The sequence below is a fragment of the Chamaea fasciata genome, unplaced genomic scaffold (genome assembly GCF_029207755.1).
Source record: "Chamaea fasciata isolate MVZ Bird 193981 ecotype frontalis unplaced genomic scaffold, bChaFas1.0.hap1 SCAF_2, whole genome shotgun sequence".
Lineage (NCBI taxonomy): Eukaryota > Metazoa > Chordata > Aves > Passeriformes > Sylviidae > Chamaea > Chamaea fasciata.
Window position 1 is genome coordinate 116,188,284 of NW_027094087.1, and position 140,708 is coordinate 116,328,991.

The 140,708-nt window shown below is 51.9% G+C and overlaps 4 protein-coding genes and 1 long non-coding RNA gene across 10 annotated transcripts in view; all 5 read right to left on the reverse strand.

The window, feature by feature from the left end:
- The window catches only part of IFNGR2 (interferon gamma receptor 2), a 16,936-nt gene extending 12,806 nt beyond the window's left edge, over positions 1–4,130 (reverse strand). Inside the window, exon 1 of one of the 2 annotated variants that reach the window (XM_066177214.1) lies at positions 3,906–4,130. In XM_066177214.1, coding sequence (XP_066033311.1) covers positions 3,906–4,017 — 112 coding nt within the window. In that variant the 5' untranslated portion in view covers positions 4,018–4,130. Of the gene's footprint in view, positions 1–2,717; positions 2,787–3,905 lie in introns of those variants that run through there. The other variant, XM_066177215.1, reaches the window with a different exon arrangement.
- Positions 4,131–12,526: 8,396 nt separating this feature from the next.
- Positions 12,527–17,181, reverse strand: LOC136285711 (uncharacterized). Its single transcript, XR_010719515.1, has 4 exons — positions 14,858–17,181; positions 14,408–14,706; positions 14,200–14,272; positions 12,527–12,622 (listed from the first exon to the last, which is right to left on the reverse strand). It is a non-coding gene; the product is annotated as an uncharacterized lncRNA (long non-coding RNA).
- A 13-nt stretch (positions 17,182–17,194) lies between these two features.
- On the reverse strand, positions 17,195–33,420 carry IFNAR1 (interferon alpha and beta receptor subunit 1). The gene is made up of 11 exons (XM_066177217.1): positions 33,038–33,420; positions 29,959–30,079; positions 27,623–27,807; positions 26,277–26,434; positions 24,067–24,214; positions 22,780–22,894; positions 21,444–21,640; positions 20,907–21,061; positions 19,977–20,130; positions 18,712–18,866; positions 17,195–17,849 (listed from the first exon to the last, which is right to left on the reverse strand). The coding sequence occupies exons 1-11, from the start codon at positions 33,402–33,404 to the stop codon at positions 17,622–17,624; spliced, it is 1,983 nt and encodes a 660-aa protein (XP_066033314.1). The 5' UTR covers positions 33,405–33,420; the 3' UTR covers positions 17,195–17,621.
- Positions 33,421–40,876: 7,456 nt separating this feature from the next.
- On the reverse strand, positions 40,877–53,610 carry IL10RB (interleukin 10 receptor subunit beta). Its single transcript, XM_066177225.1, has 7 exons — positions 53,455–53,610; positions 51,323–51,446; positions 46,786–46,955; positions 45,185–45,366; positions 43,668–43,818; positions 43,285–43,442; positions 40,877–41,382 (listed from the first exon to the last, which is right to left on the reverse strand). Exons 1-7 carry the CDS (start codon positions 53,501–53,503, stop codon positions 41,230–41,232), a joined length of 987 nt encoding a protein of 328 aa, XP_066033322.1. The 5' UTR covers positions 53,504–53,610; the 3' UTR covers positions 40,877–41,229.
- A 638-nt stretch (positions 53,611–54,248) lies between these two features.
- On the reverse strand, positions 54,249–66,024 carry IFNAR2 (interferon alpha and beta receptor subunit 2). Of its 5 annotated transcripts, none has more exons than XM_066177228.1 (10): positions 65,890–66,024; positions 64,256–64,469; positions 62,655–62,751; positions 60,248–60,289; positions 59,831–59,960; positions 59,324–59,493; positions 58,125–58,297; positions 57,708–57,870; positions 56,890–57,008; positions 54,249–55,578 (listed from the first exon to the last, which is right to left on the reverse strand). In XM_066177228.1, exons 3-10 carry the CDS (start codon positions 62,683–62,685, stop codon positions 54,901–54,903), a joined length of 1,506 nt encoding a protein of 501 aa, XP_066033325.1. In that variant the 5' UTR covers positions 62,686–62,751; positions 64,256–64,469; positions 65,890–66,024; the 3' UTR covers positions 54,249–54,900. The 5 variants fall into 5 exon arrangements, with proteins under 5 accessions (XP_066033325.1, XP_066033324.1, XP_066033329.1 ...); XM_066177227.1 differs by having other exon boundaries at positions 64,169–64,469; XM_066177232.1 differs by lacking the exon at positions 60,248–60,289 and having other exon boundaries at positions 64,169–64,469.
- Positions 66,025–140,708: the final 74,684 nt, after the last annotated feature.

A 140,708-nucleotide genomic window follows, 5' to 3' on the forward strand; every position in this document is an offset into this window, starting at 1 on the left:
CAGGTGATCCCAGCGGCGGATGTGTTTCAATCACCTGCAGCTCACATTTGCCCCCCCTGTACAAACCCCGAGCACGTTCTCCCACCCATCTGCCTCCTGCCAGCCCTGAGAACGCTGAGGTGAAACCTGCCAGGAGCCGGCTGGGGAAAAAGGACAGGGAAAGGACAGGGAAGGGCAGGGAAAGGACAGGAAAGGGCAGGGAAAAGGCAGGGAAAGGGCAGGGAAAGGACAGGGAAAGGACAGGGAAAGGACAGGGAAAGGACAGGGAAAGGGCAGGGAAAGGACAGGGAAGGGCAGGGAAAGGACAGGGAAAGGACAGGGAAAGGACAGGGAAAGGGCAGGGAAAGGACAGGGAAGGGCAGGGAAAGGACAGGGAAAGGACAGGGAAAGGACAGGGAAGGGCAGGGAAAGGACAGGGAAAGGACAGGGAAAGGACAGGGAAGGGCAGGGAAAGGACAGGGAAGGGCAGGGAAAGGACAGGGAAGGGCAGGGAAAGGACAGGGAAAGGACAGGAAAGGACAGGGAAGGGCAGGGAAAGGACAGGGAAGGGCAGGGAAAGGACAGGGAATGGACAGGAAAGGACAGGGAAAGGACAGGGAAGGGCAGGGAAAGGACAGGGAAGGGCAGGGAAAGGACAGGGAAAGGACAGGGAAAGGGCAGGGAAAGGAGAGGGAAAGGACAGGGAAAGGACAGGGAAAGGACAGGGAAAGGACAGGGAAAGGACAGGGAAGGGACAGGGAAGGGACAGGAAAGGGCAGGGAAAGGACAGGGAAAGGACAGGAAAGGGCAGGGAAAGGACAGGAAAGGGCAGGGAAAGGACAGGGAAAGGACAGGGAAAGGACAGGGAAGGGACAGGAAAGGGGCAGGAAAAGAACAGGGAAAGGACAGAACAAGGACAAGAAAAGGACAAGAAAAGGACAGAACAGGGACAGGAACAGGAGAGCCCAGGCAGGAGGAAGATGAGGAAGCTGCTGGAGCTGGAGCAGGGCCCAGCCAGGGCAGGGAGGGCGGGCAGCCACGGCCCAGGCCAAGAGTCAGGAGGGAAACGGGGCCGGTGGGGAAGAAAAAAGGCTTGAGGAGAAGGGAGGGAGCAGCTGGAGGACAGGGAGGACCAGCAGAACCAAAACTCCCGCGGGACAAGGCCCAGGCTCCAAGCAGGACGGCTCCAGCAGCCCGGGCTGCTCCGGGATCTCCCCAGACACAGCCTGGAGCCTCCAGGGACCTGCCCAGCTGCCGGCCCAGCAGGGAGGAAGTTCTCCTTCCATGTGCTCTTCTGGAGTGAATCCCTCTCGCCATGAGAAGCAGGGAACGGTGTGCCTTGGAAGGGACTTTACAGATGTCCCAGTGCCACCTCCTGCCACGGCCAGGGACCGTGACAAAAGAGCCCACAGCACAACAGTTTGTTCTGCTCTGAAGAACAGAGTCTCCTAAGGCACTGATTTGTTCATTTTTTACACCAACGAGATCAGAAGATTGAGCACTTGAGTCAAATTCTGACCCGGGCTTCCCGGGGAATTTGGGGACGGGTTGAAAAGTTTCGAGGTTTGTTTTTTTTTGTTTTTTTTTGTTTTTTTTTTGTTTTTTTTTGGATTTCTACATCAAGTTTGAGGTTTTCTGATTTCTACGTCAAGTTGCACTAAACCCGAAGGCCAAAATACCAAATGCTGAGTGGAGCTCCAGCTTTCCAAGCAAAGCTGTGGCTGCCCCATCCCTGGAAGTGTCCAAGGCCAGGCTGGAGCAGCCTGGGACATGGGGAAGGTGTCCCTGCCCGTGGCAGCTCACAGTGTGACCTCAAACATCCCTCCAAACCCAAGGCAGTCTTCCTCTCGAAGCTTTAATCAGGCCTATTGTTAATTATTAATTATTAAATATTATATATTTTTTTAGGCTGAGCTCTAGCGCAGCGGTCTCAGGACACAAGTTCAGCTCTGCAAACCCGTGGCGGATTCCTCACAGCGCCCTAAACCACTCATCTCCAAAGGGTTTCTGAAGCTTCCTCTCAACGGGCGAGCAGTTTTCACTGTCCGTGCCCGGGATCCTCTCCGGCACTCTCGCCGCTGGTCTGCCACGTGGGGAGGTATCTCATCACACCATCTGTGCCCTCAGACCTCACGCCCAGCAGGCAGAGGAGCAACTCCCACCACATCTTCAAAGGGAGTAAAGATCCCAGAAGGACAGGGTCCGGTGGGATTTGGGGGCAGGAATTGTTCCCTGCCAGGGTGGGGATGGAATTCCCAGACTGGCTGTGGCTGCCCCTGGATCCCTGGCAGTGCCCCAGGCCAGGCTGGACACTGGGGACAGCGGGAGGTGTCCCTGCCCATCCAGGGGTGGCCCTGGTGGGATCTGAGGTCCCCCCAGCCCACTTCGAGCCCCCGTGACCGCGCCCTGGTTATTTTGCACTCAGAAACGAGTCATTTCCCCTGCCAAAAACCACTGCGGAGCTCCTCAAAGCGGCTCAGGGCTGCCACGAGGCTGCCACGAGGCTGAGGGGCCGCTTCCCCAAGGCTGAGGGAAATCCCAACCTCTGGCACATCCTTCCTTCCCTGCGCTCCCAGCCGCCGAAACCACAGACTCCGCGCCTGCCGCCCCGCAGGCGGCACGGCCTCCAAGAGCGAGAGGAACGCTTCCAGCCCGGCGCCCGCAGGCCCACGCAGCCACAGAGACCCCCAGCTCCCTCGGCCAGGGAAAGACACAGAGGCCCCATCTTTCCTTCCCACCTGGAACGGGGTTTTTCCACCGGGAAACCCGGGCGGCCTCCTTCCTTCGGGCCCGGAACCAGGGCTGGTGGTGTCAGAGCAGCGGCCTCAGCAGGCTCAGACTGGGGTTTTTGGTTTCCCTGCTGCGCAGGGACTTCCTGAAGCTTCACGGCAGCACTCGGAGCTTTCACACGGCGGAGTGTGAAGCCACAATCACAGCCAGTGAAAGCAGCTCGGCTTGCGTGACCCACCCGTGCCCGGCTCCTGCTGCTCCTCAGGGATCCCCGATCCCTTCCCCTGCAGCAGCCTCCCCCCCCAAGAAAAGTTCTGCTACGCTGGCAAAAACAACAACAAAAAAAAAGGGAATCCGTGGTTTGGGGGGGTTTGTGTGGACTTTTGCTGCTGCAGCGCTCCGAAGCGGATCATCCTGCTGTAACCCGGGATAGTGAAAGATTCTATCCAGGGCAGGGGGTGCAAAGACACCAGCTACAGGATCCTTCCCAATCCAGTCCCATCCATTCTGGGATTCCAAGAGCTGCCTGGGAGGGCCCAGGGGGTGAAACTGGGCAGCGCTGGCTGCAGGAGGGCCCGGCCCGGTTTGTCTCAGTCCAGCTGGCCTGGAACAACCAGAGAGCGCCACGGGGCTGGTCAGGCAGGCCCGGGCCACCACCGGGACACGGGGCACGCTGAACTCACGGAGGGCACAAGGGAGCACCACGCTCGGCGCGCACCCCATCCAACTGCGGGGCCGGTTCTGTTGGGAGGGATCTTAAATCTCATCCCACCCCACCCCTGGATGGGCAGGGACACCTCCCAGTGTCCCCAGTGTGCAGCCTGGCCTCGGGCACTGCCAGGGATCCAGGGGCAGACACAGCAAATATGGGAATTCCATCCCCACCCTGCCAGGGAACAATTCCTGATTCCCAAGATCCCATCAAGTCCTACTTTGAAGCCATTCCCTGTGTCCTGTCCCTCCATCCCTTGTCCCCAGTCCCTCTGCAGCTCTCCTGGAGCCCCTTCAGGCCCTGCCAGGGGCTCGGAGCTCTCCCTGGAGCTTCTCCTCTCCAGGAGAACACCCCCAGCTCTCCCAGCCCGGCCACCGAGACCGTGCCCGTGGCCACCGGAGCCTCAAAACACGCAGACGGCCAGAGCCTGGCAACACCCGGCCCCGCCGTGCCCCGAGCCCGCAGTCCCCGGCCCCGCACACACCTGTGCCCGCGGCCCGCGCCCATCCCGGCAGGAGCAGCAGCAGCAGCGGCAGCAGGAGCGGGAGCAGGAGCGGCAGGAGCGGCCGGCAGCGGAGCGGGGCCCGGCCCCGCATGGCCCCGCTCGGCCGCGGCTCCCCCCGAGCGAGGCCGCGCCGGGCCGGGCCGGGCCGGGCTGGGCTGGGGCGGCAGCACGGCTCCGACCCCGCACCGCCACCGCCGGCACCAGCGCTCCGCCCCGGCCACCGCTCCGTCACCGCCGCTGTCAGTCACCGCCGCTGTCACCGCCCCTGTCCCCGCCCCTGTCACCGCCCGGCCAGCGCTCCGTCACCGCCCGACCACCGCTCCGTCACCGCCGCTGTCAGTCACCGCCGCTGTCACCGCCCCTGTCCCCGCCCCTGTCACCGCCCGGCCAGCGCTCCGTCACCGCCCGACCACCGCTCCGTCACCGCCGCTGTCAGTCACCGCCGCTGTCACCGCCCCTGTCCCCGCCCCTGTCACCGCCCGGCCAGCGCTCCGTCACCGCCCGACCACCGCTCCGTCACCGCCGCTGTCAGTCACCGCCGCTGTCACCGCCCCTGTCCCCGCCCGACCACCGCTCCGTCACCGCCGCTGTCAGTCACCGCCGCTGTCCCCGCCGCTGTCCCCGCCCCGGGGCTGAGCCCGGCCGGCCGTGCAGGCTCCGCTGAGCCGTGGGCGTGCTGCGGTTCTCTGTGCCTTACCTGCTCCTTCTCTCCTGCCCCTGTCCTTGTCTCTGGCCCGGCTCCGGCCCCTTCCCCCGCTCCCTCTCCTGCTCCTCGTCCTGTCCGGGTAGCTGCCCCTGGCCTTCCTGCCCCGGCCTCCCTCCCCAGCCCGTATCCCTGTCCCTGTTCCTATCCCATCACCCCAATCCCTGTCCCTGTCCTTGTCCCTGTCTCTACCACGCCCTAGTCCCTGTCCCTGTGGTTGATGTGCGGATATCTCGGCCCGAGTTTCTCCGGCTGCACTGGGCACGGTAGCAGCCCCTGGGGACAGTGACACACACCTGCAGCCTTGGTGACACCGACACACACCTGCAGCCCGTGGTGACACTGACACACACCTACAGCCCGTGGTGACACTGACACACACCTGCAGCCTTGGTGACAGTGACACACACCTACAGCCCCTGGTGACACTGACACATCCCTGGTGACACTGACACACACCTGCAGCCCTTGGTGACACTGAGACCCACCTGCAGCCTTGGTGACACTGACCTGCAGCCTTGGTGACAGTGACACACACCTGCAGCCCTTGGTGACACTGACACACACCTACAGCCCGTGGTGACACCGGCACACACCTGCAGCCCGTGTTGACACTGACCTGCAGCCCGTGGTGACACTGACACACACCTGCAGCCCGTGTTGACACTGACCTGCAGCCCGTGGTGACACCGACACACACCTACAGCCCGTGGTGACACCGACACACACCTGCAGCCCGTGTTGACACTGACCTGCAGCCCGTGGTGACACTGACACACACCTACAGCCCTTGGTGACACTGACACACACCTGCAGCCTTGGTGACACCGACACACACCTGCAGCCCGTGGTGACACCGACACACACCTACAGCCCGTGGTGACACTGACACACACCTGCAGCCTTGGTGACACTGACCTGCAGCCCGTGGTGACACTAACACACACCTACAGCCCTTGGTGACACTGACACACACCTGCAGCCTTGGTGACACTGACACACACCTGCAGCCCGTGGTGACACTGACCTGCAGCCCGTGGTGACACTGACACATCCCTGGTGACACTGACACAACAACAGACAGGTGAGAGTCTCACAGCCTTTAACCCTGACACAAAGCGTGAACGCCAGGAAGGAGCTTAAAAATCCCTCTGAGCCTGTCTGCTGCCGGAACCCTGACCACTGAGAATTCCAGCCTTTGGAATTGACACGCACCAAGCCCCAGGCAAACACTGCATCGCACCTGAGCCGTGGAAAAGGCTCCCAAAATGGAGTGACAGCTCTGGGATTGTGGCTGTGGGGTTTGGATAGAAGGGTGTGATAGCACAGGGTGGGAAACTCAGAGCTGGAGGGTTTAGAATACAGTAATATGGAGAGAAAGCAGGATGGAGGGTTTAGGGCAGAGGCTGAGTCCTTCTTTTTCACCTTCTTCTCCATGCTCTGGGTGGGGGTTTGGAATGGGGTAGAAAAGTCCCCACTGCGGGCCAGGGGTGGTTGGTTATTGGGTTAAAAGTCAAAATCATTCAGGAGTAATAATTGGACAGTTTATCCTTAAAAGGCCTTGGAGAGTGACAGAGCCAGAGCCATTCCTCACTTTGTTAGCCAGAACTCAGTTTGTGAGACTGTATTATAAATAAGAATTAATAAACATCTGAGTCCAAGCATGAAATCCTTCTCTTGAGCGTTTATTCCCGACTCTGACAGAAAAGAAGATAAAGAAACAACACAGTCTGCTGCCACTCTGCCCGAGCTGCCCTGACCCTGCGGGGAAGGTGAAACCTCTCCCAAGGCTCTGCTGAGCCCGTCAGGCTCCGGAATTTCCCTGCAGCCTCACCCTGTACTGGGGAGAGATCCTTGAATCCCAGCCCCGGGGCTGGGCAGGAGCCCCGGGTGACTCAGGGAGGGGGACAGGCTGTGACACCCCCGCCCTTCTAAACGGGGACGTTAACCAGCAAAACAGAGCCTTCAGAGGGCTCTTTAGGCTGAGGGGCACCTCAATTAATGAGATTTTGGTTGGCGAAGTATGGGGTCTTTATCTTCTTTTCTTCTGTTAGAGCCGGGATTAAATGCTCCAGAGACGGTGTTCCTGTTTGGACTCAGAGGTTTGTAAACTCTTGTCTTTGTTACAGTCTCACAAGCTGTGAGTTCTGGCTGACAAGGTGGAAAACGGCTCTGCCTCTGTCTCTCTCCAAGGGCTTTTAAGGATAAACTGTCCAATTAACAAAGGACACCTGAATTATTTTGACTTTTAACCCAATAACCAACCCCCCCTGGCCCGCAGTGGGGACTTTTCTACCCCATTCCAAACCCCACCCAGAGCATGGAGAAGAAGGTGAAAAAGAAGGACTCAGCCTCTGCCCTAAACCCTCCATCCTGCTTTCTCTCCATATTCCTGTATTCTAAACCCTCCAGCTCTGAGTTTCCCACCCTGTGCTATCACACCCTTCTATCCAAACCCCACACCCACAATCCCAGAGCTGTCACTCCATTTTGGGAGCCTTTTCCACGGCCTCAGGTGCGATGCAGCGTTTGCCTGGGGCTCGGTGCCTGCCAGCACAGAGAGTCTGGAATTCTCCGCGTTCCAACAACGAAGGAGGCGTGGAGGAACTGGAAATTAAAGGAACTCGACTTGTGAGTGATGCAGTGGGGTTTCCCTCCTCCCTTCTGCTAAAGGACACCATTTGTTACAGAAATCCCAGAACTTGTCACGCCTGCTTGCCCTTTGCCAAACCGGAGGGGAAACTTGGGCAGGGTTTTGGTTTCGCCCCAGCTCCGTCTTATCTGGAGTTTCCTGATAAGTCAAAGCCCAAGAAATTTCTCTCCTGGGGTCCTGTCTGGTAGGAGGGAGGTCAGGGTGAGAAAGTGTTGATGGAAGATGTGGTTTCCACCATCAGTTGATGAGGAATGGTTTATTCAAACTGGGAGCTTAAGGAGAATGGGGAGAATGCAGAATAGAGGGATTTAATGAAGACAGAGGGAAGACAAACCTGGATTTAATGCAGCATCCAATCAAAAAGAAAACAAAATCAACAATCCAGGAAATCTGCGGAACCTACAGGAGTTCAGGGATAATTCTGTGTATTGGATTCCTTGTCTTTGAGCCGAGGGAGAGGGAAGCAAAGTCAGTGTCAAACCAGGGAGGGATAAACGGTCCCGTGGTTTTCCTGCAGCCAAATTTCTGTCACAGAATCTTGAAAAAAAACCAACTGAATCTACAAAAAGATAAAGAAGGTGCCCAAAAATAACAGAGAGAGAGAGAGAGGGGGGAAATGAATCCATTGGCAGACCCAGGGGCAGTTCCACAGCAGGCAGATCGGGATGTGAACGATTTTAGGACCACGATGGTCTGGGAGAGAAATCAGCCGCTGCCTTGTGTTCCTCAATTGTCCCTGTGCTCGTGTGAAGAAGCCCAGGTGACGCAGTCAGGAAACTGAAACGAGAAGGAAAAGCAAGAAGGATCCCCTGCCCTGTTGAAATTACACTTCAGAGAGCCTTAAACAAATTCCAGCCTTATTATACCAAAAGCTCTTCAAACTCTCACCTCGTTCCTTTGCCGCTCCCGGTGTTTGCTCCCGGGATTTTCAACCTTCCTCCTGGAGGAGAACCAGGATTGAGCCGTTTGATGGTGACATGAAAACAGTTCTTACAGAAAGCCCGCAGGGGTCTGGCCAGCTGCAAACCCTCCCACTGCACACTTTGCTGTGGTGCCTCTGCTGATGTTTTTGGGGTGGTCTGGACCCTCATGTGGCAGCTGGGGCCTCTTGGGGGTAGATGGAAAATGATTGGGATGTGTAAAGGGGCATCTCCGGATAAATATTTAGGTCTCAATTTCCAGTCCTGCCCTGCCCTGGGTCCTGTCCCTCCATCCTTTGTCCCCAGTCCCTCTCCTGGAGCCTCTTTAGGCCCTGGAAGGTGCCACACTCAAGGTCCAGGTAAAGAGGGTTAAGGAAATTATGTCACCCCTGAAAGGGAGAGGTCACAAAGAGATCAGGAAGGAAAAAAAAGAAAACAACTCCTCCCTGCCTGGGTTGTGTGGGATGTTGTGTGTCCCGAGCTAGAGCAGGATTTTGGGTTTGCTGGTGAATTCAGAGCTGGGCCCGTTGTGCGTGCGCATTTCACCGCATTGTCAGGCTTAAAGTGAAAAAAACCAAAAACTCAAAAAGGGATTAGTGATTCACTTACAGTAAATCTGTGATGAAATCGAGACAGAGGAAGCGCAGTCGGGCAGTGCCTGATCAGAGCAGAGCCAACAGAGATCTGCTTCTGTGGAGACATAAACAGCCTGTCCTGGCAGGAATCAGCTTGTCTGCCTGGTCAGCTTTTCTGGGAAAAGCCTTGTCTCGGGGAATGAGATTCATCCTTAATTTGGGGTGTCTGGGCATGACGCTGAGAGCGGTCAAGAGCTGCAAGAACAAAAAGATCCCGGTGGCCAAAGGGAGTCGGTTCTCTAATGGTGACATTTAGGGAGAATCCCAAATTGGATTGGGTTTGGAGGGACCTTAAATCCCACCCCGTGCCACCCCTGCCACGGCAGGGACACCTCCCACTGTCCCCAGTGTCCAGCCTGGCCTTGGGCACTGCCAGGGATCCAGGGGCAGCCACAGCTGTGCCAGGGCCTGCCCGCCCTGCCAGGGAAATTCCTTCCAATATTCCGTCTAATCCTGCCCTCCTGCAGTTTCAGGCCACTGTCCCCTGTCCTGTCACTTTCTGCCCATATAAAAAGTCTCTCTCCATCCTTTTAACCCCTGCAGGCCCTGCCAGGGGCTCGGAGCTCTCCCTGGAGCTTCTCCTCTCCAGGGGAGCAGCCCCAGCTCTCCCAGCCCGGCTCCAGCGGCTCCTGTGGACGAGGATCCCCGGTGGATCAGTTCTTGGTGGGGGAGTTTTCCAGGCAACGTGTAGGAAATGGGAACAGGAATTTTAGGAGCGCACCCTAAGGCACCTTCCGTGCCTGAACGCTGGGTCTGGTAGCAGCAAACTCAGCCCCAGGGTCACCCAACCCCTGTCCCCAAGGGCCACGTGCAGACCCCTCTGGGACCCTCCCAGTGACAGGGACTCCACCAGACTCGTGACCTGAAATCGGGGTTTTAATTTGGGCGTTTTTAATCGGAGCCATTCACTGTATTTACGTCTGAGTGAAGTCGTATTTTCCTGTTCTGTCAGCGTCAAGGTTGATTTCTGTATGGCTCAGTTCGGGTTAAGCGTTGCTCAGCTAAATTGTGTTGTTCTAAGTTCTGTTAAGTTCGGGCCCTGTTAAGTTTAGGTTACTTTTAAATCTTGCTAAGTTTAAGCTTTATAAAGTTCAGATGATGTTAAATCATTATTATATCCTATTTAAGGTTTTCTTGCATGTAAGCTTTATTAGATCCATTCAGTGTAAAAATTCTGTCATATAATTTAAAATCCTTTCTGCCAAAATTTATTCCTATCGCTTTCCGGTGTTGTTGGATTTTAAAGCCGCCCTAAGTTTTGTTAAAACACGCTCATCTAACTTGCAGAGTCTGGTTCTTTTCCTCTCAGATTGAAGACAGCTTCGACTGAAACAGCTGTGACAAAACGCTGGTAAAGAAAAAAACCGACCCGTTCGTTTGTCAGAAGGTTTGTTTGTCTCTGCCCCGTGAGAAAGGGAGGGGATGAGGGGAAGGTGGGCACGGCAGGGATGGGAAAAAGCCTCGGGGAGGTCACCGGGGGCCTCGAGGAAAACCCCGAGAGCCGAAAAGGGCAGTTTGCTGGGAAGGAGTGGAAGGAGAGTTCCTGTGACTCACTGGAGGAACTCGGCAGTGGTGAGAGGAGGGGAACGCTCCTGCTCTTATAAACAAGGCCAGATGTGGTCGGGGAGGCAGGCAGGGCGAAAGAGATTCTCCAGGGAAAGGAAGAGCTTCTCCAGGGAAAAAAAGAGATTTCCCAAGGGAAAGGAAGAGATTTTCCAGGAGAAGGAAGAGATTTTCCAGGAGAAAGAAGAGATTTTCCAGGGGAAGGAAGAAGAGATTTTCCAGGGGAAAAAAGGAGATTTTCCAGAGGGAGGATGAGATTTTCCAGGGGAAAAAAGAAGAGATTTTCCAGGGGAAAGAAAAAATTCTCCAGGGAAAAGAAGAGATTCTCCAGGGGAAGGAAGAGATTTTCCAGGGGAAAAAAAAGAGATTTTCCAGAGGGAGGATGAGATTTTCCAGGGGAAAAGATGAGATTTTCCAGGGGAAAGAAGAGATTCTCCACGGAAAGGAAGAGATTTTCCAGGGGAAAGAAAAAATTCTCCAGGGAAAAGAAGAGATTTTCCAGGAGAAGGAAGAAGAGATTTTCCGGGGGAAAGAAGAGATTTTCCAGGGGGAAAGAAGAGATTTTCCAGGGGGAAAGAAGAGAGCTCCAGGGATGCAGTGCAATCGCTCTGTCAGGCCCTTTACTGGATCTGATTTTTAATTTGCCTTTACCTGGTCAGCAGATGGAGCTCAAAGCCTCAGGTTCCGACACAGGTGTGCCAGGAGCCCCCCCCTCACCTTTCCCCAAAAATCCTGGATGGAAATCAATCCAGCCCTGTAGGAAAGGGAGAGAAAGCTCCCACAAGCCAGGCAGAGCTGCCACTGGCACCTTTGTGTCCTTCGTTACAACAATAACAAAGCAAACTAAATCAAAGTGACGGGGTTTTCCAAGTGGCCCAGCCCAAGTTCCTTCGGCCCTCTGCCACATTAACCACGTCACCTGTCGCTTTTTATTGAGGTCTGATCAGCAATTTCAGGAATTTTGCACTTGACTGTGGTGCCGGCATGGTTCGGCATCCCTGAATAAACAGCCACCGGCTGCTGGTCTCTCTCTTAGATAAGGATTTCCTGGTGTCCCGGTGGTTTCCTTTGCAAAGGAAAGGAGAAAACCAGGGGAAGCCAACAGCTGCTCTCCAGGGATTTCCAGATCTTTTGGATTAAAAAAAAAAAAAAAAACAAAAAAACCCAACCAAAACCCACAAAATTTGTCAAGTTCACCCAATCACTTTTCCCAAGGAGCCAAATTTACTGATTTGTCCTGGCTGCCCCACGATGTCCCGCGGGGTTTTAGGGGAATGTGAATTAGGGTGTAATGGCAGCTTTAAGGGCTGGGTGGGGGTTTTTAATGGGAAAACAAGGAATTATCAGCTGGGATGAAAAGCAGACTTTTCATCCACCACTCCTCTCAGGTAAATCTTTGCTGGAAAGAACTGCAGGAATTTTTGCTCCAATTCCCAGAAATTTATTTAAAATTGTCCGTGATTAATCGCCGCAGCGAGTCTTAGGGGGGAATTCAGATTATCTGGCACGGGCAGCAACGGCAAATAATTCTCTTTGCCAAAAAGTGGCACTTTGGGTGCTCTGGAAATCTGCAGGGAGGGAAGGTGGGAATTCAGGGCATGGGGTTTCATTAGCAGGGAATTTTCATTTCATTCTGGCGTCAGCCTACAAGAGGGACGCCTTCCACTGTCCCAGGCTGCTCCAAGTGTCCAACCTGGCCTTGGTCAGCGTGTGATTTAATAGATGATATTTAATATGTTTTATTTTTAGGAGGAATCCTGTCCCTGTGCAGCCACAGCAGCACCGAGCTCTGTTCAGTGCCCCAAACACAACCCCGGAGTGCTCGGCTCTGCTCCAGCAAAGCTTCCCACAAAGCCACCCAAGTCCCACCCAAATCCCCCCAAATTCCACCCAAAATTTCCCCTAAATCCCCCCAAATCCCACCCAAATCTCCCCAAAATTCCCCCCAAATCCCCCACAAATTTCCCCTAAATCCCACCAAAATTTCCCCTAAATCCCACCCAAATTCACCCCAAATCCCACCCAAATCCCCCCAAAATTCCCCCCAAATCTCCCCAAAATTTTCCCCAAATCCCACCAAAATTTCCCCTAAATCCCACCCAAATTCCCCCCAAATTCCCCCCAAATCCCACATGGATCCACCACCCTGAGCTCTCTGCTACAATTTTATTTCTCACCTGGGATTCCCCATCAAGGATCCGGCTCTGAGCTAATAAAAAACTCTAATAATGGAGAAATAAAACCTAATCATCTCTAAATAAGTAAAACTCAACAATATATAAACCAAAACCTAATCCATTCTAAACAAGTAAAGCCTAAGAATAAATAAACCCAAACCTGATCAATTCTAAATAAACAAATGAGGCCTAATAATGAATGAAACCGAACCAAGTAGAAGCAAATAAAACCTAATAATAAATAAATAAACAGACCCCAATCGATTCTAAATAAATAAAACTTAGTCATACATAAACCAAAACCAAATGAATTCTAAATAAACAAACGAGACCTAATAATAAATAAATAAAACATAACCAATTAGAAACAAATTAATCCTAATTAAAAAAATAAATAAATAAATCCCAATTAATTCTAAACAAATAAAACTCAATAATATATAAAACAAAACCTAATCAAATCTAAATAAGTAAAACCTAATAATAAATGAATAAAACCTATTATAAACAATAATAAACCTATACAAATTAATTCTAAACAAATAAAACCTAATAAAGAAACGAACAAACCCTGGTCAAACCTAAATAAATAAAATCCAATAACAAATGAAACCTAATCAATTCTTAATACATAAAGCCTAACGATGAATAAATAAACCCTAATCAATTAGAAATAAATCAATCCCAATAATAAGTAAACAAGCCCTAATCAATTCTAAAAAATAAACAAAACCTAATAATAAATAAATAAAATCTAATCAGATGGCAAAGAAATAAATAAGCCCCAAATAATAAATAAAACCGAATAAATGATAAATAAATAAAACCAAATAATAAAGAAATAAAGCCCAAACAATTATAAATACATAGATCCCAATAACAAACTTGATAAATAAACCAACAAAACCTAATAATAAACAAATAAAACCTAACCAGTTATAAGTAAATCCTAATAATAAATGAATAAAGCCTAAGCAAATATAAATACATAAACAAGTGAGCCCTAAGAATAACAAAGCCCAGTCAGAGAACCCATTCCAAAGGCAGAAATCCTGGGACGGCGCCAGCACAGGGTCCAGCCTCGGCAAACCGTCCCCAGCGGAGTCCTTGACTCAATCCCAGGGCACAAAACTTCTGGAAAATTCTGTCCCATCACCCTCCCCTGCCCTGCGGGAACCCCGGGCACGCAGAATTCCAGCCTTTGGAACTGGCAGGCACCGAGCCCCAGGCAAACACTGCATCGCACCTGAGCCGTGGAAAAGGCTCCCAAAATGGAGTGACAGCTCTGGGATTGTGGCTGTGGGGTTTGGATAGAAGGGTGTGATAGCACAGGGTGGGAAACTCAGAGCTGGAGGGTTTAGAATACAGGAATATGGAGAGAAAGCAGGATGGAGGGTTTAGGGCAGAGGCTGAGTCCTTCTTTTTCACCTTCTTCTCCATGCTCTGGGTGGGGGTTTGGAATGGGGTAGAAAAGTCCCCACTGCGGGCCAGGGGGGGTTGGTTATTGGGTTAAAAGTCAAAATAATTCAGGTGTCATTTCTTAATTGGACAGTTTATCCGTAAAAGAGATAAGAGACAGAGCCATTTTCCGCCTTGTTAGCTAGGAGCGCTGTGGGACTCACCTCTCGTGAGACAAGAACTAAAAAACATCAGAGTCCAAATAGGAGATATGGTCTGCAGCGTTGAATCCCGACTCTGGCAAAAAGAAGATAAAATGTTACAGGGGCTGGGAGCTGGGGTTGAATTTATCCCACAAACCCCAGCAGGGATGGGGTCTCTGGTGACACAGACGCCCAGTTTGAGGCATTGCCCTGCAATTTCAACACCCACAGTGAGAAATCCAAGTTGACCCGGGGCACTTGACAGGATTCCATCACGAGCAGCACAGATTCAGGGAAGAGAATCACGGAATTCCGGAACCATCCGGGCTGGGAGGGACCTCCAAGCTCGTCTTGTTGGGAATATCTTGAACACAAGGAAAAGGAAACCCCCCCAAGGGCCGCATTCCTCAGAAATGCCTTGGAACTGAACAAATCCATGGAATTACAATTCCTTTATGGGCTGAGATGAAGAGGTCTGTGGACTGTAACATTCGGGGCAAATCCTTTTTCCAGTATTTCTGGATCCACCTGAAAAATCAGAATGAGGCTGCCTTGGGTATTTAGGAACTTAATTTTCCCGTTTAAATACTTGATACTAAAATCATTATCATCGTTATCATTATTGTAGTTATTGCTATTATTATTATTATTATTATTTCCATATTAGATATTTAAATACCGATTGAATCAAGGAGTTTTCCCAACTCACTCTTCTGCTTTTGCTGCTTCGGAAAAGAGCTGGTACAAGGTTTTCTACAGGCACACTTAGAGCAGAAAATACCATAAGAATAAGAATAAATATCCATTCATTAGCATCCTTTTTGGTTCTGCATTCCAGAGGAAAATGGGGATTGCCTGTGAATTATCCTTGCCTGAATTCTCTTTCCTCTTTCAGGAACATTCACTGGCTGCTTTGCTTAAAATCTGGCAGTGAAATCCTTCCCGCGAATGAACTTCTGCGCAAACCATGCCATTAATTCAGCGCCTGTCTCATTTAGACGGGATACCCCATTGTCTCCCTCACATCGGGGTTTTCCAGGAAGGACAGCTCCTCGTGGGAACTTCCCAGGGATCCACAGGGCCAGCTCCCATGGCACCACACCAAGAACACACAGCACCCAGAGAGGGATAAGAAGCAAATGTGCAAAATTTATTATGTTCTTCAATGAACACAGGGATAGAAAATTTATAAAATTAGGAGATATCTTCAAAATTAAAAAACGAGGATACATAAACACCAAGAGTTCCTAGTCAGAACAAAAACCAGCAGCCCGTGGGATGCTCAAACCCAGCTGACTCCAGAGCAGGTTCTTCATAAAAAAATAAGGTACTTAAAAAAAAAAAACCAAAAACAATTACTCTGGAAGACAGCGGAGTCAGCGTGGAAAACATGGAATATGGCAACTGAAATGTTACTGCAGCACACCCTGATTGTCCAAAGAAAAGTCTGCTGGCAAAACAGGACTGAGCTGGGAAAGCTCCGAGCGCCCAGCTCGGCCCTCTGCTAAAGGCACTCCCTGAATTCCACTGAGAGCTCCAGAATGAGTTTGGAGACACCCTAAAGCTCATCCCAAGGCAGCCCTGCCATGGCACGGACACCTCCCACTGTCCCAGGCTGCTCCAAGCCCCGGTGTCCAACCCGGGACACTCCGGGGACAGGGAGTGAGGCATGGGACAAGGCCTGGGAGCATCCCCAGCCACGTCCAGGAGGAACCCCGGGAGGAATCATCAGGGATTCCATCAGGAATCCGTGAGGAACCCCGTGAGGAATCCCATCCTCCTCACCGCTGCTCCTCTTGCTCCCTCTGGCACCGTCAGCTCTGGACCCGCTGAGCCGAGCGCAGGGAGGTGGCGGAGAAAGCGACAATTGCACAGGGTTGTGCCCGGCAGGGATTTCCTCTGGCTCTGTAAACACCGCGAGCAGCTCCACACACGGGAGCAGCTCTGCTGGAGCAGGGAGGTTCTGCTCTCCAGCTTCAAGTAGAGAAGTGCCCAAAGCTGCCCCTGGGGCACAGGGCCAGCCCCGGCTGGGGGGGACACTGGGGACATCGCCCCAGCCAGGGCAGCTCTGGGAACACAAACCCAGCCACCCCAAAGGTCACAGTGTCCCCTCGGGATCCCAAAGGTCACAGTGTCCCCTCGGGATCCCAAAGGTCACAGTGTCCTCCCAGGATCCCAAAGGTCACAGTGTCCCCCCATGATCCCAAAGGTCACAGTGTCCCATTCAGGATCCCAAAGGTCACAGTGTCCCCCCATGATCCCAAAGGTCACAGTGTCCTCCCAGGATCCCAAAGGTCACAGTGTCCCCCCCAGGATCCCAAAGGTCACAGTGTCCCCCCATGATCCCAAAGGTCACGGTGTCCCATTCATGATCCCAAAGGTCACAGTGTCCCATTCAGGATCCCAAAGGTCACAGTGTCCCCCCATGATCCCAAAGGTCACAGCATCCCATTCAGGATTCCAAAGGTCACAGTGTCCCCCCATGATCCCAAAGGTCACAGTGTCCCCCCATGATCCCAAAGGTCACAGTGTCCTCCCATGATCCCAAAGGTCACAGTGTCCCATTCAGGATCCCAAAGGTCACAGTGTCCCCCCATGATCCCAAAGGTCACAGTGTCCCATTCAGGATCCCAAAGGTCACAGTGTCCCCCCATGATCCCAAAGGTCACAGTGTCCCATTCATGATCCCAAAGGTCACAGTGTCCCCCCATGATCCCAAAGGTCACAGCATCCCATTCAGGATCCCAAAGGTCACAGTGTCCCCCCATGATCCCAAAGGTCACAGTGTCCCATTCAGGATCCCAAAGGTCACAGTGTCCCCCCAGGATCCCAAAGGTCACAGTGTCCCATTCAGGATCCCAAAGGTCACAGTGTCCCCCCAGGATCCCAAAGGTCACAGTGTCCCCCCATGATCCCAAAGGTCACAGTGTCCCCCCATGATCCCAAAGGTCACAGTGTCCCCCCAGGATCCCAAAGGTCACAGTGTCCCCCCATGATCCCAAAGGTCACAGCATCCCATTCAGGATCCCAAAGGTCACAGTGTCCCATTCATGATCCCAAAGGTCACAGTGTCCCCTCATGATCCCAAAGGTCACAGTGTCCCATTCAGGATCCCAAAGGTCACAGTGTCCCCTCATGATCCCAAAGGTCACAGTGTCCCATTCAGGATCCCAAAGGTCACAGTGTCCCCTCATGATCCCAAAGGTCACAGTGTCCCATTCAGGATCCCAAAGGTCACAGTGTCCCCTCATGATCCCAAAGGTCACAGTGTCCCATTCAGGATCCCAAAGGTCACAGTGTCCCATTCATGATCCCAAAGGTCACAGTGTCCCCCCATGATCCCAAAGGTCACGGTGTCCCCTCCGGCTGGGATTTCCATCACAAAGAGGTCCGAAGTGTTTGTGAAGTTGACAACCCCACAGAAGAGTTGTGCTTTCCCACAGTTACATGGTTTCCTTTTCCAGTGTTTCTTTGGATCCCTTGCTCCCAGAAGAGTTGTTGTCGTTGGAGTAATTCCCAGAGTCCCGACTGCTGGGTGCGGAATGTTTGTAGTCTGTGAGGTCGATTTCATTTCCCTCCTCCGTGATCACGGATTCAATGACGCAGCAATTTTCCACTGGCTCCTCGGCAGCTGACAGGTAAGGGCTGCCGAAGGGCTGCGCTCCAAATCCCTGCGGACAGAAGCACAAAGCGCCAAGAGATGAGCATTCATAAATAATAATTATACACCGATTTAAATAATTCAATTCTGATTCCGCTGAACACCACACTCACACAAATGTGAGTTATCAGATTTTTTCCCGTGCAGGTGCTGAGGCCCTGGCACAGCTGTGGCTGCCCCTGGATCCCTGGCAGTGCCCAAGGCCAGGCTGGACACTGGGGACACTGGGAGGTGTCCCTGCCGTGGCAGGGGTGGCACTGGGTGGGCTTTAAGGTCCCTCCCAACCCAATCCAGCCTGGGGTTCCATGCTCACGTTGAGCAGCATTGTGTGGTTTTCCACCCCTAACTCACCACTTGTTTCCCTAAATTCACCAACTCACAATTAGGATGAAGTTTATTTCACACAATCCCCAAATCCCTGAGGCTGGAAAATCCCTCCCAGCCCAGGGAGTCCCACCCTGTCCCCAGCCCGGAGCTCTGAGTGCCACCTCCAGGTGCCACCTGCAGGGACGGGCACTCCAAAGCTCCCTGGGCAGCCCCTGCCAAGGCCTGAGCACCCTTTCCATGGGGAAATTCCTGCTGCTGGCCAAGCTGAGCCTCCCCTGGGCCAGCCCGAGGCCGTTCCCTCTCCTCCTGTCCCTGTTCCCCGGGACAGATCCCAGCCCCCATCCTGGCTGCACCCACAGAATCCAGCACTAAAGGGTGACTCCAAGATTTCCTCTCAGCCCTTTTCCTGCTCTCAGCTGTCGAATCACCACAGAACTGCAACATTCCACGGATTAGAGCCTGAGGAGGCCACACAAGAATTAAAAGCAATTCCAGGTGTGGAGGTTTCCAAGAAGCTGAGTAAGGAGCGAGAGGTCAGAGCTCACCTCGATGTTCAGCGGGGGCTGGCAGGAGGGGAAGAACACGTATTTGATTTTGTTGTAGGCTTGGTAGAGCACAAAAACGAGAGGGGTGGCCACCAGCAGGACAACCAGCAGGGCACTCATGAAAATCCCAAAAATGATCAGAGGCAAACGTGAACCTGAAATTGGGAATCAAAAAAACGTGCGGTCAAGGACTGCAGCGCCAGAGAAATTCAAGCGCAGCTCCAAATGTGCTGCAGAATTTATCCAACGGTTCGACGTGTCCACATCACCCAGGGAAAAGTCATGCTGTGCCAATAATCTGAGATAATTTTGCTTAAAGAAGCCACAAAATATTTTCCAATGTGAGAACAGAGTCACCGAGGTGGGAAGAGACCTCCAAGTGGATCCAGTCCCACAGTTTTACAAGTTGTGAGTTGTATAGTATTTTTAGTTGACAAATTAAAAAATGGCTCTTTTTTATTTTAAATAAAGCTTTTTAAGGATAAACTGTTTAATTAAGAAATGAGACTTAAACTATTTTTACTTTTAACCTAACAACTAATTACTCGTGGCCTGCAATGTCGATTTTTGGTCTGACTTGAAGGCACTGCTTGGGTTTAAAGAGATTCCTTGAAATAGCAGGATAAGGGGAAGAGAAAAAGGAAAAAAAGAATCTAAATATGTCTACTTTGAGAAAACACACCCCCAAAGCAGTTTACACTAATAAACCTAAAGTACCTAGGGAAATAGATTAAAATAGTTATTTTATTCAGGTAAAAAGCAGCATTTGGCTCTATTTAGGCTTGATACGACACAGCAGTGAGGACCACAAGAAGAATGAATAATGACTGAACCCTGAACGTGAGCCAGGCATTGCTGCCATCCCATTTTTTTAGCTTTCAGGCAGTTTGAAGAGTCAGAAATATTCACAGTGTTAACGAAGTTTTATGTGGCCAATTATCTTCCCCGTGATTTTTTCCTCCTGTTCCGAGTGGGTGCGATCCCCCCCCTCTCCCTTTGCACCCAGAGGAGCTTCCAGCCCTAACAAATCTGATTTACCTCCTCACTCTTCAGCCCACGAGACTCACCCCCAGAAGGACTACGAGAGACTCAAGGATAGAACTCCTCTGAAAATGTGGAATTTAGCGATTCCTTGCCAAGCTGCAGGACTGGGGAGCGAAGCTCTCTGCCCAGCCAGTGCTGCCAGGAGTTTTGAGGCGCGATTTCCCAGGGGAAGGGAAAGAATTCCAGCTGCAGAGGGGCGGGAATTGCCAGGCTGTGCCCACCTGCAGGGGTGTGGATGCATTCCTGCTGGCTGTAGGCACTGCTCTTGTTGTAGGGCTCAGACAAGGCCTGGACTTTGACGCAGTACAGCGTGGAGGGGGACACATCGGGGACCACGGCTATGGTCTGCTTCACCTCCTTCTGCTTCACCTCCTCCTGGGAAAAGCAGGAAAGGGAAAAGAACAGGAGGGATCAGATCACACGGACAGCACGGGCATCTCCAGCAGTGACTCTGGGAAACGTCAGGCATTGCTGTAATCCCACAACCAGCACGGCTGGGGAGACTTCCCAGCTCATCCACCACCTCCACGTGCCTCTGGAACGCTTCCAGGAATTCCAGCACCTCCCCGGGCACCCAGATCCAATAAAATCAACAAACCAACCCCTCAGCTCCTAAGCAAAACCCAGCAAACACCTCCTGGGCGAGAACCAAGTGATCCCCCCATTCTGAAATGTCCCAATTCCAAGATTTCAGGAAGCTCCCTCCTGTTGCAGTTTGCTTCCTTCTCTTCTTCCCCCCTTTCACCAATTCCTGGGAAACACTTCACTCTCAGAAGTATTTAAAGAACATGATAAGAGCCATTAAAATGTCAGCTAAAAGCATGCAGGGCTTCAGTGCTGGATGAACATTTTCCATCACATTGCACACAGCCACATCCTTGGAAATTGAGATTTTAACCCATCACTGGGAGATAAAAATCACAGTGATCAGATTTCTGGAGGAGCTGCATAAAAATCTCAACCACTGGGTGATAAAAGTCACAGTGATCATGTTTTTGACAGAATCTTTCAGGAAAAAAAACAAAAACAAACCATTAATTGAGGGTTTTTTGAGACTGATACAGCTGTGCTGGAAAGGAGCTCCTCAGGAGGAACTGACCCTCAGGATTTAAGTCAGAATCAATTTTACATGGTATTTCATTAGTTCACACCTCCTTATCTGAGGAATCCTTCCAGTAGAGGATCCTGTAGGACAAGTCATAATAGTCCCTCATGACTTCATCCTCAGGTCCTCCCGGAGGAGAAATAGTGATGTGGAGCAAAGTGTCACTGAGGTCCAGCCTTACGCCAGGAGGGCCAATCCCATCTGAAAACAAGAAGATAAGGAATTAAAATCCAACTGAAAAAACGCAGCTGAAAACATTGCACCAAATACTGCCAGTGAAACCCACGACAATTCTTAAGAAACACAAAGTCAGAAGTATAATTTCAGAGTTTCATCCAGAATATCGAGTCCTGAGGAAGATTTCAGTTCTGCACCAAATACTCTCAGTGAAATCCACGACACTTCTTAAGAAACACAAAGTTAGAAGTATAATTTCAGAGTTTCATCCAGAATATCGAGTCCTGAGGAAGATTTCAATTATTTTCACTATACTCCTGTGACATGCCCCCTCCTGTCAGCTCACAAAGACTTTTGGCACGAGTTTGCTGAGCGAGGGAACACTCCAGGGAGCAATTTTCCTTACTTGTTTTCAGAGGATCCACTTTGATTTCCCTGGAGAGGCAGGATTTGTTGTGTGCCCTGGCCTGCACCCTGAGGTAATAAAAGCCAGTGGTGGTGATGATGGAGGAGAAGTTGCAGCAGGTGCTGGTGATGTTGTCACAGCCGGGGACACTGTGCCACTTGTCCGAGTAATCATCATTGAGCTTCTTCTGGAACCCACTGCAAGACACAACCCAAGAGTTTGGCTGTCAGCTCCAAGAACTCCTCGGGATTTGTGTTTGTTCCTGCTGCACTTGGCTCACTTCGGGGCAAAAAACAAAAAGCCTCTGTATTGATTAAAAAAAGAAATAAAAATATATCAGCGTTTTAATATGAGGCATCTCTGAGTGGAGGAATGAAGATAAAAAGGGCCAGGAGATACAAATCAGGGCTTTGAGGCTCAGCAGGGAGAATGAAATGTTGTGAAAATCCAAGGGAAAAGTTCTCACGTAGCTCAGTGCTGTCCACTGTTTTCCTGCCATGCCAAAAGAATTCCCAAGGAATGCCGGGGGGGATCCCTCCTCTTCACCGAGGTGCTGGCCACAATGTTTGTGCAACAGCTGGGGATTGAGACACAGCTTTATGGAACCGCTTCTAAATGGGAGGGTTTGCATGTGATTCGGTGGGGTTTTATGGGATGTGCTGGGGGCTTAATGGCATTTTATGGCATTAATTTATGATACAAGGTGGGTTTTATCTGATTTTATGTGACCCGGTGTTTTAGCCCGTGAGTTGATGGGGTTTGAAGTGACACAAGGGTTGTTTCACCTGACATGAGGGGGTTTTTATATGACTCGATGGCTTTTTTATGTGACACAAGATTTTTCTTTTATGTGACACATTTTTTTATGTGATACAACATTTTTTTTATGTGACACAACATTTTTTTTTTAATGTGACACAACATTATTTTTTTTTAATGTGATACAATGTGTTTTTGATGTGCTACCTTGGGTTTTCTCCCCCACTTGAGCCTGGCCAGAAGAAAATCCAAGCTGCTGACAACTGAAACCTCCAATAAATGAATTTTTGCTCACTTTTACTCACCTAATTTCTCCATATTCAAAAAGCCACTAAGCAATTCAAGCTTCCCAGCTTTACAGATGTCCCTCAGCGTTTAGGAATCCCTCCCATCAGGGGCTGAACACCCCCAAAAGCAGCCCAGCGCCCTGAAATTCCAGGCTCAGATGTCACAGGGAATTCTTTTCACAGCAACGGGCCAATTCCCACCCAAAGCCACCAAATATTTCGTTTTAACTTCTGGGAAATACTTGCAGAACAGAAGAAATGGGATTTGAAACGGGAGTGGCTGAACTCACTAGAGGTACTGCACGTTGTAGTTCACCTCCTGATTCTCCTGGTTACTCCAGAGCAGCTGGAATTTCATGTTCAAAGCCAGGACACTCAGGTCGGCGGCACACAGGGGGTCAGTCACTGCTCAGGGGGAAAAAGGAAAGCCAAAGTTACCCAAAAAACTTCACGGTATGGACAGGGAATGGGCATTTCTCATGAAAACAGGAGGATTGCTCATTATAAAGATTGCAAGGCTGTGATATGTAAAGCATCCTATCAAGGCTTTAATTCAAAAATCAGCTAAAAATCAATGCAGACAAAAAAATTAGAGTACACTAAAATTGAGAGGAGCAGAAATAAACTGGTTTGGGAGTAACATGAGGAGAGAAATGTATGAAATACACATCTGTATTTATTGTGCATTTCAAATTTTCTTTTTTGTTTTTAATATTTTATTACAATACGAACGTGGCAACTATTTCAATTTTTTATTGAAATAATTAAAACTTGCATGCATCAAGCTGCATGCACGCTTTAACTATTTTAATGCATAAAATATTAACACGTGTATCCTAATATTTTATTAAGATTCACACGTATTAGTTAATTTAATACTTTTTAAATATACATGCATTATTTTAATATTCGTTAAAGACACAGATGTGTAGTGATTCACGTACTTGGTGTATAATTTTCATTTACCATCAATTACTCACATTTTGATGAACCATCAACTGATTATGGTGCACCACCCCTGTCCAATCTAATATTTGGCTTTCCACAGTTATTTTTTTCCTAAAATAAACCTCTGAAAGCAACTGCACAGCAGAGAAAATAATTTAATTTTACACAACAAGGCGGCAAACTGCCCCCTCAAAGCCTTTCCTCTGCAGCTGTAACAATCAATTCACCAAGGATTATATAAAACCAGTAATTTTGTTTTAAGCTCAGCTCAACTTTCTGTGCATTCCTTGCGTGCCAAGTGTCCCAGAGACTTTTGTGGGTTTTTTTTTTTTCCTCCTGATTCAGTCACTGATTCAGAGTTCTCCAAAACACACAAAGAAGGTTTTGTTCCAAATTAATGTCAAAATTCGCCTCAAGGCAAAACCCTTTTTGGTACTATTAAAACTCTACCAAAACTTGACACATTTGATGCTGATTGAGAAGGGTTAATGTATATAATATATATATTTTTTATCCCAAAAAAGAGGAGAAATTTGGCCCTTCTCCCTATTTCTGTTGCTCCACAACAACTGACTGTGTGCCAGCTGAACTGAAGTGATGATTTGCAGACAACCTGATTTCCTGGGTACCTTTCTGGGTGGTTTTCACACAGCTGGTGGGGCTGAACAAGCCCTCCTTTCCCTCCATGGGGAGATTGGCCTGAACCTTGAAGCAATAGGTGCTGTCTGGGGCAAGATCATCGACGGTGTCCACAGGGAAAATGTTTTTCCTCTGCAGCTGGGGAAAAAACCACAAAAAACAAACACAAAAAGCCTGTGAGGGCAACTGTGCCTGCCCAGGAACACTTTAAAATGATCATTTTGCAGGGTTTCAGCACATTTTTATGATACCCCACCAAAAAAAAAGGTGAAATAGAGAGAGAAGGACAGCGTTTGAGCTGGAGAAATCCTGAAAGGGAAGTTTCCAGTTTTGAGACACGAATTTTAAAAGAACTAAGGGTTTTAGAGAAGAGAACGAAGAATTTTGAGATTTTAGCTAAAGGTGGGCTGTGCTGGAATTTAATTAGAGTAGATAGATAGATAGGCCTTGCTAGAATTAATTAGGATAGATAGATAGATAGATAGATAGACAGACAGATAGGCTTTGCTACAAATAATGAAGAGTTAATAATTAGTTAAAAGAAGGGGGATTTAAGATAGTTATCCTGGATCTCAGTAACTAATTGCTTATCATTCTTATGGTTTGTTTCTTTTTTTTTTTAGCTGTGCTTATAATGAGAAATGGCGAAACTGATAAATAGAACTAAAAGAACACTGACAGCTGCAAGTTTTTACATCTGGAAACCCATTCAAAAGTCATGGAGGGAGGAAACTGGAGTTCTCCCAGAGCTCAGTTTGTGCTGTCATCTGTTAAAGAAGTTAAAAGTTCAGGATGAGGAAGACTCACCCTGCTTCCTCTTTTTACAAGGCCTCCCCATAAAAAGGATCCAATTCAGGGAGCAAACCACACATGCTTAATTAGCCTGTTCAGCTAATTACCATACGAGGCAGAGAACAGGAGGTGTTGGTGTTCTGAGTGTGTATTTGTATTTTGGATACTCAAGACTTCTGTAAATAAGAAGACTCTAGAATTACTTGTAACTTTGCAGTGGGTATTAGAGGATTGATTACCCCACAGAGCTGCCCAGGGTAAAATTAAACACGGACTTTCTAACCCTAAACTGTTAGAGGGTCTTTTGTCCATCATGGTGAGGAATCCATACTAGAGCAATATCCGTATTTAACCAATGAGTTCAGTTCAGGCAGTGACTGACAGGCAGGAACACTTTGGGCCCCTTTGCCAGGGAAGTGGGGAGGGATTTGGCACGGCCAGGAATTCACCCCTCAGACATTCCAAAACGAACCAGGACATTCCCACCCCTCATCACCCAAACCCTCCTCTGTCCTCTGCCACCTCCCTGCTTTTGCTTTCCCAGACTTTGTGGTGGCTGCCCACACACAGCTTGTACTTACGGGCTTTCTGCTCCTTTGATGTGTAATCCCAAAATCCCAGAGGTGGGAAGAGCCCCTCAGGATCACCCAGTGCCACCCCAGCAGCACCAGCAGCACCCCAAAACCTGTCCCCAAGGGCCACCTCCAGACTCCTCCGGGACAATCCCAGTGACTCCAAACCTCCCTGGGCAGCTCACCCCAAGGCCTGACCACTCTGTGAGAGGAAAAAAAGTTCCTAATTCCTGATCTGCCCCTCCCCTGGTGCGATTTGAGGCCATTTCCTCTCCTCCTGTCCCTGCCCCTCCTGGCAGGGAGCTGTGGATCCTTTTCTCCAGGCTCAGCCCCTTTCCCAGCTCCCTCAGGAATTCTCCAGCCCTCTCCCAGCTCCTTTCCCTTCCCTGGACACGTTCCAGCCCCTCCAGTCCCTTCTGAAGTGATGGCTCTGATCTGATCCCCCAAAGGAACACAGATTGCCCTTCAATCCCTGCCCCAATTAAGGTGACACCCATTTCCCCAGAAAAGATAAAAAAGGAAGAGTTTCTCCCCTGCTGTTCACAGGAGAGCTCTGGGTGCTCTGCAGGACACACATAATGCCTTGGGAACCAGTCCACAATGACAACACCTCAAAAAAAAATTAAAATCCCTGGATCAGGGCAATCCCAACAAAACAATCCCATAGTAAGAACAAAATCATCCCACCAAGGAAAAAACCAGCTCGCCCAACTTTCAAACCACACAGGAGCAGTGACACAGTGACAGAACCAGGCAATTCCATCTCAGAGCGTGAATTAAAGTCCATCTCTGGCACTTCTGGTGAGGTTAAATAACAAAAAAAGAAGTGCTCATACCTGAGCATGTGATGAGTTTTCCCAGAAGACCAGGTTGTATTTAAAACTCAGATCATCAATCCACATTTTTTTCCTCTGGTTTGCTTCTGGAGGAGAAACCTTCACTCTTATGACTCCATTTGTGGACTGCAATTCCAGTCCTGGTGGACCAATCTGGGCTGCAAAGACGGAAAGGAAAAAGAAGTTAAACATTGTCTACTTTGAGGAATTATACCCCAAAAGCAGCTTACACTAATAAACCTAAAATATCTGCCTGTGCTATTTTATTTTTAATTCTTTTGACCGTTCACTTACAGAATCTTCAGTTTTCATGACTCACGTAGTTTCTAAAAGAAATTTAACCTCACAACCAACTACCATCACCTGGTTCTAAAAGCAGTTAAAATGAAATATGACCGGCAAATGTTTTCCCAAAAAATCTGTTTAAATCATTCTACAACCTGCAAGGGAATAGACTTAGCTGAGTCCAATAAATCCAGCATCACAGGAGGGCTTCAGTACCACGCTGGAACTGCTGAAAAGCCCCAAACTTCCTGAGAAAGGGCTCTTGGAGGAAACTGGTCTATGGAATAGGGTGGAATGGGATGGGCTTTAAGGCCCCTCCCAGTCCAGGCCAGTCTGGGATTCTACAAAAATCTCCTGTCAGAAATTATTCTCCAAGAAATAATCTGGGAAAACACTGAGTGAGAGGAACTTCAGTCAGGAAACCAGCTCCACTTGGAAAAGTTTTCCCTTTCCAGAAAAGGCAGAATCGCAGCATTCCTGCAGATGCTCCTGTTGGGAAAGCCACCCTGTCCTGCTGTTACCAGCAGTGGAAACCACACGTGGTTTTTGCACAATCCCTAATCCCAGACTGCTTTGGGAAGGACCTTAAAGCTCATCCCATCCCACCCCTGCCATGGCAGGGACACCTCCCACTGTCCCCAGTGTCCAGCCTGGCCTCGGGCACTGCCAGGGATCCAGGGGCAGCCACAGCTGCTCTGGGAATTCCATCCCCACCCTGCCAGGGAACAATTCCTGATTCCCAGGATCCCATCAAACCCTACTCTGAAGCCATTCCCTGTGTCCTGTCCCTCCATCCCTTGTCCCCAGTCCCTGTGCAGCTCTCCTGGAGCCCCTTCAGGCCCTGCCAGGGGCTCGGAGCTCTCCCTGGAGCACCCCCAGCTCTCCCAGCCCGGCTCCAGCCCTGGATCAGCTCCGTGCCTCCTCTGGGCTCTCTCCAGCAGCTCCCGGTGCTGCTGTTGGCTCTCAGGGCTGGATTCTCTGCAGGCGGGGTGTCCCCGGAGCAGGGTGAGGAGCAGAACCCTGCCCACAGCCATCCCCGGCATCCCCATCCGAGCTCGTACCGAGGTGTTCGGGCACCATCTCCAGGGGCTGTGACCACGGCGACAGGTGTGGCCCCGCCCGGGCCCGCACCCGCACGTAGTGGGTGTCGTAGTACTCGGAGACGGCCGAGGAGAAGTCACAGCCCGCGGCGGACACGGCCTGGCAGCCCGGCAGCTCCCGCCAGCCCCCGGCCTCCAGCTGCGGCCTGCGGGACACACAACAACACCGGGGATCAGCAACACCCTCGGGATAAACAGCCCGCGAGCAGCAACCCCACGGGACGGACACCCCGGGAGAAACAACAGCCCAGGAGAAACAACAGCCCGGGAGAAACAACAGCCCGGGAGAAACAACAGCCCGGGAGGAACAACAGCCCCGGGAGAAACAACAGCCCCGGGAGAAACAACAGCCCCGGAGAAACAACAGCCCCGGGAGAAACAACAGCCCCGGGAGAAACAACAGCCCCCGGAGAAACAACAGCCCCCGGAGAAACAACAGCCCCTGGAGAAACAACAGCCCGGGAGAAACAACAGCCCGGGAGAAACAACAGCCCGGGAGAAACAACAGCCCCGGGAGAAACAACAGCCCCGGGAGGAACAACAGCCCCGGGAGAAACAACAGCCCCGGGAGGAACAACAGCCCCGGGAGGAACAACAGCCCCGGGAGAAACAACAGCCCGGGAGGAACAACAGCCCCGGGAGAAACAACAGCCCCGGAGAAACAACAGCCCCGGAGAAACAACAGCCCCGGAGAAACAACAGCCCCGGGAGAAACACCCTCAGGATATACAACACCCCCAGGACAAATAACATTCCAGGATAAACAACACCCCAGGATAAACAACACCCCAGGAGAAACAACAGCCCAGGAGAAACAACAGCCCAGGATCAATACCGTGGGATGAACAACACCCCCAGGATAAACACCCCAGGATAAACAACAGCCCCAGGATCAACAACACCCCAGGATAAACAACACCCCAGGATAAACAACACCCCAGGATCAACACCCCAGGATCAACACCCCAGGATGAACAACACCCTGGAATACACAACAGCCTCGGGTTAAACAACAGCCCCAGGATGAAGACCCCAAGATCAAAAACACCCCAGGATAAACAGGCTGGGAACAACACCCCGGGTTAAACAACAGCCGAGGATAAAGACTCCAGGATAAACAACACCCTGGGATGAACAACACCCCCAAGATAAACAACACCCCCAGATAAACAGCCCAGGATCGATACCCTGGGATAAACAACACCCTGGGATGAACACCCCCAGGATAAACAACAGCCCCGGGAGAAACACACCCCCAGGATAAATTCAACCCACAGTTAGAGCCCAGCAATGATTCTTCTTCTCTTTTTAACTTCAAGGAACATCACTCCTTTCCACGCCGCTTTGTCACCAGTGCAACCAGTGTAACCTCTTCCAAACTACCCTACGACTGCCAGAACACAGAGTCACATCCTCAGGGTTACTGTATTTATATTTCCTAAAGTCTGGCAAAGATTTTATCGTTCGCTGGAAGAAGTTTCCAAGTCTTGACGAAAGCGGTTAAAGGAGCATGAAACGGGCAGAAAGTGCACTGATTGTAACGCGAGCCAGGAATGCAAATTAAGGGGAAATGAAACCACGGAGGTGAAAAGTGGAGCTCGGCAATAATCAGGTTTCTCAGCAGCTCTTTTTCAATCAGCACGCATCCATACCTCGGTAAAGAAAGAGATTTACGGAGGCATTTAAAATGTCCTGGCCAGAAGAAGGAGGCACAGACTTGAGGCAATAATTGTTTGTCCTCGTCTCCTACCTTTTCTTTCAGACCAATCTGACTTTTTTTTACTTTTTAATAAATCAACTTTCAAAGCAGCTGTTCTCATCTACATATTGGAAAAGAAGAATTGTTTTTTTTAAAATCCAAAATCCCGGACTGGCTGGGTTTAAATCCACAACCCTAGACTGCTCAGAATTTCAGTAATTTTACCTCAGAAATATTTTTCAGTCTTTATTTGTCAGGAAAGTGTCCCACAGTGCCTGTGCTAATGTGTGCAGAAGGACCAGGACGTGGGACAATTGAAGGAAACCAAGCAAATATTTAAGAATAAATCTTAAAATTGTTTCATCTGGGCATTAAACCTGCAGCTGAGAGATGTGGGTTAATGAGCCCTGAGAAATGAGGTAAAAGTTATCCTGAAAATTCCCTCAAATCCTCCGTGTGTGGCCACAATTAAAGACACCAAACAAACCAGAGAAGAACGAAATAAGTTCAGATTTATTTCTAATTCTAAGTGTGCCAGTAAATCTCCCGCAAGAACCCCTCTGGTGTGATAAATAATGTGATTTTTTTTGTCACTCACCACTGGAATTCTGCTGAAAAGGTCACATTGGGCTCAGTCCCCTTGTAGTCCCAGCTCAGAGTGAAATTGGTGTTCACCACGTGCACCTGCACGTTCTCTGGGCTCTGCAGGCTGCTCTGGCCTAGGGGAAACAACCAAGGAGAGAAATGAAATAAATAAAATAAAATAAAATAAAATAAAATAAAATAAAATAAAATAAAATAAAATACAAAATAAAAATAATGTATTACAATAAAAAGAAAAGCAAATATTAGGATAAAATTAAAATTCAATATTAAGATAAAATAACGTATTACAATAAAAAGAAAATATCAGGATAAAATTAAAATTAAATATTAAAAATTAATGCATTACAAGAAAAAGAAAAACAAATATCAGGATAGAATTAAAATTAAATATTAAAAAATTCATGTATTACAATAAAAAGAAAAGAAAATATTAAGACAATATTAAAATTCAATATTAATATAAAATAAAGTATTACAATAAAAAGAAAAGAAAATATCAGGGTAAAATTAAAATTAAATGTTAAGACACAGTTCTACAACAAAAAGCAAATAAAAAGATTTATTCCCACAAGGCAGGAGGTTGTTGCTCTTCTGACAAAGACAAACCCAGAGAATGCCAAAGGACATTTGCTGGGAAAATGAGAGAACAAAGGAAAACCCAGATTTTTTTCCCAGATATTTATCCAAGGAACAGCCGCAATTCGGCCCAAAACCTTGTGACAGCAAGGGCCCGCTGGCCCAGGCTGATACAACCACTTCTTCATTTCAATCACTACAGTAATACACTACAAATACAAATCACCGCAGTGTCTTTGTTTGCGTTTTCTCCCCGGCTCCAAGAGCAGGGTGGTAAAAGACACCCAAAGCTGTGGTTTTTTGGGAAAAAAAAACCCCAGGAAAATGACCCTCAACACAACCCACGGCCCAGAGGAAGCTGAAGGGCGGCAGCAATCCTTTAAGCCTTTCTCCAGAGGCAAATTTCCAGCTCCCTGAAGGAATCGTTTTCTTGTTCTCTTTTGCATTCAGCTGGCTTGAATCAGCGTAAAAAAAAAAACCAACAAACCAAACAAGCCACAATAACCTGGCTGAGACGAACGAATGGAAGGCAAATTTACATCAGCCGCGACCTAATTCTTTCCTGCAGATCAGCACTGCCGCGCCGCTGACACCTTCGGGGTTTTCTGAAAACACCCAACAGAAGCACGGGGTGTCATTTCTGTGGAGAAGTTTCATTTTTAGCAGGTCTGGATGTTTTAACCCTCCTCTCTCTGCCTGTTCAATACCACTTGTTTCCCGCAGCGTTGAGCCAGTTTCTCAGGAGACTTCAGGCAGGAATTTGGGATCCAGCCATGCCACGTGTTTCCCTCTTTCCAGTGGGTTTTGCGCTTGTTTCCTTAAATTCATTCCACAAGCCATTGGTTTCCCAAGGAACAGCTGTGCAGGAAGGAAGGGGCAGACTCGGTGACGTTTAATCAGCAGGGGGAGTTTTGTGATTTAGGCAGTAACTTGCTATGCAAAGAAAACCCTAAAAATCGACACTTCTTCCTGGCTTATTTTATTACTGAATAAAAGCCAGACATTTAAAACTAACTCCAAGTTTGTCCACTTGAGCACGATGACACTTTGGTTCAGAGGAACTACGATAAGGGATTAGACTCGTGCGCAAAGAAGAGATTAAAGACCAGAAACGCTTTTAGCACCAAATAAACTTCCAATAAACAAAATTCCAATTAACAAAACCAACCCCAGACTGTTCCAATACGGGGAAAAAAAAATCGCCGCTTTCTTCAGGAGACGTCCAGCAATACCGTCAGTAAACGATGGCCGAAACCCACGGTGATTATGTAATAAAATCCATTCACCAGCAGAAGACAGAGAGAAAAGGCAACACAGCAAACCCGGGGGCGAGGGGAAGCCCCAGGGAGGCGCACGATGCTCGAGGCTTACGACACCCCCGGCTGCAAACGCCGACGGAAAATTTCGGTCAACACTTCGGCAGCAGGAGGAGGAGGAGGCTCCTCCCATGTGACACCAGGAAAGGCTCTGGAGAACTCTGGAGAACCTCAGGGCCGGAGCTTCACCCCGGAGCGGCAGCACAGGGAGCAGCTGCGCTCGGCACGGGGGAAGGGGAGAGCTCGGAGCTGGCGCTCGGGATTCCAGCGTTAAACCACCCACGGGCTGGGATCGCAGAGCCCAGCCAGGCTGCTCCAAGCCCCAGCGTCCACCCTGGCCTCGGGCACTGCCAGGGATCCAGGGCCTGCCCGCCCTGCCAGGGAACAATTCCTGATTCGCGGGATCCCACCCAGCCCTGCCGTGGGCAGTCCAAAACCACTGTCCCAGGTCCCGTCAGTCACTCTCTGCCTGCACCAACAGCCCCCCCGCCCTCCCCCGTGATGCCTCACAATGCTTCCGCTTTGAGCAACAGGTTTTGGGCAACAGCTGTTGTTTGTTTTTGCTGTGTAAGGGCAAAAGACAAGGCACAAGCTCCCAAACCCCCCCACCCTGCCATTCTCCCTCTCATTTCCTCATTTATCCTTTAGGCTCGGCCAAGAACTGTGACTTCCAAGCCAAACAACGGGAATTCCAAGCTGTTCGTCCCAACCGCTACAATCCACCGGGAACAGAGTGCGCAGGGGCATGGGGGGGACAGGACACAGGGAACGGCTTCCCAGGGCCAGAGGGCAGGGCTGGGTGGGATCCTGGGAATCAGGAATTGTCCCCTGGCAGGGCGGGCAGGCCCTGGCACAGCTGTGGCTGCCCCTGGACCCCTGGCAGTGCCCGAGGCCAGCTTGGACACTGGGGACAGTGGGAGGTGTCCCAGCCGTGGCAGGGGTGGCACTGGGTGGGCTTTAGGGTCCCTCCCTACCCAAACCCTGCCGTGATTCCAGGAAAACCCCGGAAACACGACAGATCCTCACCGACACCGCTACCCCGCCCCGCATCCCCGCAGAGAGCGGCACCGCAGCGGGACCCGCTCCCCCCGCGCCCCGGGAAGGGCTCGGCACCCCTTCTCCAGCCCACCCCGACCACACCCGCAGCAGCCCCGCTCCCTGAGCGCCGCCGGGACCCACCTGCGCAGGGCAGCGGCACCGCCGCCACGGCCACGAGCAGGAGCAGGGGCAGGGGCAGCAAGGCCGGCAGCCAGCGCCCGCCCGGCGCCCACAGCTCCTCCGTCCATCCATCCCCGGGCTCCACCGGCTCCTCCGTCCATCCATCCCCGGGCTCCACCGGCTCCTCCGTCCATCCATCCCCGGGCTCCACCGCCTCCTCCGTCCATCCATCCCCGGGCTCCACCGGCTCCTCCGTCCATCCATCCCCGGGCTCCACCGGCTCCTCCGTCCATCCATCCCCGGGCTCCACCGGCTCCTCCGTCCATCCATCCCCGGGCTCCACCGCCTCCTCCGACCATCCATCCCAGGACCCCTCCACCTCCGCCATCCACCCGTAACCGGACTCCGGCATGCAGGGCAGCGCTGCCGGAAGTTCCGGCGCCGGCGCCTGCGCGGGAGCGGCCGGGACGCTGTGAGGGCGGGGAGGGCTGTGTGAGGGCGGGGTTAGGATAATGTGAGGGCGGGGTTAGGATAATGTGAGGGCGGGGTTAGGATAATGTGAGGGCGGGGTTAGGGTAATATGAGGGCGGGGTTAGGATAATGTCAGGGCGGGGTTAGGATAATGTAAGGGCGGGGTTAGGATAATGTGAGGGCGGGGTTAGGATAATGTGAGGGCGGGGTTAGGATAATGTCAGGGCCGGGTTAGGATAAGGGCAGGATTAGGATAAGGGCGGGGTTAGGATAAGAGCAGGGCGGGGTTAGGATAATGTCAGGGCGGGTTAGGATAAGGGCAGGATTAGGATAAGGGCGGGGTTAGGATAAGAGCAGGGCGGGGTTAGGATAATGTCAGGGCGGGTTAGGATAAGGGCAGGGTTAGGATAAGGGCGGGGTTAGGATAAGGGAAGGGCGGGGTTAGGATAATGTGGGGGGCGGGTTAGGATAATATCAGGGCCGGGTTAGGATAATGTCAGGGCCGGGTTAGGATAAGGGCGGGGTTAGGATAAGGGCAGGGTTAGGATAAGGGCAGGGTTAGGATCAGGGCAGGGCGGTGGTGAGGGGCTGTGTGAGGGGCTGTGTGAGGGGCAGTGTTATAAATGCATATTGTAAAGCCGGCTTTTCGCAAATATTGGAATGGATGCTATATGCAATCGTGCTCTATGGTGTTTGGTTGATGGAGTTTAGGAAGGCGATGAGTGTATTTTCTCATTGTGGCACAGTGTGAGTAGTGGAAAGACTGGGTTTTTTTTTTTCTTTGTAATGTCTAGACTGACCAAAGCCAAAAATTATGGGAGAGAGGTCGTCACCTTATAGCCCTACATGAAGGCTGCTGGATTTCTGGTTTTTTTATCAAAATAAAAACAGCCAAGACCCATGTTACCAGACACAGTGGAGACACCCACAAATAAATCTTTCAAAGAAGATCTTGGGGAACCTTGAATCAAAAAAAAGAGAGTGTTTTAATATCTATTGAATACGTGAAACAGCAATCCTTAAAACACTGTAATTGAAAGAGAAAGGTGAGGCACCCCAGCTAGAATCTTTTATGTCTCCACATTGTCTGTTCTTACTTTTTATTAAGCTCATAAAATCTTTGACAGGGACTGGAACTCGTTTCTCACGGGCGGTGTGAGGGCAGTGTCAGGGTTGTGCCAGGCCTTACGTGCGGTCTGTGCCTGGGGCCGTGCCTGGCGGTGAGGGACCCGCCTGCCCCTCCCGGAGCTCCCGGCGCCGCCCCAGGCCGTGGAGCTGGCACAGAGTCGCCGCTTCTCTGGGGTCGGAGGCTCTCTGCTGGATGACCGGCCCTTGGCACAACCCCAGCAGCTCAGCCGAACGCTCTGGGGCCTGGCTGGGAGAGCTGGGGGTGCTCTCCTGGAGAGGAGAAGCTCCAGGGAGAGCTCCGAGCCCCTGGCAGGGCCTGAAGGGGCTCCAGGAGAGCTGCACAGGGACTGGGGACAAGGGATGGGGGGACAGGACACAGGGAATGGCTTCAAAGTAGGGTTTGATGGGATCCTGGGAATCAGGAATTGTTCCCTGGCAGGGTGGGGATGGAATTCCCAGAGCAGCTGTGGCTGCCCCTGCATCCCTGGCAGTGCCCGAGGCCAGGCTGGACACTGGGGACAGTGGGAGGTGTCCAGGGGTGACACTGGGTGGGCTTTGAGGTCCCTCCCAACCCAAACCAGTCTGTGGTTGTCTGGAGAGGGAGAACTCTCTCTTTAGCTGCAGTTTGTCCATCTCTCAAGTGTTCAGTTGAACGCTGCCGTGATCATTAAATGGCGTGACCGTTACGGTCCCTGAACTGGGGCTTGGGCTCAGCTCCCTTGTGCCAGCCACAAGTTCTGCTCACGAGATTAAAGAGCTCCTCTTCTCTTTTTCTGTTTCGTGTTTTCCACGGGCCTGCGCAGCTGCAGGCCTGGGGAGGCAAAGTCAGGTGTTCACCTTTCGCTTCCCACCCCCTCAAACACAAACTCCCCGGTGGGCAGACCAGTCTTTTCAGAGAGGAGGATTTGAAACTCTGGTGGGCAAAAGTCCTTGCCCTCACCATCCTGGCTGTTATTGACAGGACGGGCTTTGCCTCTTGGGGAGAACAAGGACAGACTTTTGGATGAAAGTGTTCCTGGCTGCTGCTGCCTCTTGTGCCGTGGGGTGCTGCCCGTGCTCTGAGCACATCTGCTGATCTCAGGGTCCCGGGGTGGGCGAGGCTGGGAGGGACCGCAGTGGGTCACTGGTGCCACCTCCCTGCTCCCCCAGAGCTCAGGGCGCAGGGTTGTGTCCCTGGGGCTCTGCAATGTCCCCAGGGAGAGACTCCAGCCCCTCTCTGGTCCCTGCCCAGGGCAGGAGTTGTGTCCCCTGTGCAGGGGAATTGCTGGGCTCAGTCCCTGCCCGGGGCTCTGGGGACATTGCTGGGCCTGGAGCAGAGCCTGGGGCTGCTCTGCCCTCCCTGCACAGGGACAGACCTGGGGACACTCAGGGACACCGATGTCCCCTCTCCCTGGGGCTCCTCTCCAGGCTGAGCAGCCCCAGCTCCCTCAGCCTCTCCCGGGCGCGGGGATGCTCCAGGCGCCGGGGTTGCTGCGGCTGCAGGAGATCACCCTCGGCTCTGGCAGTGTGAGGGACACGGCTGAGTGCTGCAGGGCGCTGCTGAGCGCGAGGCAGACTCATCCTGGCGGGATTGCCCACCTCCTGCCCCCGACAGCTGACAAGGAAAGGAGTTCACGGCAAGTTCTTGATGTAAACCACGCCTCAGGGCAACCATCCTGCCACCTGTGAACGCTGCTGAACCAGTCTGGCACTGCTGGAAACATTTTATAACCTACCAAATAGTTTATCCAGTGCTGAGTTTGAATACAACTTCCTCAGCATGTTACCGAAGCTGGTGTTGCCCCAGTGCTATCTGCAGAGACAGGGCAGGACAACGTGTGTCCCTGTGGCCACTGATGTCTGTCCCAAGGCGCTCCTGGGACTGAGGAAACCAGGCCCTCTGGGCTCTGCTGGGTTTATTTCTGTTGGCTGACAGACAAAGGAGACGTGCTTTGGTGGTTTCTTCTCATGTCAGCTCTGGAACAGGATGAAAGGGGCAAATACAGCATTTCATCTGGTGTGAGAAGTGCAGGAACGGGGGTCCAGGAAGGAAGGAAGGACCTCAGGGAGCCCAAGGAGGGATCAGCTCTATCTACCCCTTCCCAACGGATTTTTTTAAATATCCCGCTTCTCAGGAAACATCACCTGCATTTTTTGGTTTTGTTTCATCACTAGAAAACTTTCCTTGTCTCTGGTTCGTTGCACTCTCATTACTGCTTTCACCTCCCTCAGGGACACAGGGCTCAGGTGATCCATTCCCTGCCTCCAGAGGCCTTTCCCATTTTTAAACCCTGTCATTACTCTGCCATCAGACAGAAGTCCCCAGACCACATAACATCATCTTCGTTATGGACTCTGTTCCTTGTCCTCCTCCTGCCTCTCCCCTGCCCTGCTCACAGCTCTCCGCAAGGCCCAGCAGTGCTGGAGATGAAGGATGGAGGATGGATGATCTTTGGGTCAGGCCTTGGGATGAGCCACCCAGGGAGGTTTGGGGTCCCTGACTCTGGGAGTGTCCCAGAGGAGTGTGGAGGTGACCCTTGGGGACGGGGTTTGGGTGATGCTGGTGCTGCTGGGGTGGCTCTGGGTGATCCCCAAGGGCTCTTCCATCCCTAGTGATTCTGGGATTGGGTTTGGAAGGACAGAAGTGTCCTAGGTGACATTGACCAGGCCGAAAGAACGAGGAAAACCTGGCATAAACCTCTTTTTACAGCCTGTGGTGCCTTCAAAGTGTCCAATTTTGAACACAAGTTCCATCTTCATGGAGAGTATTTAGAATCCCAGACTGGTTGGGGCTGGAAGGGACCTTAAGCCCACCCAGTGCCATGGCAGGGACACCTCCCACTATCCCCAGTGTCCAACCTGGCCTCGGGCACTGCCAGGGATCCAGGGGCAGCCACAGCAAATCTGGGAATTCCATCCTCACCCTGCCAGGGAACAATTCCTGATTCCCAAGATCCCATCAAATCCTACTCTGAAGCCATTCCCTGTGTCCTGTCCCTCCATCCCTTGTCCCCAGTCCCTCTGCAGCTCTCCTGGAGCCCCTTCAGGCCCTCCAGGGGCTCGGAGCTCTCCCTGGAGCTTCTCCTCTCCCGGCTGGAATTCCACAGTGATCAGAGAGTTCTGCTCTGTTCAGGGCAGTTCCAGAGCCTGGTTTCACCCTTAGGTCAGCACAGCTGAAAATCCAACCCACGGCAGATCCTGGTGGGATTTCCATCGCCTTTGTCAGGACACTCACCCAGATGGGAAAACAAAGTCCCTCTCCGAGGAACTGGGACGTGGTTTCAAAAACTGTCCCAGAACCAGAGGAGCAGAGGGGAGGGAGTGGAAATTAGAGAGGAGATCTGAGTGACGTGGTGGCAGAGCTGATGGGAAAGTGGAGGGACTGGAAGTCGTTAACGGGATTCTTTGGGGCTTTCTCCAGTGGGGAATCCTGGGGTCAGTGCTGCTCCTCGGTGATGCTGCCGGGAGGATTTCCTCCCTCAGGCTCCCCCAGGCCCTTCTCATCTGCCTTTGTGATGCCATCCCCATCACTCCATCCCCTCAGTGTCTGCAGCCACGGCTTGAGAGGATGCACAGTGAACTCCTGGAAGTCCAGTCCCTAAGGAAGAAATATTCCCAGCGCACTGCACACAGGTGGTCCAAAGCCTGTGGATCATTCACGGTCCTTCCTGTAAAGCAGCTCTTTGCAGCCGTGTTTTCACAGCAGCACAGTCCCAGGGGAAGAGGCCTTGCTCTGCACTCCACTCATTCAATATTCATCTTCCAGGATGATGAATCCTAGAAAAGGACATTTGGCCAGGTGGTAATGGCTCTTTCCCAGTCTGCCTCAGAAAAAAAAGAAAAGCATGAAGTTCCAAGAACAAGTGTTTCTGGTTAAGAATCAATTTAAAAGCTTCTCTAGGGCTTGGGATGGATATTCCTGAAAGCCTCTGTGGCTCTGCTGTTCAGTGGGATTCGTTCTGGATTGGGGCTCAGAACCTGCAGGACCTGCTGGGCAAGGAAGATCCCAAAGTTCCCAACAGGGAGAGATAAAAACGTGGAGCTGGGAGGTGACGGTGTCGCTGACCCCTTGGGTGGTCCTGGCCTCTGCTTTCTCTTTCCCTATGGAATTCTCCCTCCACGCCCTTGACTCTGAAGTGTTCCTTTCTGTCTTCCTTCATTGCCCTCCCCTGGAACCTGTTTTGCTGACCACAAGCTCAGACTCTCCTCCCCCAGTTCTCCCTATTCCTTCATCATTCCACTTTTCTCTGCATTTCAGGTCTGAAATCATTTCCCAGGCACTCCCAGGCCTTCCAAGGGGTCTGTTTTCCAGCTGGCTTTGCCGGAACACGCCCTACCAGAGGCAGCAGCCTCCAGCATCCCTCTGTACTTTCCGTTTACATCAGCACGCGGTTAGAAGTCCACCGGCTTTATTGATTTGTTGTCACTGTAGTGTCCACAAGCTCAGCTCAGGAGGAACTCTCCCCTGAATTGCTGCTTCCCTCTAAATTATTGCTCCTCCTCTAAATGATTTCTTGCCTGTGAGGCTCCTGGGGGACCACACAGCCCATGTGGGGACAGGCAGAGGCTGCCCCTTGTCCCCACCCACACCTGGCTCCTGCTGCCTCTCACCTACAAAAGCTTTCCTGGCTGTGGGGCAGGAAGATTTCTGAAGCAAACTCAGCCTGAAAAAAAAAAAAACCCACATGTGGGTTGATTTTAGCAGCTCCGAAATCCTGGAAGTGTCGAAGGCCGTGGGGCAGGGACACCTCCCACTGTCCCAGGCTGCTCCAAGCCCCATCCAGCCTGGCCTTGGGACAATCCCAGGGGTCCAGGGGCAGCCACACTGTGCCTGGGCCATGATGTCCCTGCAGACACTTTTGCTGCTTCGTTCTGAACTCCCGATATCCCTGAGCAGCCAAAGCTGGAGTTTCTGTTCTCCCCTGGTTTCCCTCAGCTGCACCGAAGTGGCACAGCCTTATCTCTGCCTTATCTGCCCTGAGCAGAACTTTGGAACCAGCTGAGGGATTCCAGTTTGGCAGCCAGGACTCGCTGTCCCTCTGTGCAAAGCAGCTGCTGGAGGGAGGAGAGTGGAAAGGAGCAGCGAGGGAAAGGCAGGGAATTTCCAGCCCCTCTCTCCGTGTGCAATGGGCATTACAGCACAGGACTTTGCCACTCTGAAAGACAAAATAAAAGGGGAAAAAAAGGGGGGGGGGGGGGAATATAGAAAGAAGCTGGTGATGTGGGAGGAGGGACAGGGAACACACAGGGAGCTGGACTTGGAGTGGTGATCCAGACACAGGATCAGCATTCCCTGAGCAGCCCTTGAGGAGAGGTGGAGAAAAGCACCAATGAAACAAAACACCTTGAGAAAAAAAAAACCAACAACAATTCAATACATTCCATATTCTCCATGAGAGCAGAATCTGGCCAAAATTAAAAAGTGCAGAAAATCCAGGTGCAGATTCCACACAATCCCCAAATCCCTGAGGCTGGAAAAGCCCTCCCAGCCCAGGCAGTCCCACCTTGTCCCCAGCCCGGAGCTCTGAGTGCCACCTCCAGGTGCCACCTGCAGGGACGGGCACTCCAAAGCTCCCTGGGCAGCCCCTGCCAAGGCCTGAGCACCCTTTCCATGGGGAAATTCCTGCTGCTGGCCAAGCTGAGCCTCCCCTGGGCCAGCCTGAGGCCGTTCCCTCTCCTCCTGTCCCTGTTCCCTCCTGTCAGGGAGTCGGGGACATTGGGAACATCCCTCCTAGGCATCCCCTGAGGGGAGCTGGGAGATGAAAATTGATGGAATCCATTCCTGCAACCACTCCCAGAAAGGAGATATTTATGCATCAGGTAACAAACATCAATCCCCAAAACTCTGCAATTCCCACATCAAGCCGAGGCACAACTTCACTCCTGGAAGGTTCCTTTGGGTGACAGAATTTCATTTAATTTCCCACTTAGATGCAGTAACACACAAACCCAGTTAATGCCCCGTGCAAAGGTCCCAATTCACCCCCAGTGCCGGGCACAGCCTTTACCCACCTGTGCATTTGGAACAGGGAGTCACAGCTCCCTGCACTTTTAAAATTAAATTTAAAAAAATGATATTGCACATCAGTAGATAATTAAAATGAGCCTCATTCAACTCCCACTTCATCTGCCAAGCTTCCCACAGACATCAGTTCATCCCACCCTAAAAACTTCACAACTTTTCATCAGGGAAGAATAAATTCCATAGAAAGATGATGCCAGTGGGGACATCCTTAAAAACTCATCATTTCTCATCAGGAAAAAAATAAACCAGATCAGGTCTTTCCTTACAAAATACTGTTTTCTTTTATAAACATTTTGATTTGTTTTTGCAGTAATTAGTTCATCAAAGCAAAATCAATTAGCGTTATATATAAATATGACATTTTCTTTTTAATGTCATCATCAGTGCCAGAACTGCTGCAACTCCTCAGGGAACCACAACCAACAGAACTTATGGATCATTTAATTCCTCATTCCGAGCCAAGTTTCTTGTACTTAAAAAAAAAAAAAATTAAAATGGTTCCGTCAAAAGTCTGTGGCCATGTGAATTTTTCCTGCTGGAGAATGCAGCAGTGAGATAAACCCAAAAGTCCCTTGGCCTCTCCTCTTCCAAGGAAGAGCGAGGAGGATTTTCAGGCTTCTCCCGAGGCTGCTCCCACTCCTGGGTCAGAGTCTCCTTGTGCACAGTCCTGCTGTGAAATCACAGTCAGCTTGTCATAAACCAGCAGCTCTTCTTGTGGAAGTGGAGGGAAAGGCTGTGGAGCACTGGCAGGTTTGCTCAGAAACTGGGAAACAAAGAGGAGGTGAGGGTTAGCTCTCTCCAGCTGGGATTGCTCAGAAACACTGGGATAGTTAAACAACACTGGCTTGTCCTGCACACACCGAGTGGCTTTCTCAGGCCTCACAAGTCCCACAGGGACCAACAGGGTCACATCCTCCCTTAATTTCCTGTCCAGCCTTGGGAGCAAGATGGAAATGCCTTTCAAGAATAACCCCAGGGCTCAGAGTCTTGTTTGGAAGAGAAACTTGAAAAAAATTAAACAGTTTTGATTGGGAACAAACACTAAATGGAAACTGGGCTGTAAGGGAAGGAGTACACAGAGAGATCTGTCAAGAACACTCCCCTCTGGCAGTGGGAAGCCATTCCCTGTGTCCTGTCCCTCCACCCTTGTCCCCAGGCCCCCTCCAGCTCTCGTGGAACCCTCCAGGCCCTGCCAGGCCACACTGGGGTCACCGCAGAGCCTTTCCTTCTCCAGGCTGAGCAATCCCAGCTGTGCCAGCCTTTCCTCACAGAGCTGCTGCACCCCTCCGCTCATCCTGCTGCCCTCAGATGAAACCAGTGTGAAGCTGGAATGAGAACCCAGCTGCTGTGTCAGGAGTGCTGTGCACTGCAGACACAAAAATCAGCACCAATGTCTTCACTTCCAGAGCCTTTTGTACCAGGCTGGGTCTGGGAATGTCGTGGCACAAATGGAAACATGCCCAAAGGGAAAGCACAGCCTTGGCCAAAGCAGATTTTAGGGAGGCACAGGTGACCTGGGATTCCTGGGACAGCACCGGCCCAAAGTTCTCCCTGTCCTCAGGGGCACCTGGGGGCAAAGGGAACTCCAGCTCATCCCGGGAGGATCTGCTGCTGCTGCTGAGCTCCAGCTCCTGCGCACCAAGGCAGGACAGGACCCAGGGAATGGCTTCCCAGGGCCCGAGGGCAGGGCTGGGTGGGATCCTGGGCAGGAATTGTTCCCTGGCAGGGTGGGGATGGAATTCCCAGAGCAGCTGTGGCTGCCCCTGCATCCCTGGCAGTGCCCGAGGCCAGGTTGGACACTGGGGACAGTGGGAGGTGTCCCTGCCATGGCAGGGGTGGCACTGGGTGGGATTTAAGGTCCCTCCCAACTCAAAGCAGCTGGGATTCTGTGATTTCATGACACTCCTGCTGCGAACACTCCACGTGTTCAGCCTAAGGCAGGAGCCCAAGTCAGCTGCAAACCCGGGGGTGCTGAGCTCTGAGTGAGCCAGAACGAAAGCCCCAAAGGAACTGCAGGAACTCAGGGCGGCACAGCGTGGTGCAGGAGTGTTTGGCACACCCTTGTTTCTGGGAAGGGATCCTGCTGCAGCCTCTTTGTCTCCCGGGCGTGTGACAGGGGCAGTGGGTCCCCACCAGCAATGGCTGCTGTCACTGCTCCCCTTTCAGCTGGAATTTTCAGCCTCCATAGGATCACAGATTCCCAGAATGGTTTGGGTAGATCCAAAGCTCGTCCCATCCTGCCCCTGCCATGGCCAGGGACACCTCCCACAGCCCAGGGGCTGCTCTGGTACAGCTGATCCAGCCCAGCTTCCTTCCTCTGACACTTCCCTGCAGTTAAAACTCCTGAGGACGCTTTGCTGCAGGAGAAAAAAGGAGCTGGTTTAAGTCTAGAAGGAGGCAGGGGAGACAGAGATCTCTGTCGCTCACTGGCTAAATGAGGAACTGAAGTTGACACCTGGTACTCTCTCACTTCAGAATCAACGAAGCCATCCTGTTTCTGAGCCATAAAAAGCTGGTGATTACAAATGACGGATCACCGACCATCAGGTGCCAGTGAAAGGAGGCAAAGTAAAAGAAGCTCTAAATGTTCTGGCTCTGAGAGCCTTGAAAAAACAAGTGGCTTTGCTGGAAAAGCTGATTTTCACGTGATAGGCAGAAAACAAACCTCTTTCAAGTGTTGTGGGAAGATATAGGCAGGGCAGAGAACGTGTTTGGTGAGTCTGTAGAGATAAAAACTGGAGAAGAAACAAACGGTGACAGCCGTGGCCATGACCAGCATGGATCCCACCAGCACAGTCACAATCACCCACACAGGGGTTACACCTGCAGGAGACAAAGGGAAAAAAAAACCCAATTAAAACTGTCCTTATTGATTTCTGAGTAATTCTTTTCAAATGATCACTTTCTCTGTGGAAATCCCAGCCCTGGCAGTGTCCAGGAGCAGCCTGGGACAGTGGGAGGTGTCCCTGCCATGGCAGGGCTGGCACTGGAGGGGATTTGGGGTCCCTCCAGCCACCCCAGAGTGTGGACCCTGACTTCCCACATTACCATTGTGGGTTGTCTGCTCGCAGAGCTCCCTGCTCAGCTCCCCTGTCTTGTTCCACTCGGGAATCACAGCCTGCACCTGGACACAATAAACTGTCCAAGGCTCCAGCTGGGACAGGATCTCAGAGCTGTGGCTGGTGTCCACCTGGGCCACCTGAAACCAGAGAAAAACAGAAAACATTGAAGGGTGTGAGATCAGTGACACAGCTATGGAAAATCCAGGGAATTCCAATTACAGTCACAACTGCACTGAGAGACCACCCACACCACCGACCTTTGGGCTGCTTCCAGCAGCGCTAACGAAGTTTTAGGCTAATGAGGGATGAAAAATGAGATCTGGTGGCAGCCAGAAACTGTCACCCAAGCAAACGAGATCAGCTGGGAGCACAGTTACACACAGACACCACCTAACTGTGGGAGGGGCAGCACAAGAGGAAAAGGCCTCAGGCTGTGCCAGGGGAGTGGACATGTGGAGAAATTCCCTCAGTGAAAAAGCTGTGGAGCCCTGGAATAGGCTGCCCAGAGAAATGGTGCAGTCCCCACCCCTGGAAGTGTTAAAAACGTGTAGATGTGGCCCTTGGGGACGTGGGTGAGTGGTGAACACTGGGTGCTGGGTGAATGGCTGGAGATGATGACCACAGAGGGCTTTTCCAACCTTCCCAGCTCTGGGATTCTGTGACCTGTCACCCAGACAAAACCAAAAACAAGAAAGGAAATATTCCTGGGAGCCGCGAGGTGGCTGAGGAGATGACTTTGCTGCTCAGGATTAGTGATTATTAATGATCTCTCTCCATGCACTGTGTATGGAGGAGCACAAGTGCCCGAGAGGGACAAAGGGAGCTGCAGTGGATACAACCTGCAGAGCTGCAGGTGAGCACAGTGAATAAAAGCCTCACCCATTTTTAGGTGGTTTTTGGGGGGTAAAAAGCCCAAAGTCTGACTAAGAGGGGGAAGAACACAGCGTTATTGATAATTATGGGAAGAGAAAATTCTGTCCATGCTGCTGCTAAACTACACAGCTCCTGCATTTGCTCTGAGTCCCAGTTGTAGTGACCAGACTTGATTAATTGTAATTAGTAGAGTTTTTTTACTCTTATAATCACAGAATCCCAGACTGGTTTGTGTTGGAGGGGACCTTAAACCCCACCCAGGGCCACCCCTGCCATGGCAGGGACACCTCCCACTGTCCCCAGTGTCCAACCTGGCCTCGGGCACTGCCAGGGATCCAGGGGCAGCCACAGCTGCTCTGGGAATTCCATCCCCACCCTGCCAGGGAACAATTCCTGATTCCCAGGATCCCATCAAATCCTACTTTGAAGCCATTCCCTGTGTCCTGTCCCTCCATCCCTTGTCCCCAGTCCCTGTGCAGCTCTCCTGGAGCCCCTTCAGGCCCTGCCAGGGGCTCGGAGCTCTCCCTGGAGCACCCCCAGCTCTCCCAGCCCCTCCAGGAGCTTCCAGGACTTTCCCAGGCTGGTGTTTTCCAGGAAAAGCACAGGTGGAGTCAGGGATCAGCAGCATACCTGGGAAGCAGAGGCCAGGTCTGCGCTGCCTCTCCTCCAGTAGAGGATCCTGTATATCCAGGAGCCATAGTACTGCCTCAGGGGCCACCTGTCCTCCTTGTGCTCGGCAAAGGGCCCCCAGAAATCCACGTGCAGAGCTCCAGACTCCGACTTCAGCCTCACCTCAGGGGGGCCAATGGTGGCTGCACACAGGGGACAGGAGGGAATTCAGCATCAGTGGCTCAGCTGGACGTCTGTACACAGCCCAAAAGTCACCTCTGAACAACGCATTAGAAAAAAATTATTTCTTGTCCTGCATCAGGCAGAAAGAAATCCTTTCCTCACAGGAGTTAAAATCATTAAATCCCCTCAGGGAAGGGATTTAATTCCTGCAGTTAAACACCAGGTACCAGTGCAGGCTCCATTCCCACAGCCTGTAAACAAACTCGGTTCCCTTTTGGCAGCTGTGGTGACTGCAGCAGAGGAAGGACCATTTCCATGGCTGCCACTCACTTCTCCTTCTGGGCCAAACTGTCCCCACATCTGTCTGGCCTGAGCAGACCCTCTAGAAAAGGGTTTTGGTGTGGGCTTTTGTGGGTTTTGATTGTGATCAGCTCCAAGAATGAAAACATTTGAGTTACTTCTGCTGAGTGCAATCGAGGTTTCTAGGCTGAAAATTCATCTTTCTCTGTGAGAGTGGTTTTTTTTTTTTTTAAGTAAGAAAAAATAAAAAATAAGCTTTTTGTCTGGTAAAGCAATGAATAAGGAAGTAACTGAATTTATTTAGATATACAGGAAGTCTGGCTCCTTCAAGACAACTTCTCCCTGGCTGGAAAACAGAAATGTGCCTTATTTCACAAGAAAATGATGCTTTATCTGAAAGTCTCCTCCAAAGAGGTAATAAACACTATGATAGTGAACCTACACTGATTTCTGCCAGTGTTACAACTAAGATTTTACAGTTCAGTGTAATACAGTTCTCTGCATCCTCTGCCTTCTCTCACACAGCCAGGCAGTGCCCTGTTGGAACCCTGGTCATGAGAATTCCAGACTCTCTGTGCTGGCAGGCACTGAGCCCCAGGCAAACACTGCATCGCACCTGAGCCGTGGAAAAGGCTCCCAAAATGGAGTGACAGCTCTGGGATTGTGGCTGTGGGGTTTGGATAGAAGGGTGTGATAGCACAGGGTGGGAAACTCAGAGCTGGAGGGTTTAGAATACAGTAATATGGAGAGAAAGCAGGATGGAGGGTTTAGGGCAGAGGCTGAGTCCTTCTTTTTCACCTTCTTCTCCATGCTCTGGGTGGGGGTTTGGAATTGGGTAGAAAAGTCCCCACTGCGGGCCAGGGGTGGTTGGTTATTGGGTTAAAAGTCAAAATCATTCAGGTATCATCTCTTAATTGGACAGTTTATCCTTAAAAGGCCTTGGAGAGAGAGAGATGGGGCCATTTTTTAGTTTGTTATCTTGACGTGCTGTAGCACTCATGGTTTGTGAGATGAGAATTAATAAACCTCTGAGCCTGAACAAGAAATACGGTCTGGCGCATTTCATCCCGAAGAAGATAAACACAGCAAAGTGCCCGAAGAGCAGGCAGTACTTTGGGGGAGAAGAGGGAAAGGCTCACTGTCATCCATGGGTCTGAAGCTGAGGGTGACCCAGGGGGAGTGCAGCTCTCCTGCCTGTGCCCGCAGCTGCAGCACGTACTCCCCGTACTCCGACAGCGAGGACACGTCGCACCGGGGCAGCCTCAGCTCCGTGCTCAGGGTCTCAAAGCTGTCCCCAGGGAAGTTGATGCTGCAGGGAACACAAACAACATTCTCAGGAGCACCGAGAGACACTGTGAAAGGTTGTGGGAGACACTAAAGGTAAGGAGGCTTTTAGAAAGCAGGCCCCCGAAACAGAGCACAAGAATTTAGAGTCGGCTGCAACTGCAAAGAGTGAAAGGAGGAAAAGGTGCAACAGTACAGCAAGCAAGGATGTGAAACAATAGTCGGAGTCTTAGCTTTGGCTGGGATAGACCTTAAGCTTAGCAAGATAGTAGAGAGATTTAAGCTTAATAATGGAATATTGTTTGTTGTTAATAGAAAGCACCCAAGCAAGCATTGTTGGAACCAGGTATACATGTATTCTCAGTGACTGGGAGACTGGGAGTCTGTAAGCTTTAGAAATATGCTCTTGGCTGGAAAACCTCTTAAAAGCCCTGTAACAAAGAGATCTTTGGCTGCTGCTGGCAGGTGTGAGCTGTTGCCATCTTTCAAACCCTGTCATGAGGCTGATGCTGCAGTAAAAGCTCGAGGAAGCTCCAGCAGTAATCCCACCCCATTCGTGCACAAAGCTCCAACACAAAAGGTGATTTATTCCTTCTTCAGTCTCATGAGAGGGGGAGATTTTAAAGCTGTTGCATCCTGAATCATGATGTTAAAGGGTTAGGATTTTAGCCAAGGGTTAGAAGCACTTTATATTGATTAGGATGCAAGCCAGGAAAAACAGAAGAGAAGTTAATGATTATTAAATGCTTAAGCTAGAGCTGGACGATGCATTGCTCGGTGCTATGCGCTTGTTTTGTGTTTATAGAAGGAAATGAAATGGATGGACCATCATAAGGACAAATGGGAAACCAACAGCAGCATGACCTGCACCTGGACTCAATGCTAACTGATCACAAAGCAGGAGGGATGGGATCCTGCCAAAAGGTCGCGAAAGCTGCCAGCAGCACGAAGGGAGAAAGGTCCTTGTGATGAAGACCTTCCTGACTTCATCCTTCAACACCACCGACCCAATTCGAGACCAACAACCCAATTCAAGAGGAGAATTGCACAGGCATGAAGGACTTTTAACCTCATTTTATAACGAAGCAGGGAGTGGGTGGTGCTGGGATTGTGCCCATTACGTGTAAGCACTGTGTGTGTATGTAAGACTCTGGGAAATGAATAGAGGGCAAAGAGCCTTGGAATTTGCTGGTAGGACTCTAGGAAGTGACTCCCGTGCCACCCAACCTCACAATGAAACACAAAACACACACTTCCTAACTTTAACTAGTTACAGGGTTGTTAGAACCCTGGAAACTGAGAGTTTGGGAATTTCTGTGCTGTCAGGCACTGACTCTAAAGAAGACACTGCATGAGACCTGATGCCCTGGAAAAGGCTCCCAAAGTTACCTGATAGTACTGAGACTGTGGGGGTGGAGTTTGATTAGAACTGTGTGATACCACAGGGTGAAAAAATAAGAGTTTAAGATTTGAGTATATAGTAATATGTATGGGGCGAGGTGGAGACTTTAGGGTGGAGGTTTGCTGTTCTTTTTTCACCTTCTTCTCCATGGGTTTGGGTGGTTTTCTGTAATTGGGTGAAAAAGGCTCACATTGCTGGCCTTGGGTGGTCATTATTGGGTCAAAAGTATAAATAAAACAGGTGTCACCTCGTTATTGGGGGATTATCTCTTAAATAACCTTGGGAAGAGTTAGAGGTGCTCTGTTTTACCTCATTTCCCTGGCTTGACAGTTAAGCTCATGGCTTGTGAGCCTGGAAATACTGTAAAGAGATACGAGGTAATAAACATTCCAAGGCCAACTCAACACCTTGGTTTACCATGTTATTCATCCTGACCTTGGCAGAGAAGAAAAGAAGCCCAAACCATCAGAGAAAGGACAGAGAGGTGCTCCATTCTGCACAGTGTTAATTAGAGCCACTGCAGAGCTCACAGCTTGTGAGGCTGAGATGTAGATAAGGATTAATAAACATCTGAGTCCAAAGGTGAACTTTGTCTCTTGTGCTGTTAATCCTGACCCTGGCAGAGAAGGGAGCCAGAACCATCACAGAGGATCTTTGTCTGTGATCTTATCAGCTTTTCATGATTCATTCCTCAGCCATCACATCAGAAGCTGTAGGAACTCTAGTTAGAACACCTTACGTATTCCACTGTACATTCTATTCCATAAGGCTATAATTGCCTGATTGGCCAATAAACTACTGCCACAAAGCCAATTAGTGTCTTTTACACCAACCATTAATTGCTTTGTCTTACATGGTTCCACCACACTGCAGGGCAGGAACCCTGGGCACAGGGAATTCCACACTCTCTGCACTGGCAGGCACCGAGCCCCAGGCAAACACTGCATCGCACCTGAGGCCGTGGAAAAGGCTCCCAAAATGGAGTGACAGCTCTGGGATTGTGGCTGTGGGGTTTGGATAGAAGGGTGTGATAGCACAGGGTGGGAAACTCAGAGCTGGAGGGTTTAGAATACAGTAATATGGAGAGAAAGCAGGATGGAGGGTTTAGGGCAGAGGCTGAGTCCTTCTTTTTCACCTTCTTCTCCATGCTCTGGGTGGGGGTTTGAATTGGGTAGAAAAGTCCCCACTGCGGGCCAGGGGGGGTTGGTTATTGGGTTAAAAGTCAAAATCATTTAGGTGTCCTTTGTTAATTGGACAGTTTATCCTTAAAAGCCCTTGGAGAGAGAGAGATGGGGCTCAGTTTTTTATTTGTTAGTTAGGAATGCTGTAGCACTCACAGCCTGTGAGACTGTAACACAGATAAGAATTAGTAAAAATCTGAGTCTGAACACGAAACACCATCTCGAGCATTTAATCCCGACTCTGGCAGAAAGAGAAGACAAAAGCAACAATGGATCTTTTCTTTCTCCAGTCATCTAACACCACACAAACCCACACTGCTACATCCTCATCTTCTTACTGACTCCATAACCAGTTCTTACTGCTAAACTTTAAAACCTTTAAAACCTTCCACTGCCTAGCTTAATATGCTTTTTACACTTACAACAGGCATGGTTCTGCTTAAACCAAATACATTCTTGCATTCTATCTATGTAATTTTACTGCTCTAAATTAGTAAACCTTCTCCAGGGTCTCACAGATCAAACTCTGTATCCATTTCCATCTCTGAGCCTGTAGGCACAGGGTGTTGGGGGCTTTGCATTCCCCACAGGGCGGGAGATGGGTTATTGTGACTGGCTAAATGGCTTCAAGGCAGCAAAGCTGTTAATGCAAGCAGTCAGCACTCATGGGCACAAAAACGTGCGTAAGGCTCACCCCAAGGATTTTATAGCCATCTGTAAATCCATGATAAACTTAGGGATTAAAATTCTGATTGTGTCTAAAAAATGCCCTTTTGCTGGCAGGGTCACAACACTCCATTCAGCAGGCAGAGCTCAGAGCAGGCAGCAAACAGTTCAGGGCTGTCCCACTGGGACTTTGCAGGCTTGGGGCTGTCTCCAGGATTTGCAGACCAGGAAAAGCCAGAGAAAACAGGGCTGGGAAGGGACCAGGAACTGCTGATGGAATAGAAGCACAGAAGGGTTTGGGCTGGAGGGACCTCAAATCCCACCTAGTGCCACCCCTGCCATGGCAGGGACACCTCCCACTGTCCCAGGCTGCTCCAATGTCCAACCTGGCCTTGATCAATATATGATTTAATAGATGGAATTTAATATATTTTATTCTTTCTGCTTTGCACCAAAAGCCAGCCCAGAAATGTATTGATCAAGGGGCCATGGCTACAGAGCCTAGAAAAATCTTCTCTCAACTAAGCATGAAGGGAAAGCTCTGGGCAAGGCTTAGAGCTCCCTGCAGTGGCTGGAGGGGCTCATCAAGAAGAGGGAGGACTTTTATACGGGTAGGACACAGGGAATGGCTTCCCAGGGCCAGAGGGCAGGGCTGGGTGGGATCCTGGGCAGGAATTGTTCCCTGGCAGGGTGAGGATGGAATTCCCAGAGCAGCTGTGGCTGCCCCTGGATCCCTGGCAGTGCCCAAGGCCAGCCTGGACACTGGGGACAGTGGGAGGTGTCCCTGCCACGGCAGGGGTGGGATGGGATGGGGTGGAATGGGGTAGGATGGGATGAATGGGATGGATGGGATGGGAGTATCCAGCATGACCAGGTCTCTTCAAGCACAGGGAAGTGTTCCATGAGAGAGAAAAGCCACAGCCACGACCAGTAACATCCAATGTTAGAATGTGTTTGTGTTTCCAAAATAAACAGGACGTGAGTGCCCAGAAAATGCCTCTGCCCTGCCCTTCAGCTCAGCAGAGAAGCCTCCCTCAAGCTGAAATCAAGGGACAGCTCCTGACTGTGCCCTGGAAAGGATGCAAATGCCAAGCACACAGAGCTGTAAGATGTGGATTCAAGGCAGCCCAGCCCCAGACTTACCTCTTGTACCGGACAGTGTAGGTGACGTTCTCTTTGGGGAACCTTGGTGCATCCCACTGCAAGGTGCTGTGAAGATTCACTGAAGTAATTCTTACATTTCGGGGCTGTGGGACCAGCCCAGAAACTGTGGGAGGAATCAGAACCAAACATTTCAGTGTTTGCTCCGGCACTTCTCACTCATCCAAAATTCAAATGCAGCCTCTGCCCTGCCTTCGGTGCTTATTTAAAAACAGAGCCCAATTAGATGAATTTAAATCCTGATGCCTCCCCTGCCTCCTTGTGCAACAAAACAAAACACTGGCACCAGTGACTTCCAGTAAGTCCTTGTGATACCAACATTTCTTGTGCATGACTGAGCTGGTCAGGGCATGAACTCTCCCTGAGATTGTCAAACCCAATTTTCCTAAGCATTGCTCCAGCAGACCTGTGGGAATAACAAGGGTGTGGGAGGGTTGATAAACAGAGAGAAACCAGAAGCACCTCTGAAGGTAAGAGAGCTATTACACATAATTAAATAGAATTATCATTACTCACAAGTGGCAACAGCCCAGTTGTTCTCTTTTCTCGGAACTGAATAAGAGAGACCCTAAAGTACTGTGAAGCATCAATGAAAAGTCCATTACTGTTATGAATTATTATTCTTACATAACTGTAGGTATGGAGACTAAAACGGCAAAGATTCCAGCCCAAATGAGCAATGCAAACAAACCCCGTCAGAACAGAGCAGTGCTTAAATGTCACACCTGATGACAGATGTTCTAAAACAAATGACACATTTTCCGTGTCGGCAGTTCACAGAATCATCAGGGCTGGGAGAGACCTTCAAGGTGACCCTGTGTCACCCCAGCACCTTGTCCCATAATCACCCTGAGCTCTGTCCCCAGCTGATACAGCAATGAATGAAATTGACGTGCCAGTCACCCCCCTCTGCAGGCAAGAGTTTGAAATCTGAACCTGGCTTAAACAAAACCTATTTCAGACTCTGGTCCTACAGTGTTACCCACGCATCCAACAGATAAACCAAACACACTACACAGCACAAATACAGAAATTCAACTGCCAGACTGGTTTGGGTTGGGAGGAACCTCAAAGTTCAGCTCATCCCACCCCTGCCACGGCAGGGACACCTCCCACTGTCCCCAGTGTCCAGCCTGGCCTTGGGCACTGCCAGGGATCCAGGGGCAGCCACAGCTGCTCTGGGAATTCCATCCCCACCCTGCCAGGGGACAATTCCTGCCCAGGATCCCACCCAGCCCTGCCCTCTGGCCCTGGGAAGCCATTCCCCTTTATCCCGGCATTCCAGGCCTTGTCCACAGTCCTCTCAGTTCCCTTGGAGCGCTGCCCGGGCTTTGAGGACGAGGTCTGAGGTAGACGTGCAAATTCCCGGGAAAAAGCCCGTTTCCCTGCGAGGCTCGCTCCCGTCACAGCGCTTCCTGCCTCAGGAGCCTCCAGGTCACTTGCTTCACTGAGCACTGTAGACTCAATGAGGAAACACTCGTGGGGTTTCAGGGTTGGGCACACACCTCCCAGCCCAGGCAGTCCCAGCTGTGCCCACCCTGTCCCCAGCCCGGAGCTCCGAGTGCCACCTCCAGGTGCCACCCGCAGGGACGGGCACTCCAGAGCTCCCTGGGCAGCCCCTGCCAAGGCCTGAGCACCCTTTCCATGGGGAAATTCCTGCGGCTGGCCAAGCTGAGCCTCCCCTGGGCCAGCCCGAGGCCGTTCCCTCTCCTGCTGTCCCTGTTCCCTGGGAGCAAAGCCCGACGCCCCCGGCTGTCCCCTCTGTAGACAGCGACACGGAGCTCCCGGTTCTTGCACAATATCCCAATCCCGGCAGGACCGTCCCCGTTTCCCAGGAGAGATTGAACCCCGGGGCAGTAACCCCCGGGGCCGGCGGGACCCCGGCACGGCTCCCCAGGCACCGGCGGGGGGCGGGCGGGCCGGCCCCGCCGAGCCCACAGGGCGCTGCCGGCGCCGCTCCCTCACAGCCCCGAGGAGGCGCCGCCGGCTCGGGCAGCGGCACCTCGGGCGCCTCACGCCGTCGCTCCCCCTGAGGGCACCGCCGCTCGGCGTGCCCGCGGCCAGGCGGGACCGGGAGGTCGCTCCGTCCCTCCCTCTCTCCCCGGCGGACTCACCGCAGAGCAGGAGGCCGCTGCAGAGCGCGGCCCGCAGCGCGGCGGCCATGGCGGCTCCCTCAGCCCCGCTCCCTTCGCGCCATGGCCGCGGGAGCGGCACCGCCCCGGCACCCCGAACAAACCCTTCCGCTTCCCCCGGGGCGGGCACCGGGCACCGGGCACGGGACAGCCCCGGCCCCCCAAAGCCTTCCGCTTCCCCTCAGAGCGGCCCCGGCACCCCGAACCCTCCCGACACCCCAAACCCTCCCGCTTCCCCTCAGAGCGACCCCGGCACCCCAAACCCTTCCGACACCCCAAACCTTTCAACTTCCCCCCAGAGCGACCCCGGCACCCCGAACCCTCCCGACACCCCAAACCCTCCCGCTTCCCCTCAGAGCGACCCCGGCACCCCAAACCCTTCGGACACCCCAAACCCTTCTGCTTCCCCCCGGAGGAATCCCGGCACCCCGAACCCTCCCGACACCCCAAACCTTTCAACTTCCCCCCAGAGCGACCCCGGCACCCCAAACCCTTCCGACACCCCAAACCCTCCCGCTTCCCCTCAGAGCAATCCCGGCACCCCAAACCCTCCCGCTTCCCCCCGGAGGAATCCCAGCACCCCAAACCCTTCTGCTTCCCCCCGGAGGAATCCCGCCACCTCAAACCCTTCCGACACCCCAAACCTTTCAACTTCCCCCCAGAGCAATCCTGGCACCCCAAACCCTTCTGCTTCCCCCCGGGCAGGCAGGTTTCCCCTGCACACACCAGCGCCTGTTTCCCCTCACACGCTGACTGAGGGCAGCTCACACCGGCGATTTTCCAATGTCCTAAAAAATATTTTAATGTGAGTCGCTAAATTGTATAAAATGATATAAAAATAAGTTCGAAAAGTGTAATAATGCCTCGGCCCGCTCTTCCGTCAGCTGAGTTTTCCTGTCTCTACCCCCACTTGATCGGCTTTCTCTGCACAAATACAGCATCCAGGCAGCAGAACAGGCTTCACAAAAATCCAGTGACAGAGATGAAGAATTAAAAATTTGAAAAAGTGTTCTTTTTGAGAGTCCAGCCTTCCACTATCCCAGGCTGCTCCAAGCCCCAGTGTCCAAGCTGGCCTTGGGCACTGCCAGGGATCCAGGGGCAGCCACAGCTGCTCTGGGAATTCCATCCCCACCCTGCCAGGAAACAATTCCTGCCCAGGATCCCACCCAACCCTGCCCTCTGGCCCTGGGAAGCCATTCCCTGTGTCCTGTCCCTTATCCCGTGTCCAAAGCCCCTCTCTTGGAGCCCCTCTAGGCACAGGAAGGGGCTCCGAGGTCTCTCCAGATCCTTCTCCAGACAAACACCTCTTTCTGTAGGAGCCCACGCTCAAAGGATGTTAATGAAAGGACCAGATCTGCATGTCCAGTCCAGAAATAAGTTGGACAGCACTGATTCCCGTGTTACAAAGTAAAAGCAGCTCTCCCTTCTTCACCTCCTCATGTACCCTGTCACGAGCTCCGTGTCCGAGTCCGAAGGATCGCTTTCCTCGGAGGAAGAGGAGGAGTTTTGCCACTCGTGGAAGTGGTTAGAACAAGGTGCTTCCCGCACACTCGTGTCCTCCAGCAGCTTTTCCTCCAGGGCATGAGCACAGTGCCAGTCCCCTTCATCCTCCCGGGCTGGGGGAGCAGCTGCAGCGCCGTGCCCGTCCTGCTCCAGGGTTCCCAGCAGCACCGTGTGCAGGTTGATGGTGAAGCACTCGCTGCTGCCCTGGGAGTCAGAGCTGCCCTCACAGAAAGGGCTCAGTGCCCCACTGCTGCTGGCTCCCTCTCCCTCAGGCTGTCCCCGGAGCTGCCGTGGCTCAGCAGCCGGGCTGTCCCCAGGCCGGCCGCTGCTGCTGTGCTCACAGCTGCTTTTATCTGAGTACTGCACCAGGCTGCTGGGGCCGTTCCAGCCCTGGGGGACACTGCTCCGGCGCAGAGCCCCACGCCTCGTGTAGTCGTGGTCACACAGGTCACTGCCGTCACTGTCACTGCTGTCACTGTCGTCACTGGCACTGCCCCTGCACCCCCTGGCCTTGCTTTTCACCTCGGTGGGGATGATCTCCACAGAGGCCACTTCTTCTGACTCAGATGCCCAAGGGGAGTAGGCCAGCTTCTTGATGCAAGCCTGGAAGAGCAAAAGGAGTTAAATCAGCTCAGCCACGTTTGCACACATGCACACAAAACCATAAAAAAAACCAAACCAACAAACCCAAATAACCTCCAGCCACGAGGCTGTCAAACAAATGATTCCTTCTGTGCCAACGTTTTGGTTTTTTCTGCAGTTCAGGGTAGGATTGTTCCTTCTTTTCCATTCCTGAACATCACAGAGGCCCAGAATGGTTTGAGTGGGAAGGGATCTTAAAAGATCCTCACATTCCAATTCCCTGCCATGGGCAGGGACACCTCCCACTGTCCCAGGCTGCTCCAAGCCCCGATGTCCAGCCTGGCCTTGGGCACTGCCAGGGATCCAGGGGCAGCCCATCCTCCTAAGGTCACTTGTCACTCAACTCTTGCAGACACCTATCACAGCTGATCAATTTTCACATCCTTTAAAAATTACCTTTTGAAGCAATTTTCACCATTTTAACATCCCAAGCCCCGTCTTCCCTCTGCACTTCGGAAGATTAGTCAATTTTTGAAGCATTAATCATGTTGACAATCAAAAATAAATAAAAGTTAGACGCTCCTTTGTAAAGTGTTCAGGAATCGTTGGGATGTGAAAGTGATGACAAAGCAAAGGACAGAAACGTGAGGATAAAGTCTTAGAACAAAGTGATGCCCATCTGCTCTGGGTACATTTGTAGAAAACGGAAAGTATTTATGCTGAAAAACCCGACAGAATTAAATGTAAAAGAAGTCAGAGACTGTAAAAACAGAACAAGCAAGCAAAGATAAAAGATACAAACAAGAAATGTTGTTATTTGTGCTTGAAATTTAGTGGCAGTTCAGCCTATGAAAATAAAAAAATTAGCTGGCTCTGGACTGGCTCCCTCAAGTGCTAAAGCACTTGATCACAGAGGAAGTCCAAGAAAGATTATTTTATTATTATTAACCACCAGTGGAACAACTTCTCCTCCAGTCTCTCCTCAGACGGCAGGTTCTGCAGCCCTCTGCCCACCCCCTGTGAACCAGCCTGTCCACAGCTTTTGTGCCCTGTGGGGACCAGAACTGGGTGGAGTATTCCTGGATATTCCCCCTGAGCAGGCTGGGATGATCCTCTCCCTTAGTAACTTGTCACAGAAGTAGCAAGAAATGGTTTTGAATGTTTGCTCTGAAGATCAGAGAGAACTTGGCAGCCTAGAGATCCTCTCTGACTGAGGTAAACACTCTGTGCTCTTACATAACTTGTACCTAAAGCACCTAAAGGATTGGAAATTCCAGCTGTTAAACTTCCTCCTGCCAGCCAGAAAGGGCAGATCTGAGAGCTGTTACATACCAGGGTCTGAGGAAGGGAAATCTTCTGGAGAATAAAACCTGCTGCATGTGCACACTTCAGGACTGCAACAATTACCAGGGAAACACAGACAGCACCTGCCACTGCAGCTTCGTGATATCCTGGAGTGAAAAAATCAAACAAACACACATGGAGGGGGTGTCCCATGATCACACTTCAGATCTCATTAGGAATCACCAGTAATTTTGGTTAGAAGGGACTTGTGAAAGAGAAAGTCAAAACAAGACCAGATCTCAAATCAGCTTCAGGAATTACAAAAGAAGTGACTCCATCTTCATGCAGAATTGGTGGAGTTCTGTATGGCTCAGGGGATTGCCAAGAGATTCGTTGCCCCAAAGCTGATGGGTTTTATATTTCACTCCTCAACACCCACAGTGGTTCTCTCTTGGAATGTTTCTCTCTGTCACCGAGGCACTGATCTCTGCTCCTGCCACAGGGAGAGCACACAGAGAGCAGCTGGAGCTGTTCCAGGAGGGATTGAGGGGGGATTGTAGGGCGAGGCTCTTCCCCCAGAGGGTGCCGGGCACTGCCCAGGCTCCCCAGGGAATGGGCACGGCCCCGAGGCTGCCAGAGCTCCAGGAGCCTTTGGACAGCGCTGCCAGGGATGCCCGGGGGGGATTGTTGGGGCTCTGGGCAGGGACAGGGGCTGGATCCATGATCCCTGCGGGTCCCTCCCAGCTCAGGACATTCCATAACTCTGTGATCACTTATTATTTTTTAGGATTGAACTGTAAAAGTCCCTACACCAAAAGAAACCACTGCACACTGAGAGCAGACCCCCTGCCCCACAGCTCTGTCACCTTGTCGAGCCTCTGCATCTGCAGTGACACATTTCCAGGGGGAGGGAATGAAATGTTTGTTCAGGGATGCACTGACTGCCACAGACACGCAGTAATTCCTGCTGGGATACAACTCTTCAATCACAGTACTGAACACTTCCTCAGTGGTTGTCTGCCGTGGCCTCTGTTGTGAAAAACAAGGTTTGGAAGTCACTTCTTGGCTCAAAAGAGCCCCTGCTCACCCCTCCAGACCTGCTCCCCTGCAGTGAAAGCAAGCTCAGATTCTGCCATGGTCTCTCTTTACGCCTAAGAAATCTATTTCTGTTTTCTTTTGCTTCTATTCCTGTCTTTGTTTTTGGGAACCTATTAACCATCAGAGCCATTTCATGCCCTCTGTGTTCCTCCTCTGAAGCACAGCTAACCCCCAGGTTTCCCTACCTTATGCTCTCCGTCCTGTGATTTCAGTGTGATATCATAATTCAGCTCTTCATAGATATCAATTAAAGACTGCAGCTTGCCCTCCTTTCTGAAGTGGGTGGCTGGCAGCTTTATGGTGACATTGATGCAGTTTGGGCAGGAAGTGACATTCACTTCTGGTGGTCCCAGATATGCTGTGGGAAAAGAAGAGAGAGAGAGGAAAAAATGATGGAAAAAATTCACACTTCATCCAGCACCAATTCCATTTCTGTGATGCACACAGAGCTGGCTCAGCACATTCCAGAGGGGCCACTGCTGTAAATCCACAAGGCCTTGCAACATTTACCTTCCACAGCCAAATCATCATTCCCCACAGGGCCAGATTCCAAAGGGAAAGGAGTGGAGTGAAAAAGCAGAACGGGGACAGAGGCTTTGCTTCAGCTCCACAGAAATGTGAACTTTGTATTTACCTCAGATTAAAGCTGAGGTTAAAGTACAGAACAATTCTGGAATGGTTTGGGTTGGAAGGGACTTTTAAGCCCACCCAGTGCCACCCCTGCCATCCCTCCCCTCCTCAGGGATGTTCTCCAGTCCCTCAGTTCTCCTTGTGCCCATTCTCCCCAACATTCCCTCACTTCTGACCCTGGAAGTGGACACAGCAGCTGCCTCTGCTGAGTTCAGAGGAAACATGATCACTTTATCCTCCAACTGTTCCTCAATTTCTGCCTCTGTTAGCTCAAAACTCAACTGTAAGGGTGGATCCATCTCTGGCACTAAAGACAAGCGTCCTCAGCAGGGAAAAGGGCAGATTGATGGACAAACAATCCATCTCTTCCCTACACCTGGGGCAGACCTGGCATTTTTTCAACTCAACAGTCACTCTTTGAACACACAAAAAACAATGTTGTTTTTTAAGTTACGTATCTTACACGGTCAAGAGATTTTTTTACTTGGTGTTTGTCAATGCACAGCTGTATTTCCTTTATATTTATAATGTATATTTTATTTCAAAACCAGAGCCTCACTCTTTTATCAGAATTACTCATTTTAGAAACTGATCTATATACTTGAAGCTTTGTAACAGATATATGAAATAGAGCACACAAACAGCCACCAACCCAGTCAGGGTGGAGTCCTACAGCAAAGGCAGCGGAACATAATTCAGGCATGAGCTGTGAATAAAAACCACAACAAAGGAGAAATGCAGAGAGAGAACTTACTCTGAGAGAATGGCTCAAAATACAGCACAGAAGAATTGAGCACCTGAGCTCCTCCCATGCTCTGAACAAGCAGAATATACATGGTGGAGCTGTCCTTGAACTCCTCTGTCAGCTCACAGGAGAGCTGGGCAGTGCCTGAGCACTGCTGAGCACTCAGCCAGTTCTGCCTCCTGCAGGAAAGAGCAAAAGAGCCTCAATTCCCTGATATCAGAAGGCCTGGGAGTGTGAGGAGAGCATTTCTCAGGGAAAAAAAAAACCAGAATAACTAAGAAAAAAAAATGAGAAAAAGAGAGAAAGCCACAGCCTTAGGACTTCCAGAGAATTCCCGAGGCTGGAAAAGCCCTCCCAGCCCAGGAAGTCCCAGCTGTGCCCACCTTGTCCCCAGCCCAGAGCTCTGAGTGCCACCTCTAGGTGCCACCTGCAGGGACGGGCCCTCCAAAGCTCCCTCCTCTTTGGGTGAATAAACATGAGAGAAGTCAAACCAGAGCCCTGTTTGGTGTGCCTTGCCTGCGCTCTCTGTACAGCACGTTGTAGGACGCCGGCACAGCTGGGTCACGCTCTGCCTGCCAGGACAACACGTGCTGGAAATTCTGGGACTCCATCTGCAGCTTGTAAGGAAGCCCTGGCAAAATTCTTTCTAGAAAGGAAAAAAAAAAAAAAATAACAACAAAACCACCCCTAACGAACAACTCTGAGCCTTGCAACAATTCTAAGAAATAAACCAACCCATTTAGAGCAGCTCCCAAAAAGCAGCCAGAGCTCAGCACAACAGACACAGTAATGCAAAGCACGGTGCACACGGATTACATCTCTGGAAGTTCTTTCTCCAAAAAGACCCATGAAGCTCCAAAATGATGATTGGTGAGGATGTGCAAGCTATGGAATGTGTTAGGAAAAGCATGTTAAAGATGATAAAACTCTTACCAGGCAGGCTGTAAACAGCTGTAGACAGAAGGGTGAGGTACACTGGAAATTGAAACTCTGTATTAATGCATTGGTGTATCCAGGGGAGCTGAGTTTTATTGCAAATATTCGCTTGCAACAATTGTAACCCAGTATTCCCCGGTGGAACTATTACTTTCTTTCACGTCTTCCTACACCTTTCCTCCACTTCCCTCCTTTGTGCAGAGCCTGGGAGAAGCCTCCGTGAGCCTGGGGCTCTGAGGAGCTGGATCCTGGATCCCCACACTGCTCCCTACGTGTGAGGTTCAAGCCTCAGTGTCAGCAAAAACACCCAGGATGTTCTCATCAAATCACGTCTCAGACGACTCTGACTGCATTTCGAACCTTTTCGAGCCATCCCAAGAATTTTAGAACTGATCTGGGAAAATATTTCATCATTGCTGGGCTCATCTTCATAGATCCCAGAATGGTTTGGGTTGGAAAGGACCTTCAAGAAGATCCAATTCCAGCCCTGCCATGGGCAGGGATACCTCCCACTGCCCCAGGCTGCTCCAGCCTGGCCTTGGACACTTCCAGGGATCCAGGGGCACCCCCAGCTTCCCTGGGCAATCCTGCCATTCCAGAGGTTCCCATGTTTCCTGTAAAACCTTGCTAGGAGGCTGTGACCCACCCCAGGTCTCACTGCATCCAGGATTCTTTTCCTTGACCAGCCCAGCTTCTCATCATTCCCATCTTTTCAACACAGTGATTTAAAACACTTCAAGTTTTTCCTCTGACTCCTTTAATTCTTTCTTTCTCAAGACCCTTCAGCCTCCCTTCTGCTTTGAGTGCAACAAGAAGTTTCCTGTTCATGTTTTAAGGCATTTTGTGGTCATGCCTCTGACTCAGGAGATGCCAATTCCCACACTCAGATGGCCAAAGCAGTCACTACTTTAATTCCAAACACATTTCTGCTCAGTTTTTACACGAATTCCATGGGAAAATCTGGGAAGTTCCTTCCTGATCTTCCCTAAAACTCTCTTTTGTCTTGACCTGTTGTGTTAACAAGATGTGCCACAGTCAGCATGACTGAAAAGAGAAGAGAAACCTGGGCCTTGAATTAGAAAATTTACACAATCTTTATGGAGATCCACAAAAAATGGGTTTAACTGCAGTTCAATGTAGAACAATGGATTTCTTACCAGGGAGAAAATCACCCATCTGGAAAAAAACATCCAGTGGGGATAAACAAAGCAATATTTTAACAGCCATTATTATTATTTTTATTATCTGAACAGAAACTCAGAATTGTAATAACCCATGTCTGCTGAATTGTTGCTGTATCCCAGTGAGCATTATTTGATTTTTCTCTACCCAAACCAAATTCCTTTCAGGTCGAGCTCAAACTGCCTCTGAACTTTGTTTCAACAAACAAGCTTAGCAAAGGAAGCTGAACAGCTGCAAAGCTGTTTGTGTTACACTCTTACAAAGGAGACACAGCCAAGAACAACTATCTTAGACCAAAAAAACTGGGAGAATTCAGCCTGGGCAAATACAGATGGTCTGGAAACTGCATGGGGAAAACTTCTTCAGCATCTGGACCTACTTGGAGTTTTTACTACCCCTGGCAGTGGTAGATAGGCTTGGACAGGGCTTGGAGCAGCCTGGGGCAGTGGGAGGCGTCCCTGCCATGGCTGGGGTGACACTGGGTGGGATTTGAGGTCCCAGTCTGGGGTTTTTGGGATGATGATCTCACCCTTTGTACAGAATTCAGGGATCCCAACAAACCCCCTTCTCACAGCTCAGCCAAGCTGGGCTTGTTCCACCTGCTAACCCAGAAAATGAGGAGTGCTGCAAAAAAATCAGAATAAAAAATAAAACCCCTGCACATGTAACAGAGCTCCTGGAGATGCAGAATCATGGGATGGCCTGGATTGGAAGGACCTCAAATCCCACCCAGTGCCACCCCTGCCATGGCAGGGACACCTCCCACTGTCCCCAGTGTCCAGCCTGGCCTTGGGCACTGCCAGGGATCCAGGGGCAGCCACAGCAAATCTGGGAATTCCATCCCCACCCTGCCGGGGAACAATTCCTGATTCCCAGGATCCCATCAAACCCTACTTTGAAGCCATTCCCTGTGTCCTGTCCCTGCAGGCCTTGTCCCCAGTCCCTCTGCAGCTCTCCTGGAGCCCCTTCAGGCCCTGCCAGGGGCTCGGAGCTCTCCCTGGAGCACCCCCAGCTCTCCCAGCCTGGCTCCAGCCCCCACCATGGTCTGTGCACAGACTGGAGCATTCAGGGGTAAAACAAGAGATCCTTGTTGTGGGAATTACTCCAGGCAGAGTTCTACAGTACCATGAGGGTCTCTGACTCCATTAACTCAGCAGGATCATTAATGAATCAACGAGCTCCCTGCGCTGCTCCTCTCTGGCCCAAAGGCTCAGGTACTCACCAAGCTGAGGGAGAGGCATTGGCACGTCCATCAGGGCTCCCCTGGGGATTAACAAACAAACCCCTCTGCTGCCAAAAGAAACATTTTGCCTCTGCTCCTACAAATACATGAAAAGCAAGCACATTTTACTGACTAACCACAGTAAATGACCTTGGGAAATCACTTTTAACCAACACAAGTTCCTGAACAGAGCTATTTTATCCTCTCCAGTGTCTAAGGGAGGGAACTGGTACTAAAAGAGATACTGGGGAAGGGGGGGCACTGATCCTTATCACTTTATGGCAGTTTTTGTCCATTTTGTGGCAACAGCACTTTCCTTTTTGCACGTGGAAAGGGCTCTTACCACTTCAGACAAAGCAGAAACCACTGTATGATCATTTCTATTAACTTTGCATTCAGAGAGCATCTGAAAATTCAACGCCACTCACTCCGTCTTCATGAATACAATGAGAACAAACTTTGCTTGGCTTTCCTTGAAATGAACTCATCACTGTTGTAAGAAATGCTTCCACAGAGAGAAAAGAGCAACAGGGAGCTTAGAAATAATTAATTATAAAGAAGTTATGAAGTTGGTTACAATTTTTTAATGCATAAAATCTATTAAAAATCCCCATAACGTTAATATCCACAGAACCTGGTTTAGAGTTAGCTGGGCAAGGGTATATCTATTTCTAAAGAATCCTCCCCTCAGGTTTAATAAAAATTAACTGCTTTTTAATTGAACATTACTCCCAAATACAACTGGAATTATCTTCTCTGCAAAACAAGCAGTTTAAAATCATGCCCAGAGCACACCCTGCTCAAGCCTAACCCTGTATATTCATATATAGCACAGGATAGAAGTCACCTGTTAAAATCAGGTGAACTAAACCCCTCGTGAGAATTCAATGTCCCTGTGCTCAGAGTTCTGTAGGAAGCCACTGGAGGAATGTCAGGAACTTGGATCTGTGCAACTGATAATTCCAAGGGAATGTTCTCTTCCCCTCATTCTATCAATTCATTCAAGCAGAAGATCAAAGAGCAGTTGCACCTGCAGGCTGGGGTTTTCCAGGTTTTTCAAAATGCTCCCTTCAGGAGAAAGCCTTGGGGATGCTGAATTCACTTGGCAAGAGATTTCCTTCCTGTGTTAATATTTGCAGTTAATGCCAGGCCCTGCTCAGAGTCCCCCATGGCCAGGGGGATTTGTGTACCTGGATCCTGGCTGTGCATCAGGGATAACAACAATCCCACTCTGCAATCACAGCCCTGATCAAAACCCTCCATGGCCAGAGGGATTTGTGTACCTGGATCCTGGCTGTGCACCAGGGACAAAAAAAATCCCACTCTGCAATCACAGCCCTGTTCAGAGGGATTTGTGCACCTGGATCCTGGCTGTGCATCAGGGACAAAAACAATCCCACTCTGCAATCACAGCCCTGTTCAGAGGGATTTGTGCACCTGGATCCTGGCTGTGCATCAGGGACAAAAACAATCCCACTCTGCAATCACAGCCCTGTTCAGAGGGATTTGTGTACCTGGATCCTGGCTGTGCATCAGGGACAAAAACAATCCCACTCTGCAATCCCACGTGGCTCCTCACGCAGAACACTGGAGTCTCTTACATGCTGCACATCCAAAGCCAGGTTCTTTGTTCAGCACCTTGGAATGTTGGAGGAAATGTGGCAAAATGTGTTCATCCCCAGGCTTCCACAACCGACTTCAGCTGGATGTCCTCTGCGGGTCCGTCCCTACCAGGGAGAATCCAGGGGAAATCCCACTTCTGTCAGAACTCTGATGAGCTTTTGTTACTGATCCTCTTCAGAGCTGCAGCAGTTCCTGCAGAGGAGACGTGGAGACAGCAGTGAGTGCAGCCCCTGAGCCCGGGGGAGATCCCTGGAGCCCTCAGTGCTCCTGAAGCCCAGGGGAGCCCTGCACAGCACCCACAGTTCATGGAATCACACACGGTTTGGGTTTGAGAGACCTCAAATCCCATCCAGTGCCACCCCTGCCATGGCAGGGACACCTCCCACTGTCCCCAGTGTCCAGCCTGGCCTTGGGCACTGCCAGGGATCCAGGGGCAGCCCCAGCTGCTCTGGGAATTCCACCCCCACCCTGTCGGGGAACAATTCCTGGTTCCCAAGATCCCATCAAATCCCACTTTGAAGCCATTCCCTGTGTCCTGTCCCTGCAGGCCTTGTCCCCAGTCCCTCTGCAGCTTTCCTGGAGCCCCTTCAGGCCCTGCCAGGGGCTCAGAGCTCTCCCTGGAGCTTCTCCTCTCCAGGTGAGCACCCCCAGCTCTCCCAGCCGGGCTCCAGCCCTGGGATCATTCAGTGGCTCCCAGCTGGAGTTGTATTTAGATATGTACGGGGCTGGATGGGGTTATATTTGCTTCCAATCAGAAAAGAAAAAGCAGCTTCGAGGTTTTGAAACTCAGTGGGTCGGATTTCAGAAAAGCTCGACCTCAGTTTATCAGAAAACAGCCCCAGTTCTCTGAAACAAGGAGACGGTCCATTTATTGACATAAAGCAGCTTATGGGGATACTGAGAGAGGCAGAGAGACCGACTGACAGCAGGGAAGTCTGCAGAGGAATGTTCTAAACCTGCACAGGGACCTCTGGATGTCCCCCTGCCCAGGCGGGGCCACCTGCAGCAGTGACACAGGAACGTGTCCAGGGGCTTTGGGATGTCTCCGCACAGGGAGACTCCAGCCCCTCCCTGGGCAGCTGCTGCAGGGCTCTGCCCCTCCAGGGAAGGAAGTTCTTCCTCAGGCTGGGCTGGAATTGTTGTGTTTTAGTTCCTGGCCAGGGCTCCTTGAGCTGTCACTGGCACCACCCTGACACCCCCCGAGCTCTACAGAACCTCGGGGATGCTCCAGCCTGGGCGGGGGACACAACAAAGCACACCAGAGGCGTCCGAGAGCCCACGGCAGCCTGTGCTCCTCACAAACATCAGGCCTTGATGCGATTCCCCACATCAAACCCATCGGCAGGCGCCTCCCAGGCTGGCCCCGGGGTCAATCCGGCCAGCGGGACGCTGCCAAAGGCAAAGCCGGCGGGTTTTTGGGGCTCCATGAGCGGGTCAAGGGGGCCCACACGGCACCAGCAGAGCGTTCCCGGGAGGCGGGGAGCCCTCCAGGAATCCCCGGGAGCGAGCGGCCCGGAGCGCTCCGCTCGCCCGGCCGCGCTCCGCCTCAGGGAACCGCTACATTGCCACCGCATGGACACGGCAACGCGCACACCGCCACCTTCCACCGTACCTGGCGGCGGGGAATCCCCGCAGACCCCGCTCCGGCTGCCCATCGCTCCTGATCGCTTCTTATCGCTCCTTATCACTGCCCGCCGACCCCCATCGATCTCCAGCCGCGCCGCCCCCGCCGGCGCCCCGCGGGAAATGGCGGCGGGGCCGGGGCGGGGTCACGCCCCCTCTGCACAGGCCACACCCCTGCGCAGGAAGGCCACACCCCCATGGTGACAAACCACGCCCCCACTCGACCAGGCCATTTATGAGGCCACGCCTCCACCCACCAAACCGCGCCCCTTCTCACTAGGCCCCGCCCACCGAGGCCATGTTGGGCGCCGTGGGCTGTCGCCGCTCGCTGCCCGCAGGCGCGGAAGCGGCGATTTGTGCCTTTATCTCGGTTTTTGTCACTCCTCCGCGCCCGCCCCAGCCCGGCCCTGCCGTGTTCGCCGTGCCAGACAGCTGCGGCAGCCGTGCCTCATGCCCTGCCTCAGTGTCGCAGGAGGTTTGGGGTGGAGGGACCTCAAATCCCACCCAGTGCCACCCCTGCCATGGCAGGGACACCTCCCACTGTCCCCAGTGTCCAACCTGGCCTTGGGCACTGCCAGGGATCCAGGGGCAGCCACGGTTCCTGCAGTGCCACGGGACTCTGGGGGACTTGGTCCATGGCCAGCTGGAGCTGAGTGAGCCGTGCCCTGGAGCCAGGAGGGACATCCCTGTCCTGGGGACACCAGGGCCACCATCACTGGCCAGGGATTGTCCCGCTCTGGGCTGGGGCCGCCTGACCCCCAGCGCTGGGGACTGTTCTGGGTGTCTCAGGAAAAGATCAGAAGCTGCTGGAAAGTGTCCAGAGGAGGGACACGGGGCTGGGGAAGGGTGTGGAGGGGCCCCACGAGGTCTCCGGGTCACCTGAGCCTGGAGGAGCCCGAGGTCAGGCTGCAGCTCTCCTGGAGCCCCTTTAGGACTCATTTTCCCCCCAGACCATTCCATGAGTGTGTCCATCACATCCCCCTTGCTGTGCTATCCCTGCTGGGTCAGTCACTGCTCTTGGAACCCCGGGCACGGAGAATTCCAGACTCTCTGTGCTGGCAGGCGCTGAGCCCCAGGCAAACACTGCATCGCACCTGAGGCCGTGGAAAAGGCTCCCAAAACTGAGTGACAGCTCTGGGATTGTGGGTGCTGTGGTAAATAGGTATCATTCGTGCTGGCAAAATTGAAACGGTGATCAATATTTTTAAATAAAAAAATAGTAGATAAAAGTGTAATGCCAAGGAGGAGAGGGAGGGGAGGGTCCCCCCTTGTCCTGCAGATGTTCAGTAAAGAGTAGACAACAGGGAGGAACTAAGATAAGACTAGCTAAATTTACCTGGCGGACAGGAGAATTTGGGGCAACTCCAGGAAAATCGTTAATTATGGGAGATTTATCACCTTAATGCTCAAACACGCTCTTGGCTTATGCAATACAAGCTTAATACACCTGTGTAATTAGGAAGGTTATTAAAAGGACACGTGAGGAAGATGAGAAGCCTTACTCTGCTGACCCTCCAAGGCGGGGAGAGCCCCTAAAAGGGGATGGTGGGGCATGAGTAATAAAGGCGGTGATGAGGGCAGTGATGCAGATTTTACAAATCAGAAATAGGAGGAGATGGCTGGTGACACCCAGTACAAAGGGGTTAGTTTGGATCATCTGGTCTGTACGTGAGGCGGGATTCCAATCCTGCTCCGTACCCCACGGTCCATACTTGCTTATGCGTTATTCAGATTATTATTGGGACCAATGTATTATGTAATACTAGCAAATTATTGTAAATTTTAAGCTGTTCAAGGTAAAATTGCTGTTATGTTTAATTTTGTTTGTTTTTTTTTAATTGGTTAATTAGGCAGCAAATATACATGTAACAGTGTGGGGTTTGGATAGAAGGGTGTGATAGCACAGGGTGCAAAATTTAGAGCTGAAGGGTTTAGAATACAGTAATATGGATAGAAAGCAGGATGGAGGGTTTAGGGCAGAGGCTGAGTCCTTCTTTTTCACCTTCTTCTCCATGGTCTGGGTGGGGTTTGGAATTGGGTAGAAAAGTCCCCACTGCGGGCCAGGGGTGGTTGGTTATTGGGTTAAAAGTCAAAATCATTCAGGTGTCATCTCTTAATTGGACAGTTTGTGCTTGAAAGACCTTGTAAAGAGGTAGAGCCAGAGCCATTTTCTACCTTGTCAGCCAGAACTCACAGCTTGTGAGACTGTAACATAGATAAGAATTAATAAACATCTGAGTCTGAACATGAACTGTGTCTCTTGAGCATTTCATCCCAATCCAACCAGAAGAAAAGAAGATAAAAAAGCATCATCTCTCTCTCAGGGATGTTCCATGCCGAGCTGCCCAGGTTAGGATGAAGAGGAGCAGTTCCTGCCCTGCAGAGCCTCCCTGGGCAGGGCAGGAGGTGTTTGAAGAAGCAGCTGAAATGCAGAATTTCCTGTTCATTGCAGCCTCTCCCCTCTGTTTTTCACTTGCTCTCGTTGCAAGACAAAATCAGAGAAAACGACCCGGAGAGTTCACTGCGATTTCCTGGTTGCAGTGAATCAAACCTGATTTAAAACCGGAGAATCATTTAATTGGTTTGGTTGGGAGGGACACAACACAACCAGTAATTTAAAGCTCCTGGCATTGCACCCGCTGCCACGGGCAGGGAGCCTCCCACCACTCCAGGCTGCTCCCTTTGCTCTGTTCTCAGCACTGAAGGTTTGCAGAGAAGGTTTCTGCAGGCAGAAAGCCTTTCCTTCTGTGGTTCAGTGTTTCATGTCTGAATTTGGAGCAGAAATCTCATTTCTACCGAGAACGTCTTGCACAGCCTGACACATCCTGTTTTCTACTCTTCATGTACCACACGGGCCTTGTGGCTCTGTTACTGCCACTGGGAATTTCAGCTTGCAGAATCATTGCCACAGTGGTTGGTAACACCGGCCCTTTGCAAAGAAATGGAGAACAAAAAATACGCATTTATATTTTTAGCCTCTTGATTTGTTCTGCGTGGGCTCTTCTGAAACTTCAGTGCATCCAAAACTAGGAGAGACTGCTCCTTCCCTCTTAATTTTTTTTTTTGGATTTGTGTACAGTCCTTTATTTCTTTTGCATGTTCATGCTTTGCAGTCTCGGATCAGAAAGAAATAAAAAATGTTCAAGGTTTTGAGAAGTATTCCCTTAAGTTTTCCCAATTGAAAAAAACTGGAATTTGTCTTTTTTTTTTATTTGGCCTGAAGGTGATGCTGTTTCTCTAGGAAAGAAGTACTGGGAAAAGCCTTTGGGAAGGCTGGTGGGAAACCCTTGTGTTAAAATTCAAAATACACTCATTTATGTTCTTGGTGTCGGCAAGTTTCCATCAACCCTTTGGAAGACCAAGTTCTGTCTGAGCAGAACTCAAGTCAGTTTATTAAACCTTCCAGTATGATTGGCACGCTCAAAATAAAAGGCAGTAATTAATTTTTAAAATATCATTATTATTATTATTATTATTATTATTATTATTATTATTATTATTATTATTATTATTAATGCACGCCCTTCCTGTGTGTTGTGCTGCTGGCCCTGTGCTCTGCCGTGCTGTCAGCTTTGTGGTGGGACAGCTGTGGTTTCTGTGCCCCCAAAAGCTGCTTTTACTCGTTTGTTTTCAGACATTTCCCCATGCAAGACCCGAGCCGGAGCAGCTTTCTGGTGTCCCTTCAGTAAATGACGCCTTCCTGTCACTTTTTGCCACCTCTGGCTCAAATTCTGACACCCAGGCAAATTTCTGGTCTCTCTGTCAGCTTAGAAGCCTTGGTGAGACCCTTCTTTTTGCTGAGAACCCTTTTGTTTTGGGCAAGGTGGTTCAAAATCCCTTTCCGGGCTCAGGTTCTTCCCTGGCAGGGAGGGCAGGCCCTGGAATGGAATTCCCAGAGCAGCTGTGGCTGCCCCTGGATCCCTGGCAGTGCCCAAGGCCAGGTGGGACACTGGGGACAGTGGGAGGTGTCCCTGCCATGGCAGGGGTGGCGCTCAGTTAAGCCATCAGTGAGTTCCCTCTGTTAAAAATGATCCTATAATATTGTTTTGTGGTGGTTTTGCCAGGAAGTGATTTTCCCCAGGAAGTTATAGCAAAACCCAGTCAGTGATCAGGGTTGATTATTGATATCTGGTTAAAGCAGTAGAAAGTTGACAGATGTTAAAATCAGAGAATACCAGGAAAAGCTCTCTTGTTGAAAGTTTTATTCGGATTCTTATTAATTCTTTTTCTCTCTTGTAGTTTTGTTAATAAACCTGTCTTTATACCCTTTTGTGTTTTGGGCCTGCTTTGCTTTTCTCCTAATCCTGTCTCACAGCAGAAAAAGAGTAAATATCCTAATAGGCACTAGTGAAACCACTACAGTGTAGTTGTCTTCACATGTTATTGACTGTAAGTATAGCACAATTTATAACCCCTTTTAGCTGCTTGCTAATATAACCCAATTTCTCATTTTAAGTGTTCACCACATAGCCCATGGAAGTAGAAATGTGATGAATATCTTGTATTTATGTATACACCTCATAGCAATAATGGTGTGACAAATGTCTTGTAGTGTAGGCCTTAGCAAAATAGAAAATGTTAAATACTTCTGTGTGACCCAGAGAACTGTATTAAGCAATCATGTTGTTTCCCACGTCTGCTGACCGACCTCTCCAGGTGATAACTGTGATGCAAACCAGAGCACCTGAGGATCAGAGGAGAGCTTGTTAACCACTCATTATCAGTGTGAAACAGCAAAGACGAAAGCACAAGAAGGAGCAAAATGTATTGGCCTGATCTGCAGGATGTCATGCAGATAAGTCAGAGTGGGAAACCAAAAGAGAGGAAAGTTTCTCCAGCATCAAAAACTACCAAGAACGTTTGAATGATGCATGAAACTTATGAATATGTATGTACCTCAGTAAAATAAGAGCATATAGATAACGCTGTCTTAATGTACATTGGCCTATAGCCAGGAACACCCCAGCGCTGGACATTGTCCTTTTTTATTCCCTCTTTAAACTTTTAAAATATATTCCAAGAGTGAACTTTCGTTTTTCATACCTTTAACCCAAACCATTCTACATTTCTGTGATTCCATGACTCTTTAAGCCGAATTCTGTGTGAATTTGTGGCACCTCAGTGAAGCCAATGAACCTCGCAGGGTTTGGAGTCAGGGGGGCAGAATCTCTGGTGATTTATATTCATTAAAAACCAGCACTGAGCTAAAAGACCATCAAATACTTTCTGGGGCTGCTAAAAACTTATAACTGGTCTGTTTTGTGGGGGTTATTTTTCTCAGATTACTCAGTTTTCGGGTAACTTTAATCATTGCTTAGCACCTGGTAAAGAGCTGCAGGAACTGCACAATGTGACAACACATTATTCCCTGGGTGGCACCAGAGGTTTCCCAGTGTTCTCAGACAAATATAAACACAGGAACATGCAATCTGTGTTACCCAAAGCAGATCCCGCCTCAGCTGGGATTTCACAGCCCGTGGGCTTTAAATCCCCACGGGTTAATCAATATGGATGGCAATTTGTTCTTGGTGCACACGCCAGATGAAATAATAATTTCTATCTCTCCAGCTTTGCTCTGTCTCCTCACTGAGGTGGAACACAGAAATAGCAAAACGATACAGCACTGCTGCTGGAGCAGTTGGATTTATTTTGTTCCAGGAGAGCCCTTTGGGAGGAGGATGCTGGAAAATTCCAAATGCCCAAATGCTTTGGGGGACATGTTGATGCCTTGTGTTTCATCTTTGGTGTGTTTCAGGTTCTGTGGTGCCCAGGGGTGCAGCTCTGAGCTCACAGTCAGCGTCACTCAGCTCTGCACACAGCAGGGACACAAAACAAATCCTTCTCCTGCTGCACACCAAGGACAGCTGGGACAAGTGTTCAGGCCCCAAAGCACAAACAAGGGTGGGCTGAGGGGAGGAAACAAGAAGGATGGGACTGCATCACCTGCAGCTGGGACTGGACAATTCAACCCCAACGTGCAAATGGACCAAAACTGATAAAAGTGTGAGACCTTGTGACCATTTGTCCATTTTGTGACCATTTTGGGTCCATTTTGTGTCCATTTTGTGTCCATTTTGTGACCATTTTGTGACCATTTTGTGACCATTTTGTGTCCATTTTGTGACCATTTTGTGTCCATTTTGTGTCCATTTTGTGTCCATTTTGTGACCATTTTGTGACCATTTTGGGTCCATTTTGTGACCATTTTGTGACCATTTTGTGTCCATTTTGTGACCATTTTGGGTCCCCCTTGGGTGCAGCCCTGGCCAGGCTCTTGTCCTGCCCAAGGTGGATCCTTAAAGGCCTTTTAATAAATCTCTACTTTATTCTCTAGCTCTGTTCAGTCTCCGTTCCAGCTCAGCCTTCCCAAGACATTAATGTGAAGACTGCACCTCTGGGGGTTTTATTTATCTTCTCCCTTTTGTAAACTTCTGGAAAGCTGGTGGATTTACAGTCCTGGGAAGTTTTTCCTCAGGGTTTGACAGACTAACATGGAATGCACATGAACCAGCCCATGGAGGCTGAATAAAGGTGGTAGAATTTTAGAATTTCAGTGTTCCTGTAGCCCTGCAAGCACTTCCATCCTTTTACATCCTTGGTCTTACTCACAGGAACAGTCTCAGTGAACTAAATGAGATTATTAAATGAGCATGAGCAAAGGGGCTTGGAATGAGAGAAAAAGCGTAGAGAAAGGTGCAGAAGGAGAACTTTTATTTCCAGTGGGACTTTCAGACTCCAAAAGCTATTGGGCTCTGGACAGGGCCTGGCACAAAGATTTCTGCTGCACTCTCTGTCAGCCAAAGACTGCTCCTGTTTAAGTTTGGGATTGGGTCAATCTTTGTGCCTCACTGGAGCGTTTGAGCAGATGGGAAATGAGCAGAGAGCAGGGCTGGGGAAGGGCTGAGGGTCCCCTGGTGGGATCACAGAATCCCAGAATCACCAGGGCTGGGAGAGCCCTCGAGGATCACCCAGTGCCACCCCAGTGCCACCAGCATCAGCCAACCCCTGTCCCCAAGGGCCACCTCCAGACTCCTCCCGAACACTCCCACACACAGTGACTCCAACCCTCCCTGGGCAGCTCATCCCAAAGCCTGAGCACTCTGTGAGGGAAAAAATTATTCCAACCTCCACCCTAACACCCTCGCTGCTTCTTTTCAAGTGGAAAACCTGGCCATGTATAACATCCTTATCCAGCATCATTCCAGCTAGAAAAAAAGTGGATTTCCAGACGGAAGTAAACGTAACAGCGTATTCCTGCCAGGCCTCCTCCATTAACAACGAATTGTTAATAATTGTTAATAATTAATCTGGTAGGACTCAGAAACTGAATGTAAACTGCGTATAAACTTATTTCACGAGTTTATTCTTATTTCATCAGATTAATGAGAAAAAAGATACCTGTGGACATGTTTCTTCTGGGGATGTGATGCTCGCAAACAAAGCAGGCAGGTCTGGTGTATAAACGGGAAACTCCTCCAGGGCATGGATTTCATCAGGTGCCAGATGAAAAGCCTGCTCCTGCCCAGGTTTGGAGAGCCAGGTGTTTGCCGGGGAAAGCCAGAACCTCCCATGGAATGGAGAATGTAAACCCCCTTCCTCTGAATTATTATGAGTTTGAAATTAAGGGGCTTTTCAGGCAAAGATGTGGGAATAGGAATAGCAGCTCTTTACTGGGAATATCAAAAATAAAAATGCAATAGTACAAAAAAGCAAACAAACAAAAAGAAAACCCTGACAGAGTCAGAACACGAGCTGACCCCCTGTTGGTCAGGGTGCTGGTGTCAGCCCAGTCCAGTCCTCCTGCAGTGCCAGCTGTGGTTCTGCTGGAGCAGAGATGATCCTGGAGAAGGCTCCAGTGGTGCTGAGATGGGTCTGGTTTTCCTCTGGGAATCCAGTGCACACAGGCTGTGCTGCTGTTCTGAATGCCAGCTTTGATCCAGGTGGGAATGCTGGGCTCCTCCCCCTGGGTGGAGCCTCTCCCCATGGGATGATGGGATTGTCTCAGCCCTGCAGTGAGCCTGGATGGCCCATGGACAGCAGATATCCCCTGGAGGGAGGATGGGGCCTGGAAGGGATAAAGGACACGGCCCCAGCTGGTTTAACAGCTGGGAAACAGAATACAGACTGCTGGTTACATCCTGCACTGCAACCCAAGACACCTGCCCACACCCTGGACCTTCAACTGATAACAACTGTGGTCTGAAAGATGTTGGCTGACACCGAGGATTTCTACAAGAGCAGGAAGAAAACAACAAATCAATCGGGGAGAAAATCTCCAACCCGAGCCTCCCCTGGTGCACCTTCGGGCCTCTCCTCGTGTGTTCTCCCTCGGGGCGGTGCAGAAGAGAAGACGTGCCCTGGTGCACCTGGAAGGAACTTCACAGATTTCACCTTCTGTGGGCGTTTCCTTCCTGAGAGGGGAACAGGCTGGAACCTTGAGCCTCCCTCTTGGAGCTCTGTCCTCCCTCAATGTTTTCCTGGGTGTAAGTAACCAATAATGACACACCAGTGTCCAAACCCTGAAAACTTAGATTTTAAGGCTTTAGACTGTAGTAATATAGTCCATAGTCTAAATTTAGACTGTATTTAGACTATAGTCTAAACATGGGGTAATATTGCTCCATATTGAGCAATATGGAGGATTTAGGGTGTTGGCTACGTTCTTCTTCTTTCACTTTCTTCTTCATGGGTTTGGGTGTTTTTTTTTTTTTTCTAATTGAGTGAGAAGTCTGCATTGCAGACGTTTGGTATTTAGTTATTGGGTTAAAAGTAAAAATAATATAGGTGTCATCTCATTATTGAATGGTTTATGCTTAAGAAGACCTTGGAAAGAGTTAAGAGACAGAGCCGTTTTCTACCCTGTTAGCTAGAACTCACTGCTTGTGAGACTGTGCTATAGATAAGAATTAATGAACATCCGGGTCTGAATACAAAACTGTGTCTCCCGTGCATTAATCTTGACTCTAGCACTGAGAAAAGAAGATAAGAAAACCAACACACCAGAACCTTTTTTTCCTGAGGAAATAATCTTTAATATTATAATGATATCATTAACAGTGTCATTTGCCGCTCAGCTGGCAGCAAACAACTGCTGACCTTGTCTGTCCACGGGGCGGGAATTTCTGACCTGCCATGAAGATGAGTTTCTGTTGGGTCTGCAATGGGAATCCCAGGAAAGAACAGCTGGGAGCGTGGAAAGAGCCCCCCTCGGAGCATCCCGTGGGTGGGAGGAGTGCTGTTCGTGTTCCTCGCTCTTGCAAACCCACAGCAGCCTCAGCCTGCTGAGCACACAAACCCTGAGCAGTGGGATTTCATCTCTGGGGTGTGTCTGGCCACGTTCACGCTCCTGGAAAACCTTCCTGAAGGGGAGAGCTGGGATGGGGGGATGCTGGAATTCTGGAAACGTAGATTTTGGGATTTTAGTGTATAGTAGTACAGGTGAGTTAAGACGGAGAGCTTTGGGTGTTGTCTTTGTCCTTCTTCTTCACCTTCTTCCTTCTTCTTCTCCATGGGCTTGGGTGGGTTTCTGTAATTGGGTGGAAGAGGTTCCACATTGCTGGCCTTGGGTGGTCATTACTGGGTCAAAAGTATCAATAACACAGGGGTCACCTCGTTATTGGGTAATTAGCACTTAAATAACCTTGGGAAGAGTTAGAGACATCTCCATTTTACCTCATTTCTTTAACTTCCTAGTTAGAGCTCACGGCTGGTGAGTCTGTAAATAGATAAGAAACAATAAACATCCAAGTCTGAACTCGAAACCTGCATTTCCTGTGTATTATTCATCCTGACCTCGGCAGAGAAAAAGAAACCAGAACTGTCACAGGGGGGTTTCCCCTCCAGCTCTCTTTTCCCTCGAGACCTCTCAGGTGACTCTGGGGTTTGGTGGTTTGTTTTTTTTTTTCCTGCAGCTCATTAACCTTTTATTCTCCCCAAATCTGAGGTCTTTGCCACCCTCTAAAGCCTTGTAGCCTCCCGTGCTTGTGCAGAGCAGCAAAACTCTCACTGCAGCAAGGTTTGGTGGTTTCCGCTTGCCCTTGCGTGGATTTTTTTGCTGGAGTGAGGATGGGAGGGAGCATTTTGGCCAAAGCGGGACCCGGACTGCTCTGGCCGCGGCACTCAGTGGCTGCAATGACCCGGGAACTTCAGCTTTCTCTGTTTCTTTAGCAAAACAGGACAGATTCTTACAGGCCCTGTGTGGAAAATCATTGTTCAGCCGGATTCCCACTCTCAATTTTGAGGAAACACTGCAGAGTTTTGCCAGGAGATGGCAATTGGAAACGCTGATCGTAAAACTCTTCCTCTAATTTTACAATTTGAAACACCTCCTAATAAAAGGATTTATTGTAGCGGGGATGTGTTGTTAATTATCATTAGACCTCTGCTTTTGATTAATGCTGCTAATTAGTTTTCTGCCCTTGACTTTTCCCAATTAAGGAGTGGATGCCTTGGTGCTGAACACGTGGGCAGATTAGCTAATTAGATGAAAGGAGCACGGGCTCTCTTTGTAGGTAATTACTGGAACTTTCAGGAGTTGCTTTGCACTCCCAGAGCTGGCTCCGGCTCTGGATGGTGGCTCAGGAGATGCTCCAGTGAGCAGCAGGTGGGTGGGAGCCTCTTGCTGCTGATAATTCCCCTGATTTACACGTGCAGGAAGTTGAATATTCTGTGATTCTGTGACAGAAGGAACTCTCCCATCCTGTTCTTCCCTTCTCTTGTGAAAGAGGGGACGGAGGACACTGGTGGTGCTTTGCTGAGTGCTGGGGGTGTTTGGTGTGGACAAAGGAGGCTCAGGGAAGGCTGAGCTGGGACAGAGTCTGGACAGAGCTAAGAGAATAGAGCAGGTATTTATTGAAAGGCCTTTAGGATCCACCTCACTGCTCTGCACAGCTCCCTGACAGGAGGGGCAGTGAGGGGGGTCGGGCTCTGCTGCCCTGTCCCAAGGGAAAGGAGGAGAGGAAGTGGCTCAAATCGCACCAGGGGAGGCTCAGGGTGGAGACTGGGAGAGAAAAAATTGTATGAAAGTGATGCCTGAAGTTTTATCTTTGCTGTGTTTCAGGTTCTGCGGTGCCCAGGGGTGCAGCTCTGAGCTCACAGTCAGCGTCACTCAGCTCTGCACACAGCAGGGACACAAAACAAATCCTTCTCCTGCTGCACACCAAGGACAACTGGGACAAGTGTTCAGGCCCCAAAGCACAAACAAGGGTGGGCTGAGGGGAGGAAACAAGAAGGATGGGACTGCATCACCTGCAGCTGGGACTGGACAATTCAACCCCGACGTGCAAATGGACCAAAACTGATAAAAGTGTGAGACCTGGTGACCCTTTGTCCATTTTGTGACCATTTTGTGACCATTTTGTGACCATTTTGTGTCCCCCTTGGGTGCAGCCCTGGCCAGGCTCTTGTCCTGCCCAAGGTGTGTCCTAAGGGCCTTTTAATAAATCTCTACTTTATTCTCCAGCTCTGTCCAGTCTCTGTTCCAGCTCAGCCTTCCCAAGGCATCAAAAGAGTGCTCAGGCCTTGGGATGAGCTGCCCAGGGAGGTTTGGAGTCACTGTCTGTGGGAGTGTCCCAGAGGAGTCTGGAGGTGGCCCTTGGGGACAGGGTTTGGGCTGATGCTGGTGGCACTGGGGTGGCACTGGCTGATCCTGGAGGGCTCTTCCAGCCCCAGTAATTCTGGGATTCTGGGATTTAGACCTTTAGGAAGACAGCCCTTGGTTGTGATGTCTCTTTCCACAACCCACTGAGCTCTGAGGAACAGCTGTAAAGTTGTTCCCAACTCCCCATGCTGCAACGTGTGGGAGCTGCACAGAACTCCTGTGGATTTCATGTAGATTTACATCCAGTGTTTCACGGAATCACAGCGTTGGGAGAGACCTTCAAGACCACAGAGTCCAACCCAGCCCCAACAGCTCGACTAAACCCTGGCCCCGAGTGCCACATCCAGTCTGCTTTAAACACACCCAGGGAAGGTGACTCCACCACCTCCCCGGGCAGACCATTCCAGTATTTGATCACTCTTCCTGTGAAAACCTTTGTCCTGATATCCAGCCCATATTCCCTTGGCACAGCTCGAGGCTGTGTCCTCTGGTTCTGTCAGTGCTGCTGGAGAGAGAGACCGACCCCAGGTGAGCACAGCCACCTCTCAGGGGATTGTACAGAGTGGTCAGGGCACCCCTGAGCCTCCTTTTCTCCAGGATAAACTGCCCCAGCTCCCTGAGTCGTTTTTCACAGGGTTTGTGTTCCCAACCCTTCACCAGCCTCGTGGCCTCCCCTGGAAGTGTTTGAGGATCTCAACGTCCTTCCTAAACTGAGATCCCAGAGCTGGACACAGCACTCAGTGTCCATCCTAAACTGAGGGACCACAACTGGACACCCCTAAGTCAGGCTTTCCACCCTTGGGGCTGCTTCCAGAGACCCCAGCTGCATCCATCCCCTTCCCCTTTCAAACCTAGTTTAAAGCCCTTTTATTCAAAACCCAATGGTTTTTGGGCCAGTTCTAATTATAAAGCATCCACATTTTGTCAAATGCAGTTTATTTGATTTACTGCAGTCAGCTATTGCAGACGTGTACTTTCATAGCTGGTTTTGGGGGCGTAAATCTGAGTGGCCAGGGCGACCTTTCCCGTTCAGAGCACTCGGAATTCTGTGGACGGAATCCACTCTGAAAGTGCCAAGTGTTCCCGAGCTGGGGCTGCCTTGTAGTGGAATTTCATGATCCTGCATATAAAAGCAGGAAACCCTCGTGGTCCTTGTTTGCACAAACGTCTCCCCTCGCACTTCTCCACAATGGAGGGAAATCCAGGGAGGATTAAAATAAATGAAGGGACACATCATTTCCGAAGGCTAAAGCTTTGCAGATCCTGGGCTTCAAAAAGCATCAAATAACCTCATTTCTTAACTTTATTTTGGAGTAGCCCTAAGAGCATCTCTTTGCTTTGAAAAGAAACTTTCCCCTAATTTCTATTTACATTTGGTGTTGTGTCCTTGGACTTGGGAGATCTTGGGCATGTCCTTTCTCTCCAATTTCTCTGTAATTTCTCTCTAAATTCTCTCTAATTTCTCTCCAATTTCTCTGTAATTTCTCTCTAAATTCTCTCCAATTTCTCTCCAATTTCTCTCCAATTTCTTTGTAATTTCTCTCTAAATTCTCTCCAATTTCTCTCCAAGTTCTCTCCAATTTCTCTCTAAATTCTCTCCAAGTTCTCTCCAATTTCTCTCCAAGTTCTCTCCAATTTCTCTCTAAATTCTCTCAAATTTCTCTCTAATTTCTCTCCAACTTCTCTCCAAATTCTCTCTAATTTCTCTGTAATTTCTCTCGAAATTCTCTCTAATTTCTCTCCAAGTTCTCTCCAATTTCTCTCTAAATTCTCTCGAAATTCTCTCTAATTTCTCTCCAACTTCTCTCCAATTTCTCTCTAAATTCTCTCAAATTTCTCTCAAATTTCTCTCCTATTTCTCTGTAATTTCTCTCTAAATTCTCTCTAATTTCTCTCTAAATTCTCTCCACGTTCTCTCCAATTTCTCTCCTTCCCTGTGCCCCAAATTCTTCCCTGGGACATGGCAATAACAGTTCTGCCTTTCGCAGAGGACTTTTCTCTCTTTAGCTCTGTCTGATCCCAGTTCTGCTTTGTAAATAAAATTTTTTCAGCTGTTCCATCAGGTGAGGTCTGCCCAAAAACGTGAAAATTTGGTAGAAATAAATGGGATAAAAGTATTTCTCAGTGTCTGTAGGAGAGTTACCCTGTGTGTGTAATCAAGGCATTATATTTATAATCTATTTCTTTTTAATCCTCTCCACATCCATAAGTGGCTCAAATGACTGTGGCCTCTTGTGTTGCCCAAACCAAAGAAAATTGATCTCGGCTTACTAATAATTTTTTGATCACTGTCACAACACGTCGTGAAAGCGTGGATTCAAAACAACCCACAGCAGGTTTTTGGGGAAATGGGCGGGGATGGCTTTGTCCTTGGAATGTTTCATAGGATTTCAGGAAAAAAGCTCTTTTTGGAGGGAGAAAATATTCATTTCGTTAGTTCTATTTCATTTTTGGGCTTTTTTTTTTTCTGTTGTGAGACTGGGGGAGGGGGGAATGTTCTTTAATTAAAAGATAAAGAAGAAATATTTTTTATTGCATTTTTTCTCGTTGTGCTGTAACTACTGGAACAAATCATGCTCAGAATCTGTTTTCTTCAAAAAGTTTCCTGGCTTTAACCTGGAGGTCTGTTAAAATCCAGTTAAAATCTTCAAAAATAACCTTTATTGGCTCCTTTATTCTGTTTTCCATGGATCCATCTGATAGCTCTGTCTTTGCTGGATTTTTCAGAGGGATTTGATGCAACTGATCTCAAACATTTAATGCCAAATTTGAGACTTCCCAGGGGGGCCTCCAGCACTTCTGCTGTCCCAGAGCTTTCATCCCAAGCTTTTGGCTGGATAAGTTTAGTTTGACAGAGATGGGGACAGGTTTCACCTGCCTTAACCTTGATAAATGATATTAAATAATATTATTTAATTATATTAATGCTTTAATTACTAATTAGCCTTGACTAAATATATTTAATGCTCAAATTTAATTCTTCTGGGAGTGTTTCTCCTTGATTTTCCTTTTCAGGACCTCTGCTTGGTGGGATATTGGACAATATTTATTCACCCAACCTGCTGGCGCAAAGCTTGACTGAAAGCCTCGAGTCCTCTCACAGTAATTCCTGCAGAGCCTTGGCTGAGTTCTGCCTTCACTGTGCCTGTGGTGCAGCCCAGATTCCCAGTGTTCATATTCCTGGGATGAAGGGAGAAGGTGGGAAATGAAGGTTTTAATTTGATTTTCTCCAAGCGAAATGGCCCCTGACTGAGGCACTTGTTGTGTTGAGTTTAGAAATGAAATCATTTCCCTTCTCTGAAACACAAATCATTTCATTGAAAGACAGCAGGATCCAATCCTCACCCAGGATCACCCCACAGCCAGGATTTGGTGTCTGATTGGGAACATCCATCTGGGACTGGACACCTCACCCATTCCTGGACACTTCACCCATTCCAGGACACTTCACCCATTCCTGGACACTTCACCCATTCCTGGACATTTCACCCATTCCTGGACATTTCACCCATTCCTGGACATTTCACCCATTCCTGGACACTTCACCCATTCCTGGACACTTCACCCATTCCTGAACCCTTCACCCATTCCTGAACCCTTCACCCATTCCTGGACCTTTCACCCATTCCTGGACCTTTCACCCATTCCTGGACATTTCACCCATTCCAGGACACTTCACCCATTCCTGGACCTTTCACCCATTCCTGGACCTTTCACCCATTCCTGGACATTTCACCCATTCCTGGACACTTCACCCATTCCTGGACACTTCACCCATTCCAGGACATTTCACCCATTCCAGGACATTTCACCCATTCCTGGACATTTCACCCATTCCTGAACCCTTCACCCATTCCTGGACCTTTCACCCATTCCTGGACACTTCACCCATTCCTGGACACTTCACCCATTCCAGGACATTTCACCCATTCCTGGACACTTCACCCATTCCTGGACCTTTCACCCATTCCAGGACACTTCACCCATTCCTGGACACTTCACCCATTCCTGGACATTTCACCCATTCCTGGACATTTCACCCATTCCTGGACACTTCACCCATTCCTGGCCATGCTTTTCCTGCAGAACTGTTTTGTCACCTCCACTCGAGGTGTTCCGTGCCCCCGGGAGCCTTTAAAGGCCTCGATCCCCTTTTCATCCCCCTGAGCAGCGCATGGAAAAGAGAGAATTCAGCAACAAGCTCTGGGCTTTGTCCTCAGGTTGTAAATTGTTGTGTTCACTCTCTTCGACTCATAAAATCACGGAGTCACAAAAGGCTTGGGTTGGACGGACCCTAAATCCCACCCAGGGCCACCCCTGCCACGGCAGGGACACCTCCCACTGTCCCCAGTGTCCAAGCTGGCCTCGGGCACTGCCAAGGATCCAGGGGCAGCCGCAGCTGCTCTGGGAATTCCATCCCCACCCTGCCAGGGAACAATTCCTGATTCCCAGGATCCCGTTTAAACCTGTCATTTTTCAGCTTAGGGCCACTCCCTGTGTCCTGTCCCTCTCCTTCCTCACTCCTGGGAGCTTCCCTTTGCCACCAACCACGGCCCTGCTCCCGTAGCTGCCCATCTTCGCCCCCCGGCGGAGCCTTGTCCTGGATTGCATCTCCTGATCAGGAATCCTCCAGGCGCAGACAGACCTTCACCTTTGTCCCGGGAGCCGCCGCCGCCCAGCTCCCCCTCTCGGGGCACGAACAGCATTCTCTGATATCCTCCACGGAGCTCTTCCCGTTAGCAGCCGTGGAAACGCCAGCCCCTCATTAGCACCCGGCCCGGCGTTAACTGCGGGTTCGCGAGGAGGAGCTGGAGCCCCCAATCCTCGGGAACAATGCCGCGGGATTTGTGCAGCCTCTGAAGCCGTTCCCCCCTCGGTGCCTGTGAGAGCATTAACTCCTCGTGGGTGAATGTGTTATTGACTCCCGGTAAACAGCTCCTTTGAAAGGCCCTACAAAGTGTTAGTGGCCAATAATCCGCGGGTAAACAGACAAAGAGCGACACTGTGACAGTCGGGACAAAAGGGACGGAGAGGGGGACAGATAATGAATCATTAATGACCCGGCAGCTCTGCGCTGCTCCGAGGGAGGTGAAGGGAGGGCTGGAGCTCCTGCGTGGGCTGGGGACGCCGGGCTGGCTCTGGGGACACTGAGGGATGGCTCCTGTCCCTCTTTTCCCTGGGGATGGGGCTCCCTCCGGCATTCCCACATCCCGAGATCTTCCCGAGGCTCCAACCACGGCCTTGTGCCATGAGGTTTTGATTTGAAAGGCAAGGCCAGCAACGGAGAGCTGGGGAAAGGAAAAGGTCTCCTCTCCTCTCCTCTCCTCTCCTCTCCTCTCCTCTCCTCTCCTCTCCTCTCCTCTCCTCTCCTCTCCTCTCCTCTCCTCTCCTCTCCTCTCCTCTCCTCTCCTCTCCTCTCCTCTCCCGATGTTTTTTCATGGTTTTGCCTGGCCCCTGCAGTGGTTGTGGCCCATGAAGACCAGATGTGCCTCGTTTAGATTGAAACGATCTCCACCTTGCCCTGCTGTCTCCCAAAAAACTGGGCTCTGCTCACCTGCATTTAGCAGAGGACAGAAGGGAATATTCCTCATCCTTTAAATAGTGTAAAGCTGATTATTTTTTATTCAGCAAAACAAAAATTTCCTGGTTTTCCTTAACAGAAAACCCCAGGCGTTCAAAGGGAGTCGGCAATTCCTTGGAAGCAAAGATCAGCCCAGCCCCCAAATGCCCGATTTTGTCAGGAAAACCAAACCTTGAGCCCATGGTGACCATGCAATGACTCTGAGCCATCCCTAAGGGAGAGCCTAGAGCTGCCAAACTGTGGAGAGCAATAAAAAATGATCACAGAAAGGAGAATCAGAGGGTCACACAAGGTTTGGGTGGGGAGGGACCTCAAAGCCCACCCAGTGCCACCCCTGCCATGGCAGCGACACCTCCCACTGTCCCCAGTGTCCAGCCTGGCCTTGGGCACTGCCAGGGGTGGGGACCCCAAAGCTCCCTGGGCAGCCCCTTCCAAGGCCTGAGCACCTTGTCCATGGGGAAATTCCTGCTGAGAAACACCCTGCGGAACTCCCTGCTGGTCCCCTGCATCGATGTCGTTCCTTTACCATTTCAATTCTGCAAATTTAAAGTTTCCAAGCTGGCCATTGTGTGGTGTGTGCAGGGAAGGACTGAGGGCGTTTTGAAGGCAAACCCACGCTGCTTTCCTCGTTTAGGAATTCAGGTGCGTGAGGGGTTTTGAGCCTCTCCTTAAAACGATTTTATTTAAGCCGAGGAGAAGGTGAAGGACAAAAGTGCGACAGCGACTGCGAGTCTGAGAGGTGGCAGATGCTCGGTGTGTGATGGGGGCTCTGCTGCAGCCAGGGCTGACAACCAGCAATTCCTGTAAATTTGGAATGAATTGCCGATGGTTTGGAGTGTGCCCATCCCTGCAGGTGTCACCTGGAGGTGGCACTCAGAGCTCCGGGCTGGGGACAAGGTGGGCACAGCTGGGACTGCCCGGGCTGGGAGGGATTTTCCAGCCTCGGGGATTTGGGGATCCTGCCAAAGAGGCACATGGGGGACTCACCGATGATTCTGGCATCTGGGGGCTGGGAAATGAGGAGAAGATTGTCCTGTGCTGACGTGAGGAGCCTCCCTCCAGCCCACGGTGAATCCCTGCGTGCTCCTTGCCTCCATCCCTCCCCATCTGCCTCGGAATTCACTCTGCAGCCCCTAACTCCTGACAAAGCAGGGACAATGGACAGCCCAGCCACCACAGGTGGCCTCTCCCAAGCAGCATTTTCCTGGCAGGATTTCAGGCGCAGAGCCACTCTTGCTGCTTGCCCTGACCTGGCAGAGGGAACGTCCTCGGCCTTCGGGGTGTCCCCAGCGCTGGGGACACTGAGGTGTCAGCAGTGATGGGAGGGGCAGCAGGGACAGAGCACAGGTGACATCCTGGACTCACCCAGGGCTTTTCCTGGCTCTGGCTCCTGGACTGGCCGGGCTGCTGGCTGGACGAGCCCCTGTGCCACCCTGGGGCTGCTTAATGAAGGCCGAGTGCTCGGGCAGGTCCATCTGTTCCAGGGAAATCGTGTGGCTGCTTTCTCCCCTTGGCAGGAGGACAAGGAGCTCCCATCCCTGGGCTGTTGCAGAGGATGAGGGCAGTCCCGTGTGCAGGCTTTGAATTCCTTCCCTCCCTGCTTTCCTGGAGCTGCTCCCTCCCTGCTGCGTGCTGGAATAACCCCGGGATAACGCCCTGCCCAGGGAATGCCTGCACAGCTCCTGCTGCTCCTGCCCTGCTTCCAGCACCTCCCTGTCCTGGGCTCTCCCTGATGGCTCAATGATGGAACCCCGGGCACGGAGAATTCCAGCCTTCCTGTGCTGCAGGCACCGAGCCCCAAGCAAACACTGCATCGCACCTGAGGCCGTGGAAAAGGCTCCCAAAATGGAGTGACAGCTCTGGGATTGTGGCTGTGGGGTTTGGATAGAAGGGTGTGATAGCACAGGGTGGGAAACTCAGAGCTGGAGGGTTTAGAATACAGTAATATGGAGAGAAAGCAGGATGGAGGGTTTAGGGCAGAGGCTGAGTCCTTCTTTTTCACCTTCTTCTCCATGCTCTGGGTGGGGGTTTGGAATTGGGTAGAAAAGTCCCCACTGCGGGTCAGGGGGGGTTGGTTATTGGGTTAAAAGTCAAAATCATTCAGGTGTCATCTCATTATTGGATAATTAGCATTTAAAAGACCTTAGAGTTAGAGGCAGAGCCATTTTCTACCTTGCTGCCTGGAACTCACCACTTGTGAGACTGTACTGTGGATAAGAATTAAACATCTGAGTCTGAACACGAGAAAGCTGCATCTCCTGTGCTTTAATCCCGGCTCTGAGAGAAGAAAAAGAAGATTAAAAAACCCCACAGCTCCTCTGCTACAGCTCCACAGGATCCCTGAGGCTGGAAAAGCCCTCCCAGCCCAGGCAGTCCCACCCTGTCCCCAGCCCGGAGCTCTGAGTGCCACCTCCAGGTGCCACCTGCAGGGACGGGCACTCCAAAGCTCCCTGGGCAGCCCCTGCCAAGGCCTGAGCACCCTTTCCATGGGGAAATTCCTGCTGCTGGCCAAGCTGAGCCTCCCCTGGGCCAGCCTGAGGCCGTTCCCTCTCCTCCTGTCCCTGTCCCCCCTGGCTGTCCCCTCCTGCCAGGCAGGCTCTGTATTCCCAAAGCCTACAGGATGAATTCCCAGCCATGTTTGCTGCTGCTCTGCTCAGAGAATCCCAGGATCCCTGAGGCTGGAAGAGCCCCTCAGGACCCTCCAGTCCCAGTGTCACCCCAGCACCAGCCTCACCAGCCCTTAACCCTGTCCCTGAGGGCCAAGCCCACATCACCAAGGGCTGGTGAGGACAGAAGATGATGTTCTTCAGAACATCATTCAGAAGATGACAGAAGATCTGATGGCAGAAGATCAGAACTAGTGTGGGCAAACCAGGCCCTTGTGAGCTGCACTTTTGGAGATCCTTGTCCAGCCCACAGCACCTCCGTGTTCCCCTTGGAGCCCCTTTATGGCTCTTTAATCTTCTTTTTTTTTTCTGTTAGAAGCAGGATTAAATGCTTGAGAGACATTGTTTTGTGTTGGGAGTCAGCTGTTTGTTAATTCTTATCTCTAGCACAGTCTCACAAGTAGTGAGTTCTGGCTGACAAAGTAGAAAATGGCTCTGGCTCTGTCTTTCTACAGGAATTGTCCAATTAACTAAGGACACCTAAATGATTTTGACTTTTAACCCAATAACCAACCCCCCCTGGCCCGCAGTGGGGACTTTTCTACCCAATTCAAACCCCCACCCAGAGCATGGAGAAGAAGGTGAAAAAGAAGGACTCAGCCTCTGCCCTAAACCCTCCATCCTGCTTTCTCTCCATATTCCTGTATTCTAAACCCTCCAGCTCTGAGTTTCCCACCCTGTGCTATCACACCCTTCTATCCAAACCCCACAGCCACAATCCCAGAGCTGTCACTCCATTTTGGGAGCCTTTTCCACGGCCTCAGGTGCGATGCAGTGTTTGCCTGGGGCTCGGTGCCTGCCAGCGCAGAGAGTCTGGAATTCTCATGACCAGGGTTCCAACACGTTTCCTCCTCTCCCTGCTGGGAGCAGCACTCAGCAGTGAACAAGAGGGGCTGGAGTGACTGGAGCTGGGCCAGCAGGGATTGAGGGGGGATTGTAGGGCGAGGCTCTTCCCCCAGAGGGTGCCGGGCACTGCCCAGGCTCCCCAGGGAATGGGCACGGCCCCGAGGCTGCCAGAGCTCCAGGAGCCTTTGGACAGCGCTGCCAGGGATGCCCGGGGGGGATTGTTGGGGCTCTGGGCAGGGACAGGGGCTGCATCCATGATCCCTGTGGGTCCCTCCAGCTCAGGATATTCTATGATCACTTATTATTTCTTAGGATTGAAACCAAGTACCTCAAAGGAACAGATTTGGAAGAAGTTTATGGAAGTTAAAACACGGAGTTTTGCCCTTCCAGGAGGCAAACAAAGCAAACAGCTCCGCTGTGAAACCTGAATGCGCTGGGGAGGGACCAGCCCTGTGTGGGCAGCGCCTCCCGAAGCTGCTGGGGCTGTGCTCTGAGCAGGGCAGGTCCTGCTGGGGCTGCCTTTGGAGCCAGCAGCTGCAGAGAATTCTTCCCAAAACTCTGTCCTTGGGCCTGCTCCACCCTGGAGCCACCACAGGGCTGCATTTCCTTTGTGTGGGGAGCAGCGTCTGGGGAAAAAAAAACCCTCCAGCCAGCCTGGGCCCCGCTCTTGTGGTCAGGTGTGACAAGTTCCACAGGTCCCAAAGTGTCTGCTTTTGTTTGCCTGGGCTTCCTGCGGCGTCAGCGCGGCTGAGAAACCATCCACCACAACCCACCTATTTCCCCAAGCCCCAGTTCTGCATTAACCCTGCTTCTCCAACCTCCAGCAGCTTCCTGGCAGAGCTGCAGGTGCCCAGCAGTCTCCTGGGGCATGTTTCGTGCTGCTCTGTCCCTGGAGGTGCTGCTGGGGTGTGACCAAAGCTCTGAGAAGGGGACAATGGCCCTAAGGGTCATCCAGGTGCCCTTAGGTGTGCGATGATGCAGCCCAAAGCCAGCCCCTGGCCACACTGGCAGCAGGGATTGGCTTGTGGTGGTGCTGTCCCAGCCCCAGGAATGTCCTGTGCCTTGGGGGTGTCACCACTGACCAGCCCCAGGTGTCCCAGGTGTCCCAGCTCCCTGAAGGCTTTGCTCTGCTCTGCTCTTGGTTCTCTGTCCTGTCACCTTTCCCAGGAGCTGCTGGGGCACAGCAGGAAGGGGGAATCTGGTTCTGACTTTGATGCATCAAGTTTTACCTTTGCTGTGTTTCAGGTTCTGCGCTGCCCAGGGGTGCAGCTCTGAGCTCACAGTCAGTGTCACTCAGCTCTGCACACAGCAGGGACACAAAACAAATCCTTCTCCTGCTGCACACCAAGGACAGCTGGGACAAGTGTTCAGGCCCCAAAGCACAAACAAGGGTGGGCTGAGGGGAGGAAACAAGAAGGATGGGACTGCATCACCTGCAGCTGGGACTGGACAATTCAACCCCAACGTGCAAATGGACCAAAACTGATAAAAGTGTGAGACCTGGTGACCCTTTGTCCATTTTGTGTCCATTTTGTGTCCATTTTGTGTCCATTTTGTGACCATTTTGTGTCCATTTTGGGTCCACCTTGGGTGCAGCCCTGGCCAGGCTCTTGTCCTGCCCAAGGTGTGTCCTTAAAGGCCTTTTAATAAATCTCTACTTTATTGTCTTAGCCTAGTCTCTGTTCCAGCTCAGCCCTCCCAAGGCATCATCTTTCCCAAAAATCCCCTTTTGCATCCACCTTCACCAGAAGGCGAGGGTGAGACCTGGCTCTGTGTGTCCACAGGCAGCCAAATTCTGCCCTGGGAATAACCCCCAGGAGAGATGTGGAACCCCTGACTGGTTTGGGATGGAAGGGACCCTAAATCCCAGCCAGTGCCACCCTCTGCCATGGCAGGGACACCTCCCAGTGTCCCAGGCTGCTCCAAGCCCCAGTGTCCAGCCTGGCCTTGGCTGAGCAGGGTCATTGGGCTGGCCTGCAGTGACAGGTCACCCAAAGGAGGCCACAACTCCTCCTGTGCCTCACAACCTGGGAGAGGAGCGGGCGTTGCTCCTCCTGAGGTGTGCTGGGACAAACGCAAGGGACAGGAGTGGGGACGGGTGACACTTCCTGAGCAGAAGTTCCTGCCCTTGTGTCCCACAGCTCTGCCCAAAGCTCCAGCCCTGCCACGCTGTCCCCGAGGTGCCTGAGTGCCCCAGGCTCCGAGCTCTCAGCCCTGGGGCTCTGCTGCGAAGCTCTCAGGGGTTCACACTCACAGGAAACCTTGAAAAAGTCCAATGGAAGTGTTGTGCTGCTGGAGGCGGCCACGTGTTCTCTGTAAAACCCATTCTGCTTTGGTAAGACCCATGGTTTCACAGAATCCCGGGATCCCTGAGGCTGGAAAAGCGACCCACGGGCACGGGGAGGATTTCAGCGTTCCGGGGCAGAGGCCGTGCTGCCGGCACGGGATCCTCACAGGGCTCTCACACCCCACAAGGCGCAGCACGGGCTGGGTGCAGGGCGGGATTTGGGTGTTGTTCCGCTCAGCACCAAAACCCGAACAGCTGAGGGAGCAAAACGCCGTCGAACGAAGCGCCCGCGGTGCTCCCGGCCCCTCCCTGCTGCCTTGGCTCTGCTGGGAAGGGGCCACAGAACCGCCGGAGCTGCGGCGTGCAGCCCGGCAGTGACGGCGCCGATGTCTGGGTGAATTCCATCAGCAGCTTCCCACGGCGCATCCTTCAGATCCCACACGGGGAGTCCACAAATCCCTGAGGGTGGAAGAGATCTCCCAGAACATCAGATCCCACCTTGTCCCCGGCCCGGAGCTCTGAGTGCCACCTCCAGGTGACACCTGCAGGGACGGGCACTCCAAAGCTCCCTGGGCACCCCCTGCCAAGGCCTGAGCACCCTTTCCATGGGGAAATTCCTGCTGCTGGCCAAGCTGAGCCTCCCCTGGGCCAGCCTGAGGCCGTTCCCTCTCCTCCTGTCCCTGTTCCCTGGGAGCAGAGCCCGACCCCCCTGGCTGTCCCCTCCTGGCAGGGACTTGTGCAGAGCCACCAGGTCCCCCCTGAGCCTCCTTTCTCCAATCTCGGTGGAAAATCACCAGTTCAGGCTGTGCCTGTTCCCCGTGGCGTCTCTGGCACAAAAAGGAAATCAAACCTCTCTGGGTGTGTCGGTCAGGAGCGAAGCAGGTTCTGCACCACACTCGGGGATAATGCAGCAAAACCTTTTCTCCTTATGAAAAGGTTCGAGTACAAGATTTATTTCCCTAAAAACAGAACAATTGATTTTTTTTTTTTTTTTTTTAATTTTTTTTTTATTTTAGGGCAATCCAGCTGCCCATTCTCTGCCATCGGTTTCCCTTTCCCTGTGAATGGGTTGGGAACGAAACGATTCCGTGGGAGGTGTTGGGATCCCAGCGGCAACGATCAGCACATGTTTCGAATGAATAAAATGGGGAACATTCTTGCCAAGGAGTTTCACAAATGCTCAGATATCGTCGAACAAAGACTTAATCTGGGCTCAAAGACACGTATCTCAGCAGATGTGTGTAAACCAGACCAAATCCCCTGGGAACAGTACTTAGGAGTTATTCTTAGGCGTTGGAAGGACAAGGATGGTCCATCTGTGAATTTATTACACGAGACGAGAAGCATCAGATGAAAGTCATTGCTGGCCTGGAGGACAGCCTGGTTTGATTTTTCAGGAAGTTTAGAGGTCATTCCTAAAATCTCGGCTTAATTAAAACAGAATCCCTCCGAACCTGAGCAGAAAATGCCGTGTGGAGCCTCTCCTTTGCCGGGGTGGGGCTGGCCAGGGGGGCACAGGTAATTCTGCTGCTGGATTCAGCGGGGCCAGGGTTTTGTGGATCAGTACAGGAGGTTTTTCTGGCTGTATGGATATTCCCTCCCTTATCAGAAAAAAAAAACCAAAACCAAAAAACCCCCAACAAACCAACCAACCAAAAAAACCCCAACCAACCAAACAAAAAAAACAAAACAAAACAAAAATTAACCCCCCCCTGCCCCCCCCAAAAAAACCCACCCCAAAACAACAACAACAACAAAAAAACTGGCAGGAGCACGAATATTTGAGAGATTGATTATTTTAAAAGGTATGGAAGGATCCTGCTGCAAAAGTCTCTGTGGTGCAGAATGTCCAATAACATGGGAGATTTTTAAATTTTCTGTACATGGTGTCAGATAAGAAAATAAAATATGAAACTACCTGCAACTGTAGCATTTAAAAATCCTCTTAGACATGGAGGTTTTTGGTTTGTTTTTTTTTTAAAGAAAGCTTTGGGAAGAAAGAGTTTGGAATAATGCTTCTTTCTGTATCCACAAATGTCTGGGAGAAGGAAGGGGCTGTGGAAAGCTTTCCACACATCAGAGCTCAGGGAACGGGGATCAAACCAGGGTTTTAACCTGATTGCAAAGAGGATGCTGCCTTTGGACATCAAATCAGTGCTAAGAGTCCAGGTAGGGTTTGGTCAAAAAAATGTGAACAGAATCCCCAAAATCCTCGAGGCTGGAAAAGCCCTCCCAGCCCAGGCAGTCCCACCCTGTCCCCAGCCCGGAGCTCTGAGTGCCACCTCCAGGTGACACCCGCAGGGACGGGCACTCCAAAGCTCCCTGGGCAGCCCCTGCCAAGGCCTGAGCACCCTTTCCATGGGGAAATTCCTGCTGCTGGCCAAGCTGAGCCTCCCCTGGGCCAGCCTGAGGCCGTTCCCTCCCCTCCTGTCTAAAAGACCAGGCTTGGGACCATGGCAGTGGCTTGGGATGGCGCCCAGGGTGTGCCCTCATCCCTTTCCCTTGCAAAGGGAGTGGGGTGGAAGCATCCACCTTAAACCTTGTGCTGGTGAATCACCGAGCATCAAGCTGCCCGTTCAGGAAGATTTTTTGGTTTTTTTTTTTTACTCAGGTAAAATTTTCTTTGTTGAAAGGGTGCTCAGGCCTTGGCAGGGGCTGCCCAGGGAGCTTTGGAGTGCCCGTCCCTGCAGGTGGCACCTGGAGGTGGCACTCAGAGCTCCGGGCTGGGGACAAGGTGGGCACAGTTTGGCCTCGATGGGCTGGGAGGGATTTTCCAGCCTCAGGAATTCCATGGTGCCTTTCCTTTCTACAGTTTGCCTGGATGGGGAGAACGGGGATTTATCTCAGTGTCCCTTGATGTTTCTTACTTCTCTGTCCTCAATGATTTGGCAGGAGACAGGAGCAAAATCCGAGAGCTCACCTGATCCTGCCCCGCCTTAGCTGTGATTCCTCAGCACCAGAATTATCCCGAGACTGAGAACTGGAAGCAGGAGAAGCTGAGAATGTGGCTGCAGGAATTTTATATAGAAAAAAAAAAGTATATTTTGGAAAAGTATTTTCAAATCACTGCCAGAGAAAAGAGTCTTTAAATTCTTCACGCTGTTTTACTCAGGGCGTTGTGACAAGGAAAGGAAGCTCGGATGTGTTTTGTGAGTTTTTTGGGGGTTTTTTGCCTCCATTTAGGAAAAAGGCATTACTCAAGAGTAATTCCAGCTTCCTCAAAGGCAGAGGCTCAGGAGCAGGCAGAGCATCCCTGGATTGCACCAGTTACACATCGATGATGGTCCGGCCGAGGGCAGAGGCACCTGGAGGCCGGGAAGTTTTGGGATCTCATCCTGTGCCTTTGGCTCTCACACTCTCTCATGGCAGCGCCCATTTCAGCGCTGCTTCGGGACTCTCGTTGTTGAAGAAAATGTTATTTTGTGTCCAGGAATTCCTGCCTGTCGCAGGGCAGGAATTTTAATTTTAATTAATTAATTAATAATAAAATTAATTTAAAATTTTTTAATTTAAAAAAGCGGCTTTCAGGTGCTTGAAGAGGCCTCCTTTCCCCCCGCCCTGGCGCGGACCCGCGGAGCCGCGCCCCGCTCTGCCCTGTCTGTGCGGAACGCGCTGAACGGCGCCGAGCTGCTCAGCCCGTGCTGTTGCAGATGGTTTGTTTTTAATCTAAAAAAGCGCTTTTCAGGTGATTTAAGAGGGCTCTTAGCCCGGTTTCCCCCTCCCCTGCACTGCCGCGGAGCATCCGGCGGCGTGCGGGATCCGCGGCCTTCAGCGCGTCCCATGCGCACAGCGCGGAGAGGGGCGCGGCTCCGCGGATCTGCTCACCCCGCTTCTACAGATGGTTTATTTTTAATTTTAAAAAGCGGTTTTCAGGTGATTGAAAAGGCCTTTTAGCCCGGTTTTCCCCCCTGCACTGCCGCGGAGCATCCGGCGGGGTGCGGGATCTGCGGAGCTCCGCGCTGCGCCTGCGGAATGCGCTGAAGGACGCGGATCTGCCCACCCCGCTTTTGCAGAGGATTTATTTTTAATTTAAAAAGCGGGTTTCAGGTGATTTAAGAGGGCTTTTAGCCCGGTTTCCCCCCTGGACTGCCGCGGAGCATCCGGCGGGGTGCGGGATGCGCGGAGCCGCTCCCCGCTCTGCCCTGTCCATGCGGAACGCGCTGAAGGCCGCGGACCTGCTCACCCCGCCTCTACAGATGGTTCATTTTTAATTAAAAACCGCGTTTTTCAGGTGATTTAAGAGGCCCGGTTTTCCCCCTGCACTAGCGCGGAGCTCCTCTGGCGGGGTGCGGGATCCGCGCCCCGCTCCGCGCTGTGCGTGTGGGATGCGCTGAACGCCGCGGATCTGACCACGCCGCGCTGCTGCAGATGATTTATTTTTATATATTAAAAAAAAAAAAAAGAAGTGGTTTTCAGGTGAATTACGAGTCCCGTTCTCCCCCCCGCCCCGGCCTGGCGCGGAGCATCCGGCGGGGTGCGGGATCCGCGCCCAGCTCCGCGCTGTGCGTGCGGGAACGCGTTGAACGCCGCGGATCTGCCCAGCCCGCTTTAGCAGATGATTTATTTTTAATTTAAAACCAGCGGTTTTCAGGTGAATTACGAGTCCCGCTCTCCCCCCCCGCGCTGCCGCGGAGCACGGGGCGGTGCGCGGAGCCGCAGCCGAGCGGGGCCCGCGGCGCTGAGCGGCAGCTGGCGGCTCAGCGGGAGCGCCGCGCCCGCCCCCGCGGCAGATGCGCCTTCAGCTGTTCCCGGCTGCAGAGCAGCGGCCCCGGGCCCGGGTCAGGCTCCGCAGCCGCCGCCCGCCTGCCAGGGCGGTGTCAAGCTGCCACTCTCGTCCCGCTGGCTGCCACTTCCCCGGCCCCAGCCCGGCCCCGGGCCGCGGGGATCACGGGCATCAAGGATGCGGCGGGTGCGCCGAGCCGGGCAGCTCCGGACAGTTCGACTTTTGGAGTTTGAGGCTTCGCTCAAAGCTCTTTTTTTTTTTTTTTTTTTTTTTTTTTTTTTTTTTTTTTTTAAAATTAAAAGCCAATTCCTCCGCAGTCGCTGATTCCTCTTGGCGCGGCCGCCGCGAGCGGTGCAGCAGCAGAAGGATCCACGTGGAGCCAGCCCTCTAAAACCTACCTGCACATCACCTTATTAATTGCGTTTAAAATTTTGTAACCCGCGCGGTGATCAAAATATTTTTGGAGAGAGCTTTTAGCGTTGTGGAAGACCTGCCACAACCTCGGGCGGGGATGCTGCTGATCGCTGGCCGCTGCTCAGCCCCGAGACACTCCCTGGTGACAAATTCCTTTCTCTCATCACCGAACGGAGCTGAAACTCTTCGTGGCTCTCGGTGTAACGTGGCACAAATCAGGGGTTTACGCCATAATATTTATAATATTTATTATTTCATTATATACTATTTATTATTTCCCTATTTATTATTTCAGTGTATACTATTTATTATTTCAGTTCATTTCCCTATTTATTTCACCACTCCCTGGGGTCAAATTCCTTTTTCTCATCACCGAACGGACCTGAAACTCTTCGTGGCTCCCGATGTAACGTGGCACAAATCAGGGGTTTACGTCATAATATTCATATAATATTTATTATTTCAGCTTATAGAGATTTCCCGCACTGATCTTTTAACTGCCCGTCGCTGCACCAAAGAACCCCGAGCGAAACGTTTAGGAAACGGAAATTATAAACCCAGTTTATAGTGATATAATTTGGAATTACAAACCCAGTTTTTGGCTTCACCATTTGACCCTTTTCCTCTGCAGAAGTTAATCGGGAGGCTTTAAAGCATCCCAGTGAAGCCTTTTTGACACTGCCCGGAGGGTGGTGAGCACGTCCTCAGGCACAAAACGCTTCGTCCGCTCCATCCTAAAATATTAAAATGTTTTAAAAACAAAATATCCCTCCTTTCCTTTGTCGGGATAATCTTTAATTGGGCAAATAAAACCACAAAAGGGAAATAAAGAGAAATCCTGGGCGAGGCAACAAGGAACAGCTTTGTGATGGGCCGGCTTTAGGTCTGCATTAAAAGGCGACTTCTTTAGATCTCTGGGATTCAGGGGACTGGTTTTATTTCCCGAGGGGTCAGTGAGGATCCGGGATTCAGCAGACAGGAAAAGGGGAAAAAAATCCACTCTGGGATGATGTTCCAAAGCTTCCAGCCCCGGGTGTTCTTGCTGGACCTCTCCTGAACGCCTGGGCTGGGGGAGTTGTGCTGGGATCAATTCCCAACCCTGGCGGCACCAAGGGAAGCCCTGGAATTCCTCATGTTTCGATTCCTGAATAAAAGCTGAGTGTTCCAGGTTTTTAGGGCCACATCCCGTTTTTCCTCAGCACCCCTGGAATTCCATGGTGGGGATCACCAGCACAGCTCACTCCTATTGAACTGCTGCGCTTTAAACCAGCTCAACCCCTGGAGCTGGGGCTGAGGAGCTTCACCTTCCTCTGCAGATCACATCCCAGATCCCTGTTATTTTCCTCCCCGAATGTCATCCCAGGAATGCGAGGGAGCTGCTGCTAAAATGATCAGAATTGATTTTTAGAATTCGTCTGCATCCAGCCCTGGGGCCCAGCACAGGGAAGACGTGGAGCTGCTGGAGAGAGCCCAGAGGAGGCTCCAGGATGAGCAGAGGGATGGAGCAGCTCTGCTGGGAGGAAAGGCTGGCACAGCTGGGATTGTTCAGCCTGGACAGGAGAAGCTTTGGGCTGAGCTCAGGGTGGCCTTGCAGGGCCTGAAGGAGCCCCAGGAAACCTGGAGAGAGACAATTCCCAAGGGCTGCAGGGACAGGACACAAGGAATGGCTTCAACCTGAGAAATGACAAGTTTAGGTGGGATGTTGGGAAAAAATCCTTCCCTGGGATGGTGGGGAGAGACTGGGATGGAATTCCCAGATTTGCTGTGGCTGCCCCTGGATCCCTGGCAGTGTCCCAGGCCAGGCTGGACACTGGGGACAGTGGGAGGTGTCCCCACTGGGTGGGGTAAATGTCCCTCCCCAAACCAGCCCATTCCATGATTCAATATTTCAATTATTCAATGACTTTTCCACTGCAAAACAAAAGTAGAACCTGTGAGAGCCTCCAAGCCCCATCCCCAAATCCCTCCCAGCTCCACCTTGCTGTGCTCCCACCCCGAGCTGGGTTCGTGGATGTCCTGGTGAAACCTTGGGGAAAACCCGCTCTGCCAGAGAAGGATTCCCCCCCCGCGGCAGAGCCCTGAGATGTGTGGGTGCCTCATGCTCCAGCTCTTCCACTGATTTTTTGGGACCACCTCGCTCAGTGGAGGCACTGAACCTTCCAGAGGCTCCAGCAGGGTGGGATGTCCCCTTCTCCAGGGCTGCAGGTGTCCCTGGGGGTCAGAACTCACAGGAAGGAGCCTTTTCCCTGAATCCCGCACTTAATTCCCACCCAGAGCCTGCCTGCCTTGGCTGGGTTTTACCCAAGGGTTGGATTTAGGCTGGAAGGGTTCCAGGGGGTTTCTGCTCCAAGCAGGGCCAGCTCTGGGATCAGACCAAGCTTTGCTCAGGAAGGGCTGGAAAAACCAGGATGGACCCAGCACGAGGAACGGGGAACGGTTTAAGGCAGGGAAAGATGAGCAGGGGCAGGAGAGGAGCGGTGCTGGGGCTGTGCAGCGTCCAGCACCTGGAGCTGCAGGGAGAAAAATGCATTGCAGGCCGTGGGAAGTGAATTCCTGAGGGAACAATCGTCTCACCGCTGCCCTACCGGCTGTTTTGGGGGAGAATTCCCTCGTTTTCCAAAATGCAGGATCCCCGTGGAGAATCCTGGAGCAGGGAAAACCCCGAGCTCAGGCGCGATGAGGTGGAAAGAAAATAATCCTCGTGGATGGGGGGACATCGTGAGGAGGGAGATGTAGCTCAGGAATTGCCCAATTTTTACGAAATCTGTGTATTCTTAGAAATAAATAAACAGCGGAAGGCATTCACAGAATACCAGGGAATTTCTTACCGAGGGATCCAGGAGAGCTCCTTTACAATCGTGACACGGAGAGAAAAACGCTCGAGTTTTGCTCTGTGACGTCATTTATTGTCACAGCCCGCCCGCTTTTCTCCGGCGTTGTTGGCTATTTTTTATCCGTGTGTTTATCTGCATTTTTTTGAGGACCGCTTGGTTTAATAGCTGAGGTTTAATCCCGTTTTAAGTCCTCCACTCCTCAGGACAAGGGAGCTGCTTTGCAAGGCGTGCAGAGCCCAGGAAATTTGGGAATTTCCCCTTGGGCTCTCAGGTTAAGGAGCGCATCCGTTCCGTGTTTGCCGGGAACAAACCCCGGCGGGGGCAAAGCCACCTCGGCGATGTCCCCGCGCGTCCCTTGGGGACATCTCCGCTCCTCCGGGGGACGGGAATCCGCTCCGGGATTTGTGCCGAGGGTTCAGGAGCTGCAAAACTTCCCAGGTGCTGAAGTCATTGTCCCCGGAGCCGCTGTGACACGGGCCGGGTGCCACACAGCCCGGAGTGACACGGGCACAGTGTCACACGGCCCGGAGTGACACGGGGACAGTGTCACACTGCCCGGAGTGACACGGGCTCGGTGTCACACAGCCCGGAGTGACACGGGCACAGTGTCACACAGCCCGGAGTGACACGGGCACAGTGTCACACGGCCCGGAGTGACACGGGCTCGGTGTCACATAGCCCGGAGTGACACGGGCACAGTGTCACACGGCCCGGAGTGACACGGGCTCGGTGTCACACAGCCCGGAGTGACACGGGCACAGTGTCACACGGCCCGGAGTGACACGGGCTCGGTGTCACACCGCCCGGAGTGACACGGGGACAGTGTGACATAGCCCGGAGTGACACGGGCACAGTGTCACACGGCCCGGAGTGACACGGGGACAGCGTCACACGGCCCGGAGCGACACGGGCTCGGTGTCACACAGCCCGGAGTGACACGGGGACAGTGTCACACAGCCCGGAGTGACATGGGGACAGTGTCACACGGCCGGGAGTGACACGGGCTCGGTGTCACACAGCCCGGAGTGACACGGGCACAGTGTCACACAGCCCGGAGTGACATGGGGACAGTGTCACACGGCCGGGAGTGACACGGGCTCGGTGTCACACAGCCCGGAGTGACACGGGCACAGTGTCACACAGCCCGGAGTGACATGGGGACAGTGTGACACGGCCGGGAGTGACACGGGCTCGGTGTCACCGAGCCGGGCGGGAGCGCGGAGCTGCCCGCTGGGAATTCCCGGTCCCGGAGCTCCAGGAGGGCGGTACCGCTGGGAATTCCCGGTCCCGGAGCTCAGCAGGGGCGGTACCGCTGGGAATTCCCGGTCCCGGAGCTCAGGAGGGCGGTACCGACGGGAATTCCCGGTCTCGGAGCTCAGGAGGGCGGTACCGACGGGAATTCCCGGTCCCGGAGCTCAGGAGGGCGGTACCGACGGGAATTCCCGGTCCCGGAGCTCAGGAGGGCGGTACCGACGGGAATTCCCGGTCCCGGAGCTCAGGAGGGCGGTACCGACGGGAATTCCCGGTCCCGGAGCTCAGGAGGGCGGTACCGACGGGAATTCCCGGTCCCGGAGCTCAGGAGGGCGGTACCGACGGGAATTCCCGGTCCCGGAGCTCAGGAGGGCGGTACCGACGGGAATTCCCGGTCCCGGAGCTCAGGAGGGCGGTACCGACGGGAATTCCCGGTCCCGGAGCTCAGGAGGGCGGTACCGACGGGAATTCCCGGTCCCGGAGCTCAGGAGGGCGGTACCGACGGGAATTCCCGGTCCCGGAGCTCAGGAGGGCGGTACCGACGGGAATTCCCGGTCCCGGAGCTCAGGAGGGCGGTACCGACGGGAATTCCCGGTCCCGGAGCTCCGGCCGGGCTGTGACAGGACGGGGACAATCAGGAGCGCTCAGATGAGGCCGGCGAGCGGCAGCTGTCGGGGCCGGGGCTAATTAAGCAGCCCGCGCTAATGAGGCGGCGACGGCGACACGGGAGGGGCCGGGCACGGTCAGCAACAGGTCCGGGCCCCAAAACTCGAGTTCAGGGTGGGGCTGAGGCAGGAGAGATGAGCAGGGCATGGCAGAAATTCAGGGTTTGTTGGGGTTGGTTTTGGGGTGGCTTTCGGGTTTTTTTGGGGGGGTTGGTTTATTTATTTATTTATTTATTTATTTTTCTCCTAGGGACAAATAAATATTCCTGGGGCAAGCGAAGAGGGGATATTTAGGTGGGGAAATACGGGAATTGTTATTATTATTATTATTATTATTATTATTATTATTATTATTATTATTATTATTATTCCCTCTGCAGCCCTGGCACAGGGTGCCCAGAGTAGCTGTCCCTGGATCCCTGGCAGTGCCCAAGGCCGGGCCGGACGGGTTTGGAGCAGCCTGGGACAATGGGAGGTGACCGGGACTGGAATTGGATGATCTTTAAGATCCCTCCCAACCCCAAATCCCTCCGTGATTTCATGAGTAATTCCGTGGAAAAACTTCGGGAGTTTTCATGTGGAGGCTTCTGAAAATCCTCGTATCCGGCATTACGGTTGGACTCGGTGGTCGTCAAGGTCTTTCCAAATGAATGATGCCGTGATTCCACGAAGGATTAAATTTCCCTCTCCTGTGGAGTGCCCGAGAGCTTTTCCCTTCCCCGTGTCCTCCCTGCCGAGCCGGGAGAGCTGCGGTGACAACCACAGCCCCACAGAACCCCAAACGTCTGCCCCCCAAAATACTGACAGTGACAGTCACAGCCCCACAGAACCCCAAACGTCTGCCCCCCAAAATACTGACAGTGACAGTCACAGCCCCACAGAACCCCAAACGTCTGCCCCCCAAAATACTGACAGTGACAGTCACAGCCCCACAGAACCCCAAACGTCTGCCCCCCAAAATACTGACAGTGACAGTCACAGCCCCACAGAACCCCAAACGTCTGCTCTCCAAAATACTGACGGTGACAGTCACAGCCCCACAGAACCCCAAACGTCTGCCCTCCAAAATACTGACAGTGACAGTCACAGCATCATAGAACCCCAAACGTCTGCTCTCCAAAATACTGACAGTGACAGTCACAGCATCATAGAACCCCAAACGTCTGCCCCCCAAAATACTGACAGTGACAGTCACAGCATCATAGAACCCCAAACGTCTGCTCTCCAAAATACTGACAGTGACAGTCACAGCCCCACAGAACCCCAAACGTCTGCCCCCCAAAATACTGACAGTGACAGTCACAGCATCATAGAACCCCAAACGCCTGCCCCCCAAAATACTGACAGTGACAGTCACAGCCCCACAGAACCCCAAACGTCTGCCCCCCAAAATACTGACAGTGACAGTCACAGCCCCACAGAACCCCAAACGTCTGCTCTCCAAAATACTGACAGTGACAGTCACAGCCCCACAGAACCCCAAACGTCTGCTCTCCAAAATACTGACAGTGACAGTCACAGCATCATAGAACCCCAAACGTCTGCCCCCCAAAATACTGACAGTGACAGTCACAGCCCCACAGAACCCCAAACGTCTGCTCTCCAAAATACTGACAGTGACAGTCACAGCCCCACAGAACCCCAAATGTCTGCTCTCCAAAATACTGACAGTGACAGTCACAGCCCCACAGAACCCCAAATGTCTGCTCTCCAAAATACTGACAGTGACAGTCACAGCATCATAGAACCCCAAACGTCTGCCCCCCAAAATACTGACAGTGACAGTCACAGCCCCACAGAACCCCAAACGTCTGCTCTCCAAAATACTGACAGTGACAGTCACAGCCCCACAGAACCCCAAACGTCTGCCCCCCAAAATACTGACAGTGACAGTCACAGCCCCACAGAACCCCAAACGTCTGCTCTCCAAAATACTGACAGTGACAGTCACAGCCCCACAGAACCCCAAACGTCTGCCCCCCAAAATACTGACAGTGACAGTCACAGCCCCACAGAACCCCAAACGTCTGCCCCCCAAAATACTGACAGTGACAGTCACAGCATCATAGAACCCCAAACGCCTGCCCCCCAAAATACTGACAGTGACAGTCACAGACCCACAGAACCCCAAACGTCTGCTCTCCAAAATACTGACGGTGACAGTCACAGCCCCACAGAACCCCAAACGTCTGCTCTCCAAAATACTGACAGTGACAGTCACAGCATCATAGAACCCCAAACGTCTGCCCTCCAAAATACTGACAGTGACAGTCACAGCATCATAGAACCCCAAACGTCTGCTCTCCAAAATACTGACAGTGACAGTCACAGCATCATAGAACCCCAAACGTCTGCCCCCCAAAATACTGACAGTGACAGTCACAGCATCATAGAACCCCAAACGTCTGCTCTCCAAAATACTGACAGTGACAGTCACAGCCCCACAGAACCCCAAACGTCTGCTCTCCAAAATACTGACAGTGACAGTCACAGCCCCACAGAACCCCAAACGTCTGCCCCCCAAAATACTGACAGTGACAGTCACAGCATCATAGAACCCCAAACGCCTGCCCCCCAAAATACTGACAGTGACAGTCACAGACCCACAGAACCCCAAACGTCTGCTCTCCAAAATACTGACGGTGACAGTCACAGCCCCACAGAACCCCAAACGTCTGCTCTCCAAAATACTGACAGTGACAGTCACAGCATCATAGAACCCCAAACGTCTGCCCTCCAAAATACTGACAGTGACAGTCACAGCATCATAGAACCCCAAACGTCTGCTCTCCAAAATACTGACAGTGACAGTCACAGCATCATAGAACCCCAAACGTCTGCCCCCCAAAATACTGACAGTGACAGTCACAGCATCATAGAACCCCAAACGTCTGCTCTCCAAAATACTGACAGTGACAGTCACAGCCCCACAGAACCCCAAACGTCTGCTCTCCAAAATACTGACAGTGACAGTCACAGCCCCACAGAACCCCAAACGTCTGCCCCCCAAAATACTGACAGTGACAGTCACAGCATCATAGAACCCCAAACGCCTGCCCCCCAAAATACTGACAGTGACAGTCACAGCCCCACAGAACCCCAAACGTCTGCCCCCCAAAATACTGACAGTGACAGTCACAGCATCATAGAACCCCAAACGTCTGCCCCCCAAAATACTGACAGTGACAGTCACAGCCCCACAGAACCCCAAACGTCTGCTCTCCAAAATACTGACAGTGACAGTCACAGCCCCACAGAACCCCAAACGTCTGCTCTCCAAAATACTGACAGTGACAGTCACAGCCCCACAGAACCCCAAACGTCTGCTCTCCAAAATACTGACAGTGACAGTCACAGCATCATAGAACCCCAAACGCCTGCCCCCCAAAATACTGACAGTGACAGTCACAGCCCCACAGAACCCCAAACGTCTGCCCCCCAAAATACTGACAGTGACAGTCACAGCCCCACAGAACCCCAAACGTCTGCTCTCCAAAATACTGACAGTGACAGTCACAGCCCCACAGAACCCCAAACGTCTGCTCTCCAAAATACTGACAGTGACAGTCACAGCCCCACAGAACCCCAAACGTCTGCTCTCCAAAATACTGACAGTGACAGTCACAGCCCCACAGAACCCCAAACGTCTGCTCTCCAAAATACTGACAGTGACAGTCACAGCCCCACAGAACCCCAAACGTCTGCCCCCCAAAATACTGACAGTGACAGTCACAGCATCATAGAACCCCAAACGCCTGCCCCCCAAAATACTGACAGTGACAGTCACAGCCCCACAGAACCCCAAACGTCTGCCCCCCAAAATACTGACAGTGACAGTCACAGCCCCACAGAACCCCAAACGTCTGCTCTCCAAAATACTGACAGTGACAGTCACAGCATCATAGAACCCCAAACGTCTGCCCCCCAAAATACTGACAGTGACAGTCACAGCCCCACAGAACCCCAAACGTCTGCTCTCCAAAATACTGACAGTGACAGTCACAGCCCCACAGAACCCCAAATGTCTGCTCTCCAAAATACTGACAGTGACAGTCACAGCCCCACAGAACCCCAAATGTCTGCTCTCCAAAATACTGACAGTGACAGTCACAGCATCATAGAACCCCAAACGTCTGCCCCCCAAAATACTGACAGTGACAGTCACAGCATCATAGAACCCCAAACGTCTGCTCTCCAAAATACTGACAGTGACAGTCACAGCCCCACAGAACCCCAAACGTCTGCTCTCCAAAATACTGACAGTGACAGTCACAGCCCCACAGAACCCCAAACGTCTGCCCCCCAAAATACTGACAGTGACAGTCACAGCCCCACAGAACCCCAAACGTCTGCCCCCCAAAATACTGACAGTGACAGTCACAGCCCCACAGAACCCCAAACGTCTGCTCTCCAAAATACTGACAGTGACAGTCACAGCCCCACAGAACCCCAAACGTCTGCTCTCCAAAATACTGACAGTGACAGTCACAGCCCCACAGAACCCCAAACGTCTGCTCTCCAAAATACTGACAGTGACAGTCACAGCCCCACAGAACCCCAAACGTCTGCCCCCCAAAATACTGACAGTGACAGTCACAGCCCCACAGAACCCCAAACGTCTGCCCCCCAAAATACTGACAGTGACAGTCACAGCCCCACAGAACCCCAAATGTCTGCTCTCCAAAATACTGACAGTGACAGTCACAGCATCATAGAACCCCAAACGTCTGCCCCCCAAAATACTGACAGTGACAGTCACAGCATCATAGAACCCCAAACGTCTGCTCTCCAAAATACTGACAGTGACAGTCACAGCCCCACAGAACCCCAAACGTCTGCTCTCCAAAATACTGACAGTGACAGTCACAGCCCCACAGAACCCCAAACGTCTGCTCTCCAAAATACTGACAGTGACAGTCACAGCCCCACAGAACCCCAGACGTCTGCCCCCCAAAATACTGACAGTGACAGTCACAGCCCCACAGAACCCCAAACGTCTGCTCTCCAAAATACTGACAGTGACAGTCACAGCATCATAGAACCCCAAACGTCTGCTCTCCAAAATACTGACAGTGACAGTCACAGCCCCACAGAACCCCAAACGTCTGCCCCCCAAAATACTGACAGTGACAGTCACAGCCCCACAGAACCCCAAATGTCTGCTCTCCAAAATACTGACAGTGACAGTCACAGCATCATAGAACCCCAAACGTCTGCTCTCCAAAATACTGACAGTGACAGTCACAGCCCCACAGAACCCCAAACGTCTGCTCTCCAAAATACTGACAGTGACAGTCACAGCCCCACAGAACCCCAAACGTCTGCCCCCCAAAATACTGACAGTGACAGTCACAGCATCATAGAACCCCAAACGTCTGCTCTCCAAAATACTGACAGTGACAGTCACAGCCCCACAGAACCCCAAATGTCTGCTCTCCAAAATACTGACAGTGACAGTCACAGCCCCACAGAACCCCAAACGTCTGCCCCCCAAAATACTGACAGTGACAGTCACAGCCCCACAGAACCCCAAACGTCTGCTCTCCAAAATACTGACAGTGACAGTCACAGCATCATAGAACCCCAAACGTCTGCCCCCCAAAATACTGACAGTGACAGTCACAGCCCCACAGAACCCCAAACGTCTGCTCTCCAAAATACTGACAGTGACAGTCACAGCCCCACAGAACCCCAAACGTCTGCCCCCCAAAATACTGACAGTGACAGTCACAGCCCCACAGAACCCCAAACGTCTGCTCTCCAAAATACTGACAGTGACAGTCACAGCCCCACAGAACCCCAAATGTCTGCTCTCCAAAATACTGACAGTGACAGTCACAGCATCATAGAACCCCAAACGTCTGCTCTCCAAAATACTGACAGTGACAGTCACAGCCCCACAGAACCCCAAATGTCTGCTCTCCAAAATACTGACAGTGACAGTCACAGCATCATAGAACCCCAAACGTCTGCCCCCCAAAATACTGACAGTGACAGTCACAGCCCCACAGAACCCCAAACGTCTGCTCTCCAAAATACTGACAGTGACAGTCACAGCCCCACAGAACCCCAAACGTCTGCTCTCCAAAATACTGACAGTGACAGTCACAGCCCCACAGAACCCCAAACGTCTGCCCCCCAAAATACTGACAGTGACAGTCACAGCATCATAGAACCCCAAACGTCTGCTCTCCAAAATACTGACAGTGACAGTCACAGCCCCACAGAACCCCAAATGTCTGCTCTCCAAAATACTGACAGTGACAGTCACAGCATCATAGAACCCCAAACGTCTGCCCCCCAAAATACTGACAGTGACAGTCACAGCCCCACAGAACCCCAAACGTCTGCTCTCCAAAATACTGACAGTGACAGTCACAGCATCATAGAACCCCAAACGTCTGCCCCCCAAAATACTGACAGTGACAGTCACAGCCCCACAGAACCCCAAACGTCTGCTCTCCAAAATACTGACAGTGACAGTCACAGCCCCACAGAACCCCAAACGTCTGCCCCCCAAAATACTGACAGTGACAGTCACAGCCCCACAGAACCCCAAACGTCTGCTCTCCAAAATACTGACAGTGACAGTCACAGCCCCACAGAACCCCAAATGTCTGCTCTCCAAAATACTGACAGTGACAGTCACAGCCCCACAGAACCGCAAACGTCTGCTCTCCAAAATACTGACAGTGACAGTCACAGCATCATAGAACCCCAAACGTCTGCCCCCCAAAATACTGACAGTGACAGTCACAGCCCCACAGAACCCCAAACGTCTGCTCTCCAAAATACTGACAGTGACAGTCACAGCATCATAGAACCCCAAACGTCTGCTCTCCAAAATACTGACAGTGACAGTCACAGCCCCACAGAACCCCAAACGTCTGCTCTCCAAAATACTGACAGTGACAGTCACAGCATCATAGAACCCCAAACGTCTGCTCTCCAAAATACTGACAGTGACAGTCACAGCCCCACAGAACCCCAAACGTCTGCTCTCCAAAATACTGACAGTGACAGTCACAGCCCCACAGAACCGCAAACGTCTGCCCCCAAAATACTGACAGTGACAGTCACAGCCCCACAGAACCGCAAACGTCTGCTCTCCAAAATACTGACAGTGACAGTCACAGCCCCACAGAACCCCAAACGTCTGCTCTCCAAAATACTGACAGTGACAGTCACAGCCCCACAGAACCCCAAACGTCTGCTCTCCAAAATACTGACAGTGACAGTCACAGCCCCACAGAACCCCAAATGTCTGCTCTCCAAAATACTGACAGTGACAGTCACAGCCCCACAGAACCCCAAATGTCTGCTCTCCAAAATACTGACAGTGACAGTCACAGCCCCACAGAACCCCAAACGTCTGCTCTCCAAAATACTGACAGTGACAGTCACAGCATCATAGAACCCCAAACGTCTGCTCTCCAAAATACTGACAGTGACAGTCACAGCCCCACAGAACCCCAAACGTCTGCTCTCCAAAATACTGACAGTGACAGTCACAGCATCATAGAACCCCAAACGTCTGCTCTCCAAAATACTGACAGTGACAGTCACAGCATCATAGAACCCCAAACGTCTGCTCTCCAAAATACTGACAGTGACAGTCACAGCCCCACAGAACCCCAAACGTCTGCTCTCCAAAATACTGACAGTGACAGTCACAGCCCCACAGAACCGCAAACGTCTGCCCCCAAAATACTGACAGTGACAGTCACAGCCCCACAGAACCCCAAACGTCTGCTCTCCAAAATACTGACAGTGACAGTCACAGCCCCACAGAACCGCAAACGTCTGCCCCCAAAATACTGACAGTGACAGTCACAGCCCCACAGAACCCCAAACGTCTGCTCTCCAAAATACTGACAGTGACAGTCACAGCCCCACAGAACCCCAAACGTCTGCCCCCCAAAATACTGCCAGTGACAGTCACAGCCCCACAGAACCCCAAACGTCTGCTCTCCAAAATACTGACAGTGACAGTCACAGCCCCACAGAACCCCAAACGTCTGCTCTCCAAAATACTGACAGTGACAGTCACAGCCCCACAGAACCCCAAACGTCTGCTCTCCAAAATACTGACAGTGAACTAGTCACTGACAGCAGTGAAGCTCGAAAAACTAACTCAGAAAATTCTGATTTTTCAAACGAGATCATTTTAAATGAATGCAAAAGATGTTTTACATGAACTCCTGGTTTTCTTAGAAAGTAAATTCTTTGTCCTTCTGTGTCACTCAGCAGTTTGCAGGTAGAGCAGAGACCACGATAACCCCAGGAAGGATTTTTCATTTTAGCTGGACATAAATCATCATTTTCCTTTGGACGAACCTTACAGTGGAAGCTGCCACTTCTAATGCGAATTTCCAAATTATTCTTTAAAGTTCCTTACTTTAATTTACTTTAATTTATTTAAAAAAAATCATTCCACCGTTCATTTTCAAATGCTTTGCAGCTGATGGGTGTTTTTGTATATGTTGGATATTTAGAATTCTGCAATAGAGAATTTCCTGCCAAACTTCAGTTTTCCCCAGAATATTTTTTTTTTAATAAAAGGTATTTAATGTTTTTTGAGTACCATGGACATTTTTTCCTGGGAGATAACAGTTAAAGCTTGACTGTCCCTTTGTAATTGGCTATTACTCTTTACCTGGAATGCCTTTAAATGATCTCAGTGTAAACCCAAATATTTCCTCAGCAGTTCAGGGGATTGTTCACTCTGGAGCATTTTTGGCCCCAGATCCCTTGAGCTCTGTTTGTGTGAGGGTTTTAGGGGATTGTCCCCCCAAAAAAGGTGACACGGAGATTTTTCCCAACCCACCTGTTGCAAGAAAGACCATCAGAGGCTTTGCCTTTTCCCTGGAAAATGGAATTATTATACAGGCTGGTGTTGAAATCAAAGCCCCGGTTCAAGGCTCCCTGTGGGTTTAGATAATCCCGGGATTAAATAAAAACTTTGGCCCCGGGTTTGGGAGGGAACGGCACTCCTAGACTGACGTGTCCAGTGCCACCTTCCAGCCGGGAGCAAAGGGACCCTTTAGGGTCGCAGTGGGATTTAAATAATGGGGGAAACACTGGGAAACGGTCATTGCTGAGCTCTGCTGTGGAGGAGGGCAGGGAAAGGCTCTGAAAGGAAAATTCCCCCGTGGAAATTTCATCCCAACCTCCCGGGAAGGGCCCTGGAGAGCCCGGCCAGGATGGAGATTCTGGCTGGGAGGGAAGGGGCTGTTCCCTGCGGGTGGCACGGGAGGGAAAAAGGCTCAGGTGATTCAGTTGAGCAGGTTTGGGGGTGAGGGGGGTGAGCAGGGTTCCAGCGAGGAGATAAAAAGGGGAAAAACCTCCCAGATGCCGGTGGGAAATGGTGCTGGACTGAGGAGGAGCAGGGGCCATGGCGGCAGAAATATCCCTCTCCTGCCTGGAGGAACAAATCCTTTGCTTCCTGGAAAAACATCCTTTCTCCTTTCTGGAGGAACATCCCTTCTACCTGGAAAAACATTCCCTCTCCTGTCTGCAGGAACATCCCTCTCCTGTCTGCAGGAACATCCCTCTCCTCTCTGCAGGAACATCCCTCTCCCTCCTGCAGGAACATCCCTCTCCTGCCTGCAGGAACATCCCTCTCCTCTCTGCAGGAACATCCCTCTCCTCTCTGCAGGAACATCCCTCTCCCTCCTGCAGGAACATCCCTCTCCTGTCTGCAGGAACATCCCTCTCCCTCCTGCAGGAACATCCCTCTCCTCTCTGCAGGAACATCCCTCTCCTGCCTGCAGGAACATCCCTCTCTTGCCTGCAGGAACATCCCTCTCCTCTCTGCAGGAACATCCCTCTCCTGCCTGCAGGAACATCCCTCTCCTGCCTGCAGGAACATCCCTCTCCTGTCTGCAGGAACATCCCTCTCCCTCCTGCAGGAACATCCCTCTCCTCTCTGCAGGAACATCCCTCTCCTGCCTGCAGGAACATCCCTCTCCTCTCTGCAGGAACATCCCTCTCCTCTCTGCAGGAACATCCCTCTCCCTCCTGCAGGAACATCCCTCTCCTCTCTGCAGGAACATCCCTCTCCCTCCTGCAGGAACATCCCTCTCCCTCCTGCAGGAACATCCCTCTCCTCTCTGCAGGAACATCCCTCTCCTGCCTGCAGGAACATCCCTCTCCTGCCTGCAGGAACATCCCTCTCCTGTCTGCAGGAACATCCCTCTCCCTCCTGCAGGAACATCCCTCTCCTCTCTGCAGGAACATCCCTCTCCTGCCTGCAGGAACATCCCTCTCCTCTCTGCAGGAACATCCCTCTCCTCTCTGCAGGAACATCCCTCTCCCTCCTGCAGGAACATCCCTCTCCTCTCTGCAGGAACATCCCTCTCCCTCCTGCAGGAACATCCCTCTCCTCTCTGCAGGAACATCCCTCTCCTGTCTGCAGGAACATCCCTCTCCTGTCTGCAGGAACATCCCTCTCCTCTCTGCAGGAACATCCCTCTCCTGTCTGCAGGAACATCCCTCTCCTCTCTGCAGGAACATCCCTCTCCCTCCTGCAGGAACATCCCTCTCCTCTCTGCAGGAACATCCCTCTCCTCTCTGCAGGAACATCCCTCTCCTCTCTGCAGGAACATCCCTCTCCTCTCTGCAGGAACATCCCTCTCCTGTCTGCAGGAACATCCCTCTCCTCTCTGCAGGAACATCCCTCTCCTCTCTGCAGGAACATCCCTCTCCTCTCTGCAGGAACATCCCTCTCCTGTCTGCAGGAACATCCCTCTCCCTCCTGCAGGAACATCCCTCTCCTGCCTGCAGGAACATCCCTCTCCTGTCTGCAGGAACATCCCTCTCCCTCCTGCAGGAACATCCCTCTCCTCTCTGCAGGAACATCCCTCTCCTCTCTGCAGGAACATCCCTCTCCTCTCTGCAGGAACATCCCTCTCCTGTCTGCAGGAACATCCCTCTCCCTCCTGCAGGAACATCCCTCTCCTCTCTGCAGGAACATCCCTCTCCTGCCTGCAGGAACATCCCTCTCCTCTCTGCAGGAACATCCCTCTCCTGCCTGCAGGAACATCCCTCTCCCTCCTGCAGGAACATCCCTCTCCTCTCTGCAGGAACATCCCTCTCCTGTCTGCAGGAACATCCCTCTCCTCTCTGCAGGAACATCCCTCTCCCTCCTGCAGGAACATCCCTCTCTCTGCAGGAACATCCCTCTCCTGCCTGCAGGAACATCCCTCTCCTGCCTGCAGGAACATCCCTCTCCTCTCTGCAGGAACATCCCTCTCCTGCCTGCAGGAACATCCCTCTCCTGCCTGCAGGAACATCCCTCTCCTGTCTGCAGGAACATCCCTCTCCTCTCTGCAGGAACATCCCTCTCCTGTCTGCAGGAACATCCCTCTCCTGTCTGCAGGAACATCCCTCTCCTGCCTGCAGGAACATCCCTCTCCTGCCTGCAGGAACATCCCTCTCCTGCCTGCAGGAACACCCTGCAGTGCAGAGGGCCCAGGGCAGGCAGTGCTAATCCAGCTCCACTCCTCACAGGAGGAAAAGCTGGAGGGGGATGAGGCACTGGATGTTCCAGCACAAATCATGGACGTGGGCAGAAATCATCCTGAACACCGGAGCTGCAACGGAGCCATGGGAAAGGGCAGGAACAGGGCGGCAAAATCGCCACAAATCCCGGTGTAACAGCCAGAGGCGGATCCTGCGGTGTCCCTGCCCCTGCTCCCCCCACCCAGGGCTGCCAGTCCCCCCCTGTGAGGGCTGGGCAGGCTGGGTCTGCATCCCAGGAACTGCTCTGCACCTCCCAGGCCTCGGATTCCCTGCAGGAAAACCCCGGGGAGAAAGCAGGGACAGAGGGAAGTCCCACCCAGCCTGTGAGGGATGTGCTCCTGAGCCGGACCTGTGGAGGCTTTCCTGGAGGTGCCAGCTCTGTGACACGGATTCCATGTCCCTGGCGGGTGGCACGGGTGCAGTGGCCAAATTCATTTCCCGATTCAGTGGGGAAATTCAGAGGAATTTTCGGTGTCCAGGTTAAAACCACCTCCCAGGCCACAGGGAATAGAATCCTAATTTATAACCCAGCTGTGGGATTTGATTTCTGATTCTGATTCCATCACGTCCTGGTGGGTCTGTTGTTAAACTGAGCAGGGACACTCTTCCAATTTAGGGGAAAAAAAAAGTGGGTGTTTGGTTAAAATCCCCTTTTAGAGGGAAGATTGGAGAGTTTTTACAGCGGAGCTGTCACCACCTGGATGGATCCCAGAATTCTGGGAAAGGAGAAAAGGGAAGGGAAGGGGAAGGGAAGGGAAGGGAAGGGAAGGGAAGGGAAGGGAAGGGAAGGGAAGGGAAGGGAAGGGAAGGGAAGGGAAGGGAAGGGAAGGGAAGGGAAGGGAAGGGAAGGGAAGGGAAGGGAAGGGAAGGGAAGGGAAGGGAAGGGAAGGGAAGGGAAGGGAAGGGAAGGGGAAGGGAAGGGAAGGGAAGGGAAGGGAAGGGAAGGGAAGGGAAGGGAAGGGAAGGGAAGGGAAGGGAAGGGAAGGGAAGGGAAGGGAAGGGAAGGGAAGGGAAGGGAAGGGAAGGGAAGGGAAGGGAAGGGAAGGGAAGGGAAGGGAAATGCCCACCACCACCACGAGGGGCTAAAAAGCGGGAAATGAGTGCTAAACCTCCCAATGGATAAAAATCTGGAAGATTACAGGGGTGAGAACCTGGGAGATGCTGAGGAATACTGGCTGCACTTTAGGAATCAGGCGCTTGTTGTGCACAAGCAGTTACAGATATTTTTTTTTTTTTGGCCGTGCTGATTTACACCAGGGCTGAACAAGGAGCCAGAAAGTTTGGAGGTTATTTGGCAGAAAAAGCGGGAGTGGGAAGGGGGTTGCGTCGCGTGAAGAGGCGGAATAAACATCTGTGAAACAAACCCAGCAGAGGGGAGTCCGAGAGCTCGGATCGACACAAAGCAATTCCGGGAGCTCGGTGTCGCTTGTCTCCCGGCGAGGTTCATCTCCTCGGCAGAACCTTGTGAAAAACAATCCGGGTGATGCGGCAGGAGCTCCCTCGGTGCCGTCCCCCCGCACACCCCGCGGGCCCTCCAGGGAAAACTTCCGTCTGGGAAAGGGGAAAAACACGGCCTCAGCTGCACAGGGAAACAGCAGAGCAGGAGGGTTTTAAAGGGAATTCATCACCCCCGCCCCGCTGCTTCCTCTGCTTGGAGAGCTGAATGTCCGCGGATTTAAACAGCAAAACACGAGGATTTAACCATCCCTTCCCCGCTAATTCCTCTCCTTTGGGGACTTGAAAACTTTGATGGAAAAGCTTTTGCTTTGATTGGAGGTGAGCGGGAAAGGAGCGAGCGGGAAAGGAGTGAGGGAGGTTTGCACACGCTGGGAAAGGATAAATAAAATAAAATAAAATAAAATAAAATAAAATAAAATATAGAAATTAAAATAAAATATAGAAATTAAAATAAAATATAGAAATTAAAATAAAATAGAAAATAGAAAAAATAAAATAAAATAGAAGATAGAAAAGAAAATAAAGTAAAGTAGAAAATAGAATAAAATAAAACAGACTAGAATAAAATAAAATAGAAAATAAAATAGAAAATAAAATAGAAAAATAAAATAAAATAAAATAAAATAAAATAAAATAAAATAAAATAAAATAAAATAAAATAATCCTTGCTTCTGCACACGCTGGGAAAAGAATAAATAAATTTTTAAAAATTTTAAAAAGAAAAAAAAGCGAAAATTAATCGTTGTTTCTCCCCAGTCCCCGGCCGGTTGGGGCTCAGCCGCACTCCCGGCCTGTGAAGGAGCTGTCAGATTCTCCTGGTGCGAAGCTGCTCCGGGGTTTTGTCCTTAATTGCCCCGGGAAGGGCGCGCTGTGACAGCTGCGGTACCTGCCTGGCCGCGCCTGCTCCCGAAAAAAGGCCCCATTAAGGATGGTTTGTTAAGCAGTGACTGATAAGTCGTTATCTTTCAGCATCCCCCGGCTAATTAGACACCGCGAGCCAAAGTTAATTTGGTGGAAAACATTTCTCGACTTAATGACATTTATGGGCAATTAGGCGCGCTGCGGCGAGCGCGCACATTGACATTCCAGCCTCTTTCCAGAGCATAACAAGATCCCACCTCTGTCTCCGCGGGAGCTTCGGGGCTCCCTGCGGGATTGTCCCGGCGCGCACACCGCGGATCCGCTGGGTTTTTTCTGGAAAACTCCGGTGTGGAGCGAGGTACAGCGGGAATGAGGCACGGCCGGGGGAAAGGACGGGAAATGAAACATTTACACCCAGGTAAATTAAAATTTACCCTGCTCAGGCTCGTCAGCGATCCCTGAGGGACGGAATCCCAGAAGCGCTGGGCTTGGAAAATCCTCTTGGAAAAAGCTTGGGGGAAAAGAAAAAAAAAAGAAAAATTTTGAAAGATCATCGAGTTCAGCCTTTGATCAAACACGGCCTGGGCAAGCAGCGGCTTCTGGAGGTGTCGGTGCGAAATTTGAGGGGATTTGGAAGAACTTAACCTGTCCTAAACTCGCTGGAGAAGGTTTCATGTGATTTGTTTCTTTCTAATTAGCAGGAAGGAAAATGAGCGTGGACCTGGGTGATTAGAGAAACGCGGGATCGTCGGGGCTGGAAGAGCCCTCGGGATCACCCGGTCCCACCCCAGCAGCACCAGCAGCACCCCAAACCCAACCCCTGCACCCAAGGGACACCTCTGGCCACTTCCAGCCACAGTGACACTTCCCAATCCAGCCCAATTCCCGAGCTTTGGTGCCCTCGGGGCAGGATTTGGGAGGTGGCACCTCCCGGCACGGGCAGGAGCTGCTTTTGCCCCTGTGCCTCAGCAGGAAACCCAGCTGGGACTGCTGCTGCTGCCGATCTTCCCAAAAATCTTCCCAAAAACCTTCCCCCAAATGTGCAAAAGCCGTGGGAGCTGCAGGGAGGGCCGGAGTCCCGTTAAAGCCGGGACGGGTCAGTGGCTGCAAAGGTCACCGAGCAATCCTGGTGATCCCAGTGCCTCAGGAATTTGGGATGAACACAAACCAGGATGTCCCGAGGTGTCCCTGCACCCAGCCCTGGTGCCCCCGAGAGCCCAGACCACGACTGAACACAGGGACTGAACACCAAATCCCTGCGGGAGCGAAAAGGACCTTCCGTGTGCAGGGGACGCAGCCGGGAATGGGCTGGAGAATTCCAGAGGGAACCGGGAAAGGGGCTGGAGAATTCCTGGGGGAGCTGGGAAAAGGCTGGAGAATTCCTGGGGGAGCTGGGAAAAGGGCTGGAGAATTCCTGAGGGAACCGGGAAAGGGGCTAGAGAATTCCTGGGGGAGCTGGGAAAGGGGCTGGAGAATTCCTGGGGGAGCTGGGAAAGGGGCTGGAGAATTCCTGAGGGAACCGGGAAAGGGGCTGGAGAATTCCTGGGGGAGCTGGGAAAAGGGATCAGCCTGGAGAAAAGGAACAGAGGGAAGCAGAAAGGAGCAGAGGGAAGGGGAAAGGAGAGGAAAGGAGCAGAGGGAAGCAGGAAGGAGTGGAGGGAAGTGGAGGGAAGCAGAAAGGAGCGGAGGAGAGAGGAAAGTTGCGGAAAGGAGCGGAAAGGAGCGGAAAGAAGCGGAAAGGAGCGGAGGGAAGCGGAGGGAAGCGGAGGGAAGGGGAAATGTCGGGAACGGGCTCGTCCCGCCCGGTCCCGGCCCGGCAGTGGCGCTGCGGGGCCCGCAGGGGGCGCTGTGGGGCGGCGGCGCCTCCGCTGCCCCGGGACACAGGGAACGGGATACGGGGACAGGGGGACAGGGACACAGGGATAGGGGATACAGGGACACAGGGACAGGGGACAAGGGACACAGGGACATAGGGACATAGAGACAGGGGACACAGGGACACAGGGACAGGGGGACACAGAGGACACGGGGACAGGGACAGAGGGACTAGGGATACAGGGACAGGGGGACACAGGGATGGGGGACACAGGGACAGGGGGACAGGGGACACAGGGACAGAGGAACAGAGGGTCAGAAGGACACAGGGAATGAAGGACAGAGGGACGCAGAGACAGGGGACAGAGGAACACAGGGACAGGGGATTCAGGGACAGGGGACATCGGGACACCTCCAGAACACAGAGGAGCCTTCCTAAGGGACACAGAGAAATCCCACCCGGCATCCCAGGCACGCCCCGTTCAGCACCCCGGCACACAGCACAGCCTGGCCAGCCTGGGAGAGCTGGGGTGCTCACCGGGAGAGGAGAAGCTCCAGGGAGAGCTCCGAGCCCCTGGCAGGGCCTGAAGGGGCTCCAGGAGAGCTGCAGAGGGACTGGGGACAAGGGATGGAGGGACAGGACACAGGGAATGGCTTCAAAGTAGGATTGGATGGGATCCTGGGAATCAGGAATTGTTCCCTGGCAGGGTGGGGATGGAATTCCCAGAGCAGCTGTGGCTGCCCCTGGATCCCTGGCAGTGCCCAAGGCCAGGCTGGACACTGGGGACAGTGGGAGGTGTCCCTGCCATGGCAGGGGTGGCACTGGGTGGGCTTTAGGGTCTGTCCAACCCAAGCCTTTTGTGACTCCGTGATTTTATGAGTCGAAGAGAGTGAACACAACAATTTACAACCTGAGGACAAAGCCCAGAGCTTGTTGCTGAATTCTCTCTTTTCCATGCACTGCTCAGCGGGGATGAAAAGGGGATCGAGGCCTTTAAAGGCTCCCGGGGGCACGGAACACCTCGAGTGGAGGTGACAAAACAGTTCTGCAGGAAAAGCATGGCCAGGAATGGGTGAAAGGTCCAGGAATGGGTGAAATGTCCAGGAATGGGTGAAATGTCCAGGAATGGGTGAAGTGTCCAGGAATGGGTGAAGTGTCCTGGAATGGGTGAAATGTCCAGGAATGGGTGAAGAGTCCTGGAATGGGTGAAATGTCCTGGAATGGGTGAAGTGTCCTGGAGTGGGTGAAATGTCCAGGAATGGGTGAAGTGTCCTGGAATGGGTGAAATGTCCAGGAATGGGTGAAATGTCCAGGAATGGGTGAAGTGTCCAGGAATGGGTGAAGGGTTCAGGAGTGGGTGAAGTGTCCTGGAATGGGTGAAGTGTCCAGGAATGGGTGAAATGTCCAGGAATGGGTGAGGTGTCCAGTCCCAGATGGATGTTCCCAAACAGACACCAAATCCTGGCTGTGGGGTGATCCTGGGTGAGGATCCTGCTCTTTTTGTCCTTCCGTTTTCCGTCTGTGAAACGTTACCAAGGACTCCCACAGCCTCTGTGAGGATAAATCCTGCCGGGTATGGACAGTGCCCGCAACCCCTTGGGATGGGGATTGGAGACCTCCACGGATGTGGGATTTATTGCGGCCTTCCTGGCAGTTTGGCTCCTTGTTTCCCAGCCCTGGGTCACAGCTGAGGGACCCCAATTCCATGATTAGGAGCTGCATCCTCAGCTTTGTGTCAGGAAGGGGCAGCAGGAAAGCTCCGGGCCCTGCGGCCGCCGAGGCTGGGAAAGCAAAGTGGACAAAGGGAAGGTGGGATCCCTTCCCAGGGGTGCTTCTGCTTCGTCCCTGGCAGTGAAAAAGTTAAAACTCATAGGGTTATTCATGAATTCCGCTTTTTAAAAAACATGTCCCATTAAAATGCAGATTTAGGCTCCCATTTGCAAAGAACATCGTTATTTCCAATTCTGTATGGGAATCCTTTTTGTATTTGTATCTTTTGGGGGAGAAAGTCCAGCTGCCTCTTGTGAGATTGCACATATCTCTTCAGATGTCAACAAATCATTGAAAAGTGTCAGAAAGGGGGAAATGAAAGATAATTATTCAAACCATGGAGAGCTGCTTTGAAAGTGAATAGGATCTGTCAGATAGGCTTTGAGAACAGCAGTTGGCTGCTTGCATTGGATATATTAAATGGACACATCCAGAGGCAAGGGATGCTGCTTTAGATTCAGAGCGGTGGAAGCTGGAGGGGTTTTTTCGGGTGGAAGTAGGTGAAACCACCAGGAATTACTGAGGGAAAATCAGATTTTTTGGGTGGAAGTAGCTGAAACCACCAGGAATTACTGAGGGAAAATCAGATTTTTTTTCTTGTGGAAGAAGTTGAAACCACCAGGTATTACTGAGAGGAAATCAGATTTTTTGGGGTGGAAGTAGCTGAAACCACTGGGAATTACGGAGGGAAAATCAGATTTTTTGGGGGTGGAAGTAGCTGAAACCACTGGGAATTACGGAGGGAAAATCAGATTTTTTGGGGTGGAAGTAGCTGAAACCACCGGGAATTACGGAGGGAAAATCAGATTTTTTGGGGGTGGAAGAAGCTGAAACCACCGGGAATTATGGAGGAGAGATCAGCTGGGAAGGTGTTTTGTAGAGTTGGGGTGAGGCGTTCCAGGGAAGAGAAAGGTCTGTAACTAAAGCCAAGGAAGTGGAGCGTTAACGTTTGTCAGCTCTGGTTTGGGAAAAAGGACAAGGAGGATTTGGCTAAACCGACCATGAATGGGGTGGTGTAAATGGGAATATTCCCCAAAGTCCCACCCCAGCAGCACCAGCATCACCCCAAGCCCGTCCCCAAGGGCCACCTCCAGACTCCTCTGGGACACTCCCAGTGACTCCAAACCTCCCTGGGCAGCTCACCCCAAGGCCTGACCACTCTGTGAGGGGAAAAAATGTTCCTAATTCCCGATCTGCCCCTCCCCTGGTGCGATTTGAGGCCATTTCCTCTCCTCCTGTCACCTGGGACGCGGCAGCAGAGCCCGACCCCCGTCATTGCCCCTCCTGTCAGATACTCCAGGAAGGTTTTGCCGCAGGAATTTCCCCATGGAAAGGGCGCTCAGGCCTTGGGAAGAGCTGCCCAGGGAGCTTTGGAGTGCCCGTCCCTGCAGGTGGCACCTGGAGGTGGCACTCAGAGCTCCGGGCTGGGGACACAGTGGGCACAGCTGGGATCTGATGTTCTGGGAGGGCTTTTCCAGCCTCGGGGATTTGGGGATTGAGTGGAATTAAAGACACTTAAAGGGCTGCCAAAGGTGAGGGAGGAATGGAGGTGGGGAGCTGCAGCCAGCACCTCACCAGTTTATTTCCCACAAGGTGAGTTTTCCCCTCCTTTTCCTTGGTCTGTCTTCCTTGTGCTCTTCCTGGCTGGTCCAGTTGGAGGGGAGGGGAGGGGAGGGGAGGGGAGGGGAGGGGAGGGGAGGGGAGGGGAGGGGAGGGGAGGGGAGGGGAGGGGAGGGGAGGGGAGGGGAGGGGAGGGGAGGGGAGGGGAGGGAAGGGAAGGGAAGGGAAGGGAAGGGAAGGGAAGGGAAGGGAAGGGAAGGGAAGGGAAGGGAAGGGAAGGGAAGGGAAGGGAAGGGAAGGGAAGGGAAGGGAAGGGAAGGGAAGGGAAGGGAAGGGAAGGGAAGGGAAGGGAAGGGAAGGGAAGGGAAGGGAAGGGAAGGGAAGGGAAGGGAAGGGAAGGGAAGGGAAGGGAAGGATCCACCCAAAGCATTCCCTGGTTCTCTCCTTGTCCCAGATGTGCAGTGCTGGGACACACCTGGAGCCAGAGGTGCTGAATCCTGGGACATTGAAAGGCTGGAGCTGCGATCCAGGAGGGAATTAACCCCATCGGCTCCATCCCAGTGCCCTCCATTTCCCAGGAGTGGCCAATCCCCCCTGCCCAGCCTTGCCTGTGAGCAGATGTTGTGCTGAGGGAATTCCGCACATCTGGGGGAACGCCCAGGGCTCCCCTCAGCTCCTGCTGCAGCTCAGGGGGATTAAAATGAGACAGGAACAGAAAGGGAAGAGCTGAAATGAAAGAAGTTTGAAGAAACAAACAAACAAAAAAAAGGTTGTCCTTGGGGAGCTCTGTCCTTCCTCCAGGGAGTTTTCCAAGGAGATAATCTTTGGGATGCTGGCGCAAGGTATTTAAATCCCTGTTTCAAGGCAGGAAAAGGAAGAAGAAAGGAAAGAGCAGAAGGAAAAAGCGCCTTTTTTCTACCTCTCACTTCGGGTGAAAAAAAAACCTCACCTTGCTCTATTTTATTGATAATTATTTCTCCAGCAAAATGGGGATTTGCATTTAAATGGATTTTTCTGCTGAGAAGCCAACACTTGGCCTTGGAAAGTCTTCTCCCAGCATGGTGGTGTTCATATTTATGGCTGTGAAGTACTTGGGTCGGGGGATTGTTTGTAGCGGGATCTGTGTCCATTGCCTGTAGAGACCAAAAAACATCAGTCGGTGCTCCCTGCTGGTCCCGGTGTCACTGTCACCATTCCCAGGACAGGTCCCTGCAGTGTTTTCCAGGGATTCAGGAGACTTTGTGGGGTTTTTAATGCTCCCTGCTGGCCCCGGTGTCACTGTCACCATTCCCAGGACAGGTCCCTGCAGTGTTTCCAGGGATTCAGGAGACTTTGTGGGGTTTTTAATGCTCCCTGCTGGCCCCGGTGTCACTGTCACCATTCCCAGGACAGGTCCCTGCAGTGTTTTCCAGGGATTCAGGAGACTTTGTGGGGTTTTTAATGCTCCCTGCTGGCCCCGGTGTCACTGTCACCATTCCCAGGACAGGTCCCTGCAGTGTTTTCCAGGGATTCAGGAGACTTTGTGGGGTTTTTAATGCTCCCTGCTGGCCCCGGTGTCACTGTCACCATTCCCAGGACAGGTCCCTGCAGTGTTTCCAGGGATTCAGGAGACTTTGTGGGGTTTTTAATGCTCCCTGCTGGCCCCGGTGTCACTGTCACCATTCCCAGGACAGGTCCCTGCAGTGTTTTCCAGGGATTCAGGAGACTTTGTGGGGTTTTTAATGCTCCCTGCTGGTCCCGGTGTCACTGTCACCATTCCCAGGACAGGTCCCTGCAGTGTTTCCAGGGATTCAGGAGACTTTGTGGGGTTTTTAATGCTCCCTGCTGGCCCCGGTGTCACTGTCATCATTCCCAGGACAGGTCCCTGCAGTGTTTCCAGGGATTCAGGAGACTTTGTGGGGTTTTTAATGCTCCCTGCTGGCCCCGGTGTCACTGTCACCATTCCCAGGACAGGTCCCTGCAGTGTTTTCCAGGGATTCAGGAGACTTTGTGGGGTTTTTAATGCTCCCTGCTGGCCCCGGTGTCACTGTCACCATTCCCAGGACAGGTCCCTGCAGTGTTTTCAGGGATTCAGGGGACTTTGTGGGGTTTTTAATGCCAGGTGTGTGTGGCACTGTGAGGAAAACCCCAGGGGCCAGGCCAAAACCTCAGTCCCATTCCATGATCTGAGTAAGGGAAGTTCAATCCTTGGGCTGCGAGGTTTGTAATTCCACAGAGGATGAGGAGCCTCTGCCACTGAAAACTCCACTTTGAGGACTGATTTATTCACCTTTTTTTTTTTTAATCTTTTGGGCCTGCAAACTGTGTTTTTATATGGAAAGATGGAATTTGGGGTTCAGGTGTTTGCTCGTAAAAAGGCACTTCGTGTCTGAGGGGAGAAAAAGTGGGCAAAGAGAATTTCTGCTGAAGGGAAAAGGGAGTTTTGGATTGAATTCAGCTCCAAAGAGCCAAGTCACAGCTGGGCAGGATGGTTTTTGCTCCTGGTTTTGTTTTCATTTCACTGTCAGGACGGTTCTGATGCTCTGGGGTGAGGGAGGAGTGGGTGCTGCTCCCCGGAGAGGTGGAAAGGGAGGGAGGTGGAAAAAAAGGAGCTTTTTTTGTGTCCAGCACAAGGTTTGCTTTCCATGCCGGCAATCCCAGATTTACCCAGGTCATTGCAACGAAACAATTCACTGCCAAACCAAAACAATTCACTGCCAAACTAAAATAATTCACTGCCAAACCGAAATAATTCACTGCCAAACCAAAACAATTCACTGCCAAACCAAAACAATTCACTGCCAAACTGAAACAATTCACTGCCAAACCGAAATAATTCACTGCCAAACTGAAATAATTCACTGCCAAACCGAAATAATTCACTGCCAAACCAAAATAATTCACTGCCAAACCGAAATAATTCACTGCCAAACCGAAATAATTCACTGCCAAACCAAAATAATTCACTGCCAAACCGAAATAATTCACTGCCAAACCAAAATAATTCACTGCCAAACCGAAATAATTCACTGCCAAACCGAAATAATTCACTGCCAAACCAAAATAATTCACTGCCAAACCGAAATAATTCACTGCCAAACCAAAATAATTCACTGCCAAACCAAAATAATTCACTGCCAAACCGAAATAATTCACTGCCAAACCGAAACAATTCACTGCCAAACCGAAATAATTCACTGCCAAACCGAAATAATTCACTGCCAAACCGAAATAATTCACTGCCAAACTGAAACAATTCACTGCCAAACCGAAATAATTCACTGCCAAACTGAAATAATTCACTGCCAAACCGAAATAATTCACTGCCAAACCGAAATAACTCTCCATTTTTATCCTCTCTGATCACCTCCTGCCCCCAGTGCCTGTGACCCCGGGGATGTGGGGACTCCTGGAGCTCTGGGAGCCCCTGCCAGCCACGAGCCCGGAGCTCCTTGGGGTGGTGCAGGGCGTTCCCAGAGCTCCACACACGGGCAGCTTTGTTCTGGCGTCCCTCATCCCTTCCAGAGCATCCCTCAGCCTTTCCAGGAGCAGTTCCTGGGGATCATTCACCTCCTTTGGGTGTTGGAACGCTGGAGGCTGAAAATGTCAGGTTTTCTGAGCTGAAAGGTGCTGACCCTCAAGCAGGCAGCACATGTGACTTGAGGCCTTGGGACAGGTTCCCGAGTTTGAGTGACAGCACTGGGGCTGTGGGTGTGGAGTTTGGGTGGAATTGTGTGATCTCTCACAGGGGGAAAAATTTAGATTTAAGATTTTGGTGTATAGTAATGCATGTGAGTCAGGATGGAGGATTTGGGGTGTTGTCTTTGTCCTTCTTCTTCACCTTCTTCTTCCTTCTTCTCCACCTTCTTCTTCCTTCTTCTCCATGGGTTTGGGTGGGTTTCTGTAATTGGGTGGAAGAGGTTCCACATTGCTGGCCTTGGGTGGTCATTATTGGGTCAAAAGTACCAATAACACAGGTGTCCCCTCGTTATTGGGGGATTATCTCTTAGATAACCTTGGGAAGAGTCAGAGGTGCTCCGATTGACCTCATTTCTCTAACTCGCCAGTCAGAGCTCACGGCTGGTGAGTCTGTAAACAGATAAGAGACAACCAACATCCAAGTCCGAACTGGAAAATTTCCATTTCCCGTGTTATTCATCCTGACCTCGGCAGAGGAAAAGAAACCAGAACTGTCTCATTTGGGCTTCACTCCGGGGCCTTTCCCAGCTCCTGGGGGTGCCCCCTGAATTCCCAAGGATTCCCACGGATTCCCATGGATTCCCACCCACAGATTCCCACGGATTCCCATGGATTCCCACAAATTCCCATGAATTCCCATGGATTCCCATGGATTTCCACAAATTCCCACAAATTCCCAAGAATTCCCACAAATTCCCATTAATTCCCATGAATTCCCGGGGATTCCCACGAATTCCCATGAATTCCCATGAATTCCCATGAATTCCCACAAATTCCCACGGATTCCCATCAATTCCCACAGATCCCCATGGATTCCCACGGATCCCCATGAATTCCCATGAATTCCCACAAATTCCCATGGATTCCCATCAATTCCCACAGATCCCCATGGATTCCCACGGATCCCCACGAATTCCCACAAATCCCCACGGGTCCCCATGAGTTCCCACGCATCCCCACGAATCCCCATGGATTCCCACGGATCCCCACGGGTCCCCATCCAGGTGGGGCCGTGCCGAGGCCGCCCTGTCCCGGCGGAGGTTTCCCAGCCCGCGGCACAGGCGGCTTTTCCGCCTGGCACGGAGCAGAAAGAGGCTCTTGTTTGTGCCGCGGGGCCGCTGCAGGTGCCGGCCCAGCAGTGAAACGCCGTTGGAAGAAAAAGCTTCGCAGGTGCCGGACGGCGCTTCCTGAGGCCGGGGCGAGCTCCGGAGCCTGCCAAGGCCACACAGACCCGCTCTGTTGCCTTAAGAGTGCATAAAAAAAGATGTTTCAATGCTGTCGTCGGATCTGGCTGCTTTGCCACGGAGGACAAAAAGTCTCCTGTAAAATTGGATTTAAATAGTCCTATCTCACTTGTGCTCTGGGGGAGCAGATTCCATTGTGCCGGTGTCCCCTCTGCAGTATGATATCATAGCTTCAGAGGAAGCCTTTATCCCGAGGTCACATCAGTTTGTCCTGGGGATGCAATCATTTTTTGTGCCACGGACAATGTTTTACTGTGGAGATATGGGCCAGATGGCTGAGCCACTTGCAGTCCGGAGTGAAACAGGCTCTTTATTGTGGCTGAATAAACAGAACCTTTTGTCCCCGGCTCGTGAAACTCTTGTGGCCGCGGCCGGGCGAAGATGAAGTATGAAATTTTCACGGCTGAGGGAAGAATATGTAAAACAACAAAGCAAAAAAAAAAAAAAAAAAAAAAAAAAAGGGGGTGCGGGCTTCCAAAACATTTCCTCATTGTCCTTTCTGTTGTCCTCCTGGGTGGAGATGAGGTATTTCCATGCCCTGCCATTGTCTGGGGTTGTTGGAGCGCTGGCTCGGGTCCCCGCCGCGCTCTGCAGCTCCCGGCCCGCCTGCCCCCGCTGATCCCGGCGTTTCCTGCCGCAGGGCCCGGCCAGGTGTGTGCCAGCTCAGGTAGAGCTTTGCCAAGTCCGTGTCTCATTATTTATTGAGTTCCGGCCCTGAGAGCTCCCCCTCGGCCGGGGCTCTCCCGTGGGCTGCTGAGTGAGGAGGGAAAAAAGAGATTTTCCTCCACACCGAACAAACAAATTCCTTTTTTCCCCCCAGGGCTGACACAGCAGCTCAGAGGGGTTGTTCGGGTTTTTTTTCCCCCTAAAGAAAACGCACGTTTTCCTTTGAAACTCCCCCCATCCAGAGTTTTCCTCCACGGGCAATGTCAGAAGTGTTCCTTTCCTCCCTCTAATTGCAACCCAAGCCAACCTTGACTGGCAAGGAGAAAGTCCCTGACAGGTTTGGGCCGAGTCCAGACCTTCTCAGAGCCTCTGTCAGGCGCTGTTTGACAGCATGCAAATGTATGCAAATGAGGGGACACTGGCCGAGCACCTGCGGAAAGCGTCCATCCCCTCTCCCGCTCCTCTCTCTACCTCCTCCACACGTGGGCTTTTGGAATTCTGCTCCAGCTCGCGGTGCCAGCGGATTGTGCGGCCGTCAGCACACGGCGGGGCCGGGCAGAGCGGCGCTCTTTGTCCTGCGGGGAGCGGGGCCGTGGCTGCCGTCCAGCCCTTGCGCATCCTCCTTCCCCGCAGCATCCCGAGCCTTTCGGGCTCCCCGTGTCACCGCGCGCCTTCTGTCGCCGCCGCACGAACGGGAACCTGCGGCAATCCCGGCGGCGGGGACCGGTGAAGGAGAGGCACCTTGAGGGGGGCAGAGCTGCCAGGGACAAACCGCGGCCCCGGGGACCCTCGGAGCCCCCGGGGCAGCCCCTGGGAGGCGGAGGGTGCTGTGGGCGCGGGGATGTGAGGAGTTCCTGCGCCGAGGCTGCGCAGGCGAGCGAGGAGAAATGGAGAAGGGCTGGAGCTGCCTTTGGCACCTGAATCCAGAGCCGGCGTGGGGAGAGAGCGGCTGCGTTTGGGGACGTGTCACACACACACCCCACACCAGCGCCCAGCCACAACCGTGGGGGTGAATCCTCCCAAATGGCCTGAGGCAGCTTCGGGCTGAGCATCCCGGCCAGGGGGAGGCTGTGAGTGGCCCCAGGGTCACACTGAGACAGGGGACATGGCACACAGGGGTGACACTGAGACACAGCGGTGACACTGACACAGGGCATGGCACGCAGGGGTGACACTGGGACACGGGACATGGAGACACAGGGGTGACACTGACACAGGACATGGAGACACAGGGGTGACACTGGGACACAGGACATGGAGACACAGCGGTGACACTGACACAGGACATGGAGACACAGGGGTGACACTGACACAGGACATGGAGACACAGGGGTGACACTGGGACACAGGACATGGAGACACAGCGGTGACACTGACACAGGACATGGAGACACAGGGGTGACACTGGGACACAGGACATGGAGACACAGGGGTGACACTGACACAGGACATGGAGACACAGGGGTGACACTGGGACACAGGACATGGAGACACAGCGGTGACACTGACACAGGACATGGAGACACAGGGGTGACACTGGGACACAGGACATGGAGACACAGCGGTGACACTGACATAGGACATGGAGACACAGGGGTGACACTGGGACACAGGACATGGAGACACAGCGGTGACACTGACACTGGACATGGAGACACAGGGGTGACACTGACACAGGACATGGAGACACAGGGGTGACACTGACACAGGACATGGCACGCAGGGGTGACACTGACACAGGACGTGGCACACAGGGGTGGCACACAGGACATGGCACACAGGGGTAACACACAGGACATGGCACACAGGGGTCACACTGACACAGGACACGGCACACAAGGGTCACATGGACACACAGGACATGGCACATGGCACACACAGGACGTGGCACATGGCACACACAGGACATGGCACACAAGGGTCACAGGGACACACAGGACACGGCACACAAGGGTCACACACAGGACATGGCACAAAAGGGTGACACTGACACAGGACATGGAGACACAGGGGTGACACTGAGATACAGGACACAGCACACAAGGGTCACACTGGAACACAGGACATGGCACACAGGAGTCACACACAGGACAGACATGGCACACAAGGGTCACTCTGAGACACGGAACATGGCACCCAGGGGTCACACTGGGACACGGGACATGGCACAAAGGGGTGACACTGACACAGGACATGGCACACAAGGGTCACATGGACACACAGGATGTGGCACATGGCACACACAGGACATGGCACACAAGGGTCACAGGGACACACAGGACACGGCACACAAGGGTCACACACAGGACATGGCACACAGGGGTGACACTGAGATACAGGACATGGCACACAGGGGTCACACACAGGACATGGCACACAGGGGTGACACTGACACAGGACGTGGCGCACAAGGGTGACACTGACACAGGACATGGCACACAAGGGTCACACACAGGACATGGCACACAGGGGTGACACTGACACAGGACATGGCACACAAGGGTCACACGTCACACAAGGACATGGCCCGTGGCACACACACAGCTCCCCGGGCACTGCAGCCCAGCCTGAGGCACCTGGCAGGGCAGAGGTGCCTTCCCCTGAGCCACAGCCTCAGATGGAACCAGAGAACCACGGAATATCCTGAGCTGGGAGGGACCCGCAGGGACCATCCAGTCCCACCCTGTCCCTGCCCAGAGCCCCAACAATCCCCCCCGGGCATCCCTGGCAGCGCTGTCCAAAGGCTCCTGGAGCTCTGGCAGCCTCGGGGCCGTGCCCATTCCCTGGGGAGCCTGGGCAGTGCCGGGGTGGGAAGAACCTTTCCCAGCTCTCCAGCTGTGCCAGTGAAGGCAGAATCCTCACCCTGCTCCATCTCTCCCACTAGGAGAAGCCCAGGCCATGCTGGGTTTGAAACCCAACCTGAAAACCAGCGGGTGAAACATCCAGGAAGGCTTCAGAGCACGAGAGCATGGACACCACAGCCAGGTGCAGGCCGAGCCTCGAGGGTCAGAGACGTGACAAAACACGGGGAACATCCCTGAGGCTTGGGAACAGCAGTGGTGTGGGGAACGCAGGCGGCTCTGCTGGGAGCCAGGGGGATGCAGAGGAGCTGGAATTTGCTCCGGGGGCTTTTCCTCTGCCTGGGGATGGGTAAGAACCGGGCTGCAGAGCAGGGATGGGGATGCACAGACAGCAGAGTGCCCCCAGAGCTCCCCTGGCACCGGTTTTGTCACCCACCCCCCCGGAACAGCACAGCCAGAGGGACCTGCTGCAATCCCCCTGCTCCGTATGGAGATCAGCGCCCGCTTTCTCCGGGGAGAGAAAATCAGCGCTGCTTCGGCAGGGTTTTTTTTTGTTTGGTGGGTTGTTTTGTTTTTTTTTTTTTTTTTTTCCTTCCCACTTTGGAGCCCAAGGTAGCCGCATTTAGAAGCTTTATGTCCTTTCTTTGCCGCTGCGGCAGGGTTGTGGTCACTCAGGCAGCAGTAACTTTGAAAAAATGACCCGTCTACACCCAAACAATAACAGAATCCCCCTTTTTATGTTGGCAACGCCCAGCGCTTTCTCTGCCCTTCGGGACTCCCCACGTAGACGCAACTGTTTGCCCAGCCCTCTTCTGAACAACTTAATTAAGCAAAAAGAAAAAAGAAGAAAAAAAAAAAAAAGTGTCACTTTCTGCCGGGCTCACAAAAACAGAGCTGTGGGGGTAAGGAGGGGACGCGGCAGCAGCCCCGCATTCCTCGGAGGGCTGGGCAGGGACCCTGTCCCCACCCGGCTGAGCCTGTCCCCAGGTGCCAGCGGGGCTTGGTGACACCCCTGTGCCCGCCCCTGCCCGAGCCAGGCGGGTTCCAGCAGTTTTCCATTTATGAAAAGAAATAAAAACCGTTTTTCCCTCCAGGGGAAAACCAAAGCTCTCGCCCTCCCAGCCAGGGCAGCTCCGGGGGCTCCCGGATTCCCCCGGATCCACGCCGGGAGTATCTGGGACGTGCACGCACGAGGATCCGCGGTGATTACAAAGCCTCCCACCGATCCCCCGAGCTGCCACCAGGCTCATTTCCTTCCCTTCAGGGGCCGGGTCTGCTCCGGGATCCCTTCCCAGGCTGGCCCGGCCGCTCCAGCTGCTCCCTGTCCAAGGAAAGGGATGAGGCTCTCACCACGAGTGCTTCAAGGGCCTGGGCTCTCAGGGCTTTTTTATTTACCGAGGGGGGGAAAAGTTGCTCTTAAGCAGGCAGGGGAGGCTGGAGGAGAAGTGTCTGGCTGAGTTATGTTCTCCCCTTCTGGCTTTATCTCCATTAAAGGAGCATAAATTCATGCTGGGCTCGGGCTCCGCAGGGGTCAGGGGCTGCCGGGGCTCTGCCCTGCCCCGATCAATGGCCCTGCTGTTCACCCTGCACGCATGGGGGGCTCTCAGGGACCGGCCTTGGGGGGCTCTTTTCACAGGAAAAAAAAATGATTAAAAATGGTGTTTTGCCCTTTTTCTGTCCCACTGCTCTCCTCTGGTTACGCCCTGGCAGGCAGGAGCTCGTGCGCTTCAGAAACCCTGAAATCAAACCAGGCCACGACGTTTTTAAATAAATGAAAGTCGACGGAGCCAAACGGGCCCTAAAATGCCTGGTTGAATTTTTTTGGGGGGGGTCTTCAAGTCCTGAGATGATTTGGGCTGGGAGGGACCGTAAATCTCACCCAGTGCCACTCCTGCCATGGCAGGGACACCTCCCACTGTCCCCAGTGTCCAAGCTGGCCTTGGGCACTGCCAGGGATCCAGGGGCAGCCACAGCAAATCTGGGAATTCCATTCCAGGCCCTCACATTTCCTGGCAGCATTTCCCCTTCCTCCGTTCCAGGCCAGGTGGGATGGGGCTTGGAACCCCAAGCTGCCATTATGGAAGGGGGGGAAAAAAAAAAGGTCTTTAAGTCCCTCCCCCACCCAACACATTCTGGGATTCAAGGATTTTTATTGGTTAGGAGTTAACATCTGTGGGAAGAAATTATGGATTTTAGCCTTCAAATTCCTGTGGAACTAAAAAAAAAAAAAAAAAGAAAATAATAACAGGCTGCCCAGGGAGCTTTGGAGTGCCCGTCCCTGCAGGTGGCACCTGGAGGTGGCACTCAGAGCTCCGGGCTGGGGACAGGGTGGGGCTCCCTGGGCTGGGAGGGCTCTTCCAGCCTCAGGGATTTGGGGATTTTGGGACACAACCCCCCCCAAAGGGCCGGGAGAGGCCGATGCCGGGGTCACAGCAGCCCCTGGCAGCCACCGCCGAGTTTGGGGTGCAATCCCTGGGTAATTCCATCCCCTCCCACAGCCCCGAGGGGACCTTTCCCAGCAGAGCCGTGCCCCAGGGGAGGCAGAGCAGCCCCAGGCTGAGCCGGGCTGGGTTTTTTGCGGGTCCTCAGAGCTCCTCTGCTCACCAGCACCGCGGTGAAATCACGCAGCTCCCGCCCTAAAGGCTCAGGGAGGGAGAAAGCTCCTTGTGCAGCCTCCTCCTGCTGCATCCCCAGCGGCCCTTTATTGTGATTAATATCTGGGAAGCTTCTTAACAAGGCTTAGCTTGATAGGTGGCTCTTGTTGGAGGAAATTTATGGCCTGGTACTTCCTCAGTGAGACTTCCCACGTCGAATTGTTGAACATCACTGACCCTGCCTGCCCAACACGAGGGGGGTGGGGATTTACACAGATGTCTGGTAACTGTGGAAGGTGCAAAAATCCAGAAGAACAACCTTGCATTACATCCATTGGAAAGCGGCTGGCCAACAGAGGTCAGGGGGAGGCCCGCGCCAGCGTGTGAGCCGCAGTGTTTTGGTGCAGTTTGTTTTTTGATTAGTGCAGTTCATGACCGGGCCATCCCACCTGAATAACAATCAGCGCGATTCACGGCGGGCCGGGAGAGGGCAGGGCCGCCCGCCGAGCCGCCCATATGGAGCCGGCCCTGGGAAGAGCAGAACCTTCCCAAACCCAGATGGTTCGGCTTGACGGCTCTGGCACGGCCCCAGCAATAACCTCGGCGATGTGGAATCATCGAGATCCCGACCCCCATCCCCACCCCCCGCTCATCCCTCCCCTCCTCCGCTGCCCTGCTCCTTCCCTCCGGCCGTACCTATGGAAACAAAGCACCGAGGGAGCGCGGCGGGGTGGGGAGGGATGAAGATGGGGTGGGATAATGGGATGGGGTGCGGTGGCGTGGGATGGGGTCCGTGGGATGGGATGGGGTGGGATGGGATGGGATGGGGTGGGATGGGGTCCATGGGATGGGATGGGGTGGGATCCATGGGGTGGGGTGGGGTAAGATCCATGGGATGGGATGGGATCCATGGGATGGGGTGGGATGGGATCCATGGGATGGGATGGGGTGGGGTGGGATCCATGGGATGGGGTGGGGATGGGATCCATGGGATGGGGTGGGGTGGGATCCATGGGATGGGGTGGGGTGGGATCCATGGGATGGGATGGGATCCATGGGATGGGATGGGGTGGGGTGGGATCCATGGGATGGGATGGGATCCATGGGATGGGATGGGGTGGGGTGGGATCCATGGGATGGGATGGGATCCATGGGATGGGGTGGGGTGGGGTGGGATCCATGGGATGGGATGGGATCCATGGGATGGGGTGGGGTAAGATCCATGGGATGGGATGGGATCCATGGGATGGGATGGGATCCATGGGATGGGATGGGGTGGGATCCATGGGATGGAATGGGATCCATGGGATGGGATCCATGGGATGGGATCCATGGGATGGGATGGGATAGGATGGGGTGGGGTGGGATGGGATCCATGGCATGGGATGGGATCCATGGGTGGGATGTGATAATGGGATAGGACGGGATCCATGGGTGGGATGGAATGGGATGGGCCGCTGGCATTAATTGGGAGCAATGCTGGCATTAAAACCAGGCTCAGCGCCCACTGCAATTGGGGTTTTGCTTTAATTTTTTTTATCACTGTGTGGGATTTTCCCCTTTTCCCCTGGCGCTGTCTTTGCCTCACTCAGAGGAGGGGAGGGGTGGGGAGAGCAGAGCTGTGCCATGGGGTGAGGAGGTGAAGCCCTTTGGGTTTTGGGAACAGGGAGCTGCTGCCTGGACCCCCCTGTGCTGCTCTTTGTGTGACACCCGTGATGTCAGTTCCGGTCACCACGGACAGGATGAATTTTGCAGGGTAAATCCCTGAATCCCTGAGGCTGGAAAAGCCCTCCCAGCCCAGGCAGTCCCAGCTGTGCCCACCTTGTCCCCAGCCCGGAGCTCTGAGTGCCACCTCCAGGTGCCACCTGCAGGGACGGGCACTCCATCACGGTGAGATAATCACAACATCCAGCAGCTGGGAGAGCCAGAGTGACACCTGAGAGAGAAATAAAATTCAGCCCCAAAGAGCCAAGACACAGCTGGGCAGGATGGTTTTTGCTCCTGGTTTTGTTTTCATTTCACTGTCAGGATGGTTCTGATGCTCTGGGGTGAGGGAGGAGTGGGTGCTGCTCCGGGAAGGTGGAAAAGGGAGGGAGGTGGGGAAAAGGAGCTTTTTTTGTGCCCAGCACAAGGTTTGCTTTCCATCCCAGGAATCCCAGATTTACCCAGGTCATTGCAATGAAATATTTCACTGGCCACTCTGGTCACTGAGCACTCCCTGGTTTAGGGTGCGAGGTGTTTGGGAGGTGCTGGGTGCTCGGGGTGGGCAGGGCAGGAGCTCTGCTGAGCTGCCCCAGGTCCTTGAGGGAGCCTGGGGCCAGGAGTTGGGTTGCTGCCAGCAGCCAGGACTCCCTGCAGGGGAGGGGACAGCCGGAAGCCTTTGGGCCATCTGGTTCTAGAAAGACACGGGGCAAAGGTTGGACTTGGTGACCTTGGGGGTCTCTTCCACCCTCGCGGGTTCTGCTCCTAGATTTTCTGTTGGAGCCCTGGGCCCTGAGACTTCCAGACTCTCTGCGCTGACAGGCACTGAGCCCCAGGCAAACACTGCATCGCACCTGAGGCCGTGGAAAAGGCTCCCAAAGTGGAGTGACAGCTCTGGGATTGTGGCTGTGGGGTTTGGATAGAAGGGTGTGATAGCACAGGGTGGGAAACTCAGAGCTGGAGGGTTTAGAATACAGGAATATGGAGAGAAAGCAGGATGGAGGGTTTAGGGCAGAGGCTGAGTCCTTCTTTTTCACCTTCTTCTCCATGCTCTGGGTGGGGGTTTGGAATTGGGTAGAAAAGTCCCCACTGCGGGCCAGGGGGGGTTGGTTTTTGGGTTAAAAGTCAAAATAATTCAGGTGTCCTTTGTTAATTGGACAGTTTATCCTTAAAAGGCCTTGGAGAGAGAGAGATGGGGCCGTTTTTTAGTTTGTTAGCTTGAAGTGCTGTAGAACTCACAGCTTATGAGACTGTAACGTGGATAAAAATAATAAACACCTGACTCGGAACAAGAAATACTGCCTGATGCACTTAATCCCAACCCTGGCAAAAAGAAGATAAAACACAACAGTTTTCCATCTCGGAGCAGGAGGCCTGGCGTGAATAAAGCAGGTGGCTCCAGGAAAAGGGGGAAGTTGGAGCCCAAGGAGTTCTTGTTCAGGAATGGAATGGGAGAGGAGAAGAAGGAGAAGGAGAAGGGGAAGGAGAAGGAGAAGGAGAAGGAGAAGGAGAAGGAGAAGGAGAAGGAGAAGGAGAAGGAGAAGGAGAAGGAGAAGGAGAAGGAGAAGGAGAAGGAGAAGGAGAAGGAGAAGGAGAAGGAGAAGGAGAAGGAGAAGGAGAAGGAGAAGGAGAAGGAGAAGGAGAAGGAGAAGGAGAAGGAGAAGGAGAAGGAGAAGGAGAAGGAGGCACTGCTGAGGAACCCCCAGCATGAAGAGCCCCAGCTCTGCCTCCCTCCTCCCAAAGGAGGGCACAGATTTCTCCCTCCTGCTCCCTCAGTGCCCTGAGTGTGAAAATTCAGGCTGAGGACACGAGGAATGCGGCTGAGAGCTGGGAACTCCTGAGCCTGGCCCTGCCCTTCAGGGCCCCATACAGCAGGATTGGTATTTAGTGTATTAATTACTATTAATTGTAATTAATTATTGTAAACCGCTTTTAAACGAATTCCTCCCTGAAAACAACTGAACCCCTCATCCCAAGTTTCCAAAGAAGACAGGATGAGAGCTGCTGGAAGGAATCACTTACACAAATAGCTTGTACAGGGTGCTTTGAACACCGTGCTTTCAATCTTTGGAGTCTCAGGAGTATTCGTAGTGGTTTTCAAATCATTTAAAAGCGATTCCTTAATGAAGGCTAAAATATCCCTTTCAAACTTCTAAGTGATGTTGTTTTTCCTGATCACCTCCATACAGCCCGTATTTCCTTCACTCTGCTGCATATTCATGTCCCTGGGATCATTTCAAGGCATGTTTGACAGTGATAAATAAAACTCATCCATCAGAGTGCAGAACCTCTGGGGGAAACGAGCTCTTCCCACTTCCAGCCCTGTTCCTCTCTCCTCCCTGTGGGATTATGGACCTGATCCAGAGCTGCTCCAACACCCTGGCAATATTTGAGGAGCTGGCAGAACGTTTATTCCTGGGTAAAAAGGAAGAGAACTCCGTGCAAGTTCATTCTGGAAGTTCTAGACCCTGGGATAGTGTGTGGGGGGGTTTATCTTCTTTTCTTCTGTTAGAGCCGGGATTAAATGCTCCAGAGACGCAGTTTTGTGTTCAGACTCAGGTGTTTATTGATCCTTATCTATGTTACAGTCTCACAAGTTGTGAGGTTCAGCTAACAAAGTGAAGAATGGCTCTGTCTCTATCTCTCTACAAGGTCTTTTAAGCAAAAATTGTCCAATTAAGAAATGACACCTGAATTATTTTGACTTTTAACCCAATAACCAACCACCCCTGGCCTGCGGTGGGGACTTTTCTACCCAATTCCAAACCCCCACCCAGAGCATGGAGAAGAAGGTGAAAAAGAAGGACTCAGCCTCTGCCCTAAACCCTCCATCCTGCTTTCTCTCCATATTACTGTATTCTAAACCCTCCAGCTCTGAGTTTCCCACCCTGTGCTATCACACCCTTCTATCCAAACCCCACAGCCACAATCCCAGAGCTGTCACTCCATTTTGGGAGCCTTTTCCACGGCCTCAGGTGCGATGCAGTGTTTGCTTGGAGGTCAGTGCTTGTCAGAACCCTCAGGTGTGGGGGAAGATGCCGTGCAGGAAGGAGATGCTGTGCACAAGGAGATGCTGCGCAGGATCCTTCAGGAGATGCTGCAGGTGCCCAGGGAGCCCCGAGCGGTGCTGAGGGGGGATCGATGCCTTCTGTTTCTGCATTCATCTTTTCTAGATTCTGTACTGCGTTATTTAATATTTAATTCTGTATATAATTCCGTGTCTGTAGTTCATGTATATATAATTCAGACATATTATTAATTCTGTCATATGCATGATATATACATTATGATATACATAATGATTATACATATATTCTGTAGGTATAATTCTGAACTTCACATAAAGCGTCACCCAGTTCTCCTCACGGCTCAGTCAGACAAAACAATCCTTTTCCAGCCCCAGAACCAAGGACACCCTTTCAGCTTCAGGTGTAAGTTTAAAAAATTGCAAACTGCAAAATGATGAGAGCAAACTGGGAGGGTGGGACTGCATCACCTGAAGCTGTAACTGGTCAATTAACCCCAATATGGAAATGGACCAAAACTCATAAAAGTGGGAAAACTCGTGTCCACCTTGGGTATGGCCACGGCCGGGCTCTTGCACTGCCCAAGGTGCATCCTTTGAAGGCCATTAAATAAATATCCACTTTATTTTTTTAACACTGCCCAGCCTCAGCTCAGCCTTCCCGGGCATCCGTTTCTGGTGACCACGAAGGGACAGTGCGGCATCACCAGCCCCTCTGCCTCTCCCGGAGCGGCAGCTTTCCCTCCTTGCTCCTTTAAAACAGCTTTTCCCTCCTTGCTCCCTTAACCCTGGCGGGCTGGTGGCTCTGAGGACGCGGCCCAAATCCTCTCAGCGCCTCCAAAGGCCAATTTCCCGGGACAAAAGGCTGGAGTGCCGCTGTGACAGGTCACTCCAACACGAGCGTTTCCCGCTCCGCCTGAGAGCATTGAAGAGGGATCCCGCTAAGTAGGGACAGAATACGGGGCAAGGTCTTAACCCCTGCCGGCTCCTCGGGGCCCGGAGCGGCACAGAAAACATCTGGAGAGCCGCGGGGAGAGAGAGGGGTGTGAGGAGAGGGGTGTGAGGAGAGATGTGCACAGAGGAATGTGAAGAGAGAGGAATGTGCACAGAGGGATGTGCACAGAGGGATGAGCAGAGCGGGATGTGCAGAGCGGGATGAGCACAGAGGGATGAGCAGAGCGGGATGAGCAGAGCGGGATGTGCAGAGCGGGATGAGCAGAGCGGGATGTGCAGAGCGGGATGAGCAGAGCGGGATGAGCAGAGCGGGATGTGCAGAGCGGGATGAGCAGAGCGGGATGTGCAGAGCGGGATGTGCACAGAGGGATGTGCAGAGCGGGATGTGCAGAGCGGGATGAGCACAGAGGGATGAGCAGAGCGGGATGAGCACAGAGGGATGTGCAGAGCGGGATGAGCACAGAGGGATGTGCAGAGCGGGATGAGCAGTGCGGGATGAGCAGAGCGGGATGCGCGGCCCCGTCTCCGGGCAACTCCGGGGGAATGTCCCTGCTCCAGGCCGGGTGGCGAACGGCAGCGCAGCCTTTGTGGCCTGGAGGAAAGGTCAGGCTCTTCATTCTTCACCGCCTGGAAGTTCCCGAGCAGCCCCGGCCGGGAATCCCGTGCCAGTGCTGATACCTGCTGAGCCCTGCAGGTTCTGGTGCCTGGAGAGGGGACCTGGAACAGAGGCCAGACAGTGTTAAAGGAATAAAATGGGGATTTATTAAAAGGCCTTCAAAGGATGCACCTTGGAGAGTGCAAGAGCCTGGCCAGGCCTACACAAAATGGTCATGGGTTTTCCCACTTTTATCAGTTTTGGTCCATTTCCATATTGGGGTTGATTGTCCAGTTTCAGCTTCAGGTTGTGAAGTCCCATCCTCCCAGTTTGCTCTCCTCGATTCACCGTTGTTTGCACTTTTTTATTTATATCTGACAGAAGAGAGCTTCTCCTCTGCTTCCTCTGGTCACAGAATCCCCAGATCCCTGAGGCTGGAAAAGCCCTCCCAGAACACCAGATCCCAGCTGTGCCCACCCCGTCCCCAGCCCGGAGCTCTGAGTGCCACCTCCAGGTGACACCTGCAGGGACGGGCACTCCAAAGCTCCCTGGGCAGCCCCTGCCAAGGCCTGAGCACCCTTTCCATGGGGAAATCCTCCCTGAGAAGGAATCTCTCCAATTTCCATCCTCGGGGAAGTCAGCCCAAGGGTCAGGGCAGTGAGTGAGCAGAGCACGGGGGATCCGCCTCAGCATTTCTGGGATGGAGCTGAACTCCATGTGCTGTGAGGCCGCCTTGGATTCCTTTAGCAGAAGGAACAACCCTCCTGAGGAGAACTTTTAAATTTCCAAGTGTATTCCTAAATATTCCTCCCTGGTGGGGTGGGTAGGGCCTGTGTGAGGGCTGGGCCCGGCTGCTGCTCCTCTCCCTGTGAGCTGCCTTGGGCTGACTTGGAGCGTTGGGATTTAGGATTGGGAGCTGTATGGTTGGTCCCAGTTGGCTCTGTGCTCAAGCCTGAATGGGCTTTCCACATGGAATCATGGAATGGTTGGGCTGGGAGAGACCTTAAATCCCACCCAGTGCCACCCCTGCCATGGCAGGGACACCTCCCACTGTCCCCAGTGTCCCACCTGGCCTTGGGCACTGCCAGGGATCCAGGGGCAGCCACAGCAAATCTGGGAATTCCATCCAGTCTCTCCCCACCCTCCCAGGGAAGGATTTTTTCCCAACATCCCACCAAGACTTGTCATTTCTCAGTGTGAAGCCATTCCCTGTGTCCTGTCCCTCCGTGCCTTGGGAATTGTCTCTCTCCAGGTTTCCTGGGGCTCCTTCAGGCCCTGCAAGGCCACCCTGAGCTCAGCCCAAAGCTTCTCCTGTCCAGGCTGAACAATCCCAGCTGTGCCAGCCTTTCCTCCCAGCAGAGCTGCTCCATCCTCTGCTCATCCTGGGGCCTCCTCTGGGCTCTCTCCAGCACGGCCTGTGGAATATCTGGGAGCAGGAATTTGCTGCCTTGAGCTCCCCAGGCCAGCCAAGGCTGGGGACACCAGCAGCACTTGCTGCTCTTGGAAAGCTCCACGGGAGGGGCAGTCCCAGCCAAAACGGACAGAAAGGAGCAAAACAGGTCAGGCACGGGCCCTGCTCCTCCTCCAGTGATCCATCCCCGGGGAAGGAGGGAACTGGGGAGCGTGGCCGGACAGAGTGACCCTGGGAGAGAGGACAGGGCAGCCCCAGGAGCTGTGACACGTCCCTGGGCTGGGCAGGGCAGGGCAGCCCAGCAGCTCCCGGGAATCCCAGCCTGGCTCCTCTCCCTGACCCTTTGCCGTGGGCTTGGTGCGTTGGGGTTTTTATTTTTTCTTTTTTTTTTGGTTGGGGTTTTTTTCTTAAATTTCTTCTTCTTCTTCTTCTTCTTCTTTTTTTCTTCTTCTTCCCTGAAAGAATTAAAAAGTACGGCTTCCATGAATAAATATAACTCTTAGCTCCATCTTATTAACCAACAGCAATTTCGGGCTAAATACAGTGAGCGCTCACAAAAAAAGGCGAGAATAGAAAATTGTTTAAGTGGCCAAAGGAAAGTTTCTCCCATTGTGCTGCGAGCCAAGCTATGCCAGCTATATGTAAATGTATGCAGTGGGCTCTGTGCATGTGTCCACTTTGAAGTTGCCATCTGAATTTAATTCTGCCTTTGTGATTAAATCAGGCCATTACGTTTAATCTCACTTAATAGTAAGAAACGCTCTTTGTTGTTTTCTATAGGCAACATATTCTGCCCCTAACATATACAGCTTGGCATTCACACTTCCCTATTAATCCCCGATGGCTGATAATTGCCTCAGCTCCCAAGTTCTCTGTCCAATTCACAAGGGAACTGATTGCAGCCATTCTTCCCCTATACATTAATGCCCTGTTTTGGTCCCACTCCTTTGGCTCAGTGAACCCTATCAAGCTGGCCACATTTTCTGGCCATGTGGGCGTATTGTAAGATGTTAAATTCAATTCGGGGCTGACCCCCTAAACACCAGAATCCATTAGAGCTGCGAGGTAGCTGATTGACAAGTGGGGCTACTTTGCCACTCAAAAAAAAAATTAAAAAAAAAAAAAATCCCCTGACATAAGAAAAAAAAAAAAACCCCACCAAACCCAAACCAGGCTGAATATTTTGTTTCAAGGTCTTCTGCCTGCTGGCTCTCTCCTTCCAAATTCATTACTGCCCTGGTAATTATTGCCATCCTGTTGTTTCATTGATCCTGCATAGGTCAGGCAGGGAATTTCTTTGGAAAAAGACCAGGGATGTGGGAGATGTCTTTAGTTTACTTCAGTCTGGGAGCCCGTGCGGATTTTTTATTTTTTCCCCCAAGTGTAATCAGTTGAGAGAGTTTGGGTTTTGGGGGCTCCTTTTTCTCTTATTTCTTTTTCCTTCCCAGAAGAGGAGCCTAATTCCCAGTGACTGAATGATTCCCAAGGGGCCTCAGGCTGTGGTTATTTTATTTTCCCAGATGGGATAAAAAACCCAGCTCAGGGCAGATTCCTGCAGGGAGAGGATTGGAAGGGACACTCAGACTCTGCAGGGACAAACATCAACCCTTTGGGTCCCTTTCCTTTTACCAAAATCCTGCATTTAAACAGACCCAGAGGTTTTCAGTCGCAATAAAAATAAACTGATATCTCAAAAAGCACAAATCAACAAAAGCTTGTCACCTGCGATGCAGCAACTTCCACGGCTCCAGAGCAGGGACTACAATTCCATGTGATTGCAGGAGTGACAGGGTCATAAAATCCCAGAATCCCCAGATCCCCGAGGCTGGAAAAGCCCTCCCAGAACATCAGATCCCAGCTGTGCCCACCGTGTCCCCAGCCCGGAGCTCTGAGTGCCACCTCCAGGTGCCACCTGCAGGGATGGGCACTCCAAAGCTCCCTGGGCAGCCTGCTATTACTTTTTTTTTTTTTAATTCTAAGTTTTTGAAGCCTAAAATCCATAATGGATCCCCATAGATGTTAACTCCTAATCAATATGAACTAAAAAAACCCCATTGAATCCCAGAATGTGTTGGGTGGCGAGGAGTGGGTTTGTTATCTGCTTTTCTTCTGCCAGAGTCGGGATTAAATGCTGGAGAGACGGTGTTCGTGTTGGGACTCAGATGTTTAATAACTCTTATCTATGGTACGGTCTCACAAGCCGTGAGTTCCAGCCAACTGTGGCTCTGTCTCTAACGCTTCCCATGGTCTTTTAAGCATAAAGTGTCTGATTGTGAGATGGCACCTAAATGATTTTGACTTTTAACCCAATAACCAACCCCCCCTGGCCCGCAGTGGGGACTTTTCTACCCAATTCCAAACCCCCACCCAGAGCATGGAGAAGAAGGTGAAAAAGAAGGACTCAGCCTCTGCCCTAAACCCTCCATCCTGCTTTCTCTCCATATTACTGTATTCTAAACCCTCCAGCTCTGAGTTTCCCACCCTGTGCTATCACACCCTTCTATCCAAACCCCACAGCCACAATCCCAGAGCTGTCACTCCATTTTGGGAGCCTTTTCCACGGCCTCAGGTGCGATGCAGTGTTTGCCTGGGGCTCGGTGCCTGCCAGCATAGAGGGTCTGGAATTCTCATGACCAGGGTTCCAACAGTGACAGACCTTGAAGATCATTTTGTTCCATGGGCAGGGACACCTTCCACAATGCCAGGTTGTTCCAAGCCCCATCCAACCTGGCCTGGAATGGAGGAAGGGAAAACGCTGCCAGGGAATGTGAGGCCCCGGCACAGGGTGCCCAGAGCAGCTGTGGCTGCCCCTGGATCCCTGGCAGTGCCCGAGGCCAGGTTGGACACTGGGGACAGTGGGAGGTGTCCCTGCCGTGGCAGGGGTGGCACTGGGTGGGGTTTAATGTCCCTTCCCACCCAAACCATCCCAGGATTCTCTAATCCCATGGAACGGCTTCTCTGAATTTCCTATGCTCAGCCCAGAATCCTGGAAGTATTCAGGGATGGTTTGCCAGGGCCAGCACAAGGGACAGTGTGGGAAATGTCCCACCTGGAGGAGTTTTCTTCAATATTTTGGAGGGTTTTTTAGGAGTGCTGAAAGAAAAGAGAAGGATTTGAACACTTGAGTCACTCGGAGAAAACCCTCTGATCCCAGACAGTCAGAACTCAGCTGCTACTGCTCAATTCCATCAATCTTTGACCATTCTGACATGAAAAATCTGTTTTGAAATCCTTTTATAACCATTTTTAATGGAAGTGCTGTAAAAAAAATTCCAATAACTGCCAGCTCGATGTAAGGGGGGTTCAAGTCCAGAAATCCCGAGGAGTAGAAGATGATCTGAGCCTCATCTCTGGATTCCTTTCCTTCCTTTCTCCTCCCTCACAGCCTTTCAGTCCAGAACCAAACGCTTGCTTGGCTCTGGGTACCTTTTCCCTCCCGTTTCGTTGTGTGTTCAGGAGGCTCCAGGTGTGAATTGATCAGAGATCCTTTTGGATCCAGACTGATCCCAGAACCTTTGGGATTTATCAGCCACTCCTGGAAAGGACAAAGGCACCGTGACCCACCAACTTCTGCCAGCGCCGAGAGCAGACAGAAGAGGCTCTTTCATTTCTAAAATGTAAATGCTGCTCCCAAAGCTGTGATTCCCAACACTCACCTCCAAACCAGCATCCCTACAACACTGCATGGATTTTTTTAATTATTATTATTATTTTTAGCCTGTTTCAGCCTTTTTGTGAGGAGTTCTGTGGCTCCTGTGAGGCGTTTTAATTAATTAATTAACGCTGCTACCTGGCCTCACACCAGCCTGGACAAAAGTCACTTTCTTTTAGCAGTTTCCCCTGTCCTGCTGCACTCTCTGATCCCGGGGCTGGAGGCTCTGTGAGAGCAAAAGGATTTTGTCCTGGCGGTTTCCAAGGGCCACTCTAAGGAACACTGGCAGGGAATGGGATTAATGCTTTAATTAAAGGAGCGGGACAGAAATCTGCTGGGTTAGCCTGAGCAGCGATTTGTGTTGCAACAAAACCTTCAGAGCTCCCCAAGCCCCCCCAGGAAGCTGAATGGTGTTTAATAAATCAATAATCTGATTAAGTTACCCACCCATCCAGATAATGATCTGACTCGATCGGGATTTTCTCGGGGCTGTGGCACAGCCTTTGGCTGATTTCCATTGCTTTGGGTCAGACAAAGCGTTGGAGGGAGCCTTGGCAGGTCTGGCTGAGGTTTGGGGCTGGATTTTCATCTTTCATTAGAACTCAGGTGTCAGCAGGGTGGGCGCTGCTGACG

Excerpts from the sequence above, each read along its gene's own strand:
- IFNAR1 (XM_066177217.1), bottom strand. The coding sequence starts at position 33,404 with ATGGCGGAGGTGGAGGGGTCCTGGGATGGATGGTCGGAGGAGGCGGTG. Across the intron at positions 27,808-29,958 it reads TTTTCAGCAGAATTCCAGTG|GCCGCAGCTGGAGGCCGGGG; the intron begins GTGAGTGACAAA and ends TGTGTCCCGCAG. Across the intron at positions 18,867-19,976 it reads ATGCATCCACACCCCTGCAG|GTTCACGTTTGCCTCTGATC; the intron begins GTGGGCACAGCC and ends TCCCAATTTCAG.
- IL10RB (XM_066177225.1), bottom strand. The coding sequence starts at position 53,503 with ATGGCCGCCGCGCTGCGGGCCGCGCTCTGCAGCGGCCTCCTGCTCTGC. Across the intron at positions 43,819-45,184 it reads ACCTGGCCTCTGCTTCCCAG|GTGGCCCAGGTGGACACCAG; the intron begins GTATGCTGCTGA and ends CTCTGGTTTCAG. Across the intron at positions 43,443-43,667 it reads CGAGCAGACAACCCACAATG|GTGTAACCCCTGTGTGGGTG; the intron begins GTAATGTGGGAA and ends TGTCTCCTGCAG.
- IFNAR2 (XM_066177228.1), bottom strand. The coding sequence starts at position 62,685 with ATGGACGTGCCAATGCCTCTCCCTCAGCTTG. Across the intron at positions 60,290-62,654 it reads AATGCCTCTCCCTCAGCTTG|TGTACCTCACCCTTCTGTCT; the intron begins GTGAGTACCTGA and ends TTCAATTTCCAG. Across the intron at positions 57,009-57,707 it reads AGATGCAGAGGCTCGACAAG|GATATCACGAAGCTGCAGTG; the intron begins GTGACAGAGCTG and ends TTTTCACTCCAG.